Source organism: Ptychodera flava, chromosome 18 (genome assembly GCF_041260155.1).
Source record: "Ptychodera flava strain L36383 chromosome 18, AS_Pfla_20210202, whole genome shotgun sequence".
Taxonomy (NCBI): Eukaryota; Metazoa; Hemichordata; class Enteropneusta; family Ptychoderidae; genus Ptychodera; species Ptychodera flava.
In genome coordinates, this window is record NC_091945.1 from 26,838,790 (window position 1) to 26,981,115 (window position 142,326).

The window sequence follows — 142,326 nt, forward strand, 5'->3', positions numbered from 1 at the left end:
TAGTAGACCTTAAGATGTCACATCTTGTACCTCATTTATTATGCACATATGTATTTCTTGGCAGGCCAATACAGCTAGAGGTCTGATCTTTTTTCCCGATTTAGAACCATAACTTAGACATGCCTCTTGTTTCAAAATGGGAACAATGACCAGCCCGCCCGTTGTTTTGGCAGTGACCTGCAGAGAGTAAACTTCAGTTCCAGTGACAACATGTGGCGTCATAAGGCCAAAGTAATTAAATTCTTTGTTTTGCGTCCACTCTAAATGGGAAAAGGTACGCGTCTAAGCGGCTGAAAAACACACACAAGAAAATTAACACAATGTAATTTGATTGCAGCAATAAAAAATTGTAACAAAATTTTAGTTCAGAAAAACTAAGCGGTCATGTCCTAAAATTTCCTATTCAAATACACTGTGTGTGTTTTTCATGGAAACCTTAAAAACCTACGCGGGTGGGGACGCAAAACAAAGAATTTAATTACTTTGGCCTAAGGTGTCCCATCATACCATATATGAAGGGTGTAGCACTTGTGGTTACTGAGTTATGAACAAATATGTATAATTGAGGTCAAAGGTCACCGAGGTCACGTGACATTTTGTCAAAAAAATTGTATTGCTAAGTTATTCCTATATACCAAAAATCAGACCTCTAGCTCTATTGGCTCGCTCAAAATTACATATGCGCATAATTAATGAGATACAATATGTGGCGTCGTAAAGTGTCCCATCATACCAAATATGAAGAGTGTAGCACTTGTGGTTACTGAGTTATGCACAAATATGTATATTTGAGGTCAAAGGTCATTGAGATCACTTGACATTTTGTCAAAAAAATTGTATTGCTAAGTTATCCCTACATACCAAAAATCAGACCTCTAGCTCTATTGGCTCGCTCAAAATTAGATATGCACATAATTAATGAGGTACAATATGTGGTGTCATAAGGTGTCCCATCATACCAAATATGAAGGGTGTAGCATTAGTGATTACTGAGTTATGGACAAATATGTATATTTGAGGTTAAAGGTCACCAAGGTCACGTGACAATTTGTCAAAAAAATTGTATTGCTAAGTTATCCATATATACCAAAAATCAGACCTCTAGCTCTATTGGCTCGCTCAAAATTAGATATGCACATAATTAATGAGGTACAATATGTGGCGTCATAGGGTGTCCCATCAGACCATATATGAAAGGTTGACCACTTGGTGAGTTATGGACAAATATGTATATTCGAGGTCAAAGGTCACCAAGGTCACATGACATTTTGTCAAAGTGTCTGAGATATCTGCGTGAACGGATGGACTCACGGACTGACATGACCCAATCTATGAGCCCCCTGGACTTTATCTGTGGGGACTAAAAACTGTGTCACTGCATCCTTTTTGCAATATGAATACGATGAGAAACTAAATTTTTATTTATCTTGGCCTTATACATGGGAGTCTATGTACTGCCTTATACATGGGAGTCTATGGACTGCCTTATACATGGGAGTCTATGGACTTCCTTATACATGGGAGTCTATGGACTGCCTTATACATGGGAGTCTATGGACTGCCTTATACATGGGAGTCTATGGTCTGCCTTATACATGGGAGTCTATGGACTGCCTTATACATGGGAGTCTATGGACTGCCTTATACATGGGAGTATGGCGTTGAATGCCTGCCAAAATTAAGCTATGACATTTGTAATTACGACATGCCATTCGCAATTACGACATGCCATTATGCGATGCAAAATGCAGACATGCCATTATGCGATGCGAAATGCAGACATGCCATTATGCGATGCGAAATGCAGACATGCCATTATGCGATGCGAAATGCAGACATGCCATTATGCGATGCGACATGCGGACATGCCATGCCCTGTTCAGCTTGTCATTGGCGCCATTGATGTTCTGGCTAGCTCTGTGAATGATGGTTTTGAAGCCTGCGTACCATTATTGAAACCAGCAAATTCCCGAGGACGGCCCTCGTTCAGCATTACTGAGGATCAAGTACCAACTGTGTAATCGAAATGTTTTGAGGGCTGCGCGTGACATTTGATGGCATATGTGTGTGTTTGCAGGAAAACTGAAGCATGATACGTGCTGCCCTTAGATGTGAACAACTTACATATTATCCTCCTGTTGTTTGTGGCTGATATTAACAGTGATGGTCACTGTTGTTTGTAAAGGTAGCTTACTGTATTCAAGCGATGAAAATTTTGTGTAGTTCATTAAGTGAATTAACATGACCAGTATGCAGTCTATGAATTTTGATGTGAAAAAAGCGCCTGGCATATTTGAACAAGGAGCAATGTTTGGGACCATCTCTAATGAGACATTGATTGTACCTGTTGTGTACACAGCGAATAAAGTATTAATTGATGTGCAAGTGACAGCACTCTGTCTGATCCATGCATAGTATTTTTGCTATATATTTTACAAAGGGTGGATAGCCACAGTTATTAAGACTTGGAAGAACAGTACCACACAATTTACAATAACAATAAATATATGCATTTATTAACAATCGCTTAAACTTCATTCAATTTTCACAATACTCATACAAGTATGAGAACAGATGGCATTTGTGACTCTACCTCAGTGTAGATCTATAAACATAGTCTTTCATATATCATTGTGTAGCAAATAACAAATAAACATGACTACATGAAGTCATACTGTACTGTTCCAATGGGTGAAAAAATTCTGACCAGTACAATAGATGGTTAAATGTCAAGTATTTCTTGTATATTTTAAAATTGAGTGCTGTGTCATGGTATCAAAATTATGACAGTTAAAAATCACACACTTTACATGCAGTAAATTTGGCTTGTGTGTACTTATCATAAAATTGTACAAAGTGTGGTATTGTCTTTCTTTAGATATAGTAAGTGGTTAGTCTCACTTTCCCAGACTTTGTTTGCTGCACTGATATTGAAATCCAAATTTAATCTTTAAAAATCTTTGTCCTAAGTGAACTGAGTTTCCTTGTGTCATCCTTACTTTGAGCACTTTCAAGTTGGCAAAGGCATTTACATCGGTTACATTGTTTGGCAACCAGTTGGGTTTTGCGTTACACCTACCATTACCAGCGAAATGTAAATAACCATGACATGGTGTTCAGAATTCATCTTTAGAAAAACCAATCAAAGTGAGACTTGAGTGGACACCGTGGGTCATCAGTATGTATTAGGGAGATGATGCAGTGGCAAAGAATGTGAAATTTTCAGAAGAGTTACTTTCAGAATGTGCTTAGGAATACAATTCAGAATAACATTCAGACACTCACTATGTGAGATAATATTCTGTATATTCCAGAAGAGTCCTTTCAGAATGTGCTTTGTAATACAATTCAGAATAATATTCAGACACTCACTATGTGAGATAATATTCTGTATATTCTAGAAGTGACATAGACCTATGTGTCCATAGATCTGAACATATACACTTTAGTGATACTTCTTAATGACCTCATTTCCCTGCCCCCTCAAGACTAATACTCCTATTACAAGTGGGGACTATGTCATTGTCAATGACTTGTTCACAAAAGTATTTGCTTCACATTCTTATATCCAAAGATCATTCTTCAGGTTTTTATTGAAGTCTCCCCTTCTGACATAATCAATTTTCGTCGCATTTTGTATTACATTGACACAATAAATCTGCATTGTGAGTAAAATACATCTCTCTTGAGGAAAGAAAACCGCACGATAAAGCGAACAGTCCAGGCATCACACTGGCAGTGTGCCCTTCCATGTCAAACGAGAAATGACTTTATATTGCACTATGTGCAGCACACTTAAAAAAATTTAAGTATCGAAATACAGAAACGATGAGACATATAAATCTTTCCATTCTGCTGGGCTACGAAACGTTACCCGTTTGCGATTTAAATCGATAATAGGTTTAACAATAGTCGCTTATACGATAAACAGATTTTTACACATCTAATCAAAAGTCTCTTTTATATTTAAAATATCTTTTTACACATACTTCTTCTAGTGATTGTTTTTAAAAGCCTTTCACTCATGAAAAGTTAAGATGTACAATTATAAGACATTACGCAATAAGTAAACACATGAATTTCAACATTTATCTGTAACTTCATACGAGACATTAACATCGTCAGAATATCTGCCACAGTAGACACGTGCTGTGAAATATACATCCGAGATATTTTTACTCGTGTAAAGAACCGTCGAAAATACAATACTGGTAGTAAAATGATCAAATGATCATCATATTAAAGATCTTTGCTCAAAATACCCATAATTATTCAGTCTTCTTTCTCCTCTAGTTCTTGACATAGATTTTTGACATGAGTGTCATACACATTTGTGACATATTCATTGCCTGAGATCAAATAGACCAACCCTTGACTAGGAAAATGGGCAGTTGAAGAGACAGGTATGTATCTTCTCGGACAACTTTAGAGTAAATGATGTGTAAAAAAGAATTACCTTTTACATAAAACTTTCCTTTCTCAAATTTGTAGTCCCAGCTGATCGAAAATGCACCATTTTTCAATATCCCTAACCCAGCCCGCCCGTTGTTTTGGCAGTGACCTGCAGAGAGTAAACTTCAGTTCCAGTGACAAAAAACTAGCAAACCCTTCCCTCCTGTTGGGCAAATTTCATTTATAGCACCCACTGAAGTCAGTTTTCATATCATCTTGTTAGCTCAAGTTCCCTGTTCAGACTCGTCGCGTTCCTCTATGCCCTCGCTGTGATCTATTGCTCCACAACGTAATTGAAAAGCAGATACTGTAGCCTGCAGCTGCTCGGATAATGAATCTCGGAGTAATGCAGTATTGCTGGCTTCTGGCCGAGGTAAGTATTTTGTGTGAAGAAGGAAATTTATCATTGTTCGTCGAATGACTTTATGCTTGTGCCTCCTATGTCGCTTTCCCGAAGATTCAGTTGAACTTACGTTGAGATGTAGATTTCGGGTTTATCGTTAACCGGGATCGCCAGGTACGACATCCACATTGAGCCGTACGACTCGACTGGAGCCGAGACGTTACTGAGCCATATGTTAAAACGATCGAAAGTATCACCATTCGATTTTCGGGAAAAGCTATAGTTTTAGCGACTAAAAATTTCATTGGGCATACCTTTTATGTATCCATATCTGGATTTATCGGGTCACCTTTTTGTAAAAATGCCATGAGAGTACGACAAATCGGTCAGTGTCGACGAGCATAAACGGTACAAAGTGCAGAAAAAAAGTTTCGGTTGATGACGTACAACAGGGGTAATTTGGATTTTCTATCTGTCCTGTTCTACGTCACACTGGCGGCGATTAGGGCCAGTTCATGTGATAAATTATTTAAATTTAAATATTTCAATTTTTAGTCCCCACGGACACCGTCCGTGGGACTTATAGGTTAGGTCATGTCCGTGCGTGCGTGTGTCCGTGCGTGCGTTCACGCAGATATCTCAGACATGCCCCGGTCAATTTCTTTCAAACTTTGCACAAGGATAGTACCCTACCCCATACAGATGCACGTCGATTTGTTTCACAATGCGATCTAATTTGGCCGTGTTAGAGGACTTTTTAGTTTACACCTCCATAGACTCCCATGTATAAGGCAGTTCAACATAGACTCCCATGTATAAGGCCAAGCAAAATAAAAATTTAGTTTCTCATCGTATTCATATTGCAAAAAGGATGCAGTGACACAATTTTTAGTCCCCACGGATGAAGTCCAGGGGGCTTATAGATTGGGTCATGTTCGTCCGTTCGTCCATCCGTTGGTCCATCAGTTCACGCAGATATCTCAGATATTTTGACAAAATGTCACGTGACCTCAGTGACCTTTGACCTCAAATATACATATTTGTCCATAACTCAGTAACCACAAGTGCTACACCCTTCATGTATGTTATGATGGGACACCTTATGACGCCACATATTGTACCTCATTAATTATGCGCATATCTAATTTTGAGCGAGCAAATAGAGCTAGAGGTCTGATTTTTGGTATATAGGGATAACTTAGCAATACAATTTTTTGACAAAATGTCACGTGACCTTGGTGACCTTTGACCTCAAATATACATACTTGTCCATTACTCAGTAACCACAAGTGCTACACCCTTCATGTATGTTATGATGGGACACCTTATGAAGCCACAAATTGTACCTCATTAATTATGCGCATATCTAATTTTGAGCGAGCCAATAGAGCTAGAGGTCTGATTTTTGGTATATAGGGATAACTTAGAAATACAATTTTTTTGACAAAATGTCACGTGACCTTGGTAATATTTGACCTCAAATATACATATTTGTCCATACCTCAGTAACCACAAGTGGTACACCCTTCATATTTGGTATGATGGGAGATCTTATGACGCCATATACTGTACTTCATTAATTATGCGCATATATAATTCTAAGCAAACCAATAGAGCTGGATGTCTGATTTTTGGTATATAGAGATATCTATAGGATAGAATTTTTTTGACAAAATATCATGTGACCTCGATGACCTTTTACCTAAAATATACGTTTATGTTAACAAATAAGTAACCACAAGTTCTGTGTCCTTTATATTTAGTAGGATGGGAGACCTTATGACAATACACGCTTTACCTCATTAATTATGCACATTTCTAATTCTGGGCAAGCGAATAGAGCTAGAGGTCTGATTTTTGGCATATAGGGATTATTTAGATATACAATTTTTTTTTCAAATGTCACGTGACCTCGATGACCTTTGACATTGATTATACATATATATGCATAACTCTGTAACCACAAGTTCTATACCCTCCAAATTTGATAGGATATTAGACCTTAAGATGTCACATCTTGTACCTCATTCATTATGCGCATATGTATTCATGGCTGGCCAATACAGCTGGAGGTCTGATCTTTTTTCCCGATTTAGAACCATAACTTAGACATGCCTCATGTGTTTCAAATTGGGAACAACGACATAGACCTATGTGCCCATAGATCTCAACATATACGCTCCAGTGATACTTCTTAATGACCACATTTCCCTGCCCCATCAAGACTAATACTCCTATTACAAGTGGGGACTATGTCATTGTCAATGACTTGTTATCACTGTACTCTATTAACCTGATATCAAAGCAAAATTCCCTAGACAATGCGACTGTGTGAGTTGGCAAGTTTTCATCTCCTAATCCGTGGGTAAGTTTATATAAATATCAATTGAATTAATTCAATTAATTCAGCAGACTGTCGCGTTAGTGGGTAGGCTGTTATATAGATCGTGGGATGAACGCAATGGCTCACAGACTTGTGAACCTTGCAAGGCCAGCCAGTAGCTGCTACCGAGTAAGGCCAAGCGAAGGTGGGGGGCAGTCTAGTCTTAATCCGAAATCTGTGCAAAACGTTACACGTACGTAGTTCACGCACTGTGTTGCGCTGTCGGTATGGGTGCAATTTTAGCCTCTCTAATATCAATACGTGATAATTCACATCTAGCTCTTTAGCAATCAACCTTCTACGAATACATCGGGAAGCATAAAAGGTCGACTTCTATCGATTTTGCCGCTAATTTTAGGACGTCTGGAGGGAAAAAAAGTCATCGCGCATGTATGATCAAGGGGTTATTGCATCAAGTTTGGTCGATATCGAGTCTCAGGAGCAATTGACAATAGCATGGCTATAAATGATGAGAAGAAATTAAGAAATGTTTATATATATGTCATAAAAGTAATGTTGTAAAATTTTTATTCACAGTAATGAATGTATTAACATGCAACTTCAGCAGAAATTTTCTATGAATAAAACATTTTTCTTATTTATTATACATCTGTTAATGTTTTGTGTAAGTATGTATTTCAATAAAAAGGGACAACAACTGCTTCATAGAAGATGAATGGACACACTGCCAACTGCATGATTGCTGCCATCTACAAATTGCTTGTTTAAAAGTGTTAGAAGCATCCCATGATTCACTCCGATTTGCGTCATCACAGATGACAAAAGGAAACATGGAAATATGACAGGTAAACATGGCAAGAGGAATTCTGATGAAATACATTAAAGAGAAACATTCTTTTCATTTGCAGTCTTCAAAAAGTGTGACCTATATTTTCACTAGAAGAACCTGTTTATCACCTCAAGAATTTGACACATAAGCACTCAAAAGGTCTATCCATAATTACTGGCAAACTTATGAGACACATTCCGTGACACGTCTATGAATCATACTACCTCTTCACAAGTGGTTCATGCTGCTGCAACTATCAACATCTGATCGGCAACAGGTTTTAGAGATAATGCTGCCACCTGCGGTGTAATTTTACAAAAACATTAATATTACCAAGTCCGTGTAACGTTGTGTTCTAGAAAACATTTTAATTTGTATTGGCAGTGTAGTGCCAGTATTATGTTTGTGGTGCATTATGTTTGTCAGTTGATGCGTAAATGTGCTTTGCTCATGAATTTTATCAATAGAATTAAGAGATCTGAAATCTGTTACATTAACTGTTATATTAACTGTTAAATTATAATCTCCTTCCAATGCAGGCATTGGCGAAACATTTGCTACAAACATAGTTTGCTTTGTTGTTTTTGTTTTTGTTTTCTTTCCTATGTAAGTAATCGGTGTTTTATGTTTCCATGAGCCTAGAGCTTGATGCCAATAAACGATTAAAACAAGAAGAATGGGTAGAAAAAATACTTTGCATGCATGAGCTCCGACTAACTACATACGTTGTCGTTAGTTGCGTAGTTTCGGGCGAAGCCTAAGTAACTACGTTCGGACAAAGCCTTAGTTACGATGTTGGCCTCTGTGCCTGTCAATTTATTACCAAGAAAGGTGTGGAATCTGGATGGCTCTGGAGAAATTAATTCACTAATTTCTTGTTATGTTTTAGGATGAAGAATCTACGAGGCCAAAAGGAGACGCATGTAAAGAAACAGGTCTGTGTCAGCGTTGACTCAATACTTACAGAAAGCTGTCTGAACACTTCAATGTTATAAGACATTCGTAGTTCAGTGTTTCTTTCAAGCAGATACACAAAGCATTGTGGATGGAAAGAAAAAAATTCTACATTCTGAAAAAAACAACACATAGATGAAAGCTTAAGAATCTAAAAGTGTGTGTTATTTAATGTTTCGTTGAATGGAATTCTGTCCTATGGAATCTCTTGCAAAGTCGTAGGTGAATTATCCTAACAGTAGTGTTTATTACCACTGATAAATGTTCAAGTTAGTTTGACATTACCTTTACATGCATGTGCAAATTGTTTATTGCTTACCAATATTAGGTTTTACATACCTTAACTGTCTACACCAACCTAACCCGCAATCGTTGTATAAATGTGATTATATCCTGCTAGATAACGTTTGGATTGATTAAATTCGATGTTTCTCTATCTATGCTTTATTACGGTTCTCTATCTATGTTTTATCGTTTTGATAATTTACTTCTATACTTCCAGTGTAAAGGGGATAGTAAATGGAACAAGAATCTACATGACCAAAACTGAAACTTGCCTACTGTCAGACCATACAATTATTTTGCCTTTCTTCAGGAAACTCAAGCCATGATGAGCGTGAATTTAAAGAATATAAAATCAACTACAAATAAAAATGTCGCCTGTTAGGAAGGGACAAAATTGAAAATGCATTGTAAGTCATTCGAAGGATTCGCCATCGTAATATGTTGAGAAACAAAATATTGCAGAACTTATTTGAAATTTCAAGTTTTACTTTCAAAGCTCTCTTTTATACGCAAGAATATTTTCTATCATGTTTGTAAGAAAAATATTTTATCACAGTCATTTTACTAGATATTTTGATAAGTTGTTTCATGACTATTAAAGTGGTTTGCATTGAACATAATAATATTTTTGTTACATGCCTCTTCACAGCTACCTGGTTAACGCTATACGACATATATTTCCTTGCAGGGCATTCTCAAACAATTTTGCCAGTATCAAACAGATTTTAACGAAAGTCAAAATAGCAGTGCGCGCGTGGATAATGTACATCTAACGTCAAACGTCTACTTTGATGTCAAAATCGTTGAGGGGCTTCACCGGACCGGGTAACTATGGAAACCGGTCAGTACATGGTTCACACCGCCGGCTAACTCCCCGGATGTTCCTATTTCAATCAATGGACTGATTTGCACTCACATCGAGGCATGTAATAAATAACTTTGTAGTGAATGTACATTGACGATCAGAATTTGAGACGTGGCGTGTCACGAGGCATCTTGAATAAAGATTTAAAGTTGTGTGACAATCTAGATCTTGGTGTGTCAGCTTCAGTTACTGAAAGCATTACGATCCAGACTGGTACCGCAACTCGTAATTCCCCTAACTACGAGCGCAACAGTTGGTCGTACTCGTTTATTTCTAGCTCCATGGCAAAGGACTTACTTTGTTCTCTACATGTTCTTAGATGATGCTTTATATCAACGGTTGTTCTGCGGAGTAGCTTGAGCAAAATTCGAGAAGAAGACTGTTTCGGTGTCATGCAGTTTTCGTAACGTATTTATTCGGTATGGCATATTGTTTCTATTCTTTTAGATTCAAATTATAAAAACGTGGTTTACAAAATGGATCATTCAATGAGCAAGATATCAAATCCCTTCTCTTATGTGATGTTTGCAGATGAGGCATTTTCGCAAAACCTATAGTGGGTGTTGCCGTGAGGAAATATTGCAATGGTAACCATGTCGTTATTTTAGGGGTGACAATGGAACAGCTTGCCCTTCAAGAAAGGTATAGATAAATTTAGCTATACCACTCTCCGCCTTGTGCCCATTGTTCTAACCATGCTTTCTAATTTCCATAACCGAATATTTTATTATTACCACCTGGCTTTCTTTTGTTTAAAAAGTGTCCGATTTACAAGTTCTTTTGTTTAAAAGTGTCCGATTTACTAGTAAATCGGACAGTTCTCTTGTTAAAAACTGTCCAGTTTACTAGTAAATCGGACACTTTTAAAACAAAAGAAAGTCACGTGGCGACGAGTAAAAAAACAAACAAATGCGAGACATTAACCAAAAGAAATTTATTTCAACATCAAATACAGAGTAAAGACACTTTAAAAGAATCACCGGACTAAATTAATTTTGCACAATTGTACATCTCAAAATCAATTACAGGTCACCGTGAAATAACGGTATTGATTGCAAATATCACTTCTGTGTTAAGGTTATTGTTATCACGATCATTCGAAGCTGAAATTTAAGACTTCAAAATCAGTTGTCAAACACTGAATGTGGAGATTTCAGTCGCCTTTGGTAAAGTTAAATCTAGCTACAGGCAAACACACACGCAGTACCACAGTCATTGTGGATCTAGACATATTGTTTTTTTGTACTTGCAGTTTCTGTTGCGCCTTTCTCTGACGTGGCTGTGTAGCTTGGTCTTCCGATTGTGGCCGTTAGCACTAACGTGACAGGGGGACTTTTCTTTTCCATCTTTGGCTTTGGTAGTTGAAGTGCACCGGATACAGCTTTCATTTGTACTTCATCCGCCATATCGAAATACGTAGGGCGACTCGGCAATTGCGTGTATGCTGCTCAAAGTTTTCGACTCAAATGAGCAAAGCGTGACTCTAACGTCGATCTGCAAACACCTTTTCACTTCATTCAACCAACCAATCAATCAAACATAATTCATACAATTCAAATCAAACCAGGTGCTCAACCACGTCATCGCACTACAAAAGCAACACATATCAACTTTGTTTTATCCAATCATGGGTTACTTTTTTATACTTTCGTTCAACAAGATGTCAAAACGCGTCAATGTTTTCCTGCCAAAGTTTCAACTTGCACTGCACTAAAATTACAAATAAAAACATTCGGCGTGCAAACAAGGCTCTAAAACTCGGCAAAGTCGTGGTATAACACGGTAAGCGAACTCGTAGTCGGCAGTTTACGGAATTTAACGGTACAGTTTGCCATAAAACTCCTCGGCCCTGCGGGCCTCGGAGTTTTACTGGCAAACTGTACCGTTAAATTCCGTAAACCGCCTCCTACTCGTCCGCTTACCTATAGTTAACGAGAGTTTACTTCTTAACGTTATTACTTTATTTGGAACTTAATTTTGCAACTACGCATCACAGAAAAGAAAAACTACATAATATAATGATAACATGAAAAAAATAAGTATTCAATATTAACGTTATCACTGAAAATATTTCCACAAGGTAACCAATATGTTTTTTTCTCTCAACAAACCAAAGTTCGACTCTATCGAGATAAAGAAATGCGCTCCATCTCACATCGTTTGGAAATCACACGATTTCATGCATAGAAAATAATGTCATTAATATCGCCATATTTGCTACAGATGTTAATCAATTTCTGAGTTCCTTGCACAGACGGACTTATCAAATGAATATGATCTACATACACAAGATGGTTTTAAAAATATCATTGGTGTTACAACCAACGCCAGAGTTAATCAATTTATAACTCAAATCATCAATATATACACTGAATAACTTTGGAGGATAATACTCTATCCTCCTTAACACCGTTATGCAAGAGGCATGTAATAAAATAATTATATCCCATACTGGGGACTATGCACCCTCGAGGCAGGAGACATCGAACCCCCCCCCCCCCTGACAGATTGTCACCCACTCTCTGACACACAGAACTACATTACGACATAATATGTAAACACACGCTTTTAAAATTCAGTGCACGAAAGCGAAAGATCTGCGGCTCCATTATTCCAAAATCGACCGACGTCAGGAGTAAAATCTCCGGCCAATCAGCGAAGAGAACGGGAGCTTTCGCTGACGCCTTTGATCAGATGACTAAAAGCTGTAAGTCCAAATAATCACGCCTGAACAGCCAGTCACTAGATAGTCTGCACGATAACCCGGCTTTTGAGGTGTGGCCGGTACTAGCGATTTGATTGGGTATTGGAGGTGATTGGCATGTGCGAATCATGTCAGAAACCATTTTCTTTCATGGGTGGGTTCACCCACTAAGCTATACATAGCAATTAATATTTGTTATCATATGAAGATATTGTATAATAATTTGATATTGTTTGTAATTTATTTAATAATAATAATTATTTCTTGATGATTTGAAAACGTTGACAACCTCAGTATGCATGTGTTCTATGACAGTTAAATTTCCCACCCTGCGCATAAATGGTTGACACTTCGACGAGAGTTGACCGATGTCGATGCTATAACATCAAAACATTAGAACAGAAACTCACATCGTTCTTAAAGTTATGGATCAAATTTAAAGCTAATTATCTTTCTACGGTAGAAATGAAGATAGGTACAAAAATGGCTTTCCTAGAATAAACCTAGATTGAAAGGTCTAAATGTCGCGATCACATGAACTTCCCGACCGGTCCAACTACCCGTCGACTGCCGTACTGACTGTCAAGATTCGATGTCTAAACATCAAAGAGCTGCTGTGTACCAGACCCCATAGAGTACTACCATATTTATAGAAAGCTACCAATATGCGTCTGTTTTTACTCACAATGACTGAATCCTGTCTCAAAACTTTTGTCATCAATATATATTTGGAGCGCAAATTTCCTGACGGGCAGTGTTTGGATGCCGGATATGATCATCGTTGTATGGACAATACCATCGATGATCGTTGACACTCGATGGAAAATCGACGGCTGGGACTATTATTTGGTTGGTTTTATAGAGAGTAATCCGACTGATTACAGATATTGGAAGGTAAATTTCCTGTCAGGCAGTGACGGGCGCGGGCAGCAGTATGACCCCTTCTCATCGAACACTTGCAACACTGCCTGCGATCGCAGACCGGTTGTGGCATCGACAGAAATTTTAGTTGTCAGGTTTCTTTCAACAAATACGGGCAACCACAAGTTTACCTCTGAATGCATTTGTGATTAGCAACCTCTACTACATTAATAAAGAAAATGAGCTCATACGCCGACGAGTTCTTCCGTATTATGCAAGTTCCGTGCGTTTCGAGTGTCTCGCCAGTCAAGCTATGATTCATGACACGACAGCTCATTATGCATGACCTCATTATGTCTAGACTCTAAACCAATAGGCACAGCTCTGAGATGTCATATGATACTATTCATGAGCATTTGTTTACAACATATGCGATTTTCGCGCCACGTCGTTATCCTCTGTTTTCTCGGTTATTTACGCCTATTTTACCTTATTAAGGCATAGCTGATGAGTCATACTTTGAGGGCAATAATAATCGGCTAATCTGCATTCAAGAAAGTGGTAAGGGATTGGCTAGTACTGCGCTTCGCGCCCTAACGACTGGAATTCGACATGTGTCAATCAATGGTTTTCACTGCAGTTCCTCGAAATCGTGTCAATCAGAGCAATTACCGACGAGGGGGCAAGCCCCCGATGAGTAACATGAAGTTGTATGTTGCCAGGAGTAAACCATTGCCGATTGGAGAGGTTTGCATTCCTCTGACGGTACTTACGTTGGAACATAATCGGCTTGAAAATTTTAGGGTTTTTCATTGTTTCGCTCAAAAGTTTACAGTGCTGAGAACACATTTTAATGAACAACAGTAAAAATTAATCATTTTTAAATAATTAGTAATACCTCAAGGCCTTATTTTTCGTACTAAATTGTCTACATGATTTTTAGACCAAAAATTACAAAGTTTCAAAGAGAGGTCCTGTCAACCCCACAGAAAATGTACCTTCATTTCTTCGTGCAGTGAGGTCACCAGCCGAGCGAGCGGGACTTTAGCACCCGTTTACCGTATTGTGGAAGCTATGCCAAAATTGACACTTGCAGCCTTTTTCGACCAGCGTCGTCCTCAACAGCAGGATTATGCCACAAAATTGACAAAATTTTCATATTTTGCCCTATATTCACTAACGTGAATTCACTCCATTTCTGCCGACGATCGCGTGCCTAGTGACCCAGATGATTTTATTTTACGTTTATATTGACAATGGGGTACGTTTAATCTGCATAGTTTGGCGATTGATTCTTTAGACCAAAAATTACAAGTTTTGAAAGTTGAGTTCGTTCAAAATCAAGTATTTTGGCTACCCGATTGAAAAGTGATAAAATTATATTTTAAAATATGTATATTGCCAAAAAATTTGTCGACGATATTCTTCAGACCTATAGCCGACACTTACCATCTCAAAAACAGTAAAAATATACCTTACTTTATGAGAAAACCGATCTTTATTTTGGGAATATTGCTGTCTTTTGTTTACTTTTAATGACGCCACTGAAAGACGCCATTTTTGCCGATATTACCCGTCATGCAATGGTACCGGAAAAGCCCGGTCGTCGTGCAGACAGTCACTAGAAGTTCATTCTCTTGCTCCTAATTCGGTAACTTCAGATTTGTAATTTCGCATTTCAAGCAGAAAAGGTACATTGAAAAAAAAGCATCTTGTAAGCAAGACTTAAAGCCCCACTAGCAGTATATTTTAGCATTACTTTTATGATTTTACTTTCCAACCAAAAAACGTTTGCGAGAATGCACTAATTTAGGTGTGTGTATACATTTGTTATTTACCTATCCGCTGGGACTGTATATGCAATTTTGAACAAGATAAAGATATCGATTATTACACTGCGATTAGATGTTTGCCCAAACAATAAAACCCAGCCTCGTTCGAAAAAGTGAAAACAGTGGATACTGTGCATATCTGCACTGAAATCTTCACATAAACTGCACAGATTATTCCAATATGATGCATATGGGTAGATGCATTCAACTGTGACATTGTATGTTCTGTGTCCTCTGTAAATGGCGGGAATTCACAATGACCGTTAAAATTTGAATTTACTTGTCAAACGTTTTACAACAGTAAAAGTCCATATCCCTTCAGAGGGTAGAATTCAGAGAAAACCAGGAGAGAATAGGACGATAGTTTGAGGTCAACAAATTTCAAGAGTTACAGCTATAGGGCTTTAATTGAAAGTAGAAGACTTGTCATGCTTTTGTAAAATACAATCAGTTGTGACAGGAAGTAAAAAGGAAAGTGGAATTTGTATACGGTAATAAGAAAGTTGTATCGGAAGTTGTGGAGTCAAATTGAAAATAGACTTGGCCCAGTGGAATGAGAAAGGTGATTTCGGAAGAGATTGGGCGGACAAGACGTAACTGAATTGACTTACCCTTTATTTGCCATGGTATCTGACTGTATGTACATGTCACAGACCACATGTGTCGGAGATACGTAAAGTAAATATGATATCTATAATAGATCCTTAGTGCAGGGGTTTTGTGTGTGCCGATCAAAAGCAACTAAAATAGTGGGTGTCAAGAGATATTTTTTCTTTGCAGTCTTGATGAACGTCAGATTTTGAGTTATTTTTTAATTGTTAATTTTTTGCAGTAATGATTTCTTGAAAAACGTCCAGTATCAAAAATCAAGAAGAGTTGAATGTCAAGTTGAAGTGTTTCTAATGTGACTTAATTTACAAAGACGAAGTAGATTTGAAACGCGTATGTAAAGAAAACTTTTATCGGATGTCGGGGAGTGAAATTGCAAAGAAAGTGATCGAATGACATGAAATTCCGGGAAAATTGGACACCGGTAATCATTACTGATTTGACTTAGCGTCTTATTTTATTTTTTTCATACATATTAAACCTGTATTACCATTCTCCTATTGTTTAGAGAGATCTTGCATGAACCCGTACTTTAACATGATAAAATATGAATAATTTGTGTGCCGGAACTACTTACAGCCGGGCTTTCGCATTGGTATGTTCAGTGGACAGGAACTCACAACACTCTGAAACGTCATTTATTCTTCAGTACCAGTCAAGATTTTGTTGTCTGCTTTCATATTTATTTATTGCATTTCTGAATAAGCACATATTTTTCAAAAACAAACGAACGAACAAACGCATTGAACATTTGTTTGTATTCTGACCGACACCTTTCATCAATTCGCAGCCATTGACTATATCGTCCTTCAAATTGTGAATTGTGAAAATCTATAATGACAGCACAATATTTAAATTGCTCGCTCCGAAAATCTAACACAACCCTTCCTATAAAGTGGAATGGCGCCACTGCGGTACGGTATAGTATCAATACGTGATATAACTTATTTGCTATCAAGCAACTACAAATACGACTTCTATCGATTTTGACGCTAATTTCGGGACGTCCGGAGAAAAGCTGTCATCACATGCATTATAAAGGGGTTATAACACTAAGTCTGGTCGATATCGCCTCATATTATCGTGATGTGTCAATTGACTTGCTGTTGCGCCACCCGTCATAATACGGACATAAAATTTAATCTCTGTTACGGATCGGCAATTGACTCAGAATTTACCGAGGGAATGCAAGAAATAATAACTAAGGTTTTATGTTTCCATTTTCGGGCTTCTTCTGAAAATTACTGGTAGTATAGTTATTCAGCGCCAGTGACTAGCCACCATCTGGACCTTAAAGTAGCGGCAATGTCTGAAAATAGCTTGGTACTGAATTACTCTAATGATATTGAATTACAGGTTCCCAGAATACTACGAAACCATGATTGCAGTTACTCACAAAATGATGATTAATCACACAAATCGATTGCAAAGTGATATTGCTTGATACAGGTACTTGATAATGGCCCATTTGCAAAAACCAAAATCGCGCAATCACTTTTGAATTTATCCATCTTAAATTGACATGGAAAAGTACATGTTCCTTGTCAGTCTTGTAGGTAACGACCACACACACATTAAAAAATGAAAAAAAAATATTTTGGTGTTTTTTTATGTGCGTAACTAAGCATAATAAAAACTTCTATGGGTTCTCCTGGCATAACATAGTGTGTTTTGTTTGAAATGAAATATTATATTCAGCCGCTTTCGGTATCGCCTGTAAGAATGCAGACGACTACTGAATTTCAACAATACACTAGCTGTCCACGTTGTGCATTACATGTTACGTGCATGGACAAGCTGCAGCTCTACACCGGATTGTCATCATTCTGTATGAATTAGAACATAAACTCCACCTGATATAAACGGCAAACTACTATAATGGCGGTGGTGCATACTTATTCAGCTCAAAGATGTTGTTGAGTAGAATAAAGGGACATGTAGCAGACGAGGTTTCTGAAGACTTTGTGAGGCAGACGCTCATGTAAAAGAGTAATGTCCCACTGCGTTATGAAATGTCATTTAATATCATAAGTAGACTTAGCCATGTTTATTTATTAGACTGGTTGTAGGTACTGCAGGGAGCACGTCATTTTGACCCCCACTAACTTCCACTGTTCGAGCCTGGGAGGCATCAGCAACGGTAAGATATAAATAATGAAAAAGGTTCTATGAATTTCCCTTTTAAACAATCTAATTACACACAGTTCAATTGAAAAATCTTCCGAAGAATTAAAGACATCACTTGTACCAGAAATACCTTCGAGCTGTTAAAATCCAAGTGTATATGAAGATGTTAGCTCGTTTGAGGTATATTCAGGAAAACCGATAGAAAACTAGATAGTGATGCAATTGCGATAATATTTTATGAATACATACAATGCCTTATTTAACTCCTTACCCGAAGATAGTTCGTCTTCTTGATGTATCCAAATGACATCGACTTACCACAGAAGCTATCAGCTTTTGCTTTCTATATTATGATGTTAAGGAATGATATTATTAATATGTGAAATATGTTTGCTAGAAATTATATGTTAATTCTCAATAGATTTTACTTCACTATAGTAAGCATCTCGGTTGATGGTCTTGAAATAATGAATAAAGACACAAATTGACACATACATACATACATACATACATACATACATACATACATACATACATACATACATACATACATACATACATACATACATACATACATACATACATACATACATACATACATACATACATACATACATACATACATACATACATACATACATACATACATACATACATACATACATACATACATACATACATACATACATACATACATACATTGAAAAAGTTCTTTACTGTAATGTCCATCAGTTCCCTTTAAGCAATGATAATTCCTGATTTATAATTTTAAAAAATCCATATGTACTACCCAATACTAAGATAATTCGTGTTCATCGTAAAATCGTTAAATTTTAAATATTACCTCCATGCAAAATGTGACTATTCCTAATGGTAAATTTATAAAATATCGACCCAATCCCCAAATACTAACGTAAATCTCTGTAATAAGAGTTTTCAATTTCTATTACAGAAAGGGAACTCCGAAACTCCATTTGCCTAAGGAACTTGACGTTATCCCCAAACGTGGGCAGATATATAAGATATTTGTATACTATGCACGAGTAGTAAGCTACTTGGTACTGCTACTTCTAAACGTTACCGTGTACCCATTTCGAATGTATACCCGCCTGCGGAGGGGGATGCTTCAATTATATTGCATCACAATTTTTTTTTGCATTTAGAATGGTTTTATCCGTGTCAAGGAGATTTACTATTTGAAATTTAAGCAAGCCAGGCGTCGTTGAACAACGATGCATTCAGGACACACCTGATATGACGAAAAAGGAGTCAACTGTTCCACTACAGCAGTTCTAAAACACAAATTCAACATTTGACGCCGCTGTTTTAACAATCTCAATGTTTTCAATCACATGCATTTCGGTTTTTTTCTAACGACTAAAATTTGGTATTAATTAATTAATTCTATGTTAAGTCTATTTAACGGGTTTGATTTAGCATTGTCATGTTACAATTTACTTAAAGCGTAATACTCTGCACAATTTCCCCATGGAAATCCTTCATCCTCTCTACCAGGCTGTCGATCCGGGTTAAATTTGACGTTTCGAAAAAGCTTTTTACATCTGTAACACTGCCCGATATTATGCTTGTCATTGAAGACTACGTTTTTGTTGCCAAATTGGAATGCTGAGCATTCGACCCTTGAGTCAAATGGGACAGGGGAGTTCAACTTTCCATTTCTGGCAGATTCCAAGGCACTAACTATTCTGTCTTTGAACCACGTATTCTCTAAGCCTTCAATGAAATATTTTTTCAGGTTTTCGGCTCCGACAAAGCTGCCAACGCATGCCCCGTAAAACTTAGCATCGCTTAAGTGTGACTGGAAACAGTAACACATTGTACGAGCTGATAGCGGATTCTCCACATTGTCAGGAAGTCTCATGTCGACATACATCTCCCTTAGCCATGTAAGCATGTCTTTCTCAAGCAGTTGGCCCTGTTGGTAAAATAACCGAAAATTAAGTCATAGAAGCAACATGGGAAAGTGATAATCGTAATTTTATCGTTATATTTTACACAAAGGCCAGACAATTATTTTAAAATATTGTTTTCTATGATAAGGATTTGCACGGCGGGAGGGCCCTAGTGTGCTTGGGTCCATACGCAGTACTACCGAGGTCCGCAAAACCCGTATCAGGGCCGTAAAGGTTTTCCCATTTACCATTTGCAATAGCAAATATGTTGTGAACAATACTGCGCAATCATTCGGTATCAAAGATCACCATTTATGCGATTTTTTCGGAAAGTGTTAGCCGCACCCGTCGCGTATTGTTATACATAATGACGTCATTTGTTTAGGCCTACCCGTTGAACTAATAAAGTAACATTCGTATGCCAGCAAAGAACGAGGCGTTCATAGAGATATAAGAAGAAGAACTGCAATATGTGAATTATCGTGAATTGCATTACATATGCAGTGAGATCAGATCAACAGAAAAATGTTCAAGGGAAAGAAATATTGGGCCTTTGGGTAGAGTTTGTGGTAATTTCTCGTGGAAATAACCGTGCACACTTGAGGCTTGGAGACGGGTGAAGGCTCGGGTCATCTAGCATCGCATGATCGCATTCTAATCTGATTTATATAATTACAGTTCTCTTTTCTTTTTTCAAAAACAGAAATCATCGATAGTGTAGTCAGTGAACACAGGGTTGCAACAGAAAAATCATCCGATTTCGTTAATTAAGTTGTTCGAATTTCTGGCGCGTTTACGAATGGAACGTTTGCTGATAGCAACGTGTGTAGTAACCGGAATAAAGTTGGTTCTGAAATGCACACGGTTTCCCATATTTGGAAAAAGTTTTCCTTAGCATGATACGGCAAATGATTACACAAATAGGATGGGTTTTCTATACTTTGTGATTGCTAGACTACAACTTTGTAGATTGTACTCAGATACAAGTACACTAGACTGTGTGCGAAAAGAAAGAGTAAGTTTATGTATTTTCTTGAACGGGTAAATATGAAAATGTGAAAAGTTGCACACCAACCGAGAGGATTCATTCAGTAAAACTTTTGCAATGTGGCTTTTGAATTGGTATAAGTATTGTGTTTGCATTTGTAGGGTATTATGAGCATAAAAACAAAGACAATTGAGTAATTGTCTGAGGTAGAACCAAACATTCCGAGACCCCCATGAGGCGCCTTTCTATGTGTTCAATATATTTGTGCATTGCAAGTTTCATACCCTGGCCTGCTTGTCCCTGATCATCCATCAGTCACGCTACGTAAGGCCGAACAAAAACAATTGAGCTGTTTCGATAACCCGACCTATCCTATTTTTAAACTGCAGACCCTAAACTTTTTAGAGCTACGTAAACACGGAAGTAAAAAAAGAAAGAAATACCCCGTAAAATCATGCGTTCGTTACTTGGCATTGGCTTGTTTGACAGCCCTGGACCCCTACAAAATGCATATTTAAAAATATTTTAGAAAAAAAATCCCTGCCGACCTACCTACCCTGTTTTTGAAAGCCATGTTATAAGGACAGCACAATTAATTTTTTGGCCTAATAAGCTTACTTAAATTAGATGTTGCAATAGTGAATTTGACACTCGAGTTCTAACGTAGCTTCTGAAAGCTAACTCAGCAATAGATTAAAAGTTAACTTTATGTAACACAGCTTACCATTTCTAACGGCGGTCGTGGTGTACGGTCAAACGTTTGCAATTTTTCCTCATATCCCCCTATATTAACTAAACGTGAAAGACGTGGCGATTCGCTCACATTTGAGCCGGTTTGTGTCAGAACTGCTTCTAAACTTTTCAGCAACTGTTGAAAAGAAGGTAGAATAAGCACCGGTAGGTTTGACAACATATGAGAGCAAACATGTCTATAATATACAGTGTTTGGGCAACAGCTTTTGTATTGCTAGTCCAATCTTCATATCCTCGTTTTACCGTTCGTATATATTTTAAAATATCAACAAAATGTGTGGAATTGATGAACTCTTACATTTGGCTTTACGACAACTTCATTGAAATGTTAGTTCATCTGAGAGTTTTCGTCACTTTGGACCGAAATAAAATTGTCACATACCTCTACAGTGTGTTCATCGAGTCTTTTCCGTTGAGTTGGCGAAAGATTTTGAGAATCTGTGTGAACCTTGGTCAAAAAAGTCTTAAGCAGTCTATTGCAGCCATCCAAGTTCTTCCTTTTCCTACGACATTCAGCATCATATCGTCTGCATGCTTCCATGGTTCTTATCTATTAGACGTATGTAAGCCTAATTGATATTACCGATGGTAACAATTTGAATGTGTAGGGACTTTCTCGGAATTGCTTGGTTTGTTAAAGTTGTTGGACGACGTACTATTAACATATTAAAATGTATTTGACACGATAATCGTATCCAGGTAACCCAAGCTATGAATGACCTTTTGATCAAATTGAAGTCATAGCATATGGTTAATTGATTTTGTGCTTCAAAGACCGACGTAGTAAGAAAACGAATGGACACTTATGTTGTGTATTCATTTTTAAATTCTTTATTTAGGCGTGCTAGCAGATGCTTGTAAAAGTTACTGGTAGGCGACTTTTCAAATCGCGAAAATGAACAATGCATATCTGTTTAATTTGTGGAAGTCGCTCATGAAAGAATTGCTCTGCATAATGTTTACATTTCCCGGTAACTAAACAGGCGGTACTTACACAAGGTGTGGTAACATACTGACTGGAGGATGGCTGCGCCACTAATTAACTTTGTTTAAATTGACGGGGAATGTATGATGTAGGTGTGGTAAAGTTTCATGACGAATTAACTAACTCCCAGGAACCCGCCAGAATGTCTGAGTACCTCGTACTTTGTAGCATATATGAGTGCTAACTTTGTTCCTTCAGTAATGCTTGTTTGTTGGATTAGAATGAGTAGATGGGCAGCCTGTGTTCACTCAACTCATGGAATCAGCAATCACAAAATCTTACTATTTTTTTTACTCTTATAGAACATAATTTGCTATCTTTCTATCTTGCTATCTTTATCCTTAATCTATTAAAAAAATATTTCTTCCCGTAAATGTCCTTGTTGGTGCTATTTACGCGTCTTTTGCTCCTTTTCGTGTACAGTTGTTGTTAATATTACTGGTGTTGTTGTTGTTGTTGTTGTCCTTCTTTTAAAGTCACTTTCAAAGTGAAAATTCTATCGACAATTGTATTATAAAGTTTGCATTAGCTGTCTAGTTTTGTTCTGCATCAATGGTTTGTTCTTTTGTTTAAAAAATAAATGACAAGTTTTCTTCTTATTTCGTTTCCAGGGTTGGTTGCGCAAGCTGTACCTATATATTCATCGTGTATTGCTGTGTAATGAGCATGTCTTGAGCATGTGTCTCTGCTATTTTCATACAGTATTAACTTCATACATATTACAGTGATGCTCAACGGAAAGTAGACGATGAGATTAAATGATACCTTACTCAATTACTAATTTACATCAGACACTTTATTTCTAAATCTACACTAGTACCTCACAATATTGCTTGCGAGCGGCAAGTTCTCAAAGACAAGAATAACAAATACCAGACCTAAATGATTCCTTAACATAACAGTCGCTTGCCTGCTTCTCTGCCGACATGAGTGCCTTATCTCTTTCCACTGGTTTATTGCCGTAATCTTATACCACGATACTAATTACACAGCGACAAAAAGACAACTGTAGTTCTTGCTGAAATGAACGTCATCGCCGGGGTAGACCGGCCGACGCGGACGCGATGTTGAGTACTGAGCAGTCGTCACGAGTTCAAACAAATTGATTTTTTTCAACATGACTACTATACTGTAACAGTGGACACACTTTGTAACAAGTTCACGACCTCTGAACGTCAAACTATTAAAAGTATCAATCTAAACACTTTGTTGCAAAATCACAAAACATGTACGCGCTGCTAATGTGTCTGACGAAAAGATCTATAAATATGCCGTTGAGAACGCTAATAGCTGCCGTAGCTAGCCTGCTCGCCGATCCGATAGTGACAAAGTTAATGCAAACTGTCCATCATGCGTTACTCTGTGCAGCTTTTATTACTAGTCAATGTATTTCAATAAAATTGTATTACATAGCGAAACTGCGTTCTTTGTATTTTTTCCTAAACAATGCAGTTTGTTGATGCCCGGTAAACTAACATACTGGTTTCGTCGGTGGAAAAAATGTAACACTGGTCTATACTACTGAATTTAAATAAATGACCGTCATCTTTGCAGCGTAATAACGTACACCAAAATGGAACACGGGGTAATGTAAAGCTTTAGAAAATAAAATAATGTGGCAACAACAAAAAAATACCTGTAATAAAATCGCAGTGTAAAAAAAGTTTGGAGAACTACATATGCAACAAACAGCATAAACCTACAGGAAAATGTATAAAAATTATTTTACAAGTAAAAATCTTTATAACAAATAAATAACTACGACAACTACTAAACTTTGCAAAAACAACATTCATATAAATAACATGGTATGCAGCATGCAGTAACGAAGGCTTGGGATTCGTCCGGAAACGTAGCAACTCCACGGAACACTTTGACTAATTTTGATTTGTTGCAATGTTAGCCAAGTCTAAAAGAGTGAGATGACTGTCCGCAGATTCAGACTGAATAGCAGTAGTCTCGGTAGACAAAGATCCAAATTTGATCTCACCCGCATTCTCATCGTTCTGGTTTATGTCAGGTTGAATTTCGGGGTGAACTGCCGGTATACGCGGTACATAAAACTCAGCACTGGGTGTACTACTACTAGGGGTACGAGTGGCAGGAATGGGTTTTGTTACATCGGCAACCGTTGGCGTGAATACGGTATGGGTGACGGCAGTGGGTCTTTGTAAACCGTAGGTTGGATAACCAGACTGCGTACCGGGAAAATGTTGAAAATTGGATGGAGGCTGATACATTGGAAGTACTCCGTACGGTGACATCCACGGCATGGGTGATACTTGTGGCCTCATAATATGATCATACGCATGAAAAGCTGGAGGAAAACATGGAGTATTTTGTTGTTCTATTTTGTCTCCACTTCGATTGCCGGTTGCATGTCGTAAATCAATGCCATCACTCACATTTTTCACTGGAGAACTTTCCGCTACTTGTTTGACACACTTTGTGTCTGAATCAGTAGATTCATCATCCTGTTCAGAGTAGTTTGTTTTCTGTTTACCGAGTTTCAGTAGACGAGGGAATTCGACATCGTCTTCCATCGTAACTGGGGGAAGTTTTCCGTTCAGTGCAATTTTGAGAAGCCGTACCACAGTCGCTCGAGAATTATTCAGCTCTGGGACTATTCGCCCAATAGACGAGTATACAGAAGCGAGAAATACCCCAAGTCTGGAAACAGAATGGCTATAAAAACCATGCCATGTCACATTCCGTGTCCGATTTCACTGTGAAAATTAGCAAGTTCATCTATCATGCAACCGTCGATCGTTCCCTACCATTCTAAAAATTTATACCTGATACTTTATCTGATTCAAAAACGCTCGTTTCGTGTGATTTTCGGCCGAATTCGACGGACAACTCGCCAAAACCTGGGGGTGAGCAACATTCCGGTCACCTCTTGGGTACCTCCACTTTACTGACGTTGGCGCAGCCTACCCATGAGGGATGACTGGAATGCTGCTCACGCTTATCTTTTGGCCAGGTGTCTCTTGAACTCGGCCGAAAATCACAGGAAATGAGCATTTTGTAAGCAGATGAAGTATCAGGTATGAATTTTCGTGTGATTTTCGGCCGAGTTCAGAAGACACGTCGCCAAAACATAAGGCTTGAACAACCTTCCAGTCACCCCTCATGGGTACGCGGCGCTAACGTCAGTAAAGTGGAGGTGCCCAACGTCCACTGTGAGGTGACCGGAATGTTGCTCACGCTTATGCTTTAGCAACGTGTCCGTCGAATTCGGCCGAAAATCACACGAAACGAGCGTTTGTGAAGTAAATCAAGTACCAGGTATGAATTTTGAGAATGATAGGGAACGGTCGACGGTTACATGATAGATGAACTTGCTACTTTTCACGGTAAAATCGAACATCGAAGTTGACATGGTGGCAAAATCCCTATACGAAATAGCCATTCTGTTTCCAGACTTGGGGTATTTCTCGCTTCTGTATACTCGTCTATGGAGCGAATAGTCCCAGAGCTGAATAACTCTCGAGCGACTGTGGCCGTACATCACGCATGAGTCTACTTCGACCAGCTGTGCCCTTGTACTTATCCTGGTAAACTTTCTCCAGGCGCGGCTTCACTACACGCGTAAACTGTGTGCTGTTTTTCTCGATGAAGGCAGTAAGGTTTCGACGTTCTGCTTCGAGCTGTTTTAATTCATCGCGTACTTTTTTTACTGCCTTTTCTTTCTGCAAAGATTAAAAAATATGAACACTTATTTGCAAAGGAAACTGTACATAAACGAACGATACTATTTTCTTTTGTTTTTAGGTGAATTAGACTCCGCCAAACCGATAACGATAACCGTATCCAACTTCGCAATAAAACATTCAAACTTTTACAACAGAAATGTACATGGAAAATAAACGATCACCATACCTCACGGATCAGGTCTGCATGTTCCCTATGTTTGTCCATTCTACCACAGTACATATATCCGGGGCAACGCTCATAACAACATTCAGCTTTCTTACGATTACCCGACTCTTTATGCCCTTTGTGGTGACATCGTGCGCAGGTTGCCTCAATAACGTTCTGTCCGGGTAGAGGTAGAACCGGTAGAGGTGGTGGTGGTGACTTTAAATCGGTCAGTTCTCGCTCAAGGGTTATTTTAATTTGAGACTGCACATCCAGTTTTTCTTCCAGATTAACTTCTCGATCTCGTAATGTGGGTCCCTGGCTTGTTGGTACGGACACACGTTTCAGTACAGTAGCATCAGCAGAAGTCAACTTTTCCTCTCCGCGTGGGTACTCCCCGGGGGGTACTCTGACTCAAGTCGGCGACGTTTTGCGTTGATACCAGCTTCGTCATCCGCCAAAACTTTAGTTGTTGCCACAGATTTCAAAATGGACGGGGAATTTCCATCGACAACAAATAGCTGTACCTTGAGAGTGCCTCCTGCAGAACGTAAATTATCGATTACCAACTGCCTGAAACGTGAGGAGGGACTGGATGGCAAATCGAGGCGTTGGTTTTCCTCATCGAGAACTTGCAGCCGAATAGCGCTCATTCTACCGATGTAGCTGATGTCATTACCAAGTTGTTTTACGGAATCACAGTATTCCATAGAATGAAACCTCGACTCTGATATGAATATGGGTGTCACTCGTGGAATGTCATAATACATAAAATGTATTTTAAAGAGTATTTCTCGCGGGGAATCTAGCTCTGCCATAGCGGCGCGGTGACGGTCTGTGACATTAGCAGTAACACGTGTTTTGTCAATTTTGTACAACTTTTTGATGATAAAAATCTTTACTAAGAGGCCTTTAGGTTACCAAAAATAAACACCATCGACGCGATTGTCGATGGCACCTAAACCTTGTAAGAGTGAATAGTATGTTTTATTTAGGAGGGCGATCTCAAATATATTCGTGAATGCATCTTCCAAAAGTGAAGTATATACGAAAGTGAAAGCAACAAATTTGTTCGAACTGGGTATTGTCAGTACTCCCTAACTAGCTTATATACAGTGCAGCTTAGGCAGTACAAATTAGTCACATGGTTGCGTAATCAAGTACCCGATAAATATACAAAGTCAACCTAGTCCGCTTACACTGTCAACTTTGATACTGGTAATTAGACACTTCACCCGGTACCCATCATGGCATTATTCATCATTGAAAACGCTGTTATAAAAGGTCATCACTATTATCGAACTGATGTTCAAATTGGAAGAGTTTATCAATGTTGGCATGATACATTCAATGTACACAGCGATAATGCCATTGGTGTTTATGACGATAATACACTTGTTGGACACGTACCTCGTCAACTGGCTGGAGCTTTTCTAGCAAATATTGCGTTATTTCCAGAAGTCACAATCTACGCTGAGGTAACTGGTATTCCTCGACCAAGTACTTACCCATGGCCAATGATGTGGAATATCGGAGGTGGTGTCATAATCGACTGCCGATACATCATCCATTCAAACATTGAGCGCAGATATCAAGTACACGATAACCTGCAGCAAGGCATGTGCCTGCTTCCTCAGTGTAACCTGAGGTACACATAACAACTCAAACCAAAACAAACGGCCCTTTTCAGGGCCAACAAATTATCCAAAAAGAGATTATCGTAATACGAAATACGCCCTTTAAATAGTTTTTATTTACCGTGTGTAAGATTGTACATCGTACATGAGAGAGAGAGAGAGAGAGAGAGAGAGAGAGAGAGAGATATTCTGCAAAATACGCACATCGTGATCGTAACAACTGAGATATATAATTAGCAGGAAAAAGTCAATACGGGTCAATGTACAATGTTTATCCAAAGTTTTCATTTAGATAGGGCAAAAAATAAAACTACAATCGTAATAATCCTCTGTATGATTGGTATAAAATATGAATAGAAAAAAAAACATGCTTTATAAACAACGTCGCCGTAAAACTTAGGCCTAAAGTTATCTATACATATCCAGCCTCGATGGCTAAATTTTGGCAAATACGCGGGGTAAGTCTTGTTATAGAGTTTGCGATTGCAAGTTCGGTATAGTTGTATGTCAGCTGCTCATTCTCCCGCAGAGTTGACTTCATATGTCGAAAACAATATTCGCAGACATTGTATTGTGGGTTGTATGGCGGTTGATAAATTAAACGCACACCACGTAATAGTTCAATTAGATGTGGTTCAACGTGCCGCGCGTGATGAAACGGACAATTGTCCATGATCACACAATCACCTGGTGATAGACATGGCAGTCCTGTTTCGTGTGTCTGCACGACTGCCTCTTCAAAAAAGTTCATCATTTCGTATAGCCATTCGACGGTCCCTCGATGATATCAGATGGTCTACCCCGAACACGCTCACTAACAAATTGATAGTGTATGTCGCGTTGCTAGCATACCGCTGTATTTCGACGGCCGGTGTGCCGACAATAGAATGGCCGTACCGACGATTTCCTTCAGTACGCACGACTGACGCTTCGTCGAACCAGTGTAATTGCTCCGGTCGAAAATTAGACATTTCTTCGACGAAATCCAATTGCTTTTGCTGGTTTTCTTCGGTACATGCCTCGTACGGTAACCTGGATATTTTCTTCCGCGACATGAACAGTTTTTCCCGGATTGCTCGGTCCACAGTTTGACGACTTGGCAGACTTTGAACGTTGCAGACACCATCTTCTAGTAGTTTTTGCTGTATTTCACGAGCATACATACTGGGCTTTACAGTTTTGTAGTAACTGATGTACTCCAACACGTTTGGTGTCAATTTTGTGTTTACCGGTGTCTGGTTGACCTTGGCGGGCAAGACATCTCCAGTCTCGTTAAATCTCCTGACAATTTTGTATGTTGTCGCCTTTGTAACGCCACATTGTTGACCAATTTGGCCAAAAGAAATGCCACTCAAATAAAGTTTAACAACTCTTTCTCGCACCTCAACGGATACTCTTCGGTATTCCATTTGGAAAATGTCCGTGACTAGACTAGACTGGAGTGTTTAGGTGAATTCTTGTGCGAACTCGAGAGAAAATGACGAGCCTGAGTATTTGATTTCACGTAGACACGTGTCTGCCAAGGTTTTTTTTTTTGGGGGGGGGGGGGGGGTTGGGCGCGGTATCATCATTTCTATTAAAAACAACTTGCGTGCATGCCTGGCTAGCCTTTCAAAAAGTTTATTTTCTAGCTACGTATGTTGCAAAATTGGTTTTGATCATTTTGAGTGAAACAGCTTCTGAACCCTTGACTTGAATGCTAGGCGCTCTCTGATCTTTGACCCAATCGGATCAGCATATTTATAGATCTTTTCGTCAGACACATAGCAGCGCGTACATGTTTTGTGATTTTGCAACAAAGTGTTTAGATTGATACTTTAATAGTTTGACGTTCAGAGGTCGTGAACTTGTTGCAAAGTGTGTCCACTGTTACAGTATAGTAGTCATGTTGAAAAAAAATCAATTTGTTTGAACTCGTGACGACTGCTCAGTACTCAACATCGCGTCCGCGTCGGCCGGTCTACCCCGGCGATGACGTTCATTTCAGCAAGAACTACAGTTGTCTTTTTGTCGCTGTGTAATTAGTATCGTGGTATAAGATTACGGCAATAAACCAGTGGAAAGAGATAAGGCACTCATGTCGGCAGAGAAGCAGGCAAGCGACTGTTATGTTAAGGAATCATTTAGGTCTGGTATTTGTTATTCTTGTCTTTGAGAACTTGCCGCTCGCAAGCAATATTGTGAGGTACTAGTGTAGATTTAGAAATAAAGTGTCTGATGTAAATTAGTAATTGAGTAAGGTATCATTTAATCTCATCGTCTACTTTCCGTTGAGCATCACTGTAAATAGTCTCTTCACAATTGCAAGAGCTGTGTAGACTTCAGACTTCACTTGTGATGAGTACTTGTCAGGGAGATGCAGCACTAATAGTCGCACATTTCCGGACACATATTAACATTAGATCAACATCGTCCGGTTAAAAAAGTGCAAATAAGCTCCTATCGGATTTTGCACATCTGGTTACCGACACAATTTTAGTTCACTAAGTTACCGTAAGCCAGAGTTTTCACCATTGAATGAAATCACTGGTTCATGGAAAACTAAATAATTTTAGCAACATTGAAAACTATGCAATTAGCCGGGATGTATTCGGTGAAAAAGTGCCAACTGACGTATACTTACTTTTCATCTTAAAATTCCAGTGAAACGGTTTCACGCCATTTTGTCCGCATGAATCATTCGCATGAGATTTTTCATTTGTCAAAAAATTGACGCTACAAGCTTTATTTTATACCTGTGTTGTGTATTCTAATATTATATGGCACATTGCCTACTTGGTTACCTGTAATGCCATATCAATATCAACAAATAAAGCGGATGGACTTGGTCATATCTGAATCACATGTGAGTAACCGCCAAATTAAAACGTATGCTGCGACGTTTTAGTTTGCTTTATATCTTATACGCTTTCTGAAGAGATGTAAACAAGTCATCAAGGCCATTCTTTCCTTGCATCAATATAGCTGCCGCTGCAATAAATACAGTCCAGCAGTGTGTAAACTTAGCTGTGGAAATATGGACGGGTATTTTTAGACATGACGCGGTCAGAACTTTGATGTGAGATCGCTGATGCTAGTCTAAAGAGAGGACCTTACCTAAGTGTTACCTTAGTGTTCCAAATAGTTGTAAGAAAAGATAAAACGAGTGGAAATGCACTAACGAGTGACGTATATCATACATGTAAAAACACATATTTGAAACCAACTGACACGTAAAACATTAACCTCTCTTTCGAAGCCACAGCTTTCAGTCCGTGGGCTGGAGGGGCCCACCTTGCACCCCTACACCTCTCTACTACATGTTTTTTTTGTTATTTAGGATCTGCTGAACAAGAAAATATATGTTTAACATTGGGTATTTGGGGATGCACTACCTCTCTGGGCTGGTTTTTGATTTGCTTGTACCGCGAAAAATGGCGAAAAATGGGTAGGGGTAGGGGTACTATATCCTCTCCTACATTCAGTAAACTAGCATGAAATAGCACAAACCTTACATTTTTGGAAAGCTTAGATATTGCTCCTTATGGGAAATACCAACTTTAGCAAAATAAATTTGTGAACATAGACAAGGACGACTTTAAAATGATTTTTATGACAATTTTGAAATTTTTTAACCCAAATACCATGTAAAAATTGTGATTTACTTTTTATGAAGCAAAATTGAAACAGTTTTTTGTGTTTAAATTATTTATTCCCATACATTAAACAAGAAAGAAGTGTTAACATTAGATATTTAACAATACACTACTTCTCTGGAGTCAATTTTGAATTGCGTGTATCTGTATGGGGTGTGCAAAAGCTAGGGGTAGGGGTACAACATTCTTTCCTTGGTGAAGTAAACTAGCGCTAGCTTGAAATGCCATATACCTTACAGTTTTAGAAAGGTTAGATGCTGGCCTTTCTAAAATGCATAAGATTTTAGTAAAAAATTATTACGTCATAGAATTGGATGACTTTAAATCGATTTTTTCCAGGTAATTCAGTATTTTCAAACGGAAGAAAATATGATAACTGTGGTTTTCTTCCAAAGAAGCAAATCAAACAGATTTATGGATGTTATTTACTAATTGCAATGTTCTGAAGAAGAAATCAAATGTCAAAATTAGGTATTTACCATGCAGTATAGTCTCTAGTCACTAAACTTGCAAATTTTGCTATACTGGTATTTCGCGAATGAGCATTTTATTGGTATGCAATAGACTAATGCACAGCTAACACGATTGGAACTACTTTGGGATAATTGGATCTTCATATTTATCAAATTTCTCAAAAATGTTAGGTGACCTATAGCTGAATGTTGCGATATTACAAATTACTCATAAAAACAAGTATGTAATGTACAGAGAAAAGCAGATGAGCTTACATTTGCAGATTAAATCGACATTACTTCACCATCCAATTATCCCAAATTAGTTCCAATCGTGTTACCTTTAAAAAGAAGACTTTAAACGTGTCTAAATAGTCATATTGTCATTTTCTCCTTTAAGTAACATAAACTGTTGATCACTTTCTATTTTATAAATATACTTTTTAAATATTTTTGTATAATATAATTTTGATAAGACGTATTTGGAAAATTTTCTATGCCACCTTGTTTTGATGATACTGCAAGCATCACTATCAATCTATTAGGCCGTGGGCTAGAGGGGTATATGTGCACCTCCCCCACCCAACAGGATAACAAACATGTATTTTTCAGAAGTCTTGGGATCCCTAGAATAAGAAATGGAATTTTGACAGAAAAAATATAGGGACTTAATTGCTGTTACGGTCATGTTTTGAAGGGAACCGCAGTATTAGCAAAACAAGGTGACATAGAAAATTTTCCTAATACGTCTTATCAAAATTATTTTTTATAAAAACATATTCAAAAAGTATATTTATAAAAACAGAAAGTCATTAACAGTTTATATTACTTTAAGGAGAAAACGACAGTATGACTATTTGGACACGTCATAGCCTTCTTTTTAAAGCTGTGCATTAGTCCATCGCACACCAATAAAATGCTCATTCACGATATACCAGTATAGCAAAACTTGCACCCTTCGTTCATCGAACAAATTCGTTTTACTGAGGCGCGACACAAACAAGACAACTAAAAAGCTACCGTGCCTTTTCAGTCGCAGCACCGATTTTATGGAATGTTCTCCCTTTTAATGCTGACATAAACTGTACTATTGATTCTTTTAAGCGTTGTGTTAAGACATACCTTGTTAAGGAATATTACAAAGAGTAACTTTGTTTTTATTTGCCAGACAGACATTTTATTTTTTTTTGTTTATCTTTTCAGAAATACATTTTTAGTCTTGTAGAGAGCACTGAGACGCAGTATAGTATTTAAGAAATAAAATAATAATAATAATAATCATCATCATTATCATCATCATCATCATCATCATCATCATCATCATCATCATTATCATCATCATTTCATGGCATTGCTTACAAGATGTTGACTGATTAGTCACTGGGCGATAAGTAATAAGTATAGATATTACGCAATCCTAGCAAAGTTTTGGTAAGGTATGATTGCTACTAATTTTCGTGACATCATCACAACAGTCATTTTTGTAAACCTGTCATTATTAGTAAACCCCATGACAGGTGTTAAATGCTAAGTTCATAAGCAGGTCTAGGGCCGAGTCACTGTCGAGCCTGGTTTAAATTTTTGTGTTGGCTTTTTACCAATCCGTCAGACCCAACATAAATCAGGCCAGCCCAGAGCCAACACAAATTTTAAAAGCAGGGCCGCCTTACAGCCGTCCTAAACTTAGTAAAAATCACATGCCATAAATGCGGCGCTAATTAAACGCAGAAGCAAATTTACCCGAGTGTGTCATTTAAATAGTCACGGTGAGCCACTTAGATATTTTACAGCTCATTGGTCATTCAAAAGATATAGATGGAATTGTAAACAACTTACAACAGAAAGTATTCTCTAATATAAAATAACCATGATGAAACCCCCAAAAGTATCCTAATTAAACTCAAATATTGGAAAATTTTAAACTGAAAAATATCAAGAGCAATATTGATATCGATAGCTTATGTGTAATTTAATGTAATGTGTCTTTGAAGCTATCAGTACCACATGAAGAGAAATCAAAAGGAAACACTAAAATACTTGCCAGTCTGTAACGACTCACTGGTACTTCAATATGACAAGATAAATAACAGTGTACGTAATTTTAAATATGCAGGTACGCATGCGTGTATGTATAAGGGCGTGTTTATGTATGTATGTATGTATGTATGTATGTATGTATGTATGTATGTATGTATGTATGTATGTATGTATGTATATATAGTATGTATTCATACGTAGATTATATTGACACAGCAAATAAATAAATTAATAAATAACTGAATAAATAAATAAATAAATATTACATCACCAAATAAAATAATAAATAAACTTGACTTTCTAAATAAACATGACCTTATAAATAAACTTGACCAATACATTATACCTTTCTTCCCGCAAATGACAAATACAGGCAGTCTTTCACATGCCCTAAGGCCGGATATCTATATGAATTTGACTTTATACCCCTTTTAATATTGTCGCACTGCTTGCAGATTTTTTAATTTTAAAACAAAACTTAATTGTATGGTAGCATTTCACTCGTTTGTTTAGTCAAGGTATTTACTGCTTTACCCCAGCTTCCATTACAAAGAAAAACAAACCCAAATATTTGTTAACGCTAGCAGTTCTGTAGACATACGCTTTCCATGTAAGTACCATCTTTCGTTTCTAGCCAAATTTCCATCTTGTTTTGAAAAAAATGTTGTTTTGTGTTCCCTCCTCACAATAGTTATAAAGTAAATTTGTGAGAGTTTGTTAACCGTGTACCGTAATGAATAACAAGGTCATACACATCATCTACTGTATCAGTATACACAACCGTAGTTCAATAATAATTAAAACGTAGACTAGTGGGCTGAACATGCATCCTTGTCTGACTCAGGTTGAAACACTTGGAAACTGTTTATTGAAAACTGTATATAAGAATACGGAAGTACTCCTGGAAATTACAATTGCTTGATAGCAGAGTGTGATAAATAATAACACAAAGTACTTTAAGCACAAAGTAATTGCATCTGTTACTTAAGATTCACGCATCTTCCAATCTTCAGACTAGTTTTTCCTTAGCTCTTCTCTCTCGTTTATATAAATGAGAGAGAAGTTCGGAAGCAATAAGTACTGAAAGAAACTTAATTGCATTGATACTGATGCAATTGATGAAATGGTTTCCGTGCTGTGATACCTGCAATTGCAGACTTTGACGAATCCTGACGTAATAGTATGATTTATATTCTTCCCAACAACTTGAGATATTCGTCGCAGTACATTTTGTATTCCTCAGAGACGTCGTCATTTAGTCCTGGGTTGGCAAATAGAAAGACGAAACAAGATTCATTTGAAAATTACTTTGCATGTCATGTGTTCATATTGAAATAGTTTAAATATTTTTGAGTATAATAAACAATAATAAAGAAATGAATATCTCGATCAGTATTCAAAAGCACATGTGAACTGAAAATGCTCCCGTGTTTCAGTATTCGTTACCGTTCCAGTTGTCGGCAAAGTGATATTTTCTCAGACATTATTGCCATGAGTTTATAGCTTCATCAAAATTGTTGTACTCAACAACACGAACAATATTCATCATGCATAACTTCAATTGCAAAAATTGAAATATACAAATTAGTAATTAGCCGAAGTGGAAATGACAAGTTTTGAAACTGCTGTTATATCCTTGAATTATAACTTTATGTAATTGCCTTTTGGCAAGTCCTTTATGTTTTACTTGCTAAATCGTGAAAGCGCATTAGATATTTACTAATTACAAATAACATGACGAGAAATTGCAAAATGTCTTTCACTTCTACAATTGTCGTACTGAAATATTTCGTAAATTTCCTCAACTTTAGTCACATTCTTCCAGTCAAATTTCCCCTAGGCTCATTAAATATGCAAACTGGAAACTTGCTAATGTGAAAATGCTAACTTTGTTTCACTACTGTCACACCATCATATCATCGACAGAGCAATTCCGTCAACTTAGGTCACGTCCTTCTAGTACTAGTTGGTAAGGTCATTAATTATGCATATTAATGATTATCTCTGTATAATTGTTCAATGACTTTCATTTATGTTAAATTAACGTATATTTATCGTTACGTACAAAACATGCGTCACTTACTTTTATCAAGTCCATTGAGATATATGTTTGGAACTAGAAAAGTTTGCTAAATGTACAACTTGTACAACTTACTAATACGCTGATTTCAAAAATGCAAAACGACTTTTGCTAATGTTAAATCATATTATATCCTATGTGCAGAGCAAGTTCTATAAACTTTGGTCAGTCTATCAAGAGATGTATCCTTTATTAGTAATGGTCCTTAAACATACAAAATATATTATAGTAATTAGCTGATATAAAATGCAAAATAACTTTCATCATAGTATCTTCAATGTACATAGCAAGCTTCATGAACTTTGGACAAATCAATCAATATATATCCCTAATTCGGAAAGTTTATTAACTATGCAAATTAAGTATAAGCTGATATTAAAATGCTAAATACACTTTGGACAAGTCAATCAAGATATATATTCCTAATCAGGAAATTTCTTAACTTGCAAATTAGTTATTAACTTTTAAAAAAACGCAAAATGACTTTCATTTACTGTCCCATTAAAGTATATTCAATGTACGTAGCAAGCTGCGTCAACCTTTGACAAGTCCGTTCCTAGTTCGGAAAGTTCGTTAAGAATGCAAATTATTAATTTGCTCATTGAAAACATGAAAAATGATTTTAAGTATTGTTAAATCTCAGTATCTTCTATGTCCATAGCACGTTTCGCCAATCAAGATAATATATGTATCCCTAATTAGGATAATTTATGAAATATACAAACGAGCAGTGCTATCGTCATAAAACTATGACGCTGTAATTCTGAGAGTATATCATTTCCCATCAAATAATTATGCTAATCAGCAATTATTTTGCAAGCCACACCTGCCAAAACCTAATCAGTTCTTGCAATACTCAAGTATAAGATTTGATTCTGTTCGATATGCTCTTCTTGAGATAGCGCGCCAACAGACAGACTATCCGACAAACAGACATCGGTACGACAATAGCTCAAGTGAGTGAATAAGTGAATACAAATTTTACTAGAATAAGAGTACAGCCAGGCTTACTCAATATTCTTGAAATGGGATATATGACGTCGTACACATCATAATGAACACACACCTTCTCCGTCGCTAGTGTCTGAAACCTTCTGATCATTTTCTGGTGACGAACAGAGTTTATCTTCCTGAAAAGACAAAGAAATTATAACGAATAAATAATTAAATGAATATACTAAGTTTTTCAACATTTAAATATTTAAAGGGCCGCTAGCTGCAAATTTTTGGTGATTGTTGTCGCTATTTCCGTCTTTAATATTAACGATAGTTCCTCATTCTACCTTCAAAAGCATGTTGAGATTCTCAGTATTCAGCTTGTTAGCCTAACCGTATTTCTATTGTATGATAAGTGAATTCTGATTTGGACTAGAATTCAAATGTAAACATTAGGACTTTCTACATTTAGAGATCATGTGATTACAAGCTTAATTGTGGATGTTTCAACATGTTTTGGGAGTAGAACAAGAACATGCAATTGACATAAACACAAAGAGTGAAAACATAATCAAAACTTACATCTACTATCTACTCGCCCTTTCATGATGAATAACGTCAAGGACAATTTTTGGTATTTTATTAGACCCATTCGAGTACACCCTAATTTTGTAAAATGAAGTAAAATAAACAAGTATAAACAGCAAATCGCCCTGTCTTTCCTTTGGCGAAGAATTCTGAATTGATAATTTTAATAACTTATGGTGATTACGTTTACCGACTGCCACGAATATTTTAACGGTTTGCTGCTCAAATTGATTGTGATATATTTTTAAAGATCAAGAATGATTCTATGTGGTTAGTTTTCCAGTCCGGTTTAACCAATTATTATTAACCAATTATTCAGTAACTCAGGAAGACTCGGAATGCCATTAGTGTAAGTATAGAGAAAGCACGATAAAAAATTACCTGGCAAGTTGACTGACCTTACTTTAAGAAAGGTCTCGAGATATTCGAAAATTTAACAACAATTATCAATTTCTTTTTTCTGACTATTCAATAACAAAGTGTATTCAAATCCTTACTTCTTCTTGATTACTCCAACCAACACAATCGAGGGCCTTCGTTGGTGACAATCGTCCGTAGTAATCATAGTGGCGTGGGTCCTCCTTTGAGCCGTGAGTCATATAGTCATGCAGGTTGTTCTCAAACACGTACAAAATGTCACCTTCCGCCCTGTACACCTTCCCATCATCATCGACCATCAAATACAAGTCCGAGCCAGAGTCCTCAAAATACCCAACCATGTGTAGGTTTTTATCAACGTAGTTTAGTTGAAAAGACAGTCTGATGTCTTCGAGTGTTTCTTCATAGCCTGGGTGTGCGATGAATTCATCTCCGTTGAATGGATGTCGCCATAATCGATTTTCATATTCCTGGACGATGCGGCGGAACTTTTGCGGGTTACGAGCCTTAATTGACTGACCCAGTCTATTACAGAATGTTTCCAATTCTTGCTTTGTAAACGACGAATTTTGCCTGGTGTGTGTGTGAGTCTCGTTCGAACAAGAAGTTTCAGCTCTCTTGTCGACCATTTCTTTCTGTTTCTGTTTAGGTTTCGTAGCTTGGTCTAGTTTGTGGGTTGATGTTTCCTTCTCCCCGCATAGAGACAAACAGGGACTCTTCGTACATTCGTACTCAGCAAAGCCTTCGGACCGCATGTTGCTTTTTTCAACTAAGTCCCATTGTGCTGTACCACCTTCATCTCTCATTTCCCTCCGCTTTGATGGAAGAAAACTAGGTAGTTTCTGCAATTGCTGATGTTGAGCTGTGACAACAGAACATTGTATCGACATCGGGAGAACTGGGGTTACATATATGTGTATACACAACGTCCTGTTGTACCTTGAAGGTTCAACACTGAGTTCCAGCGATATGAGGCTTGGTGAATGCTTACTTTTTTGGTTAGATGGTCCCGCTTAGGGTATTGTAACTAATGTAGGCAGGTTTCGTATTTACAATCCAAATATAAATATTCATCTACCTATTCTAATATTGTCGTTGCGCAAGGTGAGGGACACGTCATGTCCTGTTATGCCCGCCTATCACTCCAACAGAATAACCATTAATCACCGAATATTTACTTTTGCAAAATGACGCACGTATTGATGACTTTGCTGGCCCATTTTGACGTAAAAGCAGTCTCGGGGTGACTCACAGTCCCTCGGGGTACAGACGCATGCTGTTGCTCTCATGGCCAATCAATATGTGTATACTGTTTTGATATTTATATCCTCACAGACTTGAACCAAGTCTATGAACTCCGGCAAAATTATCGCAACCTGTCGGACTCTGCAGATATTCACAGGCGTATAAATTCAGATGCCACGTACACTGTCCAATTTATTAAAACTTTAAACGTGAATTATATTGCCGCGGTGGCGCTTTCTGTAGTAGAAACGTAGTGGTCACGAGCAGGCCACTTAGTAGGAATAATGGCTGATACTGCGACGTTAAATGTGTGTAAAGTACCATTGTAAGTGTTTCTTTAACGATCGGTGATTTTCCTCTATCTGCCTAATTTATCACTTGTAACCGTATGGAATATACGTATAGGAAATACTATAGGGTTATTCACAAAATACGGCCCTGTATGGACGAGGGCTCAGTGAGTGACGTATTGGACGAGCCGAAGGCGAGTCCAATACGTCACTCACTGAGCCCGAGTCCGTACAGGGCCGTATTTTGTGTATAACCCTATTATTATACACCTCCCTCCATTAATCGTCCGTATAAACTAATTCTATGGTAAATTTTGAGGGATGCGGCACGCGCGATATGAGTGGAACGTGCGCGATTGTTGAAATAAAATTGCTACAAACTCCAAACAGGCGCGTCGCGCGTCTCCCGTATTCGGGACTCCGCGTACTATACAAAATACGGAAAGTTATTGGACGGTCAAACTCCCATAGGTTACGGCAGTAGGTGTATAATAATATAGTATAGTTATACAACTACTGGCATTTACACGCGTTCAAGTTCGCTCTGACAGCCCATGGCCAAGGGATAGGACGTTTTAAAAATAAAACTACTCTTTGTACTGAAACGATAGTGCACCTTTCTCAGGAGAGTCTGCAGTTATCTACATCACAATGGCTTTTATAAGTTGTATAAGAAGAATAGTACTTGAAGTAGATATTTAATTGTAAAATTAATACAATGCTAGAAACCCTGTATTAAATGATCTCTCCTTGAAGACGCGTTCACAGAACAATGTATTCTAAGGTGCCAGCGACTGCAGAGGGCGCACTAAAGTGTAGGGTTTTTAAGTCAAACACTGCTATCATGCATAAGTCGTAAGTTGACTTACTTTGTGAGTGCCTGCCCCGGGGTGCCCGCAAAGCTTAAGGTATGAGTTGCCGCAATGCGAAATGATTTGCTTCAGTGAAATGCTTGACAAAATGAGATACAGACTGCAAAGCGAGCTTACCGATGTGTACGTTCATAATGCAATAATGTTTTACAACATCATCGCGATCATTTGCTTGAAGTTGGATGTGAGGATGCGACTTGTCGATGTACGCCCCCTTGCGGCAATTTTGCAATGATGCGGTACAGTTTTTAATGATGATTGGTGGGTAAGATTATTGAAGCCTCAAAACTTTGAAAGGTAGTAAGTACTTCAGTGAGTAGTATGTAATTATTGCATCGTAGCATCCTATCACATAATTTTGACTGGCATTCAACACTATTCATTTGAAGACAACATCACACAGAATAAGTGTATGAATATCTTCTCTAGAATATAGGTTCGACATGGCGTGCTCAGAGGTCAGACAAGGTCACCATAAATATTTGTAGCATACAAACATAAAGATATTCAACATGCATATGTTTGCAAAAAACATGACCATTGTCAACTGCAAAATAAAGACATTTTGGTAGTAAGTAAAGAACTTTATCATTCTTCATAGTTTTACAAAAATGCGATAAATCTCATCTCTGTCAACTTTTTTCATGGTAGATGAAGTGAAATTTAGTAGGACCTAAATTTGATCCTGAAATTCGTGCGTGACCTTTCATTTCATTTCATTTCCATATAAATCTCAAACTGTAGAACAAGTACGGACTTGGATTTGACAGAAGTTACACATGCAATTTCATTTCAATATATGTGATTACAACAGCTCCCCCACCAAGGGCTGCAGAGGAGGAATTACCATTCGATGGGAAGATTGCAAATTGTTAGCCTCAATTTGTTGACCAATAATGATAATGAAATTGCTGCCATCCACAGAAAAATAAGACATTAGGAAACGTGATGCTGTTAAAAGAATTGCTCCCACTCCCCCTTAGTGTCACGGTAAAAATGTCCCATGAAGTGCTGTTGATCCTAATATGAGCCAATTTATAAACCACAAATATTACACTGTATACGGCGTTTCTATATTTGGCGGATCAACATCGTGACTTAAAGGCATACAGTCACCTGTAATCTAAATATGCCCATATATAAAGTCAAAGGAGCGTATTCAAAATGCCCATGTGAGGGCGCTGTTTTTTAAAAGCTGCCACCCACTTAAATCTGTGGTTAGTTAGATTTTCTCTTTCCATGGTAACTGTGGCAAAATTGGAACAGGTGACAGTATACCTTTAAATACCTTGACAGTCCTAGCTGTGAATTTTACTTTTCTGATGATGTATAATTTAGCATAAGAACGATTTTCGCCAGGGAACTTATGATTCCACACCACCATCACTTTCCTTGTTCTTCTCGTAGTTGGGTGACGCATGCGTACCAGTGAGCCGCTTGCGGCCGCTTACATGTTTCCATTCAATATTTTATCGCATGCTTGTATGCTTAAACAGTCACGTGAAATCGTTTAGAGACTTAACAATATCGTTAAACAGGATTACTTACAATGCATGATGAAGTGACAAAACTCACGGTGAAGGTAAAATAATTTGATAACATTTATTCGTACCATCATAACTCCATGTAACATATTTAAAAATGACCCAATTTCATGACAGCATGTTGTGGGGTGCAATAAGCTGACCCTGTCAAAACACAAGAAAGACAATGTATGAAGGGTGGTGATATTCTTGAGTGTCTTCCGATTGTATTCTGTTTTCCATTGGCAATAGGATTTTGAGGTAATCGGACATAAATTGACAATCATACTCAAAATTTGCTTTCAGATCATTTGTATAAAAACGGTGTTGCCGTTTGCATTGTATTTTTCATAACAAATTTAATTGTTAGGCTTCTTAGAAGAAGGTCTATTCGATGTGGATCATAATAACAAATGATTCATGGTAATGCTGGTGCTTTAAGAGACGAGCACGGGCCAGTTAGTTCATGCCGTCGCTTATCGTAACATTTTGCATACTTTCAGAGATTTGAAACCCTTGGAAACTTCACAAGGTAGCTCTGTACGTACGGTACAATTATCAACTAGCTGAATATCGTAAGCTGAGCTGGGAATTCAACTTATAAGAGTGCCACTGAGGCAACGAAAACTGACTCATTAATGCGGGTATCAACATGAACATCTGATGTTTCAATTTCTTTGGTAATCACAGTGCAGAAATTGCCGAACGTCACAGCTACTGTCCCATTTGAAGGGATACAGCAGTAACTCTTCGTGAGTGTTTTCACCAGTTTTGTTGAGTACGTCCACCTTATATTCTTGTTCTACTCCTCAAAGCATGTCGAAACCCACAATTTCATTTTATCAACACGGCATCTATTAGTGAAAAATGCTTTTAGGCCAGAAAGAAAAAATAAATTGTTCCTCCGAATCGCCGCTTCTACTTTGCCCGATTAGGAGTTTTTTTTATTTCGGCAAATTCATCATACTTCTGCATTGCAAATACTTTAGTACCGCCGCTGGCGGCGCCCTACACTTCGTCGGGTTCTCGCGGGCATGTGGGATTCTGAATGAGACTGTTGTGCAAACACCGACTATATATGTAATTCCCTGTGTTATTGTTGAGAAATACAGTGTTGAATTCAATAACCAGTATCAGTGTATCTTGTCTGAGATCTTTCTGGACAGCCTATAAAAGTTCCCTGGGCTTACTATTTGCATTTGCATTTTAGTCAGGACAACAATCCATTTGTCAACAAAATCGATGCAGTCTCCAAACGTACAGGATGAGTTGACAAGCTGAAAACTGTGTGCATCTCTACGTGCTTGGGAAGTAGATCAAGAATGTGTGTTTACCCTACCTAAACCATTGTTACCTTCACTTGCTTCTAAATTTGCTGTTTTGTAACACTTTAACTTATTTACTCTCCACAGCACTTCATCTCCCACAACATAGGACTCAATTATGACCACGTTGCGAACAAATTCTTCGGTCGGATACAATCTTACCTCATCGTTTTATCTCAGTGTGTACTGGTTAAGGTAATATGCGCCTCGAAAGTGAAAGACTTAGACCTTTGCTCAATATTTTCTCAATGAAACTTCAACCACACTTTTACCGAATCAAGAATAAAAACAAATCACAGGGTCATCTCGCAATGTTTGGTACTAGAAAAAGAAATTATCTAACATAACCGATATTGAAATTCAAAATGACCGCCATCACTGTATTAACTCTAAGAAGGAAAATAGAATTTCCGATTCAAAAAATTATGACGGTGAAATTTGTTCTTACTAAAAACAGCTTTAAATGAGTTCCCACAAGCGGTTTATTTCTGAAAAGTATCATAAAAATTGAAACTGAGAGTCCGAATATCTGTCCCAGAGGCACATTCTACAAAAAACATTTTAGAGTCTGCGAAAGCAGTGGTGAAACTCACTGGTTGATGCTTATTAAATTTTCACTGATTGACCACATGAAAATGTCGCTGAGGAACAAATATATGGCGTCCGGCGGCGCATTGCTATAACATGAGTGCAGAAGGTGTGAAAGAGGACAGTTTGGCACTACAGTAAAATCGCACGTCTAACATGAGCAAACCCGTATAGAGCGCCCCCAAGATCTTCCGTTGGCAACTCCATCAATCATTCTATTAACGAGCATCGGTGAATCAAAAAGCTGCACTTTTTGCTAGGGTGGTGGCGGCATAGGAATAATGCAGTTACCCCATGGGATAGCAAATGGTTTCATGTCAGTAAGCAAAGCTGTGATTCACTGGTTTACTATGCAAAGGACACGTTCCCCCAATTTCAGAAGAACATAGCTGCACTTAGCTTTACGTACAGAAATACACGTTCTATGTGTCCCGTTTTCAAAGGGCAATATGTGTTTACTACACATTTTACGTCATAACAAAATCAATGTAAATATTCTCCTCTTATTTTTTCACAAAAGTATTTGCTTCACATTCTTATATCGAAAGATCATTCTTCAGGTTTTTATTGAAGTCTCCCTTCTGACATAATCAATTTCCGTCGCATTTTGTATTACATTGACACAATAAATCTGCATTGTGAGTAAAATACATCTCTCTTGAGGAAAAAAAAACTGCACGATAAAGCGAACAGTCCAGGCATCACATGGGCAGTGTGCCTTTACATGTCAAACGAGAAGTGACTTTATATTGCACTATATGCAGCACACTTAAAAAATTTAAGTATCGAAATACAGAAACGATGAGACATATAAATCTTTCCATTTTGCTGGGCTACGAAACGTTACCCCGTTTGCGATTTAAATCGATAATAGGTTTAATAATAGTCGTTTATACGATAAAAAGATTTTTTACACATCTAATCAAAAGTTTCTTTTATATTTAAAATATCTTTTTACACGTACTTCTTCTAGTGATTGTTTTTAAAAGCCTTTCACTCATGAAAAGTTAAGATGTTACAATTATAAGACATTACGCAATAAGTAAAAACATGAATTTCAACACTTATCTGTAACTCCATACGAGACATTAACATTGTCAGAATATCTGCCACAGTGGACACGTGCTGTGAAATATACATCCCAGATATTTTTTACTCATGTAAAGGATCGACGAAAATACAATACAAGTAATAAAGTGATCATCATATTAAAGATCTTTGCTCAGAATACCTATATTCAGTTGTCTTTCTCTTCTAGTTCTTGACATAGATTTTTTGACATGTGTGTTATACACATTTGTGACATATTCATTGCCTGAGATTAAATAGACCAACCCTTGACGAGAAAAATGGGCAGTTGAACAGAGGTATGTAGCTTCTGGTCGGACAACTTTAGAGTAAATGTGTAAAAAAGAATTACCTTTTACATAAAACTTTCCTTTCTTGGACTTGTAGTCCCAGCTGATCGAAAATGCACCATTTTTTAATATCCAACCCAGCCCACCCGTTGGTTTGGCAGTGACCTGCTTAAAGTTCAGTTCCATTGATAGAAAACTAGCACACCCTTCCCTCCTGTCGGGCAAATTTCATTTACAGCACCCACTAAAGTCAGTTTTCATATTATCTTGTTAGCTCAAGTTCCCTGTTCAGACTCCTTGCGTTCCTCTATGCCCTCGCTGTGATCTATTGCTCCACAACGTAATTGGAAAGCAGATACGGTAGCCTGCAGCTGCTCGGATAATGAGTCTCGGAGTAATGCAGTATTGCTGGCTTCTGGCCGAGGTAAGTATTCACCCGGGGATTTTTAATAATACTGCAATTGGCTAGAGAGTTGTTCAGTGGTCGTCCTCGGCTGAAATTGAAAGAGGTTTGACGTACGTCTTGTGGACGGGGCATGCTCATGGGTCGCCATAGGCTTTTTAGTCGGGCAATTCATCAAACATTTTCTAATGATTTGTTGCAAAACCTACTAATTCGGTCGCTTCTCAAACAACTAAAAACTCTGAGTCGTCTGTGGCTGCGTATCGCGTAAACGCGCACGTGCTAAAATTTTGTGAGATCTCCCTGGCGAAAAGAGCTGCAAGAGTAGTTCATTAAGAATTCATGCTCTTTTTCGAAAATAAACGAAGCTTCTGTCGACATAGGATCTCCTATTCAGAATTAATAACGGCAGAATGCATCCCAGAAGACAAGATGATAAAACGCCTCAGTTTCTCATCTTATGCTCGAAGAGGGACAGAGAAGTGGGCCTATTCCACAGTAAGTGAGGCTACCAACAACCCTCCATGATCTGTACACACGGAGATCACTCACTGAACTGAATCAAATTTCTTCTGTACACAGAACAACTCGGTCAACATTTCAAAATTCTGGCAACATAGTTCTAATCATCATAATTTTCTGATTTCTCACTGTGAATAATGAGAAGATCAACCCCTTTTCCGCGGAGGAGATAGCAATTTTGTAATTTTGTCGAGATAGATTTTTGACAGCCATACACAATATTTTCAAGGGAATAAGTTGCATCTGTGTTGGCAAAAGAAAGGGTATTGATTTTTTTTAATGTTCGTTACAAAGGAAATTTGCATGTCTGACAGGTGGTATGATGAGACCATCTTAGTTGCTGATAACTTTATCTTGACAAGTGTGCAATTTTTAGCACCTCAAAACATCGACTTCTCATTCAATTTACTATTGAATTGTAAATATAATCAATAATTTTGGAAAATGGTCTTAACAAATAATCCTGACCTTAAATTTTAAGTTACAGATTGTTAAGAAACTGATAAAATTAAAAAAAGCCTTTGGCAAAAAATGTCTGAGTGAACAAACCAAGGGGAATTGTGGGTAGCCTCACTTACTGTGTATTCGTTTATGCAAAGTGTGCCGATGAGTATTGTTTCAGTATGCAAATCAGGATGTAATGAATATTTATCAATAGAAAGTATTCATGTTCCTCGATTGAGCACTGTAGAAAGTAAAAGTGACTGTGACTTTGCGTGTATGAAAATAAAAACAGATGAAAAAATTCTAGCATGGAAAATATCAACTATTTTGAACTCTTCCACAGGAATGCATTTCTATTGTATACATCCATAAATAAGTCCGAAGGTCAACCCTGTCGGGTTTCTATATAAATTACATTTATATTTGATGTAAATTTTATATAGTTCTCTAGATGCAGACGGCCTGTCTTTAACTTATTCTCTTATCTGTATGGCAGGCTTACTTATCCATTTGTGCTACTACTGCTGCTACTCACTGTAACCTTGGTAGTGTTAACTTTCACTGCGCATGTCTCATTCCGTCGATGGGTCAGGTCCTCCCACATCTTGTACAAATTTTGAACACTAACTTCATGGACGGTCATGAATTTCTTGTAGGTGCAATAGTCGTACGGGGCATTGCGCATGTCGAATAGTTCGTGCATTCTAGGCTTGATCCCTAGCTTGAGCAGGCACATGCCCACGTACACGTCTTCCAACCAGAAGAAGGTCGTTTTCAGTGACGTCATGTATACGTTGAACGCAACATCTGCTGACATCACATACCCTGTCCCCACACAATATGGCGGATACAAAGCATACGGGTATTGTTCAAGGGGAACAAACCATTTACTGTTTGGGTCCCTAACAACTTTGGGATTTTTAAACATCCATCCAAGCATTAATTCTGTAGTATCCGCTGTTTCTAAATACGACACCATTGTCTTCGTGTTAACAAGCATATCATCATCTGTTTTCATTATATACTTGGCTTCTTGGCAGTAATAATAAGACCATTTCAGGCCCATTATAGTTTTGATCGTTAGATTTTTATAACTATCCATAAAATCTTCCTGTATTATATCATGATAGAGGCGATCCTCTTGTTTGAGAGCCATTTGTATACTTGAATTCTTTGGTCGTCCTAGAAGGAAAAGTGTAATTACATTTCTGTTACTGTACTGTCCTAGTCGCTGTGGTTGACCCCATGTCTTGCGTATGGCCATTCGCCTCGTGTAGTGTCTCGGAGCCGATGTGACCAATATCAAGAGGAATATCTCTGTCGTCCTGGTCTGATTTGTCACAACGCGACACCTGTCCGGATGATTTATCAGTACTGGGTAATTATGGGGGCTGTCGTCGTCGATCTCGTCCGGTGAGATCACGCTGGCGATGCCGTACTGCCCTATGTTGATGAGATGCATCCCGAAGGGGTCTGCAAATCGGAACCCTGCTATGTGCGAGCCGTGCGGTCTCCCCCCGTCGAAGGCACCCGCGCCCGCTTGATACAAAAGCACCACCAGAGTATTCATGACACAGAATATGCAAATTAGCACCAGAGCCAGGCTGTACTTGGCAATCGTGCCGAAGACCATCTTCTTCTTGTTCTGCACGAAGATGATCTTCGTGTAGCGGTATTTCCTTCCCAAGTGAGGCATCTTTCCCTGCAGAACATGCACAAATTTATGGGTTTCCTCTTCAATGCTCCGTAGACTCATGGGTGATCCTCAGAATTGCACGAACAACTCCCATCACTTCGGGAAGAATAAGGCAATGATCTCGGTGTGCACTACATCATAATGGGTTCGAGGACCTCTTTAAAAAAGTAGATAAATAGCCTCCGCGAGATCACCTTCACTTGAAAGGCCGCCTTCTCACGCTTGAAATCTTCTGGGATACATAAATCAGGAAAAAAGAAGAGAGAATAAAAACATCGGTAAGTAAAAGACTGATTTACTGCGGTGAATCAAATGTAGCCATAACAAAGTATGTGTGTGTGCTTGTGTGTATCGTTACAATATATATATATATATATATATATATATATATATATATATATATATATATATATATATATATATATATATATATATATCTGTTACTTAAGTTTCATGCGTCCTGCATGCATGTATGTATGTATTCATGTATTCATGTATGTATTCATGTATTCGTGTATGTCTATGTATGCATGTGTATATGTATGTTTATGTAGGTATGTTTGTTCACGTTTTCATTTGTGTTCGTTTCAAATTAGAGGCACGTTCCAATTAACCGCAAGACATAAATTGAAGGGTTACTCATCGAGCTGTTAAATTTAAAGGGCATGTAGCTCACTGAATCATCCACACAAGTTAATAAATCTTGGTCGGCTAGACACAGTAGTTCGGGTCTACTAAATCTTGTGGGATATTCAATAGGCGACAGTATCCCTCTCAGCGACACTGTTTGATCAGTGCCTGAAATCCGTTCCGTGTTTGGTGATGGCTTTATAGTGATTTCGAAAATAACATCGGTTCCGGGTAACAAGCAAAGGTAGAGTTGACAGCCAGGAATAAATGATCAATTTGTCATTTAGATAAGTTAGAAATATAATGTGATTAGTAACAGTAGAATATCACCTCCATACGCTTACCACTCTATCCCTGAAAAGGCACTAAAATCCCTACAAATTCAAACATATCTTGATAATTTGTTTATCGAAGGAGAATATGATCACCCCTAAAAGTATTTGTCTTGCAAGAACATTAGTTGTGCCGAAAAACTGATAAAAAAGTACATACATCATTTTGTGCTAAAAGTTGAATAAGACTGCCCTAGAACATTTGCTTCGAGTAATAAAACCAACTGTTAGAAAAACATCTGGACACTAAAAATTTGACATTGGGCAACAGACGACGGACGCCGCGTGTCAGTCACCCATCTCATAAGTTCCGCTGTCAACGTTTAAAATCGGCCACTGCCGCCGCCGCCGAAGAATTTATCATGATCGTTGCTGGAGGCTGAGTAGCTGTAAGCATTAATTTAAATGGCTCTGGCGAGGCGGGGCGATTTTACGTGTCGCTCGGCCCGTTATCTGTTCCAATCTCGATGCAATTTCCCTATAGCCGCATCTGCTTCTGTTGTCCTAAATATTTGATAAGCTTGGGTGAAATTACCGTACGCGCCTTGAAGTTGAACATCTGCCGTATGACGTCACGGTCTTGTCTGAGTTCTGAGAGAATACGCTTCACGAGTTCAGTCACTTAATACACAATTCTTTTTATTTGGTGACAAAAGCGATGAAAAATTTCAAACTGGTGAACACCTGGTATAGGCACTATCTTAAACTTGCCCATTATGAAGAGACACTTAAAACAGACAAACGATCGTCATAGTCATGTTTTCTGCATATCACTACCAAGTCATGAATTACGTATGAAGGCCACTGAGTTACGCTAATGGTAAAAAATATGAAAAGAAAATAGTGATGGGAACTTTGCAGGCTTTGTTTACAAATGCATTTCATAACAAACGTCAAACATTTTCCCATGTTAACTCAAACTAGGACAGGTTTAAATAAAACTCTTCAATTGACAGGAAATCAATTTATATAGTCGAAAACAGTAATGCAGCAATCTCTTATCTGTGACAAGCTTTAGTGGCTTTCTCCATAACGTAAGTCTTAAATCACGGCATAGGATAACTGTGCAAGAATTGCCTGACGAGACTCAACACGCTGTTGAGCGTATGTATCTTACTTCTAGGAAACTGCATCTTTATATGTTATCTAATATCTGTTATGGGATTTGAAAGTAAACGATACCTACCTACCTACCTACCTACCTACTTGCCTACCTACCGACCTCCTGCCTACCTATAATATACATATTTACATAAATGCATGTATACATCGACATGCCTAAATAAAAACAGACAGGAAGACATACAGGGAGACACATACATAGATACACATACATACATACATACATACATACATACATACATACATACATACATACATACATACATACCTACCTACCTACCTACCTACCTACCTACCTACCTACCTACCTACCTACCTACATACATACATACATACATACGTATATTCACATTGTTTTACGGTGAGTGTTTGATTATCACAGTCTTAATCATACATACACATAGATAGATACATAAAAAGATACACATACATACATACATACATACATACATACATACATACATACATACATACATACATACATACATACATACATGCATGCATGCATGCATGCATGCATGCATGCATGCATACATACATACATACATACATACATACATACATACATACATACATACATACATACATACATACATACATACATACATACATACATACATACATACATACATACATACATACATACATACATACATACATACATACATACATACATACATACATACATACATACATACATACATACATACAGACAGACATACATACAGACATACAGAGATACATACATACGTATATTCACATTGTTTTACGGTGAGTGTTTGATTATCACAGTCTTAATCATACGTCACATCAACCTTAAAAATGTATAATGATTTTTAGTTCCAATATCTACCTTTGTGGTTGTTGATGTTTGATAACATACAAATACGTAATTGGAGAAGTAAACGATAATGTGTTTGCAATGTGTATTTACGCCCAAAATATGCGAAAACCAAATGTATGTGGTTTGAGACAATAGAATGAATTAGTGACTTCAGTTTAAACTATCTGGTGAATTTTTAAGTGTTACAATTTTTTTTCATTTACATATAAATTGATAGTAACTGCTCTCTGTATCATCTTGTTAAAATGGAGAAGATATCGTAGATGTTGTTTCCGAGATAAGCTCCAACGGCTGTGCTGTCAGACACAATTAAAGTATTGCCGACTATCCGGGAATGTTAAAACGAAATCAGGCGGTGCGAATCAGCAACGTTCTCACATGCGTACTAATATAAAACGGCGTGAAATCGCAGAACGATGTCCTTACATACCTTGTCCGAGGGAATCTGGGAGCGGTCTTACTATCAAGCTGTGGCCGTTTTGAAAGTGGCGAATGTGTAAGCCTTCTAAAGACTGCCTCCCCGAAAGGTGAATAACCCTTTTCAGATGTACTAAACCATTACTCGGAACTCGTTATGTTCTTCAAGTTAAGGATTCCAGTGTTTTCAATCAATACCTTAGGGGAGACGGGGACTATCGCACGTAAAGAATGACCCCGGATGCCTTGAAGAAATGAATTACACTCATGTAAAAAGACTAGAGCCTCTCTGTCTTCGAATTCGATTCCCGTTATTCCAGAGAAGGTTTTGCATTTTATCTTGATACCATCATCGTGGATATTTGCAACTCATAATACAGCCACCGCAGCAAAGGGAACGAAAAGCCTCAATTTCTCATTTCTCTCGAAATACATTCTCAGATTCAATTTTCACTTCCAACATGGCTTTGTCAGAGATTATTTAAGTCAAATTTAAAACAGCTTCTCAGATAGATAGATAGATAGATAGATAGTTAGATAGATAGATAGATAGATAGATAGATAGATAGATAGATAGATAGATGCTGGATGGATAGATGGCTGGATGGACGGAGACATACATACATACACAATACACACATACATACATACATACATACATACATACATACATACATACATACATACATACATACATAAATACATACATACGTACATACATGCATGCATGCATGCATGCATGCGTTCATATATGTACATATACATACAAGTCTGCGCGTGATGGCGTGTGTTTTGAAATCGATAACATTGCTGAATAGCAAAGATATAAATATCATTTTCAAAACTGTCATCATATTTTTGCGTATTCATCTCAGGAGGATTAGGTCAGTGACGCGTTCTATCAGAAAGGCATAATTCGGCAAATTCTGGAGCTACAAAAATACGAGGAGATGCACTGACTAATATAAGCTCATTTAGACGTGATATCACAACTGGGTTTTAATTAAATTAATTTATCATTGGACTATCACGTTTATAAAGTATCATGAGTTTTCAACGATGATAAATACGTCACAGCTGTCACGTTAGCTGCAAAGCAATGCACAAGATCTTTCTCACTGATCATGGATATGAATACAAAGAGAAACATACGTCACTTCCTTTTACAATCAACATGCGAGCAATTGATATTGAGTTTTTTTTACACCTACGAGAGAATGGATGCATATTTTCTGTAAAAACGACATATTATAGCCGGACCAGTGAATGCCGAATGCCCCGAAAAACTTGCTGAAGAAGCATGAATAAAATCTATCAATAAACGAATATGGGCCGGGAATACGACTGAAATATCACAGTCCTGGAAACGCAGCCTGTGAACTTTACGGTAAATCATTTTGTTCAAAGTACCATGACACGGTAAAGGCATCGAACTGAGGTACATAAGAACGTAAGTACCACCCCAAACACACGATTAATTTACAAATGTTAACCATCGAAAATTACAAACAAACTGTCCTACAGAAGAGTCAAGATGCCCGGTAAGAAACCAATTTTATACTTTTCACTCACACTACTCTCTTTAAATCTTTTACAATTTCTTATGTTCCACAAAGAAGGGCTATTAGAAAAGTGCTTTGGTTAGACGTCGTTTTCTCAGTATCAAAAAGCCGGACAATACGGCATTATATCTGAAAAAACACAATTAAAAAAACAATCATTAAACATCGGTATCATTTAGGTCACCTTTCTCAAAATGCGTGTAAGAGAAGTGATAAAATCTATTCGGTTCATTACAATCCCTACAACACTACACATATAGAACTTTTTTTGTAATTTAAAACTTGACAAGCATAGACCTCTATACTTGAAATGCGATAAGTACATCTGTATGGCGTTTCGTCTGCTCACACGCCAAAACGCACTACGCCACTGAAACTAAAGTTCGGTGACATATTTCCCAAGAACAAGTTTACGATGTGAAATTCTTGATATCACTGACGTACCTCTGTGTAGCTAGATCTTACTTGTTTCAAAATCAACGCAATTCATAATTACATTGCGCGTACAACTAGTGCAGTATATCAAGAGCACAGAGGTGTGTACAGCTTGTCGATTGTCGACATAAAAATGCTCTACCGATCGCCAGTAATTGAACCTGAGCGAGATTGCCCTAGACTTGGTTCAAGTCGGTGAATTTTAAAAAAATTAAATCATTTATAATAGTTTCTCTTGTGTCTCTCCTATTTCGTATAAACCTATCCGGAATTTGGCAGCTCACGCCAGGTTTTCCCAGCTATTGAATGCGTCGAGTTTGAGTCTGCGCAGTAGTGAGTTAGTTTCTGCCGGATTCGTGTGATTCCGGGTGAAACTCCGCTGTATAGCGTTCACTCCCCTCATCGCGTTTACCGTACTCATCGCGTCCACTCACGCGCGCGTTTCACATGAAAGCAGAATACAAATCATTGCGTCCACTCCACTCAAACATTCACAAATCACAGACTTGAACCAAGTCTAAGATTGCCCTAAAGGTACAACTGATACCAGAAATTGCTTTAGGTAGTATGCACCTCGAAAGTGAAAAACTTAAACGGTTGCTCAAACTTTCCTTAATGAAACTTTCAGCCATTCTCTTACTGAATCAAGAAAAAAATCCGGGGTCACCGTGCAAATTTTGGTACAAGAGAAAAAAATAGTGACAATGTCACTGGTCGCTCCCATATAGTTATCAAAACAAGCTAAAATCAAGCTAAAAGATTTTTTTATCACAAATAGAAACAATTCCCCCAATAAAATAAAGTTATACAAATTTCACCAGAATTTGATCAAATCTTACTGACGTCACCCGTAAAAACCTCTACACTAAGTTTCAACTCAATCGGACGTGTGGTTTCAGAGTTAAAAAAATTTTTGATCAAAAATGAAAAAAATAGCCAAAAAATGCAAATATGCAAATTTCACCACGATTTGCCCAGATTTGAGAAAGGTCACTCCTATGCGCTTCCATACCAAGTTTCAAATCAATCAGACTTGTGGTTTCAGAGAAGAAGAGTTTTGGACCAAAAATGGGAGAAAATTACAAAAAAAATTCATGAAAAATAGCAAGTCCAAGATACTGACCCAAGATGTGCACAATCATTTCAGGTCAGCCCAAAGTACTTACATGGTAATTTTTCATCTAATCTGCTCAGTGGCTATTTAGATTTTCAATAAAATGTAAACTTGTAAACATATATACATATGGCTATGGGAGCTAACAAACGACCCAATGGTCGACAGAGCTCTGCTGTGTTATGAAGAGAGCAACGTTTTGTGACATATGTATTGATGAAGAAGGTTGAGATCTTTGATAGCTCATTTCAGGATGGCCTGACCTAAAATGGCAAAATTAGCTGCAAAAATACAAAATTGATGATTTCATCATAATTATGTATAAAAATGTATACCAACTATCAAAGCTATCACATGAGTAACTTTTGAGAAACAAATATTTTGACCAAAAACGGCAAAAACTGACCCAAAAATACAAAAATTGAAGATTTCATCAAATTTCACTATATCACACTAAGAGAACCCCCAGGAACCTGTATACCAAATATCAAAGGCATCAGACAAGTAGTTTTTGAGAAACACATTTTTTGACCAAAAATGGCAAAAAATTGCACCAAAAATACAAAATTGCAGATTTCATCATATATTCTGTATATCATATTTAGTTTATCTGTAGGAACCTGTATACCTAATATCAAAGCTGTCAGACGAGCGGTTTGATGAAATAAATTTTGACCAAAAATGACAAAAAAATTCCTTAAAAATACAGATTTGCTTATTTCATCACAATTTGAACAAATCCAAGTTGGGCTATCCCGAGGGACCTGTATACCAAATATCAAAGCTGTCAGACGAGCGGTTTTGATGAAATAAATTTTTGACCAAAAATGACAAAAAAATTCCTTAAAAATACAGATTTGCTTATTTCATCACAATTTGAACAAATCCAAGTTGGGCTATCCCTAGAGACCTGTATACCAAATATCAAAGCTGTCAGACAAGCGGTTTTGATGAAATAAATTTTTGACCAAAAATGACAAAAAAATTCCTTAAAAATACAGATTTGCATATTTCATCACAATTTGAACAAATCCAAGTTGGGTTATCCCTAGGGACCTGTATACCAAATATCAAAGCTGTCTGACCAGCGGTTATGAAGAAGGAGATTTTTTACCAAAAACGCCTTTTTTGGCACTAATTTGCATGTTTTTGGCAATGACAACTTCATTTGAACAAAATCTCATCTACAGCCCATCATCCATGTACACACCAAATATCAAGATGAAATGTGCAGCGGTTTTGGAGTTTTTGATGTTGACGGACAGACATACAGACATACAGACATACAGACATACAGACATACAGACATACAGACATTTTCCTAGCCTATAAGAATAGCTTCCATTGCCATATATACATATGGCTATGGGAGCTAAAAATAACCCAAGTTTTACCGATATTTGAAATTCAAAATGGCCGCCATACCTGTGTTAACTCTATGGAGAAAAATAAAATTTTCGATTTTCAAAAAACTAAGCCGGTGATAAGTTTCCTTAAACAAACAGCTTTAAAATGAACTCCCACAATAGGTGTATCAGAAAAGAATTGTAAAAGTTTGAGAGTCCGAATGAAGACAGCCAGAACGGAAGACTAATCCATGCAATACAAGTACGAATATTTGTTTCTACGTTTTCGATGATGCCATCGCAAAATAATAAAGCGTTCGGTGAATGGAATGTATTTAGAGGGTAACTTTTTATCACTTCTATCCAAATTGCGGGGAGATTTAAATTCAATTCACACCCTGAAGCATAAAGAACAAGTCTAAATCTTCGCAATATTCTGAAGCGTCCCAAATAGGCCCTACACTGGGTGTTTTCCATACTGGTTGCAATTCTGTTAACCAACATAAATGATGTAATCCTTGACGAATCATGCAACACGTGATCGAAAGCACAACGTAGGACTTGAGCGCGGCGCAATGCAGGAAATATTTATCAAAGAACCACGGGCCGCTATGACTGTACATCAGACCGAAAAGGCTGATATCGCTAGAATTCTATCACAGACGGAAACCACGTGACAAATACTAACTCTGAACGACAGAAGATAGTACATAACACCCCGGGGTCTCGGATCTTCAGTGCTCTTGCCCCCGCCCCCGGTAAATCCAACAAACCTCCTCTCATACAAATCCCAGCCTTAGACAGCCCAGATCAGTCAAGCTCTGATCTCAGCCGTTAATGAATAGCCACACCATCATGAAATGAAGCCACATTTTAATCTGAATTTATATTACACAGAAAGCACAGCCAAAGCCCATGTGAGAATGCAAAGGGACAAGTGCATTGCAAAGTGCCTTTTCCAGGTTCAAACTGGAGCTCAATAATCGAACAAAATGACCAAATATAGATTCATGTTACCGGTTGGGCAATTTGTCATAGCTATTGCATTGGCAACGCCCCACCCTACGAGCCAATAAAACACAATTTAACCGGTCATCCATAACGGTTTACTTGAGAGAAGAAATAAAAGAAAATAGATGAGAGCGATCGTTGTGGTGGTTAATTTGACATTGCATGATTCATTGGAGAAGCAACCCAATCCATCACCAAGGCCTTATCACAAAAACTAGTACATATATTTATACATCTATTTCGGCGGTAATGCGGCCCTGAGGCATCATTATTTCGGAAGATGCGTGACAGCGTAATAAATGATCACGTCAAGAAGAAAGCTTTGCCTCGCATATTTATTTTTAAATTGGGACTCGAGTGAACAAGGAATCATTTGTACTTGTCACTGTATACGGCAGAGAAGAGATCCTGCCAGGCTATACTGTCTTGGGTCTGTGTTCACAGTTCCTGCCAACATTCATTTCCCTGGATTGTTGCGTAAAATAGAAGTACAGTGCGTTTCACCTAAGTACCGCAACTCAGCGTATGAGACGGACACAATCCACGTACAAAACACTCGATTAGCTTTTGTATCACGGACACATTTCAAAGCCACCGACTCGTCGATTATTTACAGTGAACCAGCATGGCGCAGCCGCTGTCTAAACTGTAATTTGAAATTGTTTCAGTTGTATTTTACCATTGTAACTCTAGCTGAATATTTTTCTTTCGACAGCCATAATACTGGCTCTCACTTTTGTCTTTCTTCAGTAACCACGTGCACTGATCCGGAGACGCTATAATGTCCGCGTCGGACGATGTGTATAATGATCGGGATTCCGATAATGAATGTGGCTAATCTGTTCCAAGACATTGAGCTAACTCAGTGTTTAAAAGGTTCAAGACGGTTATAGAGGAAGGCGATCATTACAAAAGCCTTCAAGGCACGACGATTGAGGAAAACGGAGCCACTGTATGTTTCCACGAATTCAATGAACAAGGTGATACAGATGGCGGTTCACGTTACCTATTTGGTGAATGTCGCAAAAGCGCCAATTGAAGGTCCCGCCATGCATTATTGAAACGACAGCGTACTGCAAACGACGTACATCCCCGAATCAGATGAATAAATTGAAACTCATTTCGCCAGTGGCGAAGCCTGATAATTGCCGCCGGCGAGTAAACGAAATTAGAGCGTGAATTGTGGTTGCTGTTCCGTTCCAATTACCAGCAGGGTAGTCAATACTATCGCCACTATAGGCAACCGAGAAGCGATCAAAATATGTCCTGGTAATTACACACAGCTCAATAGAAATTCAGTAATAACCCCCTCTTTCAGAGCACAGAAGGAAGCTATATTGAGTGCATTTTTCCAAGTATGTGCATTTTACCGCCCATACACTGTCGAAAGTACATCATCATGTCCCAATACCATGTATGAAGCCTGCGAACACAACACTGCGAGTGCATTGGCTATACCTGTCGTTCAGGCGGGAAACGGAGAAACCAAATTGGCTGCGCGTTCATTCCCTCGGCAAGGGATATCTTTAAGTGTTTTTTGTAACTCTTTCTGACCCTGATGCGATCTCGGAAGACATCTTACATGATATCATATGCTACGAAGTATATTCAGAACTCAGACCAACGATAATCAAAATATGTGAAATACAGCATAGGTTTGGATTACGCTAAAAACATAAATTACAATAACTTACGCACCTGGATGGATTTGAAATAGCGCAGAACGTTTCCGATTTTTCTTGCAATGCAAATATAACTACGGTATTACTGATGGGTACTTAGTTCTTGTGATCAGCATTTCGTTTTGTCACCAACACGGTTATTTTTTCAGAGTTTACAATTTTTAAATGATAAATTACATAAGAACATTCTATATTCGTCATTTTATGATACTGTTTGTTCACATTTTTACATGAATCCTCATATTTTATCTGAAATTATGTGTTTTATCTTATCAAAGCTTTGTCGGGCTTTCATATTCCACGCACGCTCAAGTCGTCGTCAGTCAGGTGTCAAGGACATGGCGCATGGATACTGCCTAAATAAGGGGCAGGTAGCAAGTAGGCCGATGTGTTAGAGATAGGCGCAACGATGTTTCTGATAAAATGCATAAAAATTGCAATACGGAAGTACATAGGTGCCGCAATTTTTCTCTTAAAAATCTAAATTGATTAAAGTGCAAGCGGCGATTCCGAGGAACTCCGTAATTATCTTCCTAGCCTTAACGATTATTTTAGAGTAGAGTCATATAAATGCTTGCTGTCATTTATTGTAGCAATTATCGAACGATAATAAATGCCCAGAGGATGATAAAACATTGAAATAAACGTGTGATAGCGATATACGTAATCTTTCTTGTCTATATCGAGCAATATTTAACAGCCTTTCCAAAAAATCTCCTCTTTGAAAGAAATAGCCACTCAGTCATCATGACCACGTCACGACAAATGATATCCAAGCAATAAACCACCCGAAGGGAGGGTGTACCACGAGATTTTGACCAGTTCACGACATACTGTGCACGAGAGATAGCGAGTGCACAGTATGTCGTGAACTGGTTAATATCGAGTGGTACAACCGTTGTTGAGGTTGTTTATTGCTATTGTATCATATTACATCGAAATTCTGGCGTCAAACGTCAAAAAGGTCATTTTCCTATAGCTGAGAGCTCGTGCTCGTTCCGACCGTGCTATATTGCGAATATGGCACGGTTACTTTCACGTCTCGACCAATCAGATTGCAGTTTTGCGACATTTAATACACTGGTAATAAAACATATATACATGCACCAGAAAATATGTCATAAATATCTCAAAGTAACATTTCACGATTAAGTACAAAAAAAATTATTCCATGTATGTGCACGATGAAAAAAGCTAACTTTTCATTTCAAAAGATAAAGAATGTATGTACACTTCATTTGAAACATTTTGAATTTTTTCGTTGAAATATTATTGGTGATTTGCTCTTATATTCAAAAAATTGCAAGGTGGCGTCAGACTGGTACTCCTGAATGTAAAAAATGGAGAGATAAAAATTCCTTGATTGAATTTTGAGTAAAAGTTTAAACATCATTTTTTAGAAGTGTACCCTAAACGTGCGTTTCTGCTGACAATCGCCTTACACACAGTCCCTGCACACTGTGCCTTACACCTGGATGGAAACTAATTTTTAAACTTCAAAAGACGTCATTCGCTATTAAAACCAGGTCAAACTTTCAAATATTTGAGACCAATGACACGAAGCTTTAGATCTGAGGTTGTTTACAGGTGAAATATCGCAGAAACGATACGCTTGAAAGACTCTCAATCCCCGAGATAACGATACATGTAAGACTATATCGCGACCGACCGAGCTGTATCTCAATGCAAGCATCTGCGTGTCTTGTACAGTCAAACTGGCTGCTTACCTTTCGGTGGATAGTGGGAGCGTTTCTGACTAGTCCTCGAGTCTGATAATATTGCATCTGTGGATAAGTCTCGCGTGACGCTGTTCGCCGAAACACTTCAAGGTGTATTAATAATTGCTAGTATGAAACAACAACACACATATGAGTAAGTGAACAGCGTCAAAACAAGCCGATATTTTGCTGGCTATAATCGACCGCTTTACATATTGCGGCTTTCATATTTTCAGATATCAAAATTAAGAAACAATCATACATATTCTAAGTATCTTATACTCTGGGTTTAATCTGTTCTCATAACAACAATCTCGGCCAATCACTTTACAGAATACGTTTGACCTTGAGACACGGAAAGGTCGAATTTTAAATGCTTAGAATTCTTGGAAACTCTGATGACGATAATATTATATGTAATATTATATTATATGTATTTCCTGAGGTCGTACTTCGATTTTATGCGAAACATTCCCGGCGGCCATGGGCATTGGCCTGTCTTTAGTCAGAAGCGTTCAACAATTTTCAAATAACACTATTCTTCCAAAGAGGCACGTTTTTGAAGATTACACATTTCATCAGATTTACCTTCATGCTTTGTGGTCATATTGAGGCGACCTGAATACTTCGACACCGCCGAGTCCTCGGTACTTTCAACCTGAAATAGTTTTCTAACACTGTCATATTCTCCATAAAATGCTGTTCTGTGCCGAACTGACGCCTTTGTTTCTGAATTAATATCTTTGGTTTCTGTCTAAGTACGCTTCTAATACATGAAACCGGGACACAAGATCCGAACAAAATTCAAAGGACGCTGCGTTCCACCATATGATAGGGGAAACTCCTGTAACAACGTACTGAAAACAACCAGTCCCTAGGCGAAATGGCTGTCGCAAGTTGCCACGCAGAGGTGGCGTGTACGCGGCTTACATAACTGCAATAAGTTCGCAAAAATGTGGTACTTTTGCTACATTTTCGTAAACATGTGAGACCGTGAGGATGCAAAAATTTCTTGTACACGATCATTTGGTTTATATTTGAACTCATTGAATAATACAATGCAATATGTGTCATGTTTTAGCAAAACTCCCTTGAGCAAAGTTTTTAGACGTGGATGCATCTCACTAGATATGACGAGTACTTGGAGGCAATTGTCTCTCAAAACGGCTGTCGTTGCTTTTACTCGTGACTGGCCAAATTGGAGGGGTACACAAGGTGGCAATCAATGACAGTCGAAAAAAGCGGGCGTAAGGTCATAATTTAATATCAGTATCATTGAGCTGAGCTGAGGCTGAGCTGACCTCAGCCAGGTGCTCAAATTATTGTCAATATTTACGTGTCTTTGTTTAGTGCTTAGTCTCCTGTTACCATGGTGAAAAGCCTAGGCTGAGCTTATAAGAAGTTTTAATGTGTCTGTCTGTGTTTAATGTTCACCACAACATCAACAAAATGGCTGCCGCTGGCTGCCATGTCGAGGCTCTAGCTATTGTCTAATGAGTCCATCGACGTAACATGGCCGCCGCTGGCTGGCTGTAAATTAAGTACCAATATGCTGAACGCAGCTCAAACTTTCCCACAAGCCACAAATCTGGTTTTCATGATCGAAATGTCATTTTTGAACTAAATTTCTCGTTCACAAATCTTTAAATTGTACAGGACAAAGGTCAAAATCGCTTTCCGTGTGCGTGACAATCTGATAGCTATTTGCACCATGGGCCTTCATATCGATTGTGAAGCGATCGCCAGAGAGCGATCGTAGCTATGTGCCAGAAGCGTAGTTGTGTAGCTTTCATGGAGAGAAACAAGCCAACTAAAGAAATTGTAAAACATTCCACCATTGTCGATAACAATCAACCAGGAGAAGAAGTCGATTCATTTCATCGCGTGATTTACGGACAAATAGGGAGAGATTCCACTTACCTCGCCGTAACGTTTGATTGGCATTTCTATATTACCCTCTTTAAGTGATACATGTATTATTTTCATTGGAACACCTTTATGAGTCGGTGTATTGCAAACGCAGCGGGAATTCTTATGTACTTATCCGACACAAACTCACGACTTTCAATCCAAATACTATGATAATCTCAGACGAAATCAGAGATTTAGTTGGAAATTATATCCATTTCCTTCACGTGTCCGTTTATCCGATGACAGGCTGTGGGATCTGAAAAAAGTGCCCGGATAAAGTCTACACGTCTGTACTGCTGTAAAGTCGCCCTGATGTCAGCCGCACAGAATGTTTAAGATAGTGTTACTAAACTTTATGGCGAAAACAACCCACCGATTGAAATGTGTTATCGAATCTTTCGACCTTACCCACGCATTCAGACATCACTTATGTCGGTTTGTCTGGACCCACAGTACATCTGTTCATTCGGGTTTTAAACACAGATTAGGACCGTCACCGCAGAGATTATTTGCCTTCAACGATGCATCTATCAATTAACGACAAGTTAAAAACCTACACATTTGAAGCCAGAAGACAAATTAAGCGTTTTTGCTGACCCCGGTTGACCCTTGATGCCAACGCGACAAAGAACTGCTGACGTATATTGATGGTGTCAAGATGTTTTCAATAACAAGGAGCGCATTTGGTATTCCTTCAGAGATTTACATTTCTCTAAACGATGTAAATCTCTCGGCGCAACATATCCTTTATCGCCCCTGGTCTTCACCACCTCCCGCGCTGCTGATGACACGCAGTTTGTTGTTTGGGCAATTACTGTGATTCATGCGCTTCGGGCACCGGAATTTCCCAATTATACTTTTCCACCGGCAAAATCATTTATAATTTACAACGCCTTGAAATACCCCGACACGACACATCCATGCACACTGGTAGTTAGGCAAAGATAGAGCTTGGCTTCTCGTTCTTGACTGTTAACATCCAGTGTTTTCTTCTTTGTCACCGTCATTCAATTTCCCAAATACGATATTGTGAATCATTCAGATCCGAGTCAACTCCTTGTTTAGGAAAACTGTGTTGAGGATACATGTATATTGCAAGCAAACTATATGCAAAAGTGATGTCATTTTTGTCAAAACTAAAATAAAAATATGATTGTCAATAGCGTTACAACAAAGACTATAGTTCCTTCTCGATGGCAACAATTTTTACACATTAATCATACGTACGAAAATACGTACCAGTTTACAATTCCTTTCTTGTCTTTTAAAAGAAAATCGTTAACAGTTTAACCTTTGAGGGACAACATTAACATATGAAAAATACAATATTATATAGGTTTATAAACAAGTACATATTATCCATATGTTGAAATACAAAAATATTGGCCTTCCCGACACGATGGATTTTGTAAAATATACAGTGTAAACACTGTGTGCTACAATCATTGATACAAAAAAGCGGCTAAGGCGGGAAACGGAGTCGCTTTGAATATGAATGTTCTAATCCACATGTGGATATGTTGCTGACGTTATCGGGCAGTACATACGTCATCGATTCTCCATTGACCTAGCTACCATCCACAGAGATTTCACGGAAATATGGAGGTGATTTTGCTGTAAGATTATCGAAATTTATTTCTTCATAGGACAAGGTAGAATATGCCTCGGGCATAGATACTCGGACTCTCAAATATTTTATAATTCTTTTCTGGACTATCTCCCGTGGGGCTCATTATAAAGCTATTGGAGTAACAAAAACTTTCTTCGTTTTCAAAAATCGGAAATTAGATTTTTCCTCACAGAATTAACACAGGGATGGAGACCATTTTGAATTTCAAATATCGGTAAATGTTAGGTAATTTATTTCTCTTGTACCACACTTTGCAATGTGACCCCTGATTTTTATACTTGATTTACTAAGAGAATGGTTCGAAGTTTCGAGTAAAGTTTTGGCAAAAGTGAGTCTTTCACTTTCGAGGCGCGTACTGCCTTAAAGCTCCATTAGCTGTAACTTAAAGGTAAACTGTCACCTGTTCAAATTTTGCAACAGTTACCATGAAAAGAGAAAATCTAACCAATCACAGCGGCTGGCCGCTTTTTAAAAACAGCGCCCTCACATGGGCATTTTGAATACCAAGCACTCCCCTTTGACCATATATGGGCATATTTAGATTACAGGTGACTGTATACCTTTAAAGATGCATATTATCAATGATTATCGTTCTGTTCGTAAAACACAGTCCATTGTTCTGTTCCAAAAGTCATCTCGCAATGTCAAGAACAGCCTCATACGTGTTTGACGTCACATGTTAATTTGTTGACGTGAATTTTAATCCGGACTACCATTCATTTCGCAATAATAGTGCGTGCTGCAAGGGTAAACTACCAAAGTTCCGTGCAGCAGGGGTCACGTGAGGTTACATGAACGTTAACAATACTGCAGATATTAACTTGCTGAATGTTTGCATAGAATTATGGAAATATGGTGCCAATTTTACAATTTCAACTTTCTTGCAAAGCAGGAACCAAAAAGCAGCTTCACTTTTATATGCATGCATTCCCTAATTACGTTATAGTATATTAAATAAATCATAATTTTAATAGTAATGTCACATTTGCTGGAGCAACAGACTGAATAAATGCACTCTGAAGGAAAAATTGCGATGTTTATAAGTCAGAAAAGAAGCTTCAAGTTGGCGATTTGATGTGTCTATGAAAAGAAGCCATGAGACTTTTCAAGGAATTTTTTTTATTTCAAAAATGTGCGTAACATAAACTTCGAGCCAACAACGGCGGGACAGATATGTGCGCGGAAACTGGCAATGACTGAAACCAGATTTTAGCCGATCTACGGTGGCAAGACATTACGATTTCACAGTATTTCGGGAACACTACACAGAGGGCGCACCGGGCATGTTCACTGAATAACTATGGAGCCCTTGCAGGTTCGCAAGAGTAATGTTGTCATTTTACTGAAAACACTACTCTGTGTACATTTGGCAGTTCATCAACAGTTAACCTCTGATACACTTTTAACATCTGAAGGCATCCCGTCTCGTCTTTAATTTTATCCCCGACGGTTCGCAGTCGATGTAAGTGAAGATCGTAACGAGGCCCGCCGTTTCAACTCCATCAGCGAACAGCGAGCGAGGCCATTTTCAGGGCAGTTTGCGCTTGCTGCTCGGCGGATATTGCAAATTGCCGTGCGAACAATCGTTATATCTTTGTTGACAAAAATAAAAGGCAAAATTTATAAATACACCTTGTTAGCCGTTATAGATCCGTCGTGTATGTCACCCTTACGAAACGCGCTGTTCTCAGAATGGTCGATGCCCTGTCTAATTTAAACGCCATCGTTTCTATGGTGCTTAATGCAGGGTTTAGATTGATTTTAGACAAGCTTTTGAGGTAGATTTTCTGACTTTCAGCATTCCTTCGAAAATGTTTTAGACCTGGCAATATTCTAAAAATTTAAAATTTGATTCTAGAGTTACAGACATCCTACACGGGACACATGTTTCGTGAGCTGTGTGTCAATAACTTTCACAGCAATAATTCCGACGGCTTTTCAATTATTACTAAGGGAACTGGGACATGCTTAGCATATCTTCATTGTTTTATGTTGATCTCATAAAACAGTGCCTCGGGCGAGGCGGCAGCTCCTAGCCGAACTGCCGGGACGCGTATCCGAGCGACTGCGGTAATTTGCGTGTCTTCCGGACGTTCCGAGCAGGTACGCATGCTCTGGGTGTCCTGCCCTGATGTCGTAAAAGCTGCCTGTACGCAGAGTTGGGGCTATATATGGGAGACAAATAAATACATTTTGTTCGTCAGTTTAATTAAGCGTTTGGGAAATGTTGACCTCCATCATATGAATCACTTATTCAATGGGAATCGTGTGACAGAATAACAAAGGATGCGGCGGGGAGAACTCGATCTTACGAACAGATGTACAGTTATCAAGATGTTCCTTGAAAAGTTAAAGCACAATCCCTCCACACACACAAGGTTGTTTTCAAAAGACAACTTCTGTCAGTTCACGCCCAACGCTTTGCTCTTACAGCCTTCGTGTTAGTCAAATGAATGCAAAATAACCCAACAGTACAAAGTTACAGAATTGTGTAGGGTTTGGACGGTCGAAAGTAATTGTTTTCCCTCAGGAGCAAGAGCTGTCTGAATGAAATGGTTGGCGAATTTCGATTTCGTAGCGAAAGCATTTGCATTTAATACTTGGTGTGCAAGCAATATATTCCCTGCTACATATCAAAACACTGGTTATTGGGAGCGGTCAAATCTTGTTACACTGGAAGCTTTACTAATGCATGGAAGTAAAGCATTGATGCTGTTGTCTGTGACGAGGACAGATTCTTGCGACGACTCACTATACACTTGTGAAGTGCTGCCTCTTCAGCTATGTGCGCTGACAGGGAGAAAGAATTATCTGCTTCGAGCATTTGGAGTATTTGCTTTCCCACTTCGCTTGAGGATGTGCCCCTTCAAGCAACGTCAATATGACACTTTATGTAGGCTTATGGGGTGTCAAACACACAAGAGTACATGTTCCTCGGAAAGGTGCCATTGCGGAAAGGGTACTGTAAGCTACTGGGGAGTTCTGCTCCAAATGTGAAAGATTTCGAACGTACACGCGGGGAAATTAAAAGTCAGCAAACAAACAAACAAACAAACAAACACCCACTCACTCACTCGATTATGGAGTTTGCCTTTCGATGTCAGACTACACTCCTGTCGGGGTTTTTTTTCACATTCTGACACCCATTTCTCAATAAACGTTTGCAAGGCCCGACCCTCGCTGCGAAAATAAAAACACAAATAGTTACGGTTCACATGACAACATTACCCATGATGCATGTGGTCCGGGAAAGAAAATTGATTTCTCTGAGCCAAGCTGACACTACATCTAAATATCTGAACAGCTGAACGTTTTCTGTGAGCTTTTCTTTTTTTTAACATTTCTAGATACGGTTTCGGCTGAAATATCATAGGGTGTTAAAGGTTACTAACTGTCGTCAATTTCTTTTGTAGGAAGTTAACAGCCTTTTGTAAAATGTGTGAAGGGGCGTTTGAAGATTATGGGGCTTTAGTGTTAGTTAAACGGCGCTACACTTCTTTTTATAGCAAACTATTCAAATTTTGTGGCACAAAAACAGCCTGACAGGCACATCTCACAAATCTACTAAAAGCTGACTGTCTAATGACTCTCCGACAGAAATGAAAGAAGATTGGATCTCATTTTTATTGGGTGGGCGGAAACCTTCCTGAAAATGTCCTTAGATGAATAGAGGGCTTCAAAAAGTACAGCTTTGCATTCGCGCCAATTTGGTTGTCGTTCAGCCGTTCTTCACACTTATTCAAAAGGCAATCCCAGCGAGTTCAGCGGTACCTAGGTAACTCACTTTCTTGATTTATGCACTGAATGAGAATAGAAGCCATTGAATTTACGGGTAATTATACATGTTCAGTGAAAATTATCGATGAAAGATGAATCTTAATCTACTATTAGTAGCTCATTTGGTGAATAAATAATTAATTGAAGGAAAAGATAAAGGAACGCTGCTGGTTGACGTTATGAATTGAACGCTGATGGTGTTGATCTACATGACATAATGGGCCCATGTCTTATTGAAATTGCCGTAATTTTCGACCAATTACAGCGAACGGTCGCACATTATTTGTCATGTGTAAAATTTGAAATCGACACCAAATTATTTTTAGTCAAACACAACACATGTTTGAGCTAAAGCACACGATATGCAGATAAAGACACACAGACTATGACGAAAGCAATGACACCCCTAAGATGCTGGATAAAGAAATACAGCGCCAAAACATGAAAGACGGAGAACAATCATGTGGCAATCCGTCATGCTAAGGAGGAAGGAAAATTCAAATATTTCATGTTATCGACCGATGAGCGCCTCAAAACGTATGTCAAGAAAATAGAGTTTAACTTTTTCATGTTGTCAGTGAGCGTTCCAAAATGAGAGTACTGATTGCCGCCTGAAGAAGTGCACGAGGAAGATTCAGGGCGTTTTTGTTTCCATTGGAATTGCATCGCCGACACCTGGAAGCGGTATTCATTATTTGAATTGTGCAAGGACTAGCAATGCTACGCTGCAGATGTACATCCAGCATGTTTTTCATTCACGATTTTTCTCTCTAAAGTTTGTGACGCCCACGTTGGGCTATAAATAAAACTGGTATATAATACTTCCAGTATTGATGTGCTCTGAAATTCATACATAATGGTCATCGAGTACACGTAACTTGAATACATAGAATTGAAGTAAATTGCTTCAAGTCGCTTCGAAATATTTCTCTGAAATGGTGATTTTGATAGTACTTAACGTAATCTCCGAATTCTGTCGCCCTCCACTCATTCGTGGATCCCATTCAAAACCATACAGATAATGCCCTTTATATTTTCCGTGATATAATGCTTGACGGAAAGCCCCGTCTCCAGTGTAAGTCCTACAGCCTCTCGGTTTCATTGCTATATCTTAATTGAACAATTCAACGCAATTTCGACTAAATTGGCGGGTATCTGCGTTTAATTTTCTTGAGAAACATGTAAAAAATTACATGAAACATTGTGCAGAAATCCACTCTTGGCTCGCCCCACTGCGTGTTTGTGAAAGTCACACACCAATAAACACGCCTACGCAAGCGTTTTGACAGGAACTTCCAAGCAAGAGTTTCTATTCAGTGGCATAAACGATGCACGACTCAGGTAAACCGCTCAGGTAGAAATTTCTCCAATTTCTCCCTCCTGAAAAAAGAAAACTTTCGACAAAAAAATAGTACAGCTAGAATTTGCTTTACAACATTTTTTTTTCAAGTTTGCAAAGGAGACATATCTTCTATCCCTCCAACCACCGGTCTGGAAACAGCTCCTGTTTCTCTGTTCCGAGCCGCGTGGCGGCTAAACATATCAATTACAAAAAATACCGTCAAGGACAGTGTGCTCACATTCGGTTTGAATTGGTCCCTCGAGAAATATTTATACCAGGAAAAACAAGAATGACAAAAGCAAATAAGGTCTCCAACTTAGGTACTGGAGGTTATCTTTAGGAACATGCATATCAATTTCTATAGCAAAGGGACAAGCAGATCCAAAATACATAAACAAATGTCAACAACAAAAAATTAGACAGGAAGAAAAGGTGGGAGTGGGTAAAAAATGTACAAGGGATGTGGTAAAAAAGTAATGCTACCTCATCAATCTTCTAGACCCTACCCCCTCCTGAATATCAAATGTTCCATCCCTTGGTATTACATAACGCCAAAATGACAGGGAATATATTTACAACCTTGGGGATTTTTTAATTAATGCAATGAGTGTTATCATTCTAATGTAAACAGCACTTAAGTTAGTTACAGATGGTGAAATGCCTTCCACTGTGGGCGATGATTGTCTGGAATTATCCTGGATCCAAATTTCTCATCAGTTCTTGTATGTCTTACATAGAAAAGTTGTAAAAATTGGTCCGCAATGAAAAAATTCACCTCAGCTTTGTTTTCTGGATCAAATTTTCCCACAAATTGATACCAAATACGACAAAATTATGTTCACAGCCTTCAAAACTGTCTCACAACATAACCTGGGTTGGTGTAGGTCATTTAAGTTCACAAACTGAGAAAATTACCTATATATACCTAAATATACAAATTTGGGGGTTTCCCAACACTTTGAGCGGAAACTTTATCTAATAACATCCCTCGGGACTTAATACCAAATTACAAAGCTATCAAAGAAGTAATTTTGAGAACAAGTTTTCTTGACCAAAAATGACAATATTGTCTTAAAAATACAAATTTGTATATTTCAGGACAATTTCCACATATCTAACTATTGTCATCTCTGTACATCTGTGTACCAAATACAAAAGCTATCTGTCCAGGGGTTTTAAAAAGAAAATACTGTTTAAGATTTTTTGACCAAAAATGACGAAATTGCTCCAAAATAGTAATTTTCCCAATTTTGTCATAATTTCAACAAACTAGAAGCGTAACACCCTCGCAAAGATCCAACCCAAATTTGAGAGCGATTGGGCTGGCGGTGTCAGAGAAGAAGAATTTTTACTGAAAATGAGAAAAATCACCAAAAAATTCAGTAAAACTACAAAATTAAGGATATCTTCACAATAGTCATAAAAGTGTATAAGATTCACCTAAGGTACTTGCACACAAATTTTCAAAGCAATCAAAACAGCGGTTCTCGAGATATTAATTCTTGACCATTTTCACATTTTGTAAGCTCATTTGCATAATTTTGGCAATGCAGACTTCATTTAGACAAAATCCCATCTATAGTCCAGGATGCATCCACACACCAAATACCAAGCTGAAATATGCAGCGGTTTACGTGTTTTTGATGTTGACGGACATACTGTACGTACGTACATACATACATACATACATACATACATACATACATACATACATACATACATACATACATACATACATACATACATACATACATACATACATACATACAGACGCCATCGACTTCAGCTTATACGATAAACTCACATTGGTATAACCAAATATGAGTTAAAAATCCGAAAATCCCTGACACCTTAAAGGTGACAAGTACGTGAATTTGTATGAAAAATATGATAATTTTAACCAAAATGACCAGAATGCACTGCGATATTTATTACAGCGATTTTGCTAAATAAAATCCTGGCTATGGTAAGAAATTTACCTGAGGAACGAAGCAAATGACAATCAGTAAAACTACCCCGCACTGCAATGTGTCGCCCAACGCTACTGATTGCGTCCCCAAGCAAGCGTTTACATCCCCAACGCGCTTCGTACCTACGGTAGAGCAATTAACACCTTTAAACATTGGCGCATGTGTCGCGTTTCCAGACCGGTGGGTGGAGAGACTGTGTTTTAAAGTTTCATGCTTCTTGCAATCCACGGTCGCATCTTCCCATGAAGACATCCGTATACTTTGGCTTTGGTGTGTGTGTATGTATGTATGTATGTATGTATGTATGTATGTATGTATGTATGTATGTATGTATGTATGTATGTATGTATGTATGTATGTATGTATGTATGTATGTATGTATGTATGTATGTATGTATGTGTGTATGTATGTATGTATGTATGTATGTATGCATGCATGCGTGCATGTATGCTTGTATTATAAAGACTCTTGGCAGTAATTTTATACCTGTGATAATTGAAAGGTAATTGATGTTAAATACGGCCCGTGCCGAACACTTTGAGCGCATGCGCATTGTAACGTTCCACAGAGAGTAGTCCAAGCCCGTTACCATGGTGCATGTCTATCGAGAGATGTTCCCGATCATCGAAGACAAATGGACCTCCCTCCCCCTATTTAATCACCGCACTTTTTGGTTCAGAGGTCGACATGTTTATTCATGCAGACTTTACCATTGTATCTCAGAAAGTGGACCTGTTTTCAAATATATTATTTTTTTCAGTCAATTCATCTGTCTGCATGATTGAGCGCGCATTATCGAACCCATCGAATTAGTTCGTCTCTATGACCTTTAATAATCGATGCTCTTAGCCTTCTGTTCGTATTGACGATAACTGCCCTTCTCCATATAATATTCTTCCTCTCACTTGATTCGCTACGCGTTTGTATTCCACTTTGCCTGGAGGATCACTCGCGGTAAATACAGATCTTAATGGATTTTACTGTTTGAAGACTTCACGAATAATTTCGTTCGAGGCTAACTTGACTGACAACGTGTAAGTAATAGACGCCATACACGGAATGAAAATGGCGAAAATTTGCGATTCTGAATCAGCAAATAATCTCGTTGGTAGTTTTTGGCATCACGCCAGGGACGAAATATCACGGTGAATCATGAGCATCAACAAGGGAGAAAGTGGTTTCGAAGTTTGCTTTATTGAGGCGTTAGGCATCATCTAACGCACCTCGGGGACAGATATTTTTGGACTCTCAAACTTTTACAATTCTTTTATGATCTATCACTTGTGGGGGCCCATTTTAAAGCTCTTGGTGAAAGAAAAAGTTTCACCGTCTTAGTTTTTCGAAAATCGAAAATTTTATTTTTCTTCATAGAGTTACCACACGGATAGCGGCCATTTGATCTTTGTTTGTGTAGTACCAAAAATTGCACGGTGACCCCTGAGTTTTATTCTTGGTTTTGAAAGGGTACGGTTAAAGATTCACTGAGTAAAGTTTGAGCAAAAGTTTAAGTCTTTCACTTTCGAGGCGCATATTATCTTAATAATACCGTCACATGCGGCAGCGTTTACCGACAGAAGCCATATGACTCAGCACTGTCAGAATCCCCACAACGGACACATCGTGAGAATGTATGGTCTTTGTAATATCTAACAAGTTACACTAACGTGGATGGATATGCCGACGGCTTACCTGTACAAGTTGTGTAACTGTCATTCAACGGTAATCCGAAAGTTAATAAATTGCCTGGCAAGGTGACTTGAATAAAGAAACCTGGCATGAATATGGGTCTCTACAAAGTGCGGGTCACTCTATTGCAACCCGTGTAACTACATCAGACAGTTATTTATGTTTTCTATACTATACATAAGTCGAAAGAAGAACCTTATTTTCAGTATATTTGCCAGTTGAAGCACAACACCGTTATCATTTGAGGTTTATCGAGCCGTCACACTATTAATCCGCTGGATTTGCCATGGTTACAGCTTTTCAACGTGCCGTTGCCATTGAAACATGACACAAAGGCCAGTGACGTCAGGAGAGACATCTGCAGTGACTCGTAGGAAAGCCCACATCAATTTGAACGAGGTTGTTCTGATCAGTGAAATGAATGAAGCCTTTTAGTATCATGTGATTTGTCGATAATGTCTAGCAGAATCTCACTCGCGAAACTGACATATGCGTTCTCTTGATCTATTTCATGCAAACAAGAATATTACCATATTTGCTTTGAGATGAAGAATGCCTTGACAGTTTTTTTGCGAGAATGGAGACCAGGAGCAAGGAGAAAAACGAAAATTTTAATTGGATTCGTCATATATGATACATTTTTGTCTGTTATTTAGGGATGTCCCCGAAGCTCACTGATGGACGTAAAGCCCCAGATCAATCTTTCGGCAATAACCAACAGTGACTCGAGGCATATAAATACATCTTTCATACCAAGATTACACTCTTCTTAAGTCTGTAAGATTGCACTTCATCACGGGGTGTGCACGTGTCACATTAACACGCGTAATATAAATATATATATATATATATATATATATATATATATATATATATATATATATATATATATATATATATATATATATATATATATATATATATATATATATATATATATATATATATATATATATATATATATATATATATATATATATATATATATATAAAATCGGAAGTGAGGATGGTCTCAACAAGACACAACAAAAAGGCTATCACGGTGACTAGCTTTCGCCCTGCTTACAGGGCATCATTAGGTCCAACTGGAGAACTCAAGTACATGTGTCACTGTGTATATATATATATATATATATATATATATATATATATATATATATATATATATATATATATATATATATTTTTTTTTTTTTTTTTTTTTTTTTTTTTTTTTCGGGCGCATAATTCATGTAGAAGGTAATAATATCTGTAACGTATGTTTCATCCATGTCTACAATAAAAAAGACAGATATCAGATGAAGATGTCACATTTATTGCATCGACCACTTCAACTTCCTGTGACATTATCTGTGAGAATATGCATACACAGAATAAAATCTGATATATACATCATCTGAAAACGCCGATAAACTAGAAAGCGAAAATGAAACGAATATCACATGTTGTTCGCTTTTACTGAATTGTGTCATATTTCCACACAATTTAGGATATTTCTATGGTAAATGAACACAAATCGGTAATTAAAGTCATTTTCTATTCTCGGTTTTAGAACGCTTTAAACCTAAGAAAATCCATTCAGTGTGTGTACCATGAAAAGGTTGGTAAGCGCGATCTCACACATTTGCACGACAAGTAATGCAGCCACTGCATTAGCGTACTTGAACTTTACTGTCGAGCCTTTTGGAACCATAAAATGTATTTTTGCTACTAGTAAAAGCGTTAAAATTAAACAAGAAGGACCGTGTAATATTGGGCTGCTAACAGTGAAGCACATTCAAAAGCGAACACAATACTGTAATTGTGTCTACATTGAATAATGTATTTTTCTAACAGGGTTTTTATAAATGGCTTGGATAGTATGCTTACAAATGAGTGACAGACAATCACTTCGACTGTATTCTGTCGTCTTTATTGAAAGGAAAAACAAGCTGACATTTTCTGATTTATCCGTAACGATAAGAGAACCTCTATTCTGCCTCTGCCGTATTTGCTTTCATGCGTAAACTGATATTACACGATTTGTACATTCATCCGCCGGGCACAATGAAATTACCGCTCGCCAGTCCAAACGATCCAAACGTAATACCCAGAAGACGATAAAACCTGGGTTTGTCACGTGCGTTTCAAATGTCATGTCACTATCAAGTCTTAGACAAAGCCGTCGTGATCATCTGTGCATTATGCCCGAAAAATCCGAACGACAGGTTTGTCAGAGTTCGCCCCTTTCTTTTTACATAGCAAAATTAAATGCAATGCAACACTGAATTTAGGGCTGCATATCTCCATACAGTGCAAAGGTAAACCTTCAATATTCTGGACGCAGTCCATTTGTAAGAAGTCTTCAGCAAGCCATATTGTAAATTCCCATTAAGACAGGTGGTCGTTGAACAAAAATAGCACATAATTTGACTGCATCGGTTGATTGACTCATCGCAGCAGACACAGTACATTGTAAATTTGATCGTTCTATTGGACGCAGATAAGAGTAAACAATTTAATAATTGATCCGTCATATCACGAGAAATTGTTACCACTATATCACCATCGTTTGAAAAAACATATTTACGTTTCCTGTCATTTTATCGATCCACTGAGTAAATCTTCACGCAAACCTGATATAATGCAACGACTTTCCTCGGCTGAATCAATTAAATCCATTTGCTCAGTGACTTTTCGTATCTTTTGTCATCCATCTGAACTACGACATTCTAGCGGCCTGAGAAGATTGACAACGGAATATCGTTAATGTAACATCGTGTATAGCTATCATCCTGTTTTCTGAGGGGTAATGACAGGAAAGACAGCATTTGACCAGTCAAAATGCAATGCTAGTTATGTGACATCATCTTAACGATGTCAACCCATAGATCATAGATATCTATAATTTACATCCATAAGAATTGTGCAATTAAAGTATTCACGAAACATCAAAAGGATACATACATAGCATCATATATATACTACATTCACACATGCATACATGCATACCTACATACATACATACATACATACATACATACATACATACATACATACATACATACAGACAGACAGACATACAGACAGACAGACATACAGACAGACAGACAGACAGACAGACAGACTGACAGACTGACAGACAGGCAGGCAGACAAACCCGTGAGATGAGCGCGTTTTATATGTATACAGCATACATTTTAGTGTTCATCTGTCGCATGTTATAATTTTACTAATCTCACGCATTTAACGATAAAATGCTTTTCAACTGCGTATTTCCTGAAACATATGACAAGGTTAAGCGGAAACCCGTGATTCTAAACACAGGCTTTGCTTTGGATTTTAGCCCGAGTTCAATGTGATAGTCTGAATAAATAGGGTGGGTTATCTTATGATTTGTCTAATTCTAAGCTCATAATATATCAATTTGGATGGGCGACTGACAACTTCTTAGCGGACCTTCGCAAGATTATAAGAGAATTTTGTCTTATCATTTAAAATGCTTAACAACAAAACAATGTGGATTGGCAATATATTAAGGAATGAAAATATATTTCATAGCTTCTCAACATTCCTAAGTTGGTCTTAAAGTTACCAGTTCGTGTAAAACGGCCAAAATGCAGATGACCATCGCATTTTGTATGCGAATTTCAACTGATATGTAGGCAATGGGGCACCGGTTGTCCGTTTTACAACAGGTGAATTGTATTACTAGTAGTACCTTCTGACCTGTGCAGTTGCCAAAAAGAACATTCCCTAGTGCATTGTCAATACTGCCCTAGCCACGCCTTGGCTGAACAAATATCTTGTATAAAAGACTAATAGCTGGATCGCATTGATATTTCAAATGAATTGCTACGAAGTAGTTGAAGGACCTGAGAAATACATTAAAGATAGCATGAAAGTCGCAACGTCGCAAAAGGACGCATTAGGTACGCAAATAGACGCGACAGCGCCATTCTATGTCTAAAGGATGCAATAATCATGAATATCGAAGTAACGGGAAAAGTACCGTACAACACCTCGGAAAAACTATTTTCCTCTGGGGTATGTGCAATTTTCGAAGCAGCTCGAAAAATGTCAGTATAAATATCTCATCTTTGAGACAATCTCTCTACGCAAGAGCATGCGTTTCTCCATTTCTTGCAAATGCAGCTGACGGTGATATCTGCGGCGGTGTGAAGTTACACTTATACATGCGAGAAGAGCCCCAGTCGTGCCGACGAACAAATGAAGTGGTAAAATACAGTATCTTGTCGCTATTCAAGGGACATATTGAAATCGTTCAGCTTTGCGAACGCCGAATCGAATGCTACCTTAATTTGAACTGTATTGCTTTATTCACAATTCTCAGGGTGGCTAGGTAAATGTATAAGTTTCAAGCGTCGAACAATTAGGTCATAAACGAGGTCATTTTCGCAAAGACATAAACTCATCCAATACGTCACACTGGTTCGTAGCGCCATTGCATAGCGTGGGCAACCCGGTAAGACTGCTGTTTAAAATATTAAATCATGATGGAAATTATTCCTCTGTGTTTTTTTCTACAGCGTTGAGCATTTCAATGTTTCATAAATGCATCCACTTAGACAGAACGATGTAAACGCTGAAGCGATTTGGGAATATTTCACCTCGCATATATCACAGATATATTTGTGTTCAATTGACAATTCACAAACGCACAACCTCATTCATCTAGCCATACACATGACAATTAAAATCATACCGAAAGGACTTGTCCTTTCCATAAGTATTTAGGAGACAGTGTTTGATACTTAATCGCAAGGGTATAATGCAATATTTAATAAAACACTATCCCTAATATATAATATTCACATGCAGTATTTATCTGGAGAAAATCTCGCGATAGAGTGCTTAAAAAATTGGTAGCAAGCGCCCGGAGAATACATCAAAACACCGATGTCTGTCGTACAAGCTTATCTTTCGCCATAAAACTGCCATATACAGTCAGGGGGCCGCCGTTTGAAATATGCCGCAGACAGTTATCAAACGAAGGTACGAGATAGGCAAATCCGAATATACGATACGCGAGTGTCGGATATGAAACATAGCGCACGTGCTGGCTAAAGTCTTGACTTTCCCATGTCGATGCACTGTTACATGCCGTTCACCGTTACTGACAGGCAACACCAACTGAAATCTTTAAATCATTTGCACGCCGGATAGAAGATATGATGAAAATGAGGATGTCTCATGCATACATCACCTTTGTCTCATAGAATTGCCTTTTTCTGACAATGGAGACATCGTGACGACTTGGAGAGACCCTCTTTTCATTAACCCTTTCACCCCCAGTTCCCTGTATACAGCTCCAACTTTACCATAGAAAACGATGGATTTGGGACAAACCATGGTGGTGAAAGGGTTAAACTCAAGACCAACTTCAAGACAAACCTTGATAAACGGTTACTCTCTTTGATTGACTGTGTTAGAATCTCGGAGTGAGATTCACCAAAGTCTGTTTTCAGCCCTGCTGAGAATTAGTAATATTTAAATAATAATACAGTGACGGTAAAGTAATAATCACGAACTTGTTCTGCTGTGAATCTGAATTATTCACAAATAGCTGAAATATCATCAGCATTGTATTTAATGTAGTAGAACAGTGTAAGCATTCTGGGTGCACCAAAATTATCTCTTTTTAGTTTCTCTCCTACACAACTGTCATTATAATCTAATCTTACCACGCGCATCTAAGGATAACACTTCCCGGCGCTAAATTGTTCTTAAATTATTTTGTATCTGTGGTTTACTTGCTGACTGTAAACGCTACACATTCATGTCTACATATCATTGTACCATCAGCACATTCGGCACTTCTCAGACATTTATGGTAGAATGCACTTCAGAGACAGATATTCGGAGTCTCAAATGCTTTTCTGATCTATTGCTTGTGGGGACTCTTTTCAAAGCTCTTGGAGTAAGAAAATTTTCACTGCCTTAGTTTTCGAAAAACCGACAATTTTCCCCTAGAGTTAACATAGGGATGACGACCATTTTTATTTTCAAACATCGGTAAATGTTAGGTAATCTATTTCTCTTGTACCAAAGTTTGCACAGTGGTCCCTGATTTTTATTCTTGATTTGGCAAGAGAATGATTGAAAGTATCATTTATAAAATTTGAACAAAAGTTTAAGTCTTTCAATTTGAGGCGCATGCTACCTTAATTGAAGAACAGTAAGTATTCTGCTTTGGTAAGTTATTGGTGGAAACAGGGAAACGGAACGCCCCTATATACAGTAAACAGAGTCACGGTAAGACAAGACAGACGTAGTTACATTCGAACTTCCATTTGGCTATGATTAAGTAAATCATTAATACGTATTGGTTTTTTGCCGCAGCATAATATGCAACAAAAGATGAAATAAATGGATTTTGTATGTGTAGCATCCCAAAAGAGGTCTCTGTAATGCAGTTCAAACAGTATGGCACTCCAGTAAAATATTGCAAATGGATAAAAATCATCAGAAAGAAACATAATTGTGCGTCAGTTCAAGTTGGAAAGGAGGCTTTACCTTCATGTATCCGGAGAACTCCGTAATTCAAATTAAATAAGGAATATGAAGTCACTCGGCTCGTTTTGATATTTTCTCAGAACATCACCACATACGCTAAAAGCCATCAAAAAGGCCTTATAACGCGAATGGGCTTGCCATTTCATCCACTCATCATGCAGAACACGGAGGATGACCGTTCCAATCACATTATCGACTGTAAAACATCCTGTGAGTTGGACAAATGTGACCTAACATTCATTGAGGAAATTTACGAGGACTTGCTGAGGGCTTTTCCATTATCTGATCCTTGCCTTCTAGGTTCCTTCTTACATAGATTCCTTGGGCTCTTGCTCTGAGCAAAATTTGATTAAATTCGTTCGCCAAGATTCACTTCAAATGGCTACTCCTGACAGACAACAAACGCAAACATGAGGGGAGGGAATGGTAATGCGGGATGGATAACCCTTGCGCTATCTTGTGATCATATAGCCATTCTAGCTATTCTCATCACATCTGTTCTCCATCACTATCACCTACCAAGGACAGTTTGGAGAGAGAGAGAGAGAGAGAGAGAGAGAGAGAGAGAGAGAGAGAGAGAGAGAGAGAGAGAGAGAGAGAGAGAGAGAGGAGGGAGACAGACAGACAGACAGACAGGCAGGCAGGCATACAGACAGACAGACAGACAGACAGACAGAGACAGAGAGACAGAGGGGACATAGAGACAGACAGACAGAGACAGAGATGGAGACAGACTGAGAGACATGGACGTGTATTTACATACATATATCTGTGTCCGTATACTACGTATGTGTACACATAGTAAATAGATTTGCAAACAAGGTTGTGGAAAATACTTTCGCACATATCAGTATGGTAGAGTGAATGAGTGAAGTAGCCGCAGCAAAAACCCACACAACACCAAGAGTATTGTTAAATGAGTCATGGTGGCAGCGAAAAATGTAAAGAAAATCGTTGAAAGTTCATTCGTAGACTTCTAAAACACACACATTTACCTTCATAGGTCCTTTCCTTGCGCTACTATTGCTCGATGTCTGAATTTGAACCCTATAACAGCGATTGGATATTCCGATATCGATGGCTGATAAAGCTTTTAGCGTCTGCTCCCCTATGCTCTATGCTCTCTCCTAGTCAATAGAGAGTGAATAGCTTTCTCACTAATAACCATTTCTTCGATGCTTGACAAGCCAATGCATGGCAAACTCCAAAGGACACGATGTGTCTGTCTGACTGAAGAGTTTAGGTATATTTGGATATTGCAAGAGACAGCCGTGACTTGTACTTTCTGAGAAAGCATACTCCTCGCTGATTAAGTTAAAACTTGCATTCTGTAGGCATTCTTATATTTTCCCGCGTTTAGTCATCTATTTCCTATTTATTTATTTATCGGCATAAAACTTGTTCTTACAATGGCGTACAATTCATCAGAAAAAACAAACTCTAAGACTTTCTGGTATAATTGTTTTGAAAGGTTTTCCAAAAGAGTAACGGATTGACACGTTACAAGGATTAGATGGTGCATCTACTGGGCAGGATAAAGATGCACATGTGATGATAATGAACGGATGGTTCTGAGAGCAACGTAAACAACGAGGGTTTCAGATATTTTCATATGCGATTAAGGATGCTTATGTTGTATTCAGTCACATATAAAACAGCAAGTCAGAATACACCTCTCATGTTACAAAGAATCGCACCTTTGCCTGCAGCACATGACAATAACCACTGCCAAAGATTGCCAATCGTTAACAGCCAAGGGAGAGGCCTTCATGGAGTCGCGTTCCTCAATCAAGTTAATAAATCATAAGAGTGCAGCTTCATCAACTTGGATAGTATTTCCAGGTGACCGAGTAACACAGCCAACATAAATCAAATCGGAAGAAAATCACCATGGCTACTTTGCTCAAAATCAGCGGCAAGGTTGAACAGGACTGATTAACAAAGGGAGTCTCCATCGGTACCTGTCTCATGTGTGTTCATGTCCACGCCATTGATCATGCGTGATAGGTAGTAGAAAAAGGGTTTTGGGGACTGCAACTTTTGAGTAATATCTTATTTATGCAGATTTGTCACACTCTCAGCATTTTACAATGAATAAAACGATACAAGGCTTTCGTTTATAATTCTGTAACAGAATATTCGATAAACCGCGGTGCTAAAATTTTAATCATTTTCCCAAAATCTGGGATTAACAGACAGCAAAACAAGAGAAAATTCCCATCAAATCTGTCTGAAAATTTAATATAGTAAAACTCATGACTTTTTCACTTGTCATCCATTGATATTGGATTACGAAAATGGAGAATGCTGAAGTCTGTGGCAAATATACACAATAATGTGTCCTGTTTTCCATGCAGACGCAATTTACCACTTCAGTCCTTCCGTGTCGCCATTCTTGTTCAGTAAAATGCAACAACACGTACGGATAGTAAGTAACATATTGCTAAATAAAACATTATCGTAAGACGTAAGATGCGATCAACGGAGAAAGTTAACATGTCCTTTTGTTTTCATACCTTTGCATGCCAGGTTGTCCACTGCTGACGTCACTTGCGTCCTGTGCTCCTAACATTCATTTGAAGCGGGTTCCACACTGGGTTAGAAACGAGGACTGTGAATATAAAGAAAAAAAAGAGAGTTGTGTGAGCACGGGTATTATGACAATCGACTAGACTTGTGATGAGAGCAAACAGTTCAACATGGAAGAGAATGCGAAAATATGAGATGATGAGGCTTTAAATCTCTTCCCATTACAAAATCTTGTATGGAAAGAAATAACGGTTTGTTCACGAGATAGCTTCAGTCGCATCGTTGTTGTCGCCATGGTCACATACATGCGACTTTTTCTGGCAACGTCTTTTAGTGGTTTGTCAACAATAGAGGAAACCCCTTAAAAGTAACCAGTGCAATGGATGTTCCGTTCACACAAATTCTCCAACAAATTTTTTGGCAGAATATGGTTTAAGACAAGCATCAATTTTATCCACGAAAGCAGACCTCGCACAGCATGTCTTTTTTTTCTTCAAATAATGTGTGAAAAACGGAGATCAAACGCCACTTCAAACAGAATCATCGTCGAACTTCAACAACATGTCGACGACGGTGATGGAATAATTGCGTGTTTTCTGAGTATTCTCAATAAAAACATGAGATAAGGCATCTATGTTATTATCTGAAATAAGTAAGGCGGGCACTCCCTTGCTACTGTTTACATTATGGTGATCAAATCAGACAGAGTGGACTTACTTTCTTGTAATTGATAATAAAGAGGTTAAAGCACGAATGTTTTTTCGTCATAAGTCGACAACATTTTGAAATTAACAAGAGTTCAAGGGACATCTGATACGTTTGAAACAAAAAAAAACAAACAAAGTAAGACTTTCATGGCCCTTGTGTAATACGGCTGTTATGATCACAAAAGAAAACAATTTACTGAAAATTACTTTTTCTGTAACTTAATAAGTCCACGGCACCTAAATCAAATGTAGAAAAAACTGAAATGAGTGTCTAGACTTTTACTCAGAAAGTAATGCGCTTATGCAATCATTCGCAAAAAAGACAGGTCGCACTCAAACCCTAGGATATTGTAAACTAAATTTGAAAGAAAATGGCCATGTAACAGCCATATTGGATAGTCTTGCAAAATAATTTGATGTGCATGTGTTAGTCATAGTGTGCTGTCCTTTCTACCAACTTTGGATGACATCAGTCACGGCACACGAACATAATGGCTGTAGACATGAAAAAAGATGGAAACAAGATAGCTGCCTGGTGGAATGGTATCACAAAACCAGTCGACGTGCATATGTATGCCACAGCGTATTATCCTTGTACCAAGGTTCAAATATATCCGTCTGAGCATGCACGCACGCAGGCCGCCCCAAACTATCCCCACTCCCCGGTACTTCGTTCGCAGAGACTAAAAACTAATGATCTGATCTCAGTGGAATTCAAATAACATAGATCTATCATCGAAATTTTTTTTTAATTCTTAGATCTCACTTAAGCCTTTAATTGCATAACGACCGTATCGGAAACGTGAAGCGAATAATTAACCAAGCGCTTTCACTTTTGATCGAATGCGGCAGTCTGAAGTTGATGCAGTTTGTGAATCTGTCAACAATTAAACCACTAATGATGTCTCTGATCGATGAGAGACAAGAAACACAACACGACCGTAGCCTCTTCATCAGTTCCACGGCAGAGAAACTCCGCATTGATAAAGGCAGTGTCACAAGTTATCTCATTTAAATGATATATTTTTATTTCATTATCTGATATATTTCACTGATCGGTGGCGCAACGAAGCAAAGTGCGTGACAAACAGCTGCATTTGACATATTTTGATGTTTTTTGAAAAAATATTGCTTATCTATGGGGATAATTGCATGGGATAAAAATAGCAATAACACCACTGACCTATTGAAAATCGAATGAAATAAATTTGTTTGACATCACACGCATCTGCGCGTCCGTTTCTGAAGCGATGGGAAAACATATTTGTCTGACGATTTTCTCAGAAATGTTGATATTGATCGCGTAGTCACATGTATAACTTTTTGTGCAGGGAAGTGTTTTATCGCTCGACTGAGGAACTGCTTAATAGAAAGACAGCGAACACATTACTTTATTTTGATTGATATCCGAGTCTTGAACAATCCAGCGGGACGTTCATAAAAGTATCTGCCGATTAGATGTTTATGCGAACGCGCTTCCCGCAGCGGTGTTGACAATGATGTGGTTTCAGCTTACCTGTATTACGCGAAGATGAATAAGAAAATGCCGCCTGGTCCCACGGCATTCTGCAAAGTTTGCAAGAATATGGCTTGCGCACACAATATTTGACCATCATGGCTTATTATAACTTAAGAAGGCCAATGAAGGCATGATAGTATGACGGATGTCGATATATGTGCCAATGTTCCTAAACTTTATGAAACTTGAGATGTATAAACCGCCACCGATTTTACCATTTTAAATTGGATGCTCGGCTTAAAAGCACTGCGATGAAACTAAATGTGAAACTACGTGAAAGAGATCCAAGATCTTGAATAAAATGCCAGTAGGCGAGAGAAAAAATATCATTTCAACGGGTCGAACCGACTCAGATTTGGACCATCACAAATTTCTTTATTTTTCACTTAATCTTCACACATGTAATATCTCCCATGTTTATCATTGCATACGGCAGTGTGTTGAGAGGGTCACATCTATAGATTAGCATTTAATATTCAACATGGCCTCTAAACATTTCACTTTTACTTGTCCGTGACGGTTTTTGAAAATTGTCAAAGCGTGTTGATTTCCGGTAAATTGTCAGAACCTTACATCAATACAATGGCAATCGGTAGCGCATTGAGAGATGTATTTGGAATTGACAAGATCCTGAAAAGTTCAAGAAAGTTTGATGGCAGTGATGAATTATGCAAATTTCTGTACAGGACGTCATAGGCCTGTATGAATGTATTTGATGAAAGTATAGTCGACGTCCGAACACAATCAAACACATATCGGTGACACACTTGCACAAGCCGAGAAGGCGTTTATAATGTTCGTAAAATATATAAACAGCTATGGAATATGAATATTATTATTAATAAATCAGACGGCATTTGATCATGGTTGAACTTCCTGTCCGTTCTGCAATACTTGAAAATTCTACATACTGTATTGGCCACGCGGTCAAGTGTAATCCATAGGCGTTGTGTGACTTTTTCCGTGTACTGCAGAGTGGAAAGTAAACTTAATCCTGTTGAATCCGTTTAGGGATTTTTTCACGTCTTACAGAACCCAAAAGAAGCCCAAACCTGTTCCAATACCAATCATGTCTTATTAATAGTATTCACATTTAATAACTATTATATATTTTGCAGAGAAAATAGATGTATTCTCTGCCTGTGACACTTGTAGTGAAACGGCGGTATTTTAAAGTTTGTATACTGTTTCATGCGTATCAATGCGGGTTTTAACATTTCAGAAATGTTACTACATGCTTTTGTAAGAAAGCAAAATACGTCAAAAGGAGCTACGTGTTGAAATCTATTCAGTAGAAAGGCATTTTGCAAAGGAACTAAAAAAACACAAAACAAACTAAGGACACAACTTGAAAGGAAAAAAAATAATTGCGACCTACCTACCCAAGTTTTAAACAATCTCGCTCCTGTAATAGAATGTTTTATCTTCACTTTATGCTAAATCTTCTTCAACACAATTCTCAGTGTTTTTTTTTCTATTAAAATCGCTCCATGGTCAAGCCATTTACACGTCATATGACTATAATTTTCTTTAATGAGGAACGGTAATGCCGCGGGGCTTACACCGTTATCAGTCTCTGAAGGCCTTCACGAATGAAAACAAAATATAAAATGTTTGTAATCACAATGTGTGTTCGTGCCTATGCATACGCTGTTTCTGCATTTGCTATTCACATCTATCGCGGAAAGGTATCATGTGATAGTCAATGTGAAAGGAGCTGAGCTAGATGTAAAAGGCCACATTCGCACATCTGGGCGTTACTAATGAACTGTGTGAAGGCCTAAACGTGTTTACCGAGCGATTTCACTATCTCTGTTGTTGAACTAGCATCATATCGTTGAAAGCATTTGCAATCACGTGACCGTACTCGAGGGATTTTTTTTCCGAGTTAGAGACGACCTGCAGAGGAATGGAAGCTTGCGAGGTGAAATTTTTTGCGTAATGTTGATACTGCGACTCGCCTTCCCCGTGTTATTTCTGCTTACCACGGAATGTACGGCATACTGGGTTAAGAAAGAGTAATAATGAAATAGGGCTACGAATGTGTCTTGAACTCTCCCATGCCGAGTATAAAGTACCTCGTATTGACCTCCTGTAAGATAATCCCCTACAAAGCTCACTAAAGCTAGAAATTCATTATTGACACCAAAAAAATAAATCTCTTCAGCGAACACAATCATCATCATCATCATCGTCTTCGTTTTCGTTGTCAGCAATTGCTTTCAACAACACACTAGAGTGTGACGTCAGTGATTCAGTTCAAAGCCACTCTGTTTGTTCCCTAAAGACACGGCGCTTTACATCTGAATAATTTCGAAATCTGGCTGACATTCGTGCGTGTGTGTGTGTGTGTATATATATATATATATATATATATATATATATATATATATATATATATATATATATATATATATATATATATATATATATATATATGAATACATATGTGAATACATACATATATATGTATATGTGTATATGTATATGATATATATATATATATATATATATATATATATATATATATATATATATATATATATAATATCCATATATATTGGTATTCATATATTCATATGTTGGCTTTTCAAGTATTACAAAGGCATATAAGTAGCAAACAATGAAGCTAACTTTCGACAAAGTTCGGCTGGTCTTTAGTCCATCTATAAACCTGCAAATGCTTCAGTGTCGCACAGGTTAATAACACAATGCAGATTTGCGCTAAATTTAAACACACATGCATCCTTTTTGCTGTCTAACCTCAAGTTTTTTTCACTACAACTGATTCAGCGGCCATATTGAAGGAAAAATAGCTGTTACATTGGACAAGTTAACATTTTTATCAATTTCTGCTCTATGAAACGATTTCATTTAACCATTCTTCTCCAAAATTTGTTGAAATACAAAAGACAGAACTGGACCTGAGCTTTGCGAACAAAACGCAGTGTGTTCTACATTATTAAAGTAGAATGCTGACTCTCAAATGTTTACAACACTTTTCTTTTCTTCCACATGTTCGGGTTGATTTTCAAGTTCTTACAGTAAGAAAAATCTTCACCATTTTAGTTTTTCGAAAATCGTAAATTTCATTTTTCACCACAGAGTTAACACAGAGATGGCGGCCATTTTGAATTTCAAATACTAGTATCGGTAAACGTTAGGTATAAGTACCAGACTTTGCACGGTGACCCCTGATTTTTTATTCTTGGTTTGATAAGAGTATGGTTGAAAGTTTCATTGAATTAAGTTTAAGGAGAAGTTTAAGTCTTTCACTTTCGATTACTACCTCCCAATTAAAATGAAGTATTCGACAACAACATTAGAAATAAAAATAACACGCACTGACTGTGTAGACGGACTGAACACGAGGTTTCGACATAATTTAGCGAGGATTAGAAATGTATTTTTTACAAAAAAGCACAAAAAAGGTAATAAAACGACATTGGACGTTATGGCTTCTCTATCTGGTCCAGTGCTGATTAATTTGCCTTAATCAACACGGATTAAAATTGGTTTGACTGCATTTGATTGCGGCACGTATATTACGAAATCGCGCTGCACGACAGCAATCAGTAATGTCAAATGGGCGACAGGTAACTTTGTTGCCCTCAAGACAGCGCATCACACTGCCGGCAAAATCGCGCCAATCGGGTCAATTATATCCGCAGTCCGTAATGGTGAATTTCTTTGCCTGACAGCTTCGACTGGCTGGGCGAGTAACTTTATTCGGAATGGCTATGGTTATTACACAAAAAATATTCAAATCTTCCACAGGGGTGCAATTAAATTGAGCAGATTTGTGAGGAGAGATACTTGCGCACTGTGACACAGAAACGCATTCAACGGCATCTACATAAGACCGCAGAGGAATGAATCAAACTGAATCACACAGCGGTCTGGTACAAAATCATAAAATACGTCTGCTTTGCATGTCAGTGTATGAAAAAACCCTTGCTTTCGATCACATTTTGAAGCACGTCTACGCCCTTTGTGAGCAAAACCAGCATTTTACGGTATAGGCCACTGTTTTTGTTTATTGGTTGTAGGGTGGCGTTTTGCGTCGCACTCACTATCGAAAGTACTGTTTGAACGGGAATAACCTGCTGTAGGTAGCAGAACACTTAAATCACGCGCAATCTGTAAATTATTTCCGAACCTCGCGAGATTATTGTGAGCAGAAGAAAAAGTCGAGGTTCGGTAGTTTCGAACAGGCATTGCGTAGGTTGGGTTACCAGGGAAAAAAACATTTCTCTTTTCTATGGTCTTATTAGTTCCATTATATGATACTAAAATTTGATTCGAAAGTCCTATAAATGTTGAACTTGAAGAAGAAGAAGAAGAGGATTATTTCAGGAAGCCGCTCATGTTCTGATGAAACTTTTTGAAATTTCACTGAATTCCGATATCCAGCATCTTCTCCTGGTGTGATTGAAAACAGAAAACTAATACAATGTTTGACAGAAACTTCATACCACAATAACTGATGAACCTCCGTCATTCGGCGAATTTAATGCGAAATCAATTTTGCGCCGAACACGAAATCTGTGTTGTCGATAGGGTCGTGATAATTTTCCGAGCACGCAACAAAGATGGTATGAACATTACTCGCCCATCAGTCGCTCTTTTTGTCATCGAACGTGGCTGAATAGCGGCTTTGTTCAACATGAAGAAAAACCAACCGAGAAAAATCGGCAGCACGTTCACATTTCACTCTGTGATTTTTTTCCCTTTCAGATATCTTGTATAGTGTGCTCTTCATGAACTAGATTTCCTAGACTGCGGCACGTATTTTTCAAACTATTTTGATACTTGGTGTTTATCAAATGACCGGCTTTCTTCGTCGTAAAGGCGGCAAACGGAGTAAAAGAGCTGGCACGTTCAAGAAGTATAGCACCCTGTTGAGTTTATCTGACGAGGAGAAGATCAGTTTTTCTCACGATAAGGAGGTCATTGTGCTGTGTTTCATGGGAAAAGTGAGGTTGTTCTGTATCCTGAACAGCCATCATATTTTCGAAGCGAGCTCTAAGAATATACGCTGTGAACCTTATGGATGCGATTTTGTATTAAAGGTATACTGTCACCTGTTCCAATTTTGCCACAGTTACCATGGAAAGAGAAAATCTAACCAATCACAGATTTTAAGCGGGTGGCCGCTTTTTAAAAACAGCGCCCTCACGTGGACATTTGAAATACCAAGGAACGCCCCTTTAACCATATATGGGGATATTTAGATTACAGGTGACTGTATACCTCTAAGGTAGAACGTACCCTGAACGTGAAAGACTTTAAACTTTTACTCAAGCCTAACTCATTGATACTTTCAACCTTTCTCTTACCAAATTATATATATATATATATATATATATATATATATATATATATATATATATATATAAGCATATATGGGTCACTTTTATTTGTCACTGTATTTCATATATATATATATATATATATATATATATATATATATATATATATATATATATATATAATTGATGGATGTTTCTATTTACTAATTCATTAACTGTAGATGTCTGCTCACGCCTATGTCTGCTTCGTACAAATAGCTCTCTGTAGGTTTGCTGAACAGCCACAGGACCGATCACATGTAATTACCATGATCACTCGACCGATGCGATTAAGATTGACAATACAGGTCCATCAACGCATCTTTAATTAAACAACCACGTGAATCCCCGAGGTCACGTGTACTGTAGACAGAAATTTAACGCTTGAATAAATGTGATTTTTTTCTTTACCTCGCGACTGACTGTATTACAAACACCTTTACGGTATTTACGGTATAGAATGTGGCAAATTGTCCAAATTCTGCGATCAGAAATCAATTTTAAATTTGATTTAAACGTCATCTAACTTACGGTGTTCGGATTGTATCGCAAATACCCAATGGGCAGCCGAAGATATAGCGACATCTGAATGTTCCCATGGTATACAGGAACTCTCAAAGAAGTAATTCAGCAACTCGCTTCATTATAAGTCGAATCAGCGCATGCGTGAGAACCAACCGTGAGAAACAGTGTATACCATACACGCAGAGAACAGCAGCCATTTTGAATTTCGAAATACAGCCAACGATGGCGTTCAGGAAATTTTGTTCTCCGACAAAAATACTATAAGTTGGCGCAAGAATTTCTGCTTTAAAGGCAAACTTCGAAGTCTTCCGCAGCAGATTATGAGAAAAGTGGGGGAAAGACAGGGATGATCAAAAAGAAACGAAATTTTGACATACACGCATAAAGTCTCTTTTGCTTATTTTCCGTTGTCATCACGCTCGTATAACTGAGCTCTTAAACACCAAAGACGATAACACTAATTAAAAAACAGTTAAAATGACAAGAACTGCTGTGCGATTAGCTATAATGTTGCTGTATTTTAAGAGCTGGGTCAATTAACACTATAACTCAGACATCTTACAGTGGTTGTGATATCGGAATATGAAATGTTTTCGTAGTTAATTTTTTTACATGGTCGAATCGTTTCGAGAAATCCTAAAATCGGACTTGGAGTGTGACCTTGCCTACATGACGTAAATCTTGCCAACTGTAATATTTTCGACACATTAGCAACTTATTCTTCTATCGCGTACAATCTAAAACATAATTACATAAAAATGTTATCCCTTGATAAACGTCACAACAATAAGCTTAAAGATAATTTTGCGTGATTTTTGGAATACAGCGGTTTACGACAGTTCGTTAAGCGTATGAATTCACAACTTCTACGGTTTTTTTTTCTATCGCATCAGTAGTCCCGCGCATATGTGTTACTCTCACGGGGAAAGCTTGCCGCGATCAAGTTTCCCCTACACGGAGATGACAGCCTTGTGCAGTTCCCGCGGAAATTAGGATCTTAACATGTAAAATAAGAACCTAGCTTCAACCTAGCTCTAACTAATAAGGGTCATATCGTTATTTCTATCATCTCACTTAGTCTCGGGGCAAGGTATATTCAGCTGGGTGCCGTAACCAAGGCTGTAGTGTATGATTGATGGAATTTCCAGAGGGCGGATGTAAGGTCACCGTTCTGTTCCGGGCACGCCGACGAATCCGTCATTATTAACAGCGAAACGGTGGGACTCACCCCGTATCCATAGAGCGTTAGTAGTATCTTACGAGTCGGGCAAATGTTTTTACCGACTCTCAGGTTGTGGAACAGCGTGTCTTACATCGATTCCAGAATACCGGCACAGCGTGCGTCGAAGACTTCTGATCCCGTCATGGACCGTTTGATATTCGACGGAAATTCGTGATCAAATTTTTGTTTCGAAGATGAGAGCATGCTTATTAAATATGACGAACATACGGGGAAACGATGCCTTGGAAATGTGACCCAGGACCCCACTTAACATTATCTATAAATCAATGCAAGACTTTCAAGCTTCCCCCCCCCCCCCGTCTGATATGCCGATGGTAACTTCTGAACTTTATTTAAAATTTACATGCGAGAATTTTACGAAAACATGATTTGATCGATAAATGAAAAACTTTACGTACTCACAAATCAAAATGTAGTTATCTATAGAAGCCTATAAAGTCCCTTGAAAGCTACATTGTTTTGGAGAACATGTTATGACAAAAATTGACAAAATTGGGCCCAAGTATTTACATTGTCCAAATTAATTTTCATCGTCGTTTGGACAAATGATATTAAGGCTCTCGCAAATGACCTAAAATGCAAATTTGAGACCTATTAAACAAATGGTTCATGGAAATAAAATTATTTTGACAAAAAATAATTAAAAATTGCAGTATGCAAATTTTTAGCTAACTTGAATACATGTCAAATACATTGTCCCCACAACTATATGAACCAAACATCAACGTAAAAACATGAGTTCCTTTTGTGGCCAAAAGGAACTCATGATATATTTGAAATTTAGGGCCCGAGTAATTTCTTTTCCTCTTTATGCCATCTACGTCTATGAGGTTCCACTCATTTCGAGATTATCATTCCAAATAAAATAACTGCCCACATTTTATGTAGGAATATTCAATTATGACATATGAGCTCCATAAGTTTGGTTTCCAGACGAACGGACGGTGGGAGAGACAGACTTATACACAAACACACACACACACACATACAAACAGATTGACAGGATGGTAATATGGTCCCCTTGTTGGCCTTCGGCACAAGTGTGGCCAAAAGGGCTCTTTTCAACAAGATCTATTTCTATGTTCATCTCGATTCTGTGAATAAACATTACTATTACCAGAGAGAGAGAGAGAGAGAGAGAGAGAGAGAGAGAGAGGGGGGGGAGAGCGAGACAAATCATACTAATTGGATTGGAAATTGGTGATCTTTAGATAGCCAGTTAATGGGGCCACACTTGTGCAATGAACCTAATTAGTTGTAAATGGTTACGTTGTGGTGGAGATCACGACATATAATGTCACACGTACAGAGTGGAAGAGAGAGCCATTGTACAAATTTGCAAATTGACGTGCCTAGACAGATTAACACGTAACGCAATAAAAGTCTACATCAAGTCAAGTCACAATGAGAGTCTACACCAGGTCAAGCCACTACCTGACTTGCGCAGTTATGTTTGTGACACACCTTTTCAGGGAAATCGTGACCTTTTGCCCTCGTTTCAATTACTATTTCATATTAACGGTGATATTTGTTATTTCGTCGATAGGCAATGATGTCAGTTCGTTGGCACGTTGCCAAAAGTCTTCCTTGGGACTGCGAAGGAGGCGTTACATGCAAATATTTACATCATAACATATTTACTGGTGTAGGTCTTCACAAGCATGAAGCTCAGTGAAACACCATTTCTGAGCAAAGTGAGAACGTGACCATCGTCACGGCATACTTCGGTCTGCGGAACAGAATTCAACAATTTCTTCGGTGACACGAATAATTTTAAAATCCTTGAGTCGATACTTTTCTCCACTCCAACGCGTTCTCGCAGTGCAATATATACTGGCACATATTTATGCTCAAAGGACACATTTGTTTTATTCTTCCCGTCACATGACATGCAACGAATCGTGACCCCAAGGACTAAAAGAGATAAAATGACATCGCGTCGAGATAGCGGCCGTTACGATTTCCGTTAGTGCCGAAATAATGACTGTATATACATATTTATAGAATCAAATTGCCAAATACACGGATATTATTCCTGTTGACAAATGCCACTAACGGAGATCAGCACGTCTTCGCTAATGAAGTGCTCGACAGTCGAACAGTAGGCGATCACACGCGGACATTTTGAATACATAATTCAGCTTTTGTGATACAAAAATGGATGGTTCTGACATACATAATAGAACAATGGGGAATATATGAAAACTCATGGGTGTCAATGCCTAGCTGATCGATACCATAAACTAAATTTGAGCATTCTGTAAAAACATGATGACATTATTACGTCAAGTTCCCACGTCAGAGTCCTGCTAAAAAAAGAGTTTTCTGTGGTCGATAGCTTGTATGGCAATATTAGGCGCTTTAAATAAAATTCTTTGTTTGCCGTCCGCGTGCTGGTAGGTTTTGAGAGAAAATTGAGAAAACAAAAACAATGTTAACACTTTTGCAATAAAAATATTATTTTTCCAAAAGAAGCCAAATGAAAATGAGCTTATGTTAACTTGATACACGTGTGTTTTTTGGCTGCAGGTGTTGTTTTACCTGCCTGGCTGGTAGGTTATCAAAACTCCGAGGACGGCAAACAAAGAATTTTCTTTAAATGGCCTTAGCATAATTATGTGGGAGGCAAAACGAAACGATAGGTTTCTCATTCGTGGACTTGAGTTCACTCTGTACCGATGACGATGGGGAAACCGTTGATCCTAGTGCTGTGCACAAATTTAACAAATACGGACACACACAGTGGTAAAAGCGTAAAGGCGGTGTAATCGATGTGAAAAACAAGCTACCCCCGTGGAAAATCAGACAGACGTTTATCGTTTCGCAGGCTTCAAATCGATGCCATTAGAAAATTGATTACTTAACTTTTTTGAGAGAGCTTCAACCACGGCAGCTGTATTTTTAGAACTGAACATTTGAATGTTAAAGGAACACTGGCTGAAATTTTTTATGATTATTTTTCATTATTTTTTGTTTATACTTCAATAACAAAGTCTTGTTCTATTTCCCAAAGCATGTTGAAAGACCAGCTATTTAGTTTAAATTATTAGACAACGTCTACACATGTAAATACACAGTATTCATTTACATTGGAATTCTAGTCCGGACCAGAATTCACTTGTCAACAATAACAATGCAGTCTACATGTGTACACTGAGGCTTATAGTTGACAAGCTGAATACTGTGTATCTCAACATGCTTTGAGGAGTAGAACAAGAAACTGCAGTTGACATTAAAAATAAAAATAGTGAAAAAAGATCACCATCAACAGTTAGAGGTACATGTATTGGTTCTTTAAATTTACAATTTTTCTTTCAAGCAGAATTTTTAATCGTGAAACTGCATTGAAGTTGCCGTAGTCAAGGTTATTATGCAACACAAACGATATCAGCTGTGTAAACGGCCTTGAGAAAATGATAGTAAAGAATTCAGGCGGAAATATCGATGTCTGTTCGCATGATACGTCGCTACGGGATGTCATGTCATCGCTGATACCGTTTGCGTTACTCAAACTGAGTACTTTCAGGAAATAGAATCGAAAAAGAGTGGTATTTTGAGGACAAATAAAACCACGGTACAGCTGCAGGATTCTATGGGGCAGTAGGGGTATTTGTTTCACTTTTTTCCGACGCGCACCAACATAACAGTTGTACGTCTGTTTTGTTCAAATGTCTAGTGTTTGGGTTACACGGTGTTCGTGTGCGTACGATAGGAATTATTGTTGGCAAATTGGATTAACGGAGCGGTCTTTAAATTCACCTGTTCACGCAGACAACGGGGATTATATCACAGACAATAGAACATAACGTATGATATACACACGCACAGGCATTCCTGGTAAACTGAGCACCTGACTTTCTAGATGTTCTTGACAGCAGAGCAAGAAAGCTACGTTATACTTCTCTCTACTACGTCGGTGTAATACTTTGTTATACTCATAATCCTCAGAAATTGGCAGAGAAAATGACATGACACACCCTCGATAAGTTAGCGTCCTTGGGCGTGATAAATCCTAGAGGATTATGACAATACGTTACTACATATGTGGATAGCCTACAAAAACGGATAGCCTACAAAACGCACTAAGTAATTGAGTTGAGTTGCTATCATTCGTTTCTAACCGCTAACAGGAGATTGTTTTCGACGAGAAATACTGAAAACCTGTCACTCCCGAACGAAATTATAGGGCATGTTAAATTGGGAATCTGGTCGGTTGACAGTATCTGTAACTGCAGGTCAAATTAATTACATTCAGGGCTTGGATTCCGGCCGATCGTACTATTAATTTGCGGTTCAGTCGGTCGTTGCGGTTCTATCAGAACGAATAGCCAGCATCAGAGAAGTTGTACAAATTCCTTCGACATGTCATGTACGACTTCTCATGTAATTAGTACCGTGGAAAAGATGCAACAACGACCAGTGAGGTCACGTGAGTCTCTTATCATTCACATCCCTTATCATTTATATAAAGTCGAAGTGACTGCGTTGACATCAATCGGCAGCAACAGCGATCTGTGGAGCGACAGACTGCGCAACCATGGTAACTCGGTAAAGTCTTAACATTTGCAATGGTCTCAGTATCTAGGCAAGACGGCATGCACGAAATTGAGGCCGCGGTCGTTTTTGCCAAACCGTGAAAGCCGGTTTTGGCGCGACAGTGGCAAATATCATAATAAATATCATTGGCGACGCGAAATGGCTGATGCAAATTGTCAGTTTACTATGCCACAGACATCTCCTTGTCTGTGACTAAGCGAACCTTTCTATCGGGTGCCCGGCGATACTGGGAAAAGCCGACGGCCAGTACAGGTGTCGTATTGTTTTGCATAACCACTTCAGCGAGTCGTTCTTAAAGAAAACCAATCTTACAGATCATGTTTCATTCCGTAGTTCGCAGGGCTGGCATGATCAAGTATTGAGAGAAACAAATATGGCGCCACTGAACAACGATCTCTTCACAAATCTATTACTGAACCAGTTCAATAGTACTGAATGGCGATATTTGACTATCTCCTGCTTCGTATAATACGCATGCGCACTAAGGAAACCGAACGAAGTCCGACTATCCTGTCCATATGACATTGTACCAAAATTTCCATGATGACCCCCCCCCCCCCTCCCTCCCAATTTTATTCTTGCTAGTGAAAGAGCATTGTGGAAAGAGTCCTTAAGGAATTTTTCCTGTGGTTTAAGGTAGAACGCGCCTCGGGGACAGACATTCCGACTCTCAAACTTTTTACAATTCTTTTCTAATATACAACTTGTGGGTAGCTTTCCACCTTTGCGACGACCTATTTTCAAACGTGAATTTTGCCATCAAGATGTGTACTTTTACCCAAGTATTATATATCACCTGAAAGCTATTTCTATGAATTTTTTTGTTTTATCAAGAAAATTAGTGTCCGATGAATTTTTTTGAAGATCTTAGTGAAAGTGTAAAGAAAATGGGTGGTCTCACGTAAAAAAGTTTAAATCTGAGCGGAGAGAGGCTATTGCTTAGGTGTTAACGGGCAATTGGTCTTCAGAATACTGGCTACAAAACCGTGTCTCAGATTTTTGAAAAAGGCCTTAGTTTTTTCACATCGTTGAGTCAAAGTTTATCCACCGATTAGTCTTACAATGCCGCCTAATTAAGCAGCAATAACTCGACTTTAAAAATCTTCATAAAGAAACTGAGACACGGTTTTGGAGATAACCTCTTTGACAAACGTCTGTGAAAATCTGGTGAACTTCCGTTCACGCGTTCTCGAGTTAAACTCTTTTGAATGTGCTGCAATGTGACAAAATGCCGAACTGAGAAAAAGGCGATTTAGTAAATTGGTTCGGTTTTTTCCTTTTGAATGGCAATAAACAATGTACTCAAACGACAAAACACTAAAACCAGATAGTGAAATCAAAGTGTTCAACTTCAACAGTATATTCACTCATTGGAATCAGTGTCAACGGTCGAAATGAGGCTAAAAAGGGTGAATTTTGGGAGCGTTGTACTCTTTTTAGAGCGCAATCTACACAGTAGCTGATGAGTAAATAAACTTGGGGAGTGCCAGGGAAGGGATTATGCATAATCTGTTGACTGATTAGTTGTAAGGTTTCAATAGAGTATTAACTGTTCGACCTAACTGTCGGAACTGCTACGGCATCTCGATGCCGTCTACACGAGCGCTTGGACTAATTACCTCCATGACAAGCGTACCGTACACTACAGTGTAAGTTTATGGCAGCATTCGATTCGACCTCGGAAACGACTCACTGCTGCGGAATGAAAGCGAGCCCGATGAGTGATATAGGGAAAACAATATTGGCTGACAACAAAAATTTCTGCGTTTGTATGTGAATGTACATTTGCGGTGTCTGTGATCATGGAGATAAAAAAGAACAGCTCCATGCTGTGATTCATTACCGAGTAACCGAGGATTCAGTGAGCAGCCATTTTTTAGATCTTCACGCGCCTTGAAAACCGATTAACACGAATCAAACTACGAGCATTTCTGAGACAATAGGTCGTCCTCACTCTGTACAGCATTTCTGTGGGTGAAGACCGTTTCTGGAGTCATTGCTTAAATGAACCAATCGCCTGTCGGCGGCATAAAAGTCAAAGGAGAGAAGTTGAGAAAACATGAACATAGAGAAAAGTACGTCATTTCATCAAGCGCAAGTTGCATGCGATAGACCGCTCGTCAAGCGTCTACGTCACAGCATGGAGGTACTAGTCTTCCTACCTCCATGGTCACAGATAGATAACTCTCTGCTGTTGTTCGTATCCAACATGAGTACCATCGATTCCAGTCGAATATGATATCAGACCCGTCTTCATTACATGTAAATCTCAGGATTAGGATGGTGTTTTGCACTGTATTCAAGTAGTTAGCCCGTAAGCGTCTCATTCAATGGTTTACCGACCAATGATGACATGTTGATGAAAACTCAGGGCGATTACGTTATTACGTTGTGACGCTCAAATTCATATTGAAATTTGTCTTCGGTCCTGCAGCATTTTGGCTACTGCCATGATAACTGATAACAATGCTGTCGTGTCCATTCCCATAAAATCATTTGATTCACATTCGTCCGGTGTACGATGAACATTTTTTAGTCGACGTATGTTTTTACCTTGTCAAGGTCGGTTTCTCACTTAGTGGTAGGGTGGTTGCATTGTACGATTATTGGGTAATAGCGCGGTCCGGAAACGAAATGGGACAAGGAAAAACGGGACCGCGGGATTGAAACGACTTCGACATTATCAGTTCACTGCCATTGTGCCAAAACGTCTGCAAACCAAAGCAGCTATTGTTTTGTGGCGTGTGATTTCTGCATCGCTACGTATTTTGCCTTGGGAAAATTTGCTGTCGCTCTCTTGAAGCACATGCAATTTGTTTCCACCTTGTATTTTCTAATCACAAGTAGTTCCAGTGCCGCGGCTTCTGATATTTCATTTTTATTCATAAATTGTTCAACTCACTTAGTATTCTCATCGAACGGACAATGTCGGGTTTCTAGACCTTTTGGCGCAAAGTCGTTTCGGCCGCACAATTTCCGACCCCAAGACGTTTAGGCAACGCGACCAAAGACGTTTCGGCACTACCTGGTTGGGGGAACTCGTGCCAAATGTTACAAATCAAAATACTGAGAAGTATAGTGTCAGCATTCACATGCTTTAAAGTTTGTGAGAACATGGTGAAAAACCGTGAGAAAAGAGTTTCATATCATTTTCAATAGCAATAGCCGCCGACACTGTCAAAGTTTGAAAAGCGGCGCCTAAACGGCACTGTGAAAGTCATACTGGTCAGAACGCAAAGGTCACGCTTATGTTTGACTGGTCTGTCAGTTACTAATAAGTTTGAAGGGAAAAAAATAAATCTTAACGGGGGTGTCGAAATGTCTTGGGGCCAAGAGAAGCCGAAACTTCGGCCGAATGTTGCTTGAATGTTGAAGATGAGAAGGGTGTCTGTTGCGGTATTCAAGTGTTCCCGCTGTCACTAAGGCCGCCAGTGGAACGTACCATTTATGTATACGGGACAGCCTCTTCAAAGATGTTTAACATTACGAAACTTATCCACCACTCCTGGTGCTTTACAAAAGCACAAAAATGTCCCAGATAAAACATTTAGTGCGTGGGCCATTTGTGTAATCTGAAATTGTACCGTCAACAATGTCATAAGTCTGACCTTGTCCGATTGTGTCGATAAATTGTGATCTTTTTGGAGCGGCCACCCCTATGAGAAAAACGGTAAGACCCACCTTTCGACCCCTAATTGCCAGGTACACACTATGGTCTTGATCTCCGCAGTGAACGGTAGGTGTTAATGGGATTTTCACAGCGGTGTTGACTAAGTGCATGTGAATACTGTGACGCTGCTTGCTTAGCGTAATCCCTCGTCAATCAAGACTTAACGGTAGTCTCAAACGCCGAAATGTACACCTGTGCCTCTCGTACATTTTTATTCCAAAATTTCACCCAAAAACAGGAACTTCACGACCAAGATATTCTACACACAAGGACGATCAATATTATAGGAATACTTTTCAGGGATAAAAGAAAAATCGTGTTTTTGACTCAAAATACCAAAACAAAGGCGGAAAGCTACCTTAGTAAGAAAACGTTTCATCGGCTTAGTTTTTCGAATTTTGAAAATTGTATTTTTCTCCATGGAGTTAACACAGGCATGGCAGCCATTTTGATTTCTAGATAGCCGTAAATCTCGGGTTATTTGTTTCTATAGTGACAAAATTTGCACGGTGACACCCCCCCCACCCCCACCCCCAATTTTTATTCTTGCTTTTGAAGGAGAATGGTGGAAAGAGTCCTTAAGGAAAGTTTGAGCAAAAGTTTAAGACTTGCACTTTCGAGGCGCATACTACCTTAATAAAATAATAACAAACGCTGTCGACGTAAGCCTCTCAAGAGCCATAAACCCATGAGAATAACAAAGTAAGTAAATCTCTAAAATTTTCTCCGACTCAGACGAACCCGAGATTATCTTCACATATTGCCGACGTGTTCAGAGGCCAGACGATCACGGTGGTATCATTCATGTTTGAGAGATTAGCTTGTCATCCGACCGTGATTTGTTGAGGGAAGATCTTTTTCTCACGAGACTTATATACGGTCCTAATTTTGAAAAGTACATATACCAGGATTCTGCGCATTTCGTAGGCTGTAACGGTTTTGAAAACTATCAAGTAGCCACGCAGAGCCATCTTCGCTTGCCGAGGTATCTTATCCGGGCAGCTGGATACTCCCCGAAATCTGGTAGTTAGTGGGAAGTAACGGACCTGTGCGGACCTGTGCAGAGCGGACAGCGCGCAAATTACATTCAGGTTGCCATCGAAAACTTTACGAACTTCATTGTTTTCAACGTCATAAAGTTTGGTCATTCTGTATGGCGCCCATCTTGTCTCCATACCTATGCATTTCTGACGTATAATTCTTAGCATTTTGGCGGCTTTGGGATAAAAGGAAGATATATAAATCAACAGTAAAAATGGAACATTTGAATAAGTATATGGTATATGAATATGTATATGGTAAGAAAAGTTGGATAGTTTTGAGCGCAGTTCACGTAAACAATCATGCTTTGACGCACGGTTACACAGCTAAATAGAAAAACAGAGAGGAATGGAGATAGATAAAAGAGAAAGAGCGTATGGATGGAGGATAATTTAGAATCATGATGAATAGCCAAAGAGAACGTTAATCTTACACCATATTGGGAGAGACAAGGCTGAGAAGGACAGGGAGATGTTGAAATGGCCGCTGCAGTTTTTAAAGTGGCTTTTAGTCTGGAACCTTGACGTGCCTGGATTTCAACAAGATGGTGATATCTGAGGCGTGTGCTATCCCGCTGCTGCAGAATGCATAATGTAAGCGACTCGCACTGAAAGTCTCAAATTAGCAGTCGACGCTTGAAATGGGCTTTGCCCGTCTACTCTCTATAAAAACATACTGTCAACATTTCGGCATTAATAAAGGTAGAATGAGCCTATGAGACAGGACTTTTGGACCTTCAATTTTTTTCCTGTTCATTTCGGGTTAACTTTGCAGCTTCTGTGGACTTATTTGTAAACCCGTGCAGTAAAATGCTTTTCTTCTCTTTTGTGACGGTCAAAAAAATGTCTTCCTATCCAGCTGAGACAGGATACAGCGGTCACTTTAGTCGAAAATATCGGTAAATTTAAGAACTTTGCATCTCCAATCCTAAATTTTGCACGATGACCAAATATTTATTTTCATTCAAGACTGTGGAAAACAATGCTCTGAACTTTCCTCGAGAAAAGTTTGAACAACATTTAAAAAGTGTCTATTTCTAGGCGCGCAGTATCTCAACCCTTCAAGCGCTACAGTCAAATTTCGTAACCTATACGCATACAATTTTTTAGGGTGATCCAGACAATTTTTGGGATATTTTCCCCAATATTTCGATCAAAAACTGTAGCCAACTAAAAGTTGTGTTCCTTTGGTATAGAGTTATGAACAAAATGCAGAAAATTTCATAAATAATTGTGAAATGTTGCACAAAATTTTTTTATGAGATCAATTACAGCTCTCAAAAGGCTAAAGCAGTATACACGAATATAACTGGTAACAATTTCGCAGTACACTGGTACAGGACGTCGATCGCTCACACTCGACCGTCCGAGCGACTTCAAACGTTAACCACAGTACGGCCGGACAAATTCAACCGCCCCTGCGTTATAATGGCAATATGTTTGTTAATTCTGTCGTAAAAGGAAAATTGTTTACCTAACGCCACATTTTCTCTGTTAAAAGTGAATCACCAAGAGACAGTCGTTACTTTTTATGTTTGATTTTAAGATGCGTTTTAATGGATTTCACGGAACCTTTTCCAATGCCCCGTGGGGCGAGAAGCAGACGACTGTGCTGGAGACCGTCTGATACGCCAAGCTGAGCATGCCTAGATGAATGTGCAACGATATTTGCATGGGGTCAAAACACGCTTGTAAGCTGCGATCAACTGTACTATGAACTTCACAAGCGGCCTTACAGACATTCTGGCGGAGAGAAGACATTGTAACTGTAGGTAAACTCAGTATTTGTCCACCACATCTAAGTAAATATTATACTGACATTTGACCGAACCGGAGTCAAACCCGCAAATCGCAGGCCCGTCCTGTCTATCCGGGCACTCGGTACAGTAGCACCAGTGAATTCGAAAGAATGATCACTGCACAAACACAGATTTGAAGATATTCGATGAAGCTGATGATGAATACAAAAAAAAACCATGATGCGTCGCCGAGGCCCCGCTGGAATGAACACAATGGCCTTCGGGGCAAATGGCCAACACAGATTCTGATCAGATTTCAGTTTACGTATACAACAGTCGACATCTCATTGAGTGATAGGCGGATTGGTGACTGGATCCGCGTACTCACAGATGAGAAGCAAATTGTAAACTGGCAGCCTGATTAAATTCTTAGATACTGACTTAGTCTCTAATGACATAGACTATTGTCGTATCAGACAACTTGAACCACGAAGGAACGGGTCGTCATAACGAAAACACTGATTGGTTAAAACGATGATGAAATGAAGGTGTACGTGTTCTTCCCAAAATTTTACAAAAACCAAAGCATATATTGTGTGACGTACGAACGTATGTATGTATGTATGTATGTATGTATGTATGTATGTATGTATGTATGTATGTATGTATGTATTTATGTATGTATGTACGTATGTATGTATGTAATATGTACGTACGTAACGTATCTACGTTGGTGCTGTACGGTTACAAAATTTACGATCACAAATTCAAATATACAGATATGAAATGCTGGCGAAATAGACTGGAAAAGATGTGCATCATGAAACTCAGGATAAAATTTAATTTCCTCTGCTAAATTTAAGCCGTTCGTTGAAGGAGGTACTTTGTGAAGTATAGTCGTACTTTGCGCCGGTTGTTGATCACAAGCCCAACCGCTGTCAATCGACACAAGGCACGTACTTGACCATCACTCAAAGTGAAGTACTAGGTGACCCGCGCAGAAAACATTTGTAATATACTTGGGATTGATCGTGTTTGGTGGTAAAAGGCAAATGTAACCGTTACCGGCTAAGTTCCCGCCTACTGGTGAGTTATGTCATTGCGCTTGTATTCAACGTGTCTCACTGAATCTGCTTTTCGTCAATTTTTCGTGAAAAATATGAATGATGGAGCAAACAACAGCCATAGTTTTGAGCTTCCGGAGTTCGCAAGGGCCAAGTTTCTTCGGCGGACAGACAAGCGAAGGACAATTTTTCATGAATTAAATTGTATACTGACTATTATTACCTGGGGATTTTGGCAGGTCATCGATAATCCGCCTGACGCGAGAATATAAAGCCAATTTCATGTGATCTCTGTCTACTGCACGCGACTAACATTTCGTTGGTAACACAACTTCCGTCAAAATGATGTGCAAAATATGTAGATACACTGCAGTACGAAACATGATAAGCGTGAAACTGACTATAACCTTTAAAAGTCTGATGAAAGTAATTAGCTAAGGAGTAAATGTTCCGAAATTATCTTGATTTTGAAACCTTCAAAATGGTATACATTCTGTGTGCCGATTAAATCTTTCCTTAGAATCGATCTCTATGCACCGGTGAGAGAAAGAAGCGTCTCCAAACGACATCTGCCTAGTAGGTTTGGCGCCTTCTTGAAGCCATTGAAGAGGCGCGAAACGACGGGATGGCATTTCACGTTTTCTTTCACTCACCATTTCTGACATTAAAATGTCCAAGCCCAGCGCGTCATTTATAGTATCTCTCTTAGTAATTAACAAGCGACCTAGCGGCCGATATAGCCCCGCTGTGTTTATGTAGAGAACAACTATTTTGACACATGTTGATGAAGGTGGAAATCTTTGATAGCTCAATGCAGTGGCCAGAAAAAAGTGGCTAAAATAGCTGCAAAAATACACAATTGAAGATTTCATCATACTTTGAATATATCACATCGGATCATCCCTAAGAACATGTCAACCAAAGCTATCTGATGAATAGTTTTTTGAGAATAAAATTTTCTGACCAAAAATGGCAACGATTGCCCTTCAAAATAAAAATTGCAGATTTCATCATAATTTCAAAATATCAAATTTAGTTCATCTGTAGGAACCTGCATATCGAATTTCAAAGCTATCAGACCAGCACTTTTCTAGAAACACATTTTTTGACCAAAAGTGGAAAAATTGCCCCAATTGCAATAATACGAAATTGCAGATTTCCTCATTATTTCAATAAATATCATTTAGATAAAAATGGCAAAAATTGCCCCAAAAATACAAAATTACATATTTCATCAGAAATTAAATATATATTACTTAGTTTATCTAATAGAAACCTGTATACCAAATTTCAAAGCTATCAGGTGAGTAGTTTTGGAAATACACATATTTTGACCAAAAATGGCAAAAATTGCCCAAAAATACAAAATTGCATATTTCATCAGAAATTCAATACATATTACTTAGTTTAACTATAGAAACCTGTATACCAAATTTCAAAGCTATCAGATGAGTATTTTTGAAAATACACATTTTTTGACCAAAAGTGCAAAATTTGCCAAAAAATACAAAATTACAGATTTCATCAGAAATTCAATATCTATTACTAAGTTCATCTATAGAAGAGTGCATACCAAACTATCAGACTAGTACTTTTTGAGAAATACACATTTTTTGACCAAAATGGCAAAAATTGCCCCAAAAATACAAAATAACAGATTCATCAGAAATTCAATACATATTACTTAGCTCATCTGTAGAAACCTGTATACAAAATTTCAAAGCTATCAGATGAGTATTTTTGAAACTACACATTTTTTGACCAAAAGTGCAAAATTTGCCCAAAAATACAAAATTACAGATTTCATCAGAAATTCAATATATTACTAAGTTCATCTATAGAAACCTGTATACCAAATTTTAAAACTATCAGACCAGTACTTTTTGAGAAATACATTTTTTGACCAAAAATGGCAAAAATTGCCTTAAAATGTAAATTTGCATATTTCTGCACAATTTGAACAAATCTGAAATAGATTATCCCTAGGGACATATGTACCAAATATCAAAGCATTCTGACTTGTAATTTGAAGAAGAAGATTTTTAAAGATTTTTTTACCAAAAATGACAAAAATTGCCTTAAAAATGCAAATATGCAAATTTCACCACGATTTGAACAAATCTGACTGAAGTCACCCTAAGTAAACTGCATATCAAATTTCAAAGCAATCGGACAAGCGCTTTCAGAGAAGAAGATTTTTACCAAAAACACCAAAAAATGCCCCAAAAATACAAATATGCAAATTTCACCACGATTGAGCAAACTTAAGTGAGGTCACTCCAAGTGAACTGCATATAAAATTTCAAAGCAATTGGACTTGCGGTTTCAGAGGAGAAGGCAATTGTCGACGGACGACGGACGACGACGACGGACGACGACGGAAAATATCAACCTATTTGATAAGCTCCGCGTCGCTGACAGCCGAGCTTAAAAGTCGGAAGCGTTCACCTTGAAATAAGAATAATCCTAGGAATGCTGATAAATAGTGCTGTTGACTTCTAGTGGCTCACACCTCACATGATGTGTCGTGGTCGCGGTGATAAACCGAAAAACCGAAAAACAACCGAGAGCAGCTATATTATAAATGGTATGCTGATTGCCTTTGCTATTTCCTTCTGTCGAATTGTACCTTTGTGTTGTAAAGATAACGATGGGCGGATATGTCTGAGCGATTTTACAACGTGCGGCATTATTTACGCTGTACATCTACATCTGTTCTTCTTCGGTTTACATTTATTGCTTTCCTCGCAAATCGCTTTAACTTCTCCTCCATCTATACATGAGTGAAAACGCATGAGGAAAGCTAGATCTGTACGTAGAGGCATGAAACTTAAGTAACAGATACAACAGAAATGATTACTCTGTACTTGAGGTTTTTACTTACATATACATAGATATATGTATAACTAATATAAAAAGTAAATCGCTCTGCCATACAGGTATCGAGCACTGTTTCACACCGTGAAGATTTCCGAACATTATAGGGTATATATTATATATATATATATATATATATATATATATATATTTGCAAATTTGATATGTTGTTATAATTTATCAGGCATTTTTCCGAGAGAAAAAATTCTTTGATTTCATGGTCCTAGATGGTATCCGAAAAACAACCCCTCCTCTACAAGCTAGAAGCCCGCTTCCACACACATTTTCTCACAAAGAACCAGCCGCCTACATTGATGGCAGCCGCATTTCGGGAGTCATCGTCAGTGAAAAGCGGGTCAGACTATGAACAAAACATCTCTTCCAGCTATGATGAATCAACTACTGTTCACTAAATTCGAACACCGATCGATTTTAGCGTAAGCAGGTGACATTTTAAGTGTAAACCGTAAGACAGCCCCTTTTTGAAATTTAATCTTTGCGACTCAAGCTTTTGTAAACGCTATGCTTCATACTGTACGCTGACGACCTGCAATACGGCCTCTGGGAATTCACCGTCAAGGCGCCGCGTCAAACCAAGGTTGATTAGGTATCCTTTTCCATATGTAAAATAATGAGCTTTTACGCATGTCTTTGCGAGTACGTTGACCCTAAATGAACTCCGGTGGATTAGACATTGATAAAGATACGTGTTCCAGTGGATGTTCGTCAGCTTTCTCGCTGGAAAAAAGTCAAAAGGTATGAATATCCGATCTTTGCTCCTTGGCTTTAAAGGTATACTGTCACCTGTTCCATTTTTGCCACAGTTACCATGGAAAGAGAAAATCTAACCAATCACACATTTTAAGGGGTGGCCTCATTTTAAAAAACAGCGCCCTCAAATGGGCTTTTTGAATACCAAGGAACGCCTCTTTGACCATATATGGCCATATTTAGATTATAGGTGACTGTATACCTTTAACGGGATGGTACTGGCCGCGACTACGAGAACGGCGACGATGACAGTAGTGGACGATGACGTGGTGATTACGATGACGATGGTTGCAGCGAAAGATTAGAAATGCTCACATTTCTACTACAGAGGATTTCTGACGTAATATAGCTAAGGCCCGAAAGGAATAATGACGGGCTTGCTATCTTTTCATCTTTCGTCATCAACACAACTGAGACACGGAACTGACACCAGTATCGGTTCAACTGCACTATTCTTGCCTCATGACCTGAGTGACCTTACCACTCAAGACACTATCTGTTGGGGAGTTTTATTTTATTTTGATTGATGGAATGTACCCCTACCGTTTGCTTTATTAGTTTGTCTGGTACCAGGGTTCTCTTGACAGCTGATACTTTCTCAAAATAAACAATTTCACTGGCGCACGTTACCTCGGAAAGTCACTGAGCACCTGGCTGGGTGAATGCGCACAATGTTGATACCTGATTTTCGCCTTCCCTAAATTTTGATGTATTTCTTGTCCGATGAACATGGCAGGTGATGTTTAAAGGCTATTGTAACCACTAAAGTTAAGTGAAATTTCATTATTACGGTTCGTGTTGAAGCCACGGACAGAGCCCATTGCTTCTACACGCTAATAGGCTATCCAATGTCGCCGCTTTATGCCATCGATACGGCTTAATTAGTTTCATAACGCAATTTTAACACACCTAAAAAGTACAGGCGCGAGTTGCAGTTGTATTGCCATGCTAGCATTGCCGTGTTCCTTTGTAGGTGTATCAGATATCTGGGTTGGTTTGTAGTTACTTCGAGTTAAACTGATAGAGCAAATTCATTTGCTGCAAACTAAATTACTTCAGGAATCGATTGATTTCGGTGGACTTAAACAGTAAAACTTCTTTTGTATTTCATAGCATGTGTACACTTCGAAAAAGGGCAATCGCAATTCGCTTTGTTGGGATTTCAACAACAAGAGGATTATTCCATTTTTTATTCCCATCATCACAGACTCGTGATTCAAGAAAGGCGAGGGAATACAATTGGGAAATGCCATCATGCGGTTTACATCTCTGCTCACGGCGTTCACTAAAATATTCATTCCTTTCGAGCCGAAGAAACATGAAATGATTTTCTTTCCCCTTACGCCCACCGAGCAATTATTGAAAACGTATTGGAAAGTAGTGTAGACGTTATTAGAGTTGCTGTGCATGCGTTGCTGGCATAGAGTGGAGAGCCATGTTGTCAAAATCCTTCCCTTCTGTCATTGAGCTAACGGTGACCTACTTTTCTCAGTCACGCTCTGCTAGAAGGTATCACGGTAATATAGACAGTCCTGTAATTTGTCTGCTGCATGGTGTCATAATTAGCCCGTCTATAGGGGAACAATTCTCAGCGAAACGCGATAAATTTACCCAAAATGTTCCGGTAGAATAATTGGGGTTATCGCCGCGCATCTTTCAAATTCAACCATTTACCATTTTTCATTTCGTCAAAGAATTTTGCACATCGCCTGACGTCAGCCTTCCATCGATACGTGACCGAATTTTGAAGTATGGTTTTAAAAATATAACATAATAGTTAATCGGCCTTCGGTTCATATCATCTGGAATACAACATCGGCGCGGCGTCACCTGTATCGTTGACCCCGGAGCGAGATCGGGCCGAGACAATCAAAGAGACGTCGCCATCTTTGATATCATTTTGCGCGCGTTTATTTGCATTGATGTAATTTACCTTATTCTACTGACTGAAACCGTTACAATCTAGCGCGCGAAGGACGTAACCGTCTCAATGACGCAATCATACAAGAAGTTATGTCATTGAAGTATTGAGGTTTTGTTTGAGGGCGGGTTTTATAGCGAAATTTGGAGTGACCATTTTCATACGAAACGAAAAAAATAAAGTTTAAGTCAGGTTAGTACGCCTATTTATGTTTGAAAAACATGATACGCTATGAAAGGGCTATAGTATATACGCATTGCATTGGCTGAGTCAGGCTACATGGTTTTTTATTTACATACTCTGTAATTAAGCAAGGTCTTTTTCCTTTAAAAGTGACTGTAAGCTTATTAGGGTTGACGGCAAATAGCGCCAATTAGAATAGGGCGACATTCCATGATGTTATATGCAACTTTATGAAATGATGAAATATTGTCAAGACGGAGACAGGCAACTGTCGTGACTGCAGTATGGCTCGCTTGGTCGCTTATCTATGTTTCAATAAAGATCAGGCACTGAATCAGTCGTCAAGACCTCTCATTTGTGAACTACCTCTCACTTTTTATCTGTCTCTGCTTGCGCATGCGCTGAAGTGAGTGGCTGTCCAAGTTGTATGTTTCGAAACTGTCACCGCGCCAATATTCTTTCAAATTCGTGAAAGTAATGCCTATGAAGTAAGCACACAGACTAGACGCAAGTCTGGAACGGTAATTGTTTTAATAAAATTGAATTTCAAATGGAAACATTCACACGCTTGCCCTCCTTGGCGATCTAAGTTAAACAAGCCCATTGCCTTAATTTTCTGGAACGGCGCAAAGAAACCAAGGGTTGCCTGAACTTGGACCGTAACGTCCGGTCCGATCAGTCTTCGTTGCCATAGCAATAACGCCTCGCACGTTCACACTTTCAACACCGCACCTGAGCTATTATCTTAAAAATCGAGGACTCTGCGATCAGTATCCTCTGTACGGAAACGATTGAGAAAAACGTCACACGTTCTTAGCAGAGTAGAGTCATTATCACTTTCCAGTCAGAAAACGATGGCTGAAAGATGAAATTTTTGATATGTTTTGTCTCCGTTTTAGCTGACAAAGCAAGCTATTTAATAAAACACGAGCGCAATGCAGGCGGAAACTAATTTATGCTTAATGGAAAATGAACGGAAATAAAACAAGATTATTCTTTGTTATAACAATGAGATTTCAGTTCAGAGTTGTTCAAAATTTCTTGAAAGTCAATCATTTAAAATAGCGTTTTAATTTAAAATATCGGATATGCAGAGCCACCAATTTTAATCCAACAATGCGATTATTTCACAAGCAACTGACACTGAAAATGACTGAAAAGCTTTAACAAAAGAAATCTTATTTTCTGTAACTGTGGTCCCCCAAACGCCAGCTCTATCTTCAATTAGATTGATAGCCGTACTGGTAAATATTTTTACTAAAGTTAATGGTGGACATTGTGGGTATGTTTGTCTTTTTCCCTCCTTTTCTTGAGTGTGATTGAACCGATGTGCGTCACAGGTGCCACTGAACGAAACGAGGTCGCGCTGTTGACCGAGCGCTAATTAATGATTTCAGGGAAACGCGGGGTTCTCTCGGTACTTTCGCGCGCTAACATGTTCTGGGCGCGTAGGGGCCGATTCGAACGTGACAGTGCCTATCATTAGGCACGATGCAAAATCTTGGTCTGCGATTTTAACAAGACTTTCGGGGAAATCACGCATTCAAGATTGACATAACGAGTCCTTTGCACACCCATCAATCTTATGATGGAAGGAAGAGAAATAACACGTCAGGGTTCCGACCTCAATCTGCAGTTACGGAAGTGAACAAAAGGCGAAAAGCCGACAAAATGTGTCCAGATTTCTGTCGGCAGGAGCCAGTGTCGCACGCGATTCTGTCTTCTGATAGCCATCAGTGCTATTCGCGCGATACGGAAAATCCACAGTGTGAGCTAATGCTATTGCCCTGTTAAAGTTAAACGCAAGGTTTCCATATCTGACAGTTTTGCATTTTGTATGTAAAGTCAATTATTGGCTGAAAGAAGCAAAAACAAGAAGCAGTATGGTTTCATATTGGAATAAACTTTTAAAGTTGTGAAATATCCCCGATGTAGCGCGTGATAGCTGATGGGTAACATTTGCTATTAAATTTTAGTTGTTCGTAAATCTCTAAATTTAAGTCTATTAAGAGTACACTTTCTCCCAGCCCTTTCTAGAAGAAATTTGCAATCGGACCGTTTCCTGATATCCTACAGCAAAAACAGGATGGTTGAACAGTCTCATATACATTACGTTTACTTTTTTGTACGTGGCACACAAGTTTTGTAGATAACATTGTAGATAAGGAGAACCGACTCATTTGAGTGTCTGGACTGAACACACAAGGGAATTGCTAAATTACTGAGTGTGTTGATAGTAGAGACTGAAGTTAATTAGTACAGCACTCTGGCTAAACAAACCATAAAACAATGTATACATACTGAAGCCAATCTGTTGTTATAGACATACAAGGATAAACAGTGGAGTGGAGTGTTACATGATTAGTATTTTACTCAAATGAGTCGGTTCTTCTTATCTACAATGGTATCAACAGAACTTGTGTGGGACATTCAAAAACGTAAACGTAATGTATATGAGACTGTCCAACCATCCTGTTTTTTGCTGTATTCCTAATTTACCTTTTAACATGGGTAGTGTTACAATACATTTTTGTCTGTATTTTGTCTCCTTTGTGCCTGAAATATATCTAAGACTTGAAATAATCTCCGCTGCGCAGGCGCTAAATCCAACGGCAATATTCGGCTACGATCGGGCCAGCTGTCGTAATCTGGTAATGTGGTTGGAACAGCGAGTAAATTTGGTCGCACTGCTGCCAATGGTGGTGAGATTGTGAGTCCAGCTGACAGCCAGAATATCACTGAACACCGCTGGCCTCTCAGTCAGCTCTGTCACCGAAGTCCTACGGGAGAGACCCTTTAATTTCAAAGTGGAAAGACCGCCAACAACTATTGATCAGCGGTGCACGACTAGAACGGACAAGAGGTTGTTCGGTGCATACCTTGAATAATTGTTCTAAGGCTGTCATGGACTCCATCGCGAGATTTCGTCCCTATCTCTTCTGAAATCCTCGTCAATACGCGTTTCTCCTGTGAAGCGGTCTGTGAAAAATGTTACTTTTCCGGACTATATCATCCTTTTCATGTCACAGCTAGTACATAAGCAGCCGAGCATATGTGGAAACACGCACTGTTATCAATGGCGATGGCAAATTAATAATCCCCGGTTTCTTCTTAGCGACTGGAGCTTTTCAGCTTGCTAGGAATATTTTAAAAATTAATGTCTTGTTTTGAACGGATTCTGACATTTACCCTTATTCATATGACAATGGGCGAAACGTCTTTTTCGATTTCAGAGTGAAAATTGCTATATATCGTTTAAGCGGAGTGGATGGACACTTGGAAATTTTATCATGTCGGATCTGGTATAAACACGCAAGAGCGACGACAACAACACATGCTATTAAAGACAAATGCGTCACGAGTTTTGTTTTTCGTCCATTTTAACCGTGTGACGAACTATGGATGGTTGCCCACAGCTGTTCACTCTTGAGCGGGGCATTGTATAGTGAACGATCACCGGCCGATACTGTGTCGTATTTTCCGCCGTACCATGGGGCTGTCACTGTCAGTCTTGCATTACAGCGTCTGTCAATATGTCTGTCTCCCCGACGCAGAGTCAGGGAGGGACTGTGATATGTGGTCGGGTGTACTGCTTTAACATAACAAGATACACAATCAATGAGCGATCAACGGCAAAGTATCACACGTACTCACGACAGTGTATTATATCTGAAACCGTAGCAATTACATAATAATAATAATCGTACTTATTACCTTTTTTCAGCTGTATTTGTACGCCGGTCGTGTTAAGCTGGCTTGGTGGTGGCAGTCGCGACGCCACGCCGATGTCGTGACAAAATGTGCGTACGCTGGGGCCAACACAGGACTCGGAATTCACCCCAGAGTTTAATGCAATTCGATGCAAAGCAGAGCAAGCAAGGTCACCGACGTGTGGACCGTGTACTGATACACTGATACGAACGGTGCGTTGCTTTTGTATCTTCCTGTTCAGAGCAGAGGCGAGTCCGTCGCCATGATGACAGGCAGTCTAACCGAGAGGTTTCCTTGACCAGCTGGTGGATTGGTAAATCGAGTCGAAACCTGCCTTGGTAACGCGAAGACTCAAATGAAACCGTGACAGTGTGTTCGGCAGAAGCGCTGTCTCAACTGTTCAACGCGGTCAATCCCGGTCTACCAGCGCGAATTAATTCTCATTAATATGTTTTTTCGTACAGCGTACAGGGCATGCGCAGACGCTTCGATTAGCTCCCAATCCAGCATAATGTACCCGGGCCCTGTTGTTGTCATGAACAGTTGCTATACGATGTGAAAGTCGGTGTCTTCAGCTATCAATTGCTTCCCAATGTGAACGTTGAGGCGAAAATGCAACCGAAAAAAATGAAGGAAAAAAGCACGATAAACTCGAATGACCCATGGAGTCTGTATTGAAACACGGGGAAATAATATTTGCATAGTTCACATGGGTCAACAATCATCAGATCTGGTTGCCTAGTTACGAGCGCGCTAAAATAGACACGTCGGTGTCAGTAGAGACTGCATCGCAATCAGAGCCATGAGCAGCATTATAGGTTTTGAGGTCGTCAAAGCAACGTATCATTGGTATTCGTTTATAGAGAAAAGAGGACATTTGCGACAGGGAAAATAAAAAAAAAATCACGTACTTCTTTAAACCTAGGCGCAATTACTCGAGCTTTCTGTCACGTTCTGCTTTCTTGAGAGGCATTCGATTGATAAAACTCACATGCTGAGGTTTGTGCCGGTCAAGTGAACGGAAACCCATTGTTTGATGTCGGAAATGGGTTATCGCAAGCCTGTACTTTTGTTCACAATTCGCACTTGTAGGGAAAGTATTCAATTCCAAGTCACAAACCATATAGTAAAACCTGTCTTACTGAAGACTTGGCCAGCTGAGGATAAAAAACGGTTACCCAACGATTTCATCTGACACAACCATCTGGGAATGAAGTATGCAAATCGGGATATTGTAATTTCTTTATTTGCTTGGGATTCTATGAGTAAAGAAAAGTGCCAAATTGCTGAAAAGTTTTATACGGGACTTTGCTTAGATGCGGGGAAAAACTTTTCCTGCCAGGTAGTGCATGTAGTTCTGGGTAGCGCTGAAATCACATTCAATCCTTTGCCTGGTGCCTATGCCAACGACATTGGCTATCACCTTTGCCATACCAACGTAAAGGGTATCTTTGAGGCGCCAATACCATCTCAAGAAATAAATTATCGGATGGAACTTGATACCTTACTAACAAAAGCCAGCATGAATATTCTAATATGATTTTATTAATAGCTATAAAACATATGAAAACTTAAAAAAATCACTAAAATATAATATTTAATAAGGCCGTTATGTCAGTCTTTTATTTATTTATTATTCAGGCATATTCCACTATTTAATTATGTATTTACATATTTATTGAACTATTTATCAAGTGAAGGTTGGCATTTTCATGTCAATTTCATCACTCAGTTTCTATGTCTGTGTGATGTCACTGTAGTGACCCTTATTTATCTATTTATTGAGCACATCATGAAATTTTATACATTTCTTTTCAAATTATTATTTCCCAGCATATAGGACCCGATCAGAGTCGCCGTGATTGTTCTTGAGTGATAGCTTTCTGAAGCCAAATGGCGCCGAATGCAACCTTTTAGGTCATCGCTCTTTCCGGAACATGTTTCAAAGTGATTGATAATACCTCCTCCTCCCCCCCCCCCCATCCCATTGAGGTACTTTAAGAAGACCTCCAAGTTTTGGCGGGGAGCAGACAACAGTTATGTGCAACGTGAATACCACAAAATATCCATATGTCTCGATTAGAAACATCTGTCAGGAACGTTCCACCTTCAATTTAAATGCGTGCACAATTTTCTAATCGTTCGTCTAAAACCACTGCTAGCTGACGAACAACATCGCCATTTTATGTCTGTCTGTCTGTCAGTGCCTGGCTGTCTGTCTGTCTGTCTGTCTATGTATGTATGTATGTATGTATGTATGTATGTATGTATGTATGTATGTATGTATGTATGTATGTATGTATGTATGTATGTATGTATGTATGTATGTACGTGTGTGTGTGTGTATGTATGTATGTATGTATGTATGTATGTATGTATGTATGTATGTATGTATGTATGTATGTATGTATGTATGTATGTATGTATGTATGTATGTATGTATGTATGTATGTACGTGTGTGTGTGTGTGTATGTGTGTATGTGTGTAGGTAGGCAAGCAGGCAGGTAGGTAGGTAGGTAGGTAGGTAGGTAGGTAGGTAGGTAGGTAGGTAGGTAGGTAGGTAGGTAGGTAGGTAGGTAGGGGTGAATGGATGGATGGATCAATGGACATATATACGATAAATAGCTAAAAAACTTTTTGCGAAATCGAGCGGACATTTTATTTCCACTACAACTAAGCACGTGACATTTTGCGGTCTGAGAGAAAATACACTGTACAACGCAAAAATACTGAATGTCTCTGAGAAAATATAGGCCGTGACAAACATATGCGACTGGGACCTTACTTAGGTATTGACCGGGCATGAACCGCAGAGAAAACCAATTCTTGCACATTATAAAATACCTCTTAGAATTCTAGTTTAATTTTACACATATCCGAGTAATAATTCGTCGGCATGCGTTCTAAAGATTCTTTCTTTTTGTCTGCAATGTAGAAGTTGACAATCTAACCAACACAAAATAATATTTTCTTATCGATTTTGACCTTACCGGGGTACTATGTCGATATTATGACGTCAATGTCGTCAAAAGTACTGTAGGATATGGTTGACTATTCAGATATATTTAATTTTATGTTTATCGATGAAAGTTTCTTTGTTTTTTTATTCATTTCTTGCGGTATCTTCGTTGTTGGTTGAGAAAAGGTCGACCCTGCCGCTGCGGAAAGAACGCATTCGCCTTGCGCGACAGAAAATGTAGCCAGCCCGTGCAAACCTTGCTACATAGTGATTTGAAGAATAATTTCTTTAACAGAAAATAAATTTGCACATCATAATGTAGATTTTCAATTTATGCTTCGCCTTTGACTTCGCAAAAGAGTGAAAATCGGTACAATAACTGGTGCAAGAACCGTTACCCCCTCTGGACGAAACAGAACTCGACATTTTGATTGTATTTTATCTGAGCGAAGCTGAAAAGTTTTCCATAAAAAACAGACGGTATTGGGTCATAACAGATACTTTGTTTAATGTACCGTAGCCTATGCTATTCGGGGTGTTCTGAAATGCGCAATTCATCTAATTGCCAGCTTTGCCAAGGGTTCATATTTGCTGTACCGGTACATGACGTTTGGCCATTATGCTGTACATACGACAGATGAGAGTCTTAAATGACACAACTCTGTAATTAATGACCAATACTGACCCCGAAGTCACAGCGTAGCGCATTATCCTTTAGACCCGCGTATAAAAAAAGTAATTCTATCCTCCCAATGTTGTAAACTGAAACAGGATGGACAGATGGGATTAGTAGATGTGCGAAGACTAAGCTAACTGTGAAACACAACTCGTTACAGATAAGAACGAGATATTCGCGCCGATAAAATGTTTACGGACAGCTGAAAAAAATAAATCAATTGAGATGAAAAGAAAATTAAAAATGGAAAATACGGAATGCTTATAGTAATAACCCAATGCTAAAGCCGTACTCGCCATGATGGTTGTCCGGCAGATAGGTGGGTTTTTTCATATTCGTCGTTTGTGTGTAATAGCCTTAATAATAATGGTTTCCATGAAGGTCACTGTATCAGTACTTTAGTAACTGCTGCATGATTGGGCCATTTCGACGCTTGATCATTAAGAACTGCTAAATGAGATCTAGTTAAAATGAAATTTCCAATAAAAAAATTACGCGGGTTATTCTGCTAACAGTTTAGTTGAGAGGATATCTTTGTTGACAGACAGCAAACGTATTCAGAAGAGTATTTTTGCGAAACGTTACCTTGCGCTTTAACTTCACAAAGATTACACTTAACGATTAATCGATGCATGTTAACGTTTGCAAAAAGACTTGATATTGAAAATTTAATAATACTCAATATTTATGATTTTTTTATTATTCATCTATTCATTTATTCATTCATTCATTCAATCATCGAAGGTCTTGTAAAATGTCTTAAATTTAAAGCATGCCGACCATAAAGTCAATATACTTCTAATTTTAGTATATTGTCAACTTAAAAGCACTCGGTAAAAGTCCACATAAAATAATCAAGGGATTTCATCTGGAATTTCCATTTACAAAGATCGAGACTTGCAGAGATCATGATCATGTGACAACAACATCGTGCATAGGAAGATGTTTCAGGTTCAAGTAGGTTGCATTTCACAGCTTAAGCTGAAAGTACCCTTTCCGTAATTGTGTGTCAAAATTTCAGCGCTGTTGGAACTCATGTAGTCACTTGTTTAAAGGTATACAGTCACCTATAATCTAAATATGCCCATACATGGTCAAAGGGGCGTTCCTTGGTATCCAAAATGCCCATGTGAGGGCGCTGTTTTTAAAAAGCGGCCACACGCTTAAAATCTGTGATTGGTTAGATTTTCTCTTTCCATGGTAATTGTGGCAAAATTGGAACAGGTGACAGTATATCTTTAATATGAACGCCGCAGTGAAGAGAACGATGCTGTGGAGAAATTAGATGTATTATCAGAATTGGGACACAGATACATTCATTGAAGACGATGAAAATAATACATGGCTTCCTGAAGGAGCAGAGACAAATTACTAATTGCAGCGTCGGCTCGGCGCCAAATAAATTTCCGATCATTTTTTTGCAAAGTTAGATGAAAGGGCGGAACCCGGTTGGACCTTTACAATTTACGCCATCTTGGAAATGCTCCTCTGGAGAAAAGCAATCCGAAAAACGCCAAAATAAGAGGCTTACCTGGAATTCGTTGGTGTCAAGAAAGCAGAAAAGAGTTATCAACCACAGAAGCTTTCGCTTCTAGTATTTAAAAATCTGGAATGAGATCCTTACTCTGAGAAAGAGGTTCATAGTTTCTCCGCGAATTTATCCGGCAGTGGTAGGAATATTTTGCCTGGTACAATTTGATATCAAGGATATGACCCGGATTGTAGTACTGCAGCCCCTGGCGGTACCTAAAAGTTGCTTTTACGTTCTTTACAATGGTACTATCGCAGACTCCGGGCTTGGTGTACATGTAGCCGAATCTGGCATTTACTGACATCAATAGCCTATGTATAGCTACCCTACCCTACCCGTACTTCTACCCCTACCATGTATCATGTACTTGTTGCCTAAGAGCCGAGTCGTCTGCTGTAAACCTCGTGCTTTTTTTTAACAAGAACAAGCTAGTAAACGCACATAGCATGGATCAGTGTTGTCGGCAAGTGACAATGTGCAGCTGTAAAGCTTGCAAGATGGATGCCTTGATTACGATACAGGTATACATTTTCCGGGAGTGTTGCTGAGACACAATGGCTGTTCTCTACGCGCTTAGTAAAGATTAACCACACCCTTGAAAACGATGAAACTGTTACCAGTAGCTTCAACTCTAATGCTGGCAAATATTTGTTTGAATAAAAAAGTGCCCATCTTCAAGATGGTATGTATATTTAATAATTCATAGATATTCATTTATACTTGCATCAAGAGACACAAGTGATCTAAAAGACATGATAAATGCCAAAAGGCATTGCATAATATAAGGCTCCATATACTATAGACTTATTGGAAGTGCAAAGATTGGGCATTATGAAGACAAAGACTGGCACGAGATATTTTCTTTGCATTGTGTTTTGTGTTCACGATTTCACAGCTGCAAGAGCACTTTTGCCGAGTTACTTTCGCAAAATTATTACCGATTTCGTAGATCCGCCGATGAGAAAGTGCGCGCCTAGAAATTCAAAGACTGAAACGTTTGCTCAAGCTTTCCTCAAGGAAACTTGCAACCATTCTCTTGACGAACCAAGAATAAAAATCAGGGGTCACATTAATTTCGATACTAGGAAAACAAAACTCTGACAGGAATTCAAAATTTTCTCTTTTCACAACACTAAGGCGATGAAAGTGTTACTTGCTTCAAAGATTCACAATGAGGTCAAGAAGCGGTAGATCAGCCTGAGAAAAGTATTGAAAAAAAATCTGAGAGTTCGCATAGCTGTCCCAAAGACGAATACTACCTTACGTTTCAAGATAAATCTGTGGCAAATTTCTCTTACATTACCGATTTTTCACTCTGAAATGTTTCAGTTTTCTGAGCGAAACCAGCAGATGTATAAATGTAATGTGGAAAATTATTGTATAAGTGGACGATTTGCAATCTCTGAATATTGATACAGCTGTATCGTCTACTAGAGGCAATTGATGCGATGAGGTACGCAGAGATCAACAAAGTAGAGACCCACAAAAAGTTAGACTGGCATAAGGAGGGTTTGTTGGCTTGATGTCAAGTCGTATAGTTACGTGCCGAGCAGTATCATTCTTTACCTTTCCACATAAAAATTCTCCCTTATAAAAGGGAAATAACTATCTAATCGTATTGATTCACCAAAATTCACGTTCATTGGGCATAGCTTGAAATATAAGATACGATCATAAAATCTCAAAATTAGATCGAATGATTGGTCTTCCTTTAATTAAAGCCGATGTTGTAATAATTCTTACAAGTTCGATCGTTCCTCCAGATATACTTTCTAATTAAGGAAAGATATCTCTTGTAAGATTAAAGTTTGTTGAATCACGTGATGGCAAAACGTGATCAGTAGCTGCCATCCTAGATTATAATAATTACACGGGATCGACTCCTTGACCTCTGCTCATACTGGAGTCTGTTTTATAAAGACCAAGGTGATTGACCTATAAGTATGAGTCCATTAATATCAATATAAAAAGTCCGTCAATATTAAATAAAGAGACACTACCACTTGGTAACATTTTTAAAACACATTTTTTCAATGCCAACGGTCGATATTTGACGTGGCGACTGCGCGCGGATCGCGAGATATCGATAAAAACATGTCTTCAAAAAAGTAAAAGTTTGAATTCCGGTGGCCCACCTAAATTCAGCTTCCGAACATCGAACGTTCGGCACTGGGGCCATTGTCAACTAAGCTATGGAGTACGAGTCTACGCTTACGCTGCTGTATGCCACAGTACCACGCGCGTCGGTGATCGGTCATGCCCCGTAGGAGAAAGCGGAGTCTTACTGACTTGGCGAAAAAACGACAAACAATTTTCGTTGTAACAAACCTTATCCGCAGTCTGTATTCTAATTCGCCAATTGATAGTCACGTGGCATGCGTTCTTTTTGTGCTGATCCACGTAAACGACGTCATCAGGCATCATTCGTTTGAACTGTTGCCTGCCAGGCATCAGTTCTGAAAAATGATGCCCGCTGACGTCAAAACGATATTTGACGCGAACGCGGACCGGAATGTAAACAAATATGTCGTCTGCGGCCGATCGAAACGATAATCCAGAAATTTATTGGTTTATCCTACTTTCTGAAGAAGAATTGAATGCTTTGGTTTCCAACAAGGACTCGATACGGACTAAAAACTATAATCAAAGGTGCATTGAACGTTTTGCATAAGTATTGCGGTCTTTTTAGGAAAAACTTTTTCTTACTGAACCACTCCAACATATTACATCATAGACCTACATGCGACAAGTTTTGTGTACAGTACGTTCTTATGCATGGCTACGGATGAGGTGTGTTACAAAACACATATTGACTGGCATGAGGGCAACAGCATACGTCTTTAACCCCTCGGGCCTGTGAGTCACCCCCAAAAACAGACTGTTTCCCTCGGCCTACGGCCTCGGGAAACAGTCTGTTTTTGGGGGTGACTCACAGTCCCTCGGGGTACAGACGTATGCTGTTGCCCTCATAGCCAGTCAATATGTGTATACTGATTCCACCAGAATTGGCAAAGGTGACTAGCACAGTTACGTGCGGTTGATACATTGCGACCGCCGCGTGATATGCGTCTATCGCGTCGAACCACAAGTACAGTGTGGCAGACGACAAAATGTAGTCATCGGAGGCGGCTAATATTTGACATGTAAAAACTGATGTTTATGTGATATTGGTTAAAAATATAATACAACTGATTTAGAATAATGAAAACGACAAAAACTAACGAGAAGTTTAAAAAAACTCACCTGAGGTAAAGGCATAATGCTGTATATAAAGTCTTTGCAGTGGGAAGTAAATTTATTGCGTCGTTCGAACTTATTATAGACTCCCTAGAATATCGTCAATCAGCACAACAACAAACATTCAGGGGATTTCGTGTCAAAATCAGAAACGATCGTAAAACTTCGGGATGTGAAAAATACGCTCGGGAAATGACATGTTTTTATCGATATATATTTCGCGATCCGTGCGCAGTCGCCACGTCAAACATCGACCGTTGGCATTAAAAAATGCGTTTTAAAAATGTTACAAAGTGGGAGTGCCTCTTTAAATAAAGAGTACATAATTCTTGCCTTGTGACGTGACAATATTCATCAATGATTGTCTTGGGATTTGCATATTTAAAAAGTAAATACTGTTACTGCTTTTTGCAATAGACAATATGCAATAATAATGTTAAAACTATGCATTATTGTTAAATTTGCATACTTTAAGAATATTCATCAGCGTCGGATTCGTACACTAATATAATATCCACCGTCAATTGATTTGCTGTCTTAAAAATATTGGTTTATTTTTTTACATTACTGCGAATTGATAAAATACCCTTCTGGTATTTGAAGGTAGCCATTTATACTATTTATGACCTTCACATCAATGCTATCTGTATTGCAAAAGTGAAATTAAACTTCAAATACGTATTCGTCGCGTTGTGCTTCATAAGCTGGGCAGATTGCATGGTTATTGTGCCTTGATTGATCTGTTTGTACAGAAATAGGGGCAACAGACAGAAGTAAAAGTATATTAATATTCATCGTTTTTTGCTCTAAAAAACTAGTATACCTGTTTCCGCTTCCATCTAAAGCATGGTTCAACCATAAAACTCAGAGAAAACTAGTGTTTATGGTAAGAAACAAAGTATAGCCTTGTAAACACAAAGCACTGAGTGTGTACACTGAATACTCAATGTTGTTGTAATTTCAGTCCAGACTTAAATTCAGTTTTTAAATATCACTTTGGACATCGCGTGCATAGGGCTGTAGTGAACACTGACTAGACATTCGGAGATGATTTTAGGAGTTAACAGGAAACTGTAATTTATAAACGGGACAAAGATGGTGGAAAATAAATATAAAGCAAAGGCTTGTTGGATTCGTAGACGGATTTATTGGCATTTGCTTGTGGTTGTACAAAAGTGAATGTCTATGCCTAATGGCGATATGAAATGCCATACCGTCGCAAGTGGAATTTCTAGATCCATCTGTTGATAGGCTGCTAGATATAGACCTTTTATAACATTGCGCTATTTGAGGACGTATCTGCCTTTATTGAAGAGGCAATGCAAGGCACGAATCTCCGTCAGGTTGCTGAAGGTTATGGCACCAGACAGTAATGAACGGAAGTCGCTGTAATCGAGCTCTTGAAAGGATTCGTCCTCACGTCAAAAGTTAGCCTGATTAGGGTCACAGAAAGATGCCAAAGCCTGACACAGTGAACTTTGAACTCGGGGAGATTTCCGATATTATGGCCTAGGTCTGGCGGCAAAATCCGGGGGCAGAGGGGGTCATTTACCACGGGAAAACTGCAAATCGGGACTACGTTTTGCGACAGTACAAGAGGTCACGTGACTTTATTTCGAAAATTTTTAGCCAGCTAAAATTTTTGACCTGACGTTCAGAAATGTTTCAGGTGATTTTCTCCACGTTATTGTTTTCTAAAGTAATTTCATCATGGTCTCAACTCAGTATATTATCGGCATCAATAAGGTGTTTCCATGGCAAGTCTTTAAAGGTTTGTCTTGCTAAAATTGTGTCGGAAGTTTGGAAATGGCGGGAACGCGGCTGGCCATCGGCTCAGAACCCCGATGCGTAAGACTTCTATATAGTATTCAGGTTTTTGTATTTAACTCGATTTAAATAAAGGTAAAATCTCTTATCAAATGCATTTCAGGTGGTATTACCGTCCAGTGGTCAGATTGCCCATGGCTAGATAATAGGGAACTTGAGACTTAGAAATGGTAGCAATGTTGTTCCCTTTGACAAGGAGCTCGTAGTTCTCTTTACTTTTCCCTTTCCCCGAGAGAAGTGGATACCTAGGCCTGTTTAATTGGCAATTTTCATGACCCTTACGCATTCTCGTATTTTGGAGGTGGCAGGATAGCGATGAAAATACATCAAAGTGAAAATGCATAATTAACTTAAAATATTCATGTATATCCAGCTTCTGTCTCTTAGTCCATGGACTTAAGACTTAATTTATTTTGATGCCAGAAAACATTACAAAGTGTGAAAAATCTTCCTTGTCAAAGCCAACGAAGCATGGGGATTCGACATGTTTTGGTAAAAGATCACAAGCTTTGCCGTGTGATTTTAAAAATTGTACAATGTGCACATTGGATTGGGCATCTACCCTTATCATGTTAGCGCGGAAATACGGTGCAAATGTGGTTTAACGATACAGGAGATCCATATATGGGCAATGAGGTCAAACAAGGCTGAAGAGGTTCAAGGTGAGGTGATTGTGAGAATGACTGAGAATACGTTATTGATAAGCTGAGGCAATGTGTACACACACCGGGTATCCGGTTGATGCAAAACCTGACATGCACAGTCATGTCGACGAAAATGTACATTTCGAGCCTCCAGAGAACCATCCCGGTGAACATGTTAACGGAACTGTAATTTAATTTTATGGGCAGCAGCACAAGTGACGAAGAACTATTTGAACCTTGCAAGACACAGTGCAGCTTTTACACTAGATCGGGTGGAAAAGCTGATCTTGAAAAGAACTCTTTTCACTGATGTTATCGTCAACTCAAAAGTGTACCTATGTACTGGCCATCGCATGGCAAGCGTTGAAAATTGAATGCTATTCTACTTTTTAAATTGCCTTTAACGACATTTACAGAGAGTGATGTCAGGGTAGATGCTACTCACTTCAACAAACAGCGTTAATGGCATAACAAAATATCGACGAAAAAGTTGCACTTTGCCCCAGAAATGCAACGTTGACTAAGAGGTTAGGGGTGTATATGATTTTTTACACCTTCTTAGGCCGTAATTTCTGCTTTTAATCTGATGGGGGGGGGGGGGGGGGGAGTTCGCTGATCTTGACAGAGAAGCAAGAAGAATTTGCCAGCCATTGTAACTGGAAGACCCTCTGCGTGATTTGTGGCTGACGAGAACTCTGACGATCGTTTGCCGGCTGCGAATTAAATTAAGAAGTCGTGTACGCGCACTTTCCACAAGACAATATTGGATTATGAATGAGAGACGTATCGAGCTTTTGAGAGATATCAGGTTGACTGCTCAATTATCTCTGTGCTATACGTGAAGAATGCACGGTCAAGAAACGTCATCCTCCGAAGCCTCGGTATTCCTGAACATGATCATCTTGATTGGACGATCAGGAGGGTGCGCATTAAACTTTTTCAGTTCAATGAATTGCGAAATTAGGCTGGAAAGCCCTGTCTCGTGTCAAAAATACAAAAGTGTTAATTCCATTAACCCCTTGCCGGTTTATCTGCCATTGCATGTTGATTCAAATCCCCTCGTTCTTGTACCTTGTCTTGTATTAAAGTTAACTTGGATATGTTAATTTGCCCTCTATTGGGACATTCCAATGTGTATCGTGTATCATTTCAGCGCAGATGAGCCGATTTCAATACATTTATAGCCCGCGCAAAATCTAGTTTCCTATCCGTGAAAAAGACGAGACGACGCCATGTCCGCGTGAATGGTTTAGATAGCAATTTTCTTTCGATAACAGATCGCACAAGTTTCAAGCAAAAAACTCATTGAAATGAAATTTCAATGAAGGGTTTTTTTTTCTGCTCGCGGAATCTAAGTGTATAAGATTGTAGAAATCAGAGGTATAGTTCGCTGTGCAAGTATGTCGCCTGGTGATAAGATAATTGACAAGTGACGTCCACCCATTGATGTTATCGCAATCGAGTCTTTAGAATTTGCGAAATAATTGACAGTGTGCAACGTGTATACAAGCCAACTTGTACGGCTGCCCGGAGATAGCTGCCCATCGCACCAATTACGAATTGAAAACTAGGAGAGAGATCGCTCCATCGTTGTGGCACTCCTTGGAGAGTCCCCAAATCCCAAATAATTTCCCCATTTAAAGTCAGTTCTTTCCCGTAGAGATTGCGGTACAATTTAGGCAGAGTAAGACAAGCTAGATTAGATTGACTGGATATCACTGTATATGTCCAGCCTTGCTTCTCTTGTTTCCGTTTTGTACCGAGTCCATATCAGACTGAAACACTCTCATTCCCACGTGTATCGTACGATGTGGAGATGAGGTCTTATAAATAATTTTACAGTAGCAACTCGAGCGGAATCGACGGAGCATATGAACTACGGTCTATTAGCAAAGACATTCAGACATGCATGGCCATTTTAATAGCGCCTTTCTTTACAGATCTCTCGGCGTGAGCCATACGTGCTGCTTTGCTGTTTTCTGTCTCTCTGTCTGTCTGTCTTTAATTTATCTGTCTTACTGTCACTCTGTCTCTTTCTCGTTTCCTCCTATCTATTAGCATTGTCGTCATAGTCGTCGTCTTCGTCGTCGTCATCGTCATCATCGTCATCATCATCATCATCATCATCATCATCATCATCATCATCATCATCATCATCGTCGTCGTCATCGTCATCATCATCATCATCGTCATCATCATAATGATGATGATGATGATAATGACGGTGGTAGTAGTGATGGTGGCGGTTGTAATGATGATGATGGTGGTAATGATGATGATGATGATGATGATGATTGTGATGCCTTCAATAGTAAATCAGCCGACGCACATATCACATAAAAACAAGTGTACCCACTTCCGAAGGCGTTCTGTGATAATTATTTCAAATCGATTTGAATATTTGATTAAATTAGAGCAATAGTATAGCATCGGTAATACTGCGATTATGGGTATACATGTTGATTAGTGTCACACAGACTGGCGTTTATTCTCCTCTTTCAAAACCAAATTGGATGCACAACGGGCAATGTAACTGATGTAATTCAGGGCAGATTTCTCTTTTCAACCATGCTAAGTAGTCAAAGGGGTAGATTGTGATTTCAAAATACTTATCATCACCAAGATATTTTACTGCAAATATGTTTGATTCCCTAAGATAATGACATGCGTACACGTTGCGTAAATCTGCATTTAATCGATAGTATCATCTGTGAATATTTGAATAACCGTTTACATCAGTCATCATAATGTAATTTACATTCGGTTTCACGACACTGCAATTCTCATTGTGATCGATGTGATCTGTGGTAATATTGAGATCAGTCATACTCGTGTTTTCCATTTCATTTGGCAATGTTAGACAATTAGCGGGAAGGGGAGAATATAAATTTACCTTAATGTGAGAGTTTTGATATATCATCCGGTTAGAAGATGCATTTGCAAGAATTTTTTCTTCCCTGTACCAAAAGGTCCATTAAGGAATGTGTGCACAGCCAATTAAGCCACGAGATATTAGCGTTACATCAGAATTATGTGAAATCCGTAATTAATCGACGTTGTGAGACTAATTGATAACCAGACCTACACCTGCAGGATATGACTCGACCTGTTTTTTGTCGTAATCGGAATCGATAATTTACTTGAGGGACCAAAGTGTTTTTCTGTTTTCCTTACAACCCCCTCCAAGGCTCGAAATTAGCGGTAGTCCCGCGTCCACAGACTACCAACTTTTCCCTGGCGCTACCAAAGTCCACGACATGGTAGCCCACTCGGACTACCAAAGCCTGGGACATGGAATTCTTGGCGTGTGATGTCCGTCACTTTCGGACGAACTAAATGCAGTCAACATGCAGTTTCATTTGTTTGAAGCAATTATCCTTTCATCTGTGAAGAGTTTTTTTCTGGTGACTATTAAAATTTTCACAGCTATGTTGTTGTTTTCACAAGATGCAGAGCGTTTGATACTAGAATGTTGAGTTGCTTTTCCGTGTGCAGTCTTTGCATGCCAGTTCACACTATGCTGTTGATCGGCAGCATACAAGACGTACTTGTGTCAAGTTTTGGGGTTTTGATGCTGAAATTTCACAAAACTGTCACTTCTATGTCAAGAGATTGTGTAATCAATTTGATTTGAAATAGTAATATAAAACACTGTGTCAGTTAAGCTTGGCTGAGTTTCGCTGTCTTTTATCTATGGTTGTCGATCAGTATTAACGTATTATGTTCTGTATAGAGAGACTCGGGTGTAACAAGGCATGCCAGTTCATAAAGATCATGAGAACATTTTTTTCTGTTTTTCTTTACTCAAGTTACAATTTCGATGTGTAAGCAGATTTCGAAAGTGATAGAAAGTGTTAAAATGTACATAAATTAGCATAAAGTGAGCGTTCGTAACACATAACATGGGGTTTCCCGAGTTGAAGCCCCTAGTTTTACTGCTATTTTTTAGTTGCTGAACGGGGGCTTATACTCGGACGAGTACAGTATCACTAAACTAAAATATTCATGGACTACCAGCCATTGTCACTTGGGCTACCAACTTCAAAAAATGGTAGCCCAAGTGGACTACCAGGGTGAAAAGTTAATTTCGAGCCCTGCTCCCTCAACAGACGGTTCACCCTTCAGGCAAGATGACTTATCCTTTAAGTGTTCTTAAATCTACATTATAACACGCCACATGCGAATTCAGTGATGCGATTCGCCAGAATACGTCACGTGACAGGAAAGCAGATACGTTTAGTCACCACCAGCTCGAAAAAAGTGACGTCAGAGGGTAGTTTTGTAAAACTATTTTCCTGGGGAAAAGTCATTGGAAAGTGCCCGGTCACTTGACAATGCTCTAAGTGTCGTCTGCAGGTTTGAAACGATAGCGGGCGACCAGAACCTGTTGAGCGCACGGGATGAGCGACGAGCCCCTCACTAAAACAGCAAGATTTTCCCATTCCAACAGCTTAGGTACACGAATAGCTCATTAACTACAGAGATTCAAGTGCAACCAACGATGTTAAATGGTATGCTTCGGATATTTTTGCCTATTTTGTGAAGAAAGTGGCACTACTGTTACCGCTGTGGAGAAAACTGCTAAGTAAACTTGTCACAATGGATTGTTGCAGTACATATATCCCAAAGAACATTTCAAACAATAACATAAACAACATGAGCTTGTGGTGTGTTATAAAACACCTATAACCTGTTCTTTATTCGGGCTACAGCACCCGTTCATTATCCCTCGTGGCTGTGTGTTGCACACAGCCCCTCGGGGTGATAAACTAGTGCTATAGCCCTCAGGAAATAGACCTGCAGCTAATAGGTGTTCAGTATACACCATGTGCTCATTCCGTCACTGATGTTTTGTTCTTCAACTTGCAGTGTGCTTCACAAGTTCTCCAGGCAAGAAGTAGATGTGTAAATTCTCAGTGAAAAGAAGCAAATATAACTTCACGAGTCATTTTGCCATTTGCACTTGCATCTTTGTCATCGATGACCTCTTAAAGTACCTGTGTTGGCGGAATGCTAAATCTCACTTTTTCGTCCGGGACTCATACCTCATTGCGTTCTTACCACCATTTTCAAAGTTGCAGACGACACCCAGTCAGTGGTCATGTGACCGGGCACCAGCTTACGACCTAGTACACCAGTTGTTGAATCATTGCCTTCTGATGTCATATTTATTTTTCCGAGCTTGTGCTCTGTGACGTAAACGTTGAGGCACTCACCTTTTATATTGTCTTGTCAGGTGATTTGTATCGAACCACGCCGTAAGAAAGAATGAGCTTGTTTTGTGCTACAATGATGAGCATTTTGACGCAAACTTAGAAATGTCGTCAAAATATTCTTCAACATGACTTACATGATGGGCAAACGAAGACAAAGATTTAACCCGATTTCTGTTATCCGTTAGTGAAAATAAATAGCGTATGCTAATATAAAGCTACAACTTTTCAAAACAAGCTGCGCAATCTCAACATTGAGTGGAGCGATTATAATCGGAAAATACTCACCATGATAGGAAAATAGCTACTTTTTCTAATTGCGTACTTTTCAACATGTTGGTCGTGTTGTCAAATTTCTGTGTTTGTCTGTCCATTTTATCACAATAACAGTATAATTTTACCCCATCTTGATTATGGCAATGTTACACGAGCCACATTGCCGCCACATAAGCAACTGATCGTCTGCAACTCTCACTAATCATAGCCAAGTATTGCAGTAGCAAAGTTCAGACGGGGCGGCTCTTTGCTTCACTAAGTCTTCCTAAAGTAAAGTAATAGCCCTTCGTACCTTGACACGCGCTCGGGGCACGCATCACTCGTCAAAAAATCTACAGAGTTCAATTAGCCTACAGGCGTCCAATTCATCGAGAAACCTTGTACACCTGAGCGATTCTTTCTTGCCCAGAGTACTGCTGCAAACACTGTCTCGATTGAATGGATAGGACATCAGCATATCAACTGCATGTGCTTACAACAAACCATTGTTGAGATATTACTTGACTAGAAAATACGTTTTAACTTCTTCCTTATATAATACTGTGATAAAGGGGCAAAGAGCTGTAACCTTTGGTTATCTTCATTTCTTGTTTACTCGTAGAAGACAACTACATTTTTTCGTTCCCTGTTTGAAATTTACTGAAATACAAAGGACTTACCCTGCCACCAATAACTTATCGTGTTATATATATTGGCGACAAATGAATTCTAGTTAAGGCAGTAAACACCAATGAAGGATTTAAACCTTTGCTCAAATTTCCTTGATGAAACTTTCAACCATTCTCTCATCAAATCAACAATAAAAAACCAAGGATCACCGTGCAAAGTTTGATACTAGAATAACAAGTTGGCTAAAATTTACCGATAGTTGAAATTCAAAATGGCTGCCGTCGTTCTGCTAACACCGCGGGAAAATAAAATTTCTGATTTTCGAAATAATAGGAGGGTGATTTTTTTTCTCTAATTAAAAGATTACTGTTTTTTCCCCAATCATGTTTCAAAGTAAGTCCACATACCGTATGGTATTTTGTTTCCAAAAGTGCATTGCCCTTTAGGTGAACGAAATGGTATTGAAAAGTTTGCCTGGAGAAATTGCACCAAACCCTTCTGTACTATCATGAGAGTTTGGCTGTGGTACATTTTTAAAACCAGAAACAAAATTGAGCTTCATGCTGTCATTTTTTTCTGAAAACTTCTACAAGGCGCATTCTGCCTCAATCAACTGTGCAAACTACTTTACTTTGCAGCAAGATTTAAACGAACCCTCATAGTTTTAGGGGCCATGAATGGTACAAGTATTGGTATCTATAGTTAAATCTCAAATCAAGCAAGTATAATGTATCTTCATGATTATGTTTGTGTATCGTCTTGTGTACGTACATACATACATACATACATACATACATACATACATACATACATACATACATACATACATACATACATACATACATACATACATACATACAGACAGACAGACAGACAGACAGACAGACAGACAGACGCAACTACAGTCATGCTAGAATGTATCCAGATACTGAACGACACAGTTTTTGTTCCTCAAAATTCTAGCAGATGTAAACGAGAATGATTAATGCGGGGCAATTCACTGTAGATATAAGGAGGTCAGATGTTATCTGAGGGTGACGATCATACCACGAAGCAATTTCTAAAATTTGCCAACCGACCGAGTTAGGATCAAGGGCCTGTATTCTCAGAGCGACGATTATGAGTTGATTGACTGCCATTTTTCGCATACTTGCCGGTGGGCCTTACAAATGTCATTAACACGCCGTCACCGCAGTAAAATAAATCGATTAAGTGCGACAGAAAAGAGCCTCTACTTTAACGATCTGTATAATTCGACCAATTATGAATGAGGGGTGTTTGACTTTATAAGTAGCGGCACGGTCTACATTCCCAGAAGCAATGAATGATTTCCAAGTTCTGTCTAAATAAAGGCTATTATAAATGTAAATTTGTCATTCGTTATTGATGATAGTAATGATATGCAATTGCATGTTTAATCTTTAGTGATGAAGAAACACACATGAGTTCGTGCTTTCCTGACATTTTTTTCGTTCTGTGGAGCAGAGCGTGATAGATAGGGCCGTCAAGGGAAAGCAAGTAAGGGTTACGATTGAGTCGTTGGTCACAAATCGAAGAGTCGTTGGTCACACATCGAAGAAGGAAGAAAGATATGGGGAAGGGCAGCACAGAAGCGATGACATTGCCGATGTTTCCTCCTTCACTGCCCAGTGTATTGAGTGCCTTAGGAACGAGTGACTATTTGAGACCAGCGTACCCTTAATATAAACATCTATCCCTGCATCAGATGTTGACATGTTGGAAGTTAGGGTCAATCATCTGTGACCTGAGTTATTGAAATACTGTCTGCTTTTAGTCGATCATTTCAGCATTTTAAAGGCTTATCCGACCAAAAAGAGATGCACATACGTTGCAGAAAAGTTGAAAGCAGGCTTTCCTCAAAAATATGACTGTAAAAATGTTGCAACTTCAAACAAGAAAGTCATTTTAAAAATTTATAAAGGTATATCCTGCATTTACGGATAATGTAATTTCGGTCAAACACCGCCACCATGAAACACCTCCCTCCCTTCCTCCCTACCTCCGTCCCTACCTCCGTCCCTCCCTCCCCTACCTACCTCCCGACCTACCTACCTACCTACCTACCTACCTACCTACCTACCTACCTACCTACCTACCTACCTACCTACCTAGGAATCAAGCTAGTTACCTACCCTTCAAATCAGTCATTTGTTTGAATGATCGACTTGTCTGTCTCGTTGTGTTTTATGTCTACTCCAGCTGGAAATTGCTTTCGCTCTACCGAGACCTCAAAGCGTCTTTTTTTTTCAATGAACTTCAAGTGAAAAATAAAACATTGTTGATGGCAATTAACCTTATACGAGAGAGTTTTTCATTCTGACGAACGTCACTTTCTGAAGGCTGACATGTATACATCAGCGTCGTTGAAATTTTTTTGATTGTTCCTGTATTATGGATGATCATGTTTGCCTTATCGTTTGACTAGAGGGTTGCATAAACTTTTTTGAAATATAAGAAATGCTGCGATTTTACTTCTTCAGGCGGGGTGTCCAATTGCTTTCAGTTTTCAACGACCGCCAGACCATAGGATGTGATAAAAAAGACCCTGTGATATTCACGGATTCAAAACAACAGAGGTCACCAGATGCCCTTGACACTGATAAGTCACGAGCCGAATGATGGCAAACCCGACCAGCATTAATAACCTTCACTCAAGATTTCGACTCAACACTAAAAAACATGATTTGGCCTCAAGAGTTATTGACTTTCACTTCAAACTGCAGAGTCTGATAGTGTTCATGGGTGTCAGGGGCTGACTGTGTTGCTCTCCATCGCACAATCAGCATCAGAGATAAACAAGACGAATCGATATCACCACGGAGTGTTATAGTCCGACCTTTGGATCGTATGTGTTTGCAGGGCACACAGTCAGACAGCAACATAGGGAAGAATGTAAGGGAGTTTGATGCTCACGGTGACGATGTTGATGGTTGAAGTCATGATGATGATGATGATGATGATGATGATGATGATAATGATGATGCGGAGGAGGAGAAGGAGAGGGGGTAGTGTCGAATAGACTGGGACGAGTACTGATTATAAATTTTATACTATTGTAATGAGATACTTAGTTTCGATAATCGTCATTGTGGAAACTCCGATAGTATGTACATTTATAGAAGCAGCTTTCTAAACATTCAAAATTTGAACTCCGGAGACAGTGCATCCGATAACTGAGCTTCAATGTACTGTACACAATACATAAATAAGATTTTCGTATACTCAACTCTGTCAAATGAGTTTTAGGGATATTTTAGTGTTATGTGAAACCTTAGTAATAACATAGGCAGTCTTTCTCGACTGTCTATGATAATAGTGCTTCTCGCTCGGAATGGAAATTTCAGTTCAACTCCTGTCAGGTTTTTACGCCGTGACAGTTTGCTTTTGATAAGATATCGTCTGCCTGCCTCCAAATCCGGCATGTCTAATACATTTGCGGTGACTTCTGACAAAACGAACTTTGCCATCATTGACCAGTCTTAGTCCGATGCTTGGCAGCTACATTTTGTTGGAAAATAGAATTGCCAAGCTTTACTATGGCTGTACTAGCTCGGGTTCATGTCTTGATGGTAAATTTAGTAATTGCAAGGCTTGTCTCTCCACTGTTGGTGCATATGACCGCTGGATCATATGTTATGGACCATCAGGTGCCGATGTTCAGCTTCTCTCGTTAGCAACAACAAATATCAGTGTCATTTATCCGTAAATTCTACAGGAATACTAGTCTCGATTACCCAGACTGCTCTGCGGGGCTCTCATGGAAGGGCAGCCGGAAGAGAGCCCCGCAGAGCAGTCTGGGTAACCGAGACTACATGAATACGTACCGAACGCCAGGTGTTCTTGATGTCAGTCCACTCGGCGACGCATTATGAAGTGCTCACGCAAATAAGTAATTAGTATTCAAATCGCGCAAGCCAAACAGCTGTTGTTTGCTCACGGGGTTAACATTCTATGTGGCTAGATCTAATTTTGAGTGTATCCGGGGGAAAATTGCATATTGTAATTCGATATAGTGATTTCAAATAGCAATTGCAACGAACATTTCAATCAAACATTCAATCTTACAAAGGAAGTAATGGGCAGGCTATTTTGTTTATGCGTAAAAAGTAATATTTTGTGAAATTGACCGCACCAGAATGCCATCCCCGATTCGTACTTTGATGCGAGTATTTTAAAACGTAAATATTTCTGTCAAATCGTATTTGCTAAAAAATATTCCAGAAACTGCTCACCACCGATGTTGTTGTTGTTGTTGTTGTTGTTGTTATTATTGTTGTTGTTGTTGTTGTTGTTATTGTTGTTGTTATTATTGTTGTTGTTGTTGTTGTTGTTATTGATGATGATGATGATGATGATGATGACGACGACGACAACGACAAGAATATTCTAGAAACTTTGCTCACCTCTGTATTTTTCGATGTGGTACAAGATAATGATGATGATAATGATGATGATGATAATAGTGATATTGTTGTTGTTGTTGTTGTTGTTGTTGTTGTTGTGTACTCTTAGCCCTTTAGATGTTTGCTCAACATTAAGACATTTCAATATCATGTCTTTCAAGAAATATCAAAGCCTAGCTACAAATCGTGGTACACTTTCATTTCCCAGATGATGATGAATAATAAACTCAGACGTCGTTAATCATTGTCAACACCTACCTGTATTTTGCTAAGCTCTACGCGCTTCAAAAACACAAGTGGGTTTATTTCTTAATTTAGAAACGACAGAAGCCATCTGTAGGCTGGCAGGCAAACTCTAGACATGTTCCCCTCAAGAGCTAGACTTGCTCCAAGTCTGTCGGCATATAAAGTTTAAAAACAGAGTAAATTGAAGGAATAAACTTCTGCAGACTGTCGCGTTGGAGGTAGACTGTTGCTCAGATTGTGGCGTGAAAGCTCGGGCAAGCCAGTAACTTTCGCCGAGAAAAGCCAAGCGACTGTGCACGGTTTACTCCAGACAGCACAAGAAGAGAAAACTCAATAACATCGGCAAACCAATATGATTTGCAGCCATGTTATGCGCACGAAAGTTGGCGTTTAAATGTGATTTATAATTATCTTTACCATAATTATAACTGAAAGAATGAAGTGTTCAAAGCCAAACTAAACATTTTCATTTTCTCATAACTCGTAGCACACCAGCCTTTAGCATAATCCTTTTATAATATTTATTTTACTAGGAGTATCAAGGATTCAATGATTTGTAGACGGGCAAAATAACCCCTGTTGGGCTGACCATAAATAATACAGTCGATAGGGGTGCAAGTCGTGAGTTGCTACGTGGTAGGTACAACCAAGGCTGAGGACCCGGAATGTTCGACAGCCACCGTCCACGTTTTTAGCATGTACAACAGTAAATTGTGAAGAAAATAAACTTTGGTAAAAGTCGTTGAGCCATATTTAGAATCCGGGTTTAGAATCTGACTGCACACGTCAGGGATGAATGAACGCTAAGATATGCGTAGTCCATTACAAGACGCACTCAAGTCGGACATAATTGAAAGTAATTTTATTTGCCGAAGCATTACTCGGACAGGCGCGCTACTCAGGCACGCATTCTGCAAAGAAACCCAGCGACCTTTGAGTAATTCATCTACATTATGTTTGATATTTACAAAACTTTTTTCCCAGTATGATACTAAAAAGATATGCATCGCATCCGGTGAATGCAGCACTTATCGCGGATAATGTGTCCATTTCACTGCGTCACATCCCTATCTGTCAGTTTCTTCATCCATTTCCAGATGGGGTAAATTGGATAGTGCAGTTACCAAAGTGACTCTTAAACGCAATCAAACATCTCTCTGACGGTGTTAGTTTGAAAAAGGCAGCATAATACATGCATCTTGCGTTTTCTTTATGACCGAACTCTGATGAAGTATCTCCCGGCATCTAACCCACTGCTCCTAACTCATGCTCTGCCTCTCTCTTAACTTTTCGTGCACTGACATTCGGCGGCAACATTCCTAGACGTAACTTTGCGCTATATTATCAGCCCCACGCAAAGTACTGCATTTCTAACTCCACCACTTCCGTCTGGCAAATGTTTCTTCAGCTCGTCCTAAGTGACAGGGTGATCCACACGGCTTGGTTGAGCCAGTTTTTAGCATAGTCTCCCGGTTTTTGTTCGATTCTTTGTTCGTTTGTTTGTTTGTTAGAAGGAAGTTCCCTATACCAAACACGCTTGGGCTACCGAAGTTGCGCTTCATTGTAATGATGTAGCCTAAGCTTACAGACATAAAAATTTTATATAAAAGATGTCCGTAAAGTGACCCAAAGCATCTTGAAACACCACATAGTTTGCTGGCCAATACAGCGTCTACACATGTAAAATGCACTGTATAACTGTTATATTTACGAATTCTAGTCAGATCGGAATTTCCTTGTCAACAATTAATGCATGTCTACACATGTACAGGCTTCGCTGCGAAGCTGAAAACTGGTACCTCAACATGCTTAATTTGGGCAAAATGCTTGATATACCGTCAGTAATATGTAGGCGTATATGTATATAGAACGCCACATTAGTGGTATACGTGACATTTATCTTTGTATATGGAACTTTAATCAATACCTTGATATGCGTAATATATATCTATGCAGGATAAGATTGTATGTAACGCAGACCTATGCAGACCAATTGTACACTGCACTTGAATGTGCGTTTTATTTATGTACTTACATGTATAGTCTGATAATGGATTTGACAAATGTACAGAATCAGTATACATGTATGAGTGTATATTGTCATATATCAAACATTTTATCAGGCAGGTTGTCTAGCGGGAAGAACATGAAACAGTAGTTAAATCTACAAAAAAATAGTGAAAATACATGTATCATCAAAAGTTAAAGCAACTAGCCCTTGTTTGTCAATTATAGAGACCTCCCTGGATATGTCGGTTTCGCTAAATAAATTTTCGGGAAGAGTATGTTATCTATTTCCTTGTCTGGCCTTTTGTCCTGACAGACATTTCTGAAGTACTTAAATTTTGCTCGGTTGGTTTTTTATCTAAGGACACGGTTGGTACCTCTGAATCGGGTACATATAGGTCAGGTTGCAGCACACACACACACATTTTTCAAATTTCACCATCTTTATAGTTTTGTGAAAATCGAAAATTTTATTTTCCCCATAGAGTTAACACAGGGACGGCGGTCATTTTTTAATTTCAAATATCGGTAAATGATAGGCAATTTGTAACAACATTTTTACACTGATCCCTGATCTTTATTTTTGATTTGGTAAATTTAATGGGTGAAAGTTTCCCTGTGGAAAGTTTAAACGCAAATGTGTTTCTGAATCAGTTCCAGGTGCGTAAAACCTTTAACTGGTAAATTTCTCTTGCTCAGGGTTCTGTCTGTCTTTTAGGGTGTTGTGTGTGTTTTATGGTATGCCTGTTCATATTTGTCAAAATAAATGTGTTCTGTCATAACATGTGTAGTGATGTTAGCTATCCTGTATATTACATGTATGTCCTGCCATTTTGTAAATTTATTTGTGTTCCTCCACATCCATTCAAAATTAAGAGCTAGTTTCGGTTTGTACCATTGTAGGCGAGCGGCAGGCTCACCTATTTTTTCACACTTAATGTACCCACCTTACATACAGCCACATCATACATCATTTGAAAGCTTATTATCTCTACTTCAAGAAAATTGACGATGTGGAGCTGCCAAGTAGGGCCATAACCCCCTAATTTGCATAATTCACATGGGTACCCAATTTGCATAAATGTGATATAAAATTAGGAAATTCATTGTTAACTACTATAAACATACTTTTAAACTATTGAGTGATAGCTATATCAAATGAAAGGTATTTGCATGTAGAATACAAAATTGATATCCAAAAAGATATTTAAAATGGTTTTACTTGAATATTTTCATATTAATACTGAAAAAAATATTTAACCCTTTTGAATAACAATATCTTAAAAATTTGAACACATACAGCCACATCATACAGCCACATTATACATCATTTGAAAGCTTACTATCTCTACTTGAAGAAAATAGACAACATTTAGTTGTCAAGTACGGCCGTAGCCCCTAATTTGCATAAGTCCCACGGGTACCCAATTTGCATAAATGCGATTAATATTAGATATTTATTATTCACTACTCGAAAAATACTTTTAAACTATCGAGTGATATATCAAATGAAAGGTATTTGCATGTAGAATACTAAAAAGACATCCAAAAAGATATTTAAATTCATTTACTGAAATATTGTCATATTTATATTGAAAAAATATTTTCCCCTTTTCAATAACAATATTTAAAAAAAATTAATACAAAAAGCCAAATCTTACAGCATCATCATACGTTATTTGAAAGCTTACTATCTCTACTTCAAGAAAATTGACAATGTGGAGCTGTCAAGTACGGACGTGGCCCTTAATTTGCATAATTTACATGGGTACCCTATTTGCATAAATGCGATATAAAATTAGAAATTTATTAACTACTATAAACATACTTTAAACTATCGAGTGATATATCAAATGAAAGGTATTTGCACGGAAGAATACAAAATGGATATCCAAAGAGATATTAAAATGATTTTACTAAAATTTTTTCGTACTAATGTAGAACAATATACTTTCCCCTTTTTAATAACGATATTTTAATAATTTTAACACATAGAACCGCATCACACAACCACATCAAACGTTATTTGAAAGCCTATTATCTCTGCCTCATGAAAATGACGATATGCAGCTGACAAATAGGGCTGTAATGATTTAATTTGCATAATGCACACGGGTACCTAATTTGCATGAATACAATATAAAATTACAAAAATCAATTGTAAAGTACTCTAAACTTACTTTTCAACTATCAAGTGATATATCAAATGATAGGTATTTACATGTAGAATAGAATCATGAACTCCAAACGTGTATTCAAAATATTCTTATTGAATATTTTCAATTAAATCGTAAACATCTTGACTAGTTTTTAATATTCAAAATATTGTGTACTAATAACGAATAATGCTAAAGTTATGGGGATAAATATCTGATTTGTTTTGCAATTGATTTTTTGTTTATTAAGGATACGAAACTGGAACATTTTCCTGTCTAATTCCCATATAGCTGAACAACAAGAATACATAAAACCAATTGGAACTAATTTGGGATAATTCGGTCTTCATATTTTGCAAATTTTCTAAGCGTTTTTTGTGCTCTGTAGTTGAGTGTTGAAATATAACAAGTTACTCTTAAAAACAAGTTAAAAGAAAAGCAGATGAGCTTAAATTTGCAAATTAAACCGACATTACTTCACCATCCAATTATCCCAAATTAGTTCCAAATTTGTTATAAATAGCTGTGTGTTGAATGACCCTTTTGTATTGTTGATGTCATTTTTGTTTCAAGTTCATTGGTTACTACATCTGTGTTACATCTGTATTTTCAGTTCACTTATGTTGAATATGTAGACGGAAGGCACCATATTTCATTTATCGTATTTATTGTTATATAATGAAGGAAAAGCAACTCAACACACCGTTCATATCTTCGTTGTTTGCATTTTGTGTATGATATTGTGTATATTGTCAGTGTATATTATGTTTGGCTGTTTTATATAAAGTGTTAATTAGCCATGGCGATTATTCTAGTTAAGAGTAAAATACTAGCACCACTTACAAGTTGGTACCTTATGCTAAAAATACAAGTGAACAAAATGACGCCCACGAGGAAAGTTCGTGGGCCGCCCAATTATAAGTGGATGATGCAGTCCAACCTTTCACAGATCAAAATTCATTGACTATTTTCTCAAATAAATCGTGAAGAAATAAACAACATACATCAAGATACGACTGATTTTACACGGAAAATTGAGACAATAAAAGTTCCGGCCAATGCGACATTGGTAACACTAGACATTGTTTCAATGTACACTAATACAACGCACAATGAACCAATGGAATCAGTCGACAGAGCATTAAATCAGGAAAGATCATCAAATGATTGCATAATCAAACAACCAACAACAAAATACATGATAGCTATGCTGAAAATAATCTTGAAAAACAACACTTTCAAGTCAACAGTGAATTTTACCGTCATGTATTTGGGTGCGGTACGAGATCTCCAGTTTTACCAGAAATTCCCGACATTACATTTCACAAGACTAAATGAGAATAATCAGCAACACACTGAACAAATATCGCTCTGACTGAGATTCAGAAACGATGTATGTTCTCATTGGAAGCTCAACACGAGCTTAATGAATTCATATTAAACATGAAAAATGCATCATACTTTCAAATTTTCGAAAGTCCTCAAGAAATCATATCGTTAGACCTCATTATCTATAAAGGTCATCGGTGGAACAAAGAGGACATTCTCGACTGCAAAACACACACAAAACCAACAGATACATTGCGGTTCACGAAACCAAACGGCAACATTCAAGGGCCTTGTTAAACGCGAAACATTACGATACATTAGAACAATCATGCAACAACAAGGCAATAGAGAATACAAGATATTTTGAGATAAAAGTAATGAAATGCGACCAAACGATTCTAAATCTTGTTAATTATTACTAATTTGGACAATCGGATGACATTTAAATGTTATTAAATTTTCATTAAATTAATTTCAAAACCTTGGAATCGTAAATAGTAAAAGGGAACCAAAACATTTTCAGGTCCCTATATGCTGATCAAAATCTCCAAGTACCCCTCTACAATCTCCAAAATTTTCGAATCCAACCCGAATTCCTCTGCCTCTCACCGTTATTTGTGAGCGTAGCCTTATCACATACATAAGAAACGGAAATATAAGCGTTACGATGATGCCAAACTTCACAAAACCTACAACAGTCCGATCTCCGATTCAATGAGCGTACACAAATACAGCCTGAACGAACAGTAGACATCTAGCTTCCGTACTTGAACAAACTGAACTTTCAGTGGAACAACTCGATTGGTAACACCTACAATCATTCAATCAGTGCACATGTTTCACCAAAAAAAATGAAGGACTGATGAAGACAACTCTATTCTCGAAAGGTAGCATCAAAGGATTCGCAGTGTCACATTAGTCTTGCTACCCCATAGGGCAGAACACGTAGATTAGGGTTGCGTCTCGCCATGGCAAATCAACACTATACATAAAACGGCCAAAACATAACAAATATACACTTACAATATACACATGTACCTACACAAAATTCAAACAACTAAGATATGAACGATTTGCGGAGCTGCTTTCTCTTATTACATGTCACCAATTGTGTCTGCTGTCGAATTAATCTTCCCTGCACAGACCTTTGTTCCTGCCAAGGCAGCATACTGTGGCACCTTTACTCATGACAATGCTGGTGAAGAGAGGATGATGAATTCCTACAATTACTAGATTTACTGGAAATGACATGAATGATTTGGATCATGAATCATGCCATTACTTTGACTGCAGCTTACTCTGACACATTGTTTCAGCTACAGAGCTACATTTCAACAACTACAATAGTGTGTTCGTGTGGATCTTTTTGTTGCATTGATACTTAAGTTAATTTTTTAAATACCATTATTAAAAGAGGAAATATTTATTTCGACAGAAATATGAAAATATTTCCGTAAATTAATTTAAATATCACTTTTGATATCAATTTTGTGTTTTACATGCAAATACCATTACCACAGACCATATATCACTCGATAGTGTAAAAGTGTGTTTAGAATAGTTAACAATGAATTTTCTAATTTCATATCTCATTTCTGCAAATTGCTTACCAGTGTAATTTATGCACATAAAGGGGTACGGCCTTCCTTGATAGCTCAAAATTGTCAATTTTCTTCAAGTAGATATAATAAGCTTTCAAATGACGTATGATGTGGCTGTATGATAGGACTCTATGTGTTAACATTTTTAAAATATTGTTATTCTAAAGGGGAAAATATTTTTTCCATATAAATATGAAAATATTTCAGTGAAATCCATTTCAATATCTCTTTGAATATTCATTTTGTATTCTACATGTAACTACCTTTCATTTGATATATCACTCGATAGTTTAAACGTATGTTTAGAAAAGTTAACTATAAATTTATAATACTATATCGCATTTATGCAAATTGGGTATGCGTGTTTATTATGCAAATTAGGGGTTATGGCCCGATTTGGTAGCTCCAAATTGTCAATTTTCG

At 38.4% G+C, this 142,326-nt stretch overlaps 3 protein-coding genes across 7 annotated transcripts; all 3 read right to left on the bottom strand.

The window, feature by feature from the left end:
• Positions 1 to 4,492: 4,492 nt before the first annotated feature.
• On the bottom strand, positions 4,493 to 113,700 carry LOC139117270 (beta-1,3-galactosyltransferase 1-like). 3 transcript variants are annotated; one of them, XR_011548489.1, is made up of 4 exons: positions 113,171 to 113,700; positions 82,277 to 82,371; positions 45,815 to 48,946; positions 4,493 to 4,561 (listed from the first exon to the last, which is right to left on the bottom strand). XR_011548489.1 is itself a non-coding variant. In XM_070680224.1 (3 exons), exon 3 carries the CDS (start codon positions 48,772 to 48,774, stop codon positions 47,521 to 47,523), a length of 1,254 nt encoding a protein of 417 aa, XP_070536325.1. In that variant the 5' UTR covers positions 48,775 to 48,943; positions 82,277 to 82,371; positions 113,171 to 113,700; the 3' UTR covers positions 44,726 to 47,520. The 3 variants fall into 3 exon arrangements, 2 of the variants coding, with proteins under 2 accessions (XP_070536325.1, XP_070536324.1); XM_070680224.1 differs by lacking the exon at positions 4,493 to 4,561 and having other exon boundaries at positions 44,726 to 48,943; XM_070680223.1 differs by lacking the exon at positions 4,493 to 4,561 and having other exon boundaries at positions 44,726 to 48,946.
• Positions 15,305 to 31,036, bottom strand: LOC139117268 (uncharacterized). Of its 2 annotated transcripts, XM_070680220.1 has the most exons (4): positions 30,966 to 31,036; positions 22,242 to 22,409; positions 21,831 to 21,974; positions 18,927 to 20,141 (listed from the first exon to the last, which is right to left on the bottom strand). In XM_070680220.1, exons 2-4 carry the CDS (start codon positions 22,398 to 22,400, stop codon positions 19,653 to 19,655), a joined length of 792 nt encoding a protein of 263 aa, XP_070536321.1. In that variant the 5' UTR covers positions 22,401 to 22,409; positions 30,966 to 31,036; the 3' UTR covers positions 18,927 to 19,652. The 2 variants fall into 2 exon arrangements, with proteins under 2 accessions (XP_070536320.1, XP_070536321.1); XM_070680219.1 differs by lacking the exon at positions 30,966 to 31,036 and having other exon boundaries at positions 15,305 to 20,141; positions 22,242 to 22,489.
• On the bottom strand, positions 32,024 to 39,484 carry LOC139117269 (uncharacterized). Of its 2 annotated transcripts, none has more exons than XM_070680221.1 (3): positions 38,568 to 39,484; positions 37,613 to 37,676; positions 32,024 to 35,727 (listed from the first exon to the last, which is right to left on the bottom strand). In XM_070680221.1, exons 1-3 carry the CDS (start codon positions 39,336 to 39,338, stop codon positions 35,654 to 35,656), a joined length of 909 nt encoding a protein of 302 aa, XP_070536322.1. In that variant the 5' UTR covers positions 39,339 to 39,484; the 3' UTR covers positions 32,024 to 35,653. The 2 variants fall into 2 exon arrangements, with proteins under 2 accessions (XP_070536322.1, XP_070536323.1); XM_070680222.1 differs by having other exon boundaries at positions 33,630 to 35,727; positions 37,558 to 37,676; positions 38,568 to 39,480.
• Positions 113,701 to 142,326: the final 28,626 nt, after the last annotated feature.

What these genes read in the sequence shown, in the direction of transcription:
- LOC139117270 (XM_070680224.1), bottom strand. Translation starts at nt 48,774, where the DNA reads ATGAGTCTACGGAGCATTGAAGAGGAAACCCATAAATTTGTGCATGTT.
- LOC139117269 (XM_070680221.1), bottom strand. Translation starts at nt 39,338, where the DNA reads ATGTCGATACAATGTTCTGTTGTCACAGCTCAACATCAGCAATTGCAG. An exon ending in GTTGGAGTAATCAAGAAGAA is followed by an intron (nt 37,677 to 38,567) that starts GTAAGGATTTGA and finishes TTGTCTTTTCAG; the next exon opens with GAAGATAAACTCTGTTCGTC. An exon ending in AGACACTAGCGACGGAGAAG is followed by an intron (nt 35,728 to 37,612) that starts GTGTGTGTTCAT and finishes TTGCCAACCCAG; the next exon opens with GACTAAATGACGACGTCTCT.
- LOC139117268 (XM_070680219.1), bottom strand. Translation starts at nt 22,400, where the DNA reads ATGGAAGCATGCAGACGATATGATGCTGAATGTCGTAGGAAAAGGAAG. An exon ending in TCGATGAACACACTGTAGAG is followed by an intron (nt 21,975 to 22,241) that starts GTATGTGACAAT and finishes TCTTTTCAACAG; the next exon opens with TTGCTGAAAAGTTTAGAAGC. An exon ending in CACGACCGCCGTTAGAAATG is followed by an intron (nt 20,142 to 21,830) that starts GTAAGCTGTGTT and finishes TTTTACCAACAG; the next exon opens with GGCCAACTGCTTGAGAAAGA.